This window comes from Siphateles boraxobius, unplaced genomic scaffold (genome assembly GCF_051911475.1).
Source record: "Siphateles boraxobius isolate OS27281-9 unplaced genomic scaffold, OSU_SipBor_1 86, whole genome shotgun sequence".
In the NCBI taxonomy this organism is placed as follows: Eukaryota; Metazoa; Chordata; class Actinopteri; order Cypriniformes; family Leuciscidae; genus Siphateles; species Siphateles boraxobius.
This window is the reverse complement of record NW_027509215.1, coordinates 7,054,851-7,176,746: the sequence shown is the minus strand read 5'-3', so window position 1 is coordinate 7,176,746 and position 121,896 is coordinate 7,054,851. Positions and strand designations below refer to the sequence as shown.

General features: G+C 37.7%; 5 protein-coding genes and 6 long non-coding RNA genes across 15 annotated transcripts; 9 read left to right on the top strand and 2 right to left on the bottom strand.

Moving 5' to 3' along the window:
- Positions 1-1,145: 1,145 nt before the first annotated feature.
- LOC143731385 (uncharacterized) lies at positions 1,146-4,754 on the top strand. Its single transcript, XR_013200757.1, has 4 exons — positions 1,146-1,248; positions 2,051-2,103; positions 2,789-2,908; positions 3,035-4,754. It is a non-coding gene; the product is annotated as an uncharacterized LOC143731385 (long non-coding RNA).
- A 7,873-nt stretch (positions 4,755-12,627) lies between these two features.
- On the top strand, positions 12,628-40,849 carry tgm1l1 (transglutaminase 1 like 1). Its single transcript, XM_077222123.1, has 14 exons — positions 12,628-12,770; positions 19,503-19,789; positions 19,880-20,071; positions 21,274-21,525; positions 26,241-26,359; positions 27,383-27,490; positions 29,382-29,559; positions 31,689-31,827; positions 32,865-33,057; positions 34,771-34,924; positions 36,475-36,759; positions 38,159-38,319; positions 38,479-38,615; positions 38,966-40,849. Exons 2-14 carry the CDS (start codon positions 19,504-19,506, stop codon positions 39,111-39,113), a joined length of 2,352 nt encoding a protein of 783 aa, XP_077078238.1. The 5' UTR covers positions 12,628-12,770; position 19,503; the 3' UTR covers positions 39,114-40,849.
- A 1,747-nt stretch (positions 40,850-42,596) lies between these two features.
- abhd4 (abhydrolase domain containing 4, N-acyl phospholipase B) lies at positions 42,597-48,470 on the bottom strand. 4 transcript variants are annotated; one of them, XM_077222181.1, is made up of 10 exons: positions 48,293-48,464; positions 48,135-48,187; positions 47,206-47,248; positions 47,028-47,116; positions 46,518-46,622; positions 46,143-46,431; positions 44,979-45,163; positions 43,972-44,083; positions 43,199-43,385; positions 42,597-43,115 (listed from the first exon to the last, which is right to left on the bottom strand). In XM_077222181.1, exons 4-10 carry the CDS (start codon positions 47,065-47,067, stop codon positions 43,026-43,028), a joined length of 1,008 nt encoding a protein of 335 aa, XP_077078296.1. In that variant the 5' UTR covers positions 47,068-47,116; positions 47,206-47,248; positions 48,135-48,187; positions 48,293-48,464; the 3' UTR covers positions 42,597-43,025. The 4 variants fall into 4 exon arrangements, with proteins under 4 accessions (XP_077078296.1, XP_077078297.1, XP_077078295.1 ...); XM_077222182.1 differs by having other exon boundaries at positions 47,206-47,251; positions 48,293-48,439; XM_077222180.1 differs by lacking the exon at positions 48,135-48,187 and having other exon boundaries at positions 48,293-48,455.
- Positions 48,471-49,198: 728 nt separating this feature from the next.
- dad1 (defender against cell death 1) lies at positions 49,199-54,321 on the top strand. The gene is made up of 3 exons (XM_077222264.1): positions 49,199-49,508; positions 51,410-51,558; positions 54,144-54,321. Exons 1-2 carry the CDS (start codon positions 49,298-49,300, stop codon positions 51,538-51,540), a joined length of 342 nt encoding a protein of 113 aa, XP_077078379.1. The 5' UTR covers positions 49,199-49,297; the 3' UTR covers positions 51,541-51,558; positions 54,144-54,321.
- Positions 54,322-54,637: 316 nt separating this feature from the next.
- Positions 54,638-63,504, top strand: pigr (polymeric immunoglobulin receptor). Its single transcript, XM_077222190.1, has 8 exons — positions 54,638-54,793; positions 57,753-58,097; positions 58,977-59,058; positions 59,233-59,459; positions 61,016-61,094; positions 61,957-62,051; positions 62,272-62,330; positions 63,168-63,504. The coding sequence occupies exons 1-8, from the start codon at positions 54,745-54,747 to the stop codon at positions 63,249-63,251; spliced, it is 1,020 nt and encodes a 339-aa protein (XP_077078305.1). The 5' UTR covers positions 54,638-54,744; the 3' UTR covers positions 63,252-63,504.
- Positions 63,505-69,089: 5,585 nt separating this feature from the next.
- LOC143731372 (uncharacterized) lies at positions 69,090-69,542 on the top strand. Its single transcript, XR_013200750.1, has 3 exons — positions 69,090-69,148; positions 69,234-69,323; positions 69,405-69,542. It is a non-coding gene; the product is annotated as an uncharacterized LOC143731372 (long non-coding RNA).
- A 1,679-nt stretch (positions 69,543-71,221) lies between these two features.
- LOC143731168 (polymeric immunoglobulin receptor-like) lies at positions 71,222-87,169 on the top strand. Its single transcript, XM_077221832.1, has 5 exons — positions 71,222-71,660; positions 74,917-75,252; positions 86,191-86,487; positions 86,838-86,871; positions 87,088-87,169. Exons 1-5 carry the CDS (start codon positions 71,222-71,224, stop codon positions 87,134-87,136), a joined length of 1,155 nt encoding a protein of 384 aa, XP_077077947.1. The 3' UTR covers positions 87,137-87,169.
- Positions 87,170-88,708: 1,539 nt separating this feature from the next.
- Positions 88,709-89,425, top strand: LOC143731371 (uncharacterized). Its single transcript, XR_013200749.1, has 4 exons — positions 88,709-88,767; positions 88,853-88,942; positions 89,026-89,092; positions 89,185-89,425. It is a non-coding gene; the product is annotated as an uncharacterized LOC143731371 (long non-coding RNA).
- Positions 89,426-101,321: 11,896 nt separating this feature from the next.
- Positions 101,322-103,046, top strand: LOC143731367 (uncharacterized). Of its 2 annotated transcripts, none has more exons than XR_013200744.1 (3): positions 101,322-101,435; positions 101,592-101,707; positions 102,620-103,046. It is a non-coding gene; the product is annotated as an uncharacterized LOC143731367 (long non-coding RNA). The 2 variants fall into 2 exon arrangements; XR_013200745.1 differs by having other exon boundaries at positions 101,327-101,435; positions 101,595-101,707; positions 102,620-102,869.
- A 5,650-nt stretch (positions 103,047-108,696) lies between these two features.
- LOC143731368 (uncharacterized) lies at positions 108,697-110,674 on the bottom strand. Its single transcript, XR_013200746.1, has 3 exons — positions 110,580-110,674; positions 109,569-109,668; positions 108,697-108,883 (listed from the first exon to the last, which is right to left on the bottom strand). It is a non-coding gene; the product is annotated as an uncharacterized LOC143731368 (long non-coding RNA).
- A 2,910-nt stretch (positions 110,675-113,584) lies between these two features.
- On the top strand, positions 113,585-116,642 carry LOC143731374 (uncharacterized). Its single transcript, XR_013200752.1, has 3 exons — positions 113,585-113,636; positions 113,769-113,821; positions 116,604-116,642. It is a non-coding gene; the product is annotated as an uncharacterized LOC143731374 (long non-coding RNA).
- The last annotated feature ends 5,254 nt before the right edge of the window (positions 116,643-121,896 follow it).

Genomic DNA, 121,896 nt, shown 5'->3' with positions numbered 1-121,896 from the left:
CAATGCAAAAGAAAGAAAGTAGGAAAGGAATGTCTATATATCTTGACAATTTCATTTCATTTATCTATTGCATTTTTTCTCAATCGATTTGGCTCAATTCTCAAATGAGAATTTGTTTTTGCATGTGCAAAAGAGTAAGTACAACTGTCTACAATTTGCAAATTTGCACAATTACGTAAATGCACATGACTTGTTTATCAAAACTGATGAGTTGATTCTCAGTGAAATTGTCAAACTCTTCACAACTTCTAAACATTTGTTTATCGTGTGAGAGGTGTGTGGGTAATATAGTGCACTAGATTTGGTAGAGTAGTTTGCTTGGATATATATATATATATATATATATATATATATATATATATATATATATATATATATATATATATGGGTGGGACAAAAAGGTAAGAAAACTGAAAAAGTTCAAAGGGTCAAGGTCCTGTTGAGTTGCGTTAGTAGTGTGTTAAAACTCGCCGTTATGGTCCTTACTAACGGCGAGTTTCAACAAACTACTAACTCAACACTTAGTGTTGTGTAGGAAATGTCACAACACTTTGACACACACAAAACGCTTGACCAATCACAACACACTGGTCCAGCCAGCCAATTAGAGCACATTGCTAATTGCTTTTCAGAAGGAGGGGGTTCATAGAGACAGGAACTAAACTAACCGTTACTAACAGACTTGGAAGAGAGAAGCTGCAATAGTGTAAAATATGTGAATGATAATGTGGTTTTTTTTTTTACATTCAAGCATGAAAGCCTGTATAGGTAGATCCCAAAAACAAACTCCAACCCTAATAATCAAGATCTTCAGAGTAACTGCAGGTGAGTTTGATCAGACTTCGAGCTAAACACTAAAAACTCTGCAGATTTGAGGAACCAGTATCTGTAAACATTTGATCAAACGTTCCAGTAAATGTTGCTTAAGCACATTTAATATGATAAGGGAAAAACAATGTATCCTTTGTTGTACAACTGGAAAAGACCAGATCAGAACAAAACAAAAGTTACACAACCACACGGACCATGCAATAAACCAATCAAAGTTGCACGTATCATCTGAAACTTAGCCAAGAGCACACAATGATCAAATTGTGTCACTAGTTTCTTTGGCCTAAATCCAGCAAGGAATTTCCAATTCCTGACAAAGATTACTGGAACAAGACAGGCAGCATCACAGTATCACAGTATATAAGGGACACACAACACCGGTGTGTATGAACTACATTCAGCTCTGCTTCAGTCAAGGTACGTTTACAGCATTATATATACTGTATATAAGACTGCAATAAGTTAAATTCAGTTCATTTTAATTGTACTTTGAATTGAAGAATTCTATGAAAATATGAAAATAAGTATTGGACATTAACTAGCATAACTGTGTTTTAATAACTCTTTGACAGTCATATTGTTCTCTGATTAGTCTTGAATAAGAAATGAAAAGATAATTTAACAATAATTTTGAGAAAACTGTTACGTGCTGGTCATTTCTCACCCTAAAATCTAAATAACTGCGTTTTGCAACATATTTTCATGAAAACAACTATAATTCTCCTCAAGGTCTTAGTATCATAATGCAATAAATTGCAGTAGTTATGAGAATCATATGTAAAAATCAGCTAAATAAATTCCACAATTAAATACAACAAATGCTACCATGCTATGCAAATAGTTTACCTTTTGAATAAATGATCATAAAAATTCACAATGTAAAAACAATTCAAAATTAACCCAAAAATATGCATTTTATTGAATCAATAAATATATTGTTCCAATTAGGCCCTATAAAATAATATAAATACAATTCATAATAACTATATAATAATATCAAGTTTTAAACTTCATATTTTAATACATAGGAATATATCATTTGAACAACCTAAACTACGTGAATTTATTGCTCATTAAAATATGAGGGTGCGTTAAATGTTTCATAACTGTTGTCAAAGAATGAGCATGGCAGATACTTTAACACTGTTCTAATAACAAATATGATTGATTAGTAGATGGATTGGTTTTTTTTTATTATGACTATGACTTTTTCCAACAGAATGATGAAGGTTCTGCTGTTGGCTCTTGTCCTCACCCTGGTGTTGGCGAATGGTGGGTTTGCATGTTTAAAGCCAGAAGTCCAGTGTCTTAGCACAGCCGTAACTATGTCCTTTATCTAAGGATTCTGATTGTGCAAACCAATAATCTGTCATGTTTTTACTGCATTCATATTAAAGGCACACTTTGCAGGAATTCCGTTTCGGTCAAACAGCGCCCCCTAGAGTCGCTGTAGAGTTGTTACTTGTATTTAACGTTACGGTCGTAAATACCACTCACGCAGAGCGTATCTGCACTCACGGCTTCTGCACTTTATTATAATAAAGTAGCCTACCGCGTTTGATGGCTTATAACGTTTTTACATGATTGCAGCTAAATTACATGTAAATAGCCTACAGCATATAGGCCTACCGTAGCATTTGTGTTTTTTGAGTGTAATGTAAACATTACAAAATGCTAGATTACATCAATAAAGTTACACGTATGTCGCATTATTTCGTAACAATGTCCGTTATGAGTCGTTAGACATGATTATTGCAATTTATCATAATAGTTTATCATAATAGGGAACGGCCATTCAACCCGAAAAAAGTCATAACCATTCCAATAACTCCGAAGCTGTTCAGTTAAGCTAAAAAACTGCATAGTTCCCCTTTAAAAGCTAAATGTTTCCATCTTGATGCAATAGTTAGTGTCATATGTTTTGCAATAGTTCATAATTACTTGAACTCTGTTGTAGTCTCTGCCCTGAAATGTAACAACTGTGTCCCCCGCTCTGGAGGAAGATGTGTGACCACTAAGGAGACATGTGGCTTTAGACAAGACGCCTGTGTATCTGCCAGATTCACCATATATCCCTGTGAGTCTCTATCTTAAATTGTCACGAATGGATTTTGCACACAAATATAGAACGTTTAGAAAGGCAAAATATTTCAAGATGAACAAAGACACTTATTTACTTTTCAATTCTTTTACATTCCTCTAGATTCCAGCTTCCGGAGGTGCATTGGCATGGGAGATTGCTTGATTCTTCAATCCAGCCCCCATATTACAGCCAGATGTTGTCAGACAGACCTGTGCAACTAACTTTAAACACACATATTCAGTCTTAAAGGGAAACTACTCAAACTACTTACTAATGCAAGAACAACATACACTCTATAATTACAGGATGTTACACAACATGTAAATTTGAATTTGTGTGAATCTGTAGGCTACCATACTTCACATTTTTATATACAAGCCACCACACCCAAACATGATTGTTGCATGACTAAAATGTTGATTTAAAGACATGATTTTGTAAAAGGTTATTAACCATCATCCTTACTGTATCCTTAAGTTTTTTTTTTCACATGACAGATGCAAAATTAATAAATCATTCATAAATGACCATTTACTAGGTCATTCTGGCGTTGCATGTAAAATTAGAATACTGTATTCAATATAGAGCATAACTACTGTGAAAAGCAGTATTGTTGAGTAACACTCTTAAAATAAAGTTGGCCTCTATGGTTCTATGAAGAACCTTTTTCGTATTAATAAAAAGTTCTAAATAGTGTAAAAAAAAAGAGATTCTTTAGATTATAAAATGTTCTTTACACCAAGAAAAAAATTAAGAACTATTCACTGAAAGGTTCTTTAGGGAGCCAAAAATGGTTCTTCTGGCATCTCTGCACAAAAAAACAAAAAACTTTTGGAACCATTTACAGTGTTCAAGGTTTGGATTAAAACAAACTCGATTGCTCTTTTAATGCGGTTCATTTGAATAAGTGTGCCATCTGAACTCAAGCGTGTAAACCAGACATCTAAACGAACCAAATACAGGACGTGATGTCACAAGATGCACACGTAAAAAGGACGGTGTAGCACTTGTATACGACCCAGGCAGTTTTTCGCCCCTGTTGTTCCTGGTGCGTCCAGCATGGGGAGACTGTACATTGACACAAATCGAGGAGTGTTAAATAATCTGCTTAAGTTATTGTTGTTTAGCAATGATGCAACATTTAGTATTTAGAAATGATTAGCTAGAGAAAGCTAGGGTAGGTAGATATCAATCCATTTCTATATATCAATGGATGGGTCTATAATTTATTTCGAGAGACAAAAAGTTCATGACGGTCATATGTTGTTCTTTCTGGCTTAAACTTAACTAACCGTGTATGTTTAGCTGTCCCTAGTCTTATCTACTCACTTTTTTTTTTTAGTTTTCTTTTGTTGCCTGATGTCTTTAGCTTTCGTGAGATGGCCTCTTCTGGTAAGAACCTGTTTCTGGAGCAACATTACAGTAAATATTGGAATTTTTCACAGTCTATGGTGTGAACACACAAAATACACACATTTATAATAGGCATATATGTATGTAAATCCCCCACTCTAAGTAAAGAGTTGAACTGCACACTCACTCAAATATTTTGATTATTTCCAACGTCATACATGATAAAACCCACATTAAAAAAAATCCCATATGGTTTGAATGTAGACTTTGGTTTGAGTTGTTTCTTATAATGTATATGTAATTTATATCTTAATATACATTTTTCTTAAAATAGCTGATCTGGACTAAAATGTTGGGTATGTGTACTTAATGGGGGCTTTATCATACTCTGTCTGTACCAAGTTCGCTTTAACTTGCATCTCATAAAGGTGTGTATTTGCTTTAGCTACTTAAGGAAATAAAAATATCTCTCTCTCTAAACTTGTATAAACTATAAACACCCATCTCTTTTTTTAAATAAACGACTTACAGAGACATACATGTTTTTAAAGGGATAGTTCGCCCAAAAATGAAAATTCTGTCAGTATTTACTCACCCTCATGTTGTTCCAGCTGTGATCCAGCTCTCAGATTTAATCAAAAATATCTTAATTCAACACACACACACACACAGTGACAAGATCAAATTCAACATGGATGTCCTTTTATATTTTGTTAATGTTTCATTTTTTATCAGTGAGCAGGAGCACTTTGAAAGGAGGATAGAAAAACAGTTAAAGAACAGTGGCAAGCCATAGGGGAGTCATCTACGGGAGTCATCCTAATTCATAAATGGTGTTAATAAATCATTTTTTGTTTGTCTTTCTTCTAAATGGCCCTTGGAATTTTAGAAAAGGGATAAATTGAGTTTGTCTTCATAAAATGCTATGCAGGACACTGTTTTGTAGATGTTGACGACCAATAGAGAATAGTAAGCAGATATTTCATCGAGGATCCACATGATTACGGTAGGCTACTATGTCTAATGGGCTAAATATGGTTAATATCTAAATATAACTTTATATAAATTCACAACAACACATTTCCCTCATTCTCTTGTATAACCTGCGGTGAATATAACTATTCTACAGTAGATCATATATCATTACTTGTCATCTGATCCAACTATGTGTATTATTTTATTTTTTTTAATTCTCAAAAACAAATAGTCTTAGGCTGAGTGAAGAGAGGGAAGCCCGACTGAATATCTACAGATATTTTAATCTGTAGTGCAGATCGACTACACTGTAACATTTATATTTAAATGAATAAAAACCACAAAATTATTCAAAGTCTATGGATGGGACGGTTATTAATGTGTAAGTTTCGAGCGTCAATTGGCTTTATGCCCAGCTGCACTACTTCCTGAACTTCAGCCAGCTCCTTTGTTTCCTGTCTGCCATTATTGGACAAACTGATTCATCCAGGTGTGCCTGGCCTCAGTAACAATAATCAGGCACACCTGGATTAATCAGTTTGTCCAATAATGGCAGACAGGAAACAAAGGAGCTGGCTGAGGTTCAGGAAGTAGTGAAGCTTGTTATTTCACAGTATATCCCCCTACTGGACGCATCAGGAACAACAGGGGCGTAAAACTGCCAGGGCCGTATATCTACCGGCTCCAGGTCTGCAGCCTCCTCATATAGCACTCGCTGACGCTGTGTCTAAAAAAATCCAAAATCACATACTGTATGGTATGGTACTATATTTGATTTGAAACTTATATCACGACCGTTAAAAAATATGTTCTATACACTCTCAGGAAAAAAGGTACAAAAGCTGTCACTGGGACAGTACCCTTCAAAAGGGTTCTAACTTCTAATACCATTCATTTAGGTAGGCCTACTAATATGCACACTTTTGGTACCAATAATATGCAGCCTACCTTTGAGGGACTATGCACTCTTTAGGTACAAAGGTTTAGGCTACCTTTTGAAAAGGTACCGCCACAGTGACAGCTTTTGTACCTTTTTTTCTGAGTTTAGGCGTATGAATGTGTGTATGAATGAAATTCGGACATAGCATCTCGCCGGAAGTATGTCACCCAGCTACTTCTTTACAGTTTTATGAATACTACTATCAATTCGGATATATAGCCTACTACTCAGTTCACATATGCCTACTGTTTTTCACATATTATGTTACGGAACATCAGTCTCAGATATATGGTTAGTGGAAATATAGATGATAATAATAATAACAACAATAATAATTAATAATTAATTACATTTATATATTATATTTTACTGGTATTTAACTTTAAAAAAATATTAGTCATCCATATTAACCTTCTAACATTTAGTGAGGTTAGAAGGGGGATGAGAAAGCATTGGTCTTGTACATATGTACACTTGTCGTTAGCATAAAATTTAAAATGAATACCATAAGAACGAAAAATGTGACCAAGGGGTAGTCTGAATATATACTAAACAAAAGCGGACAAAATTATAAATTTAATTATAAAATTAATATAATTACGGATAAAATTCCCATCGCAAAAAAGTCATAAAAGCCGTTTTTTCCCCCTTTTTGTTTTGTATCTTTATGCTCCGTCTTATAAAATGACAGTGTGAACGCTAAGTGAATCAAGTAGGCTACCAAAGTAGCCTATAGTTTTCTTTTTTGGTCTGGACCAAAAGAACTGAACTGCACGTGTGAACAGCAGGGTCACACAGAACGCGTTTTGTAGGTCAGTTCAATGATCAGTTCCGTTCAATTACTGTGTAAAGATCATCAAATACGAAATTAGTTAAATTTAGTTATGAAGAAGCTCTGTAGAAAACAGTGATATCATTGTCAAGCTCATTCAGTCTCTTCCAATAGTATCAGTGCAGTCAAATCAATAATTTTGGGGAATATTATGTGCCCCTCACTAAGCAAGCCAAAGGTGACAGTGGCAAAGAACCCAAACTCTATCAGGTGACATGAATGGAGATGAATCCTTGGGAGAAACCAGACTCGTTAGAGGGACCAGTTTTCCTCTGGCCAACGAACCAATGTTAATTCCAGGCTGCATCACAAGTCAGATTGTGGATTGGGATCATATCATTCCTGAAACAAATGACTTTTATGAGCCGGTTATTTTAATTAATAGCTCAAAGGGACGAGTTTCCGGCATGAATCAGTTTGCCATATATAATTTAAGTAGAGAGATTTCTGTTAGACATACATATGTTAGATGCAGTACCCATGCAGCCCTTATTATAAAGTCAGCATTTTTTTTGGCCTAAAAATCCAACGAGTTTGTAATACTGTGTCGTAATAATAACAAAACTCAAGTCTATACATCACACTCTTGCCTTGTAGCTGAGGTCATCCAGTTATTCTATGCAAACCCACATTTCACATACTATAGACATTATACTTAGCCTACTATATACTGCAAATCTAGTAAATATAGCATGCATTGATTGGGTCACTAGAGCAGAGCCCTGCTCCTGGGGAACCATGTCCTCCAAAGAAAATACTCCAAACACCTGAACCAGCTAAAAGAGCTCTTCAGGATCCCTTTAAAATCACAAGCTGAAGCAGGTTCAAGGTTGGATATAAACTTTGCTGGGCAGTGGGTCTCTCCAAGAACAGGGTTGAAGACCTCAGAGTCAGAACCCCAAATAGAGAGACATTTAGAGCAGTATATATGGCCTCTGCCTCTAGAGGGCACTCCATGTTTCAAGATCAGTGTTTCCCAGTTTGGGCTTGTCTGCCTGGATGGTAACCCTCATTCTGTTAATCTTTAGCATTCGGTGACTCCACAATAACCCTGCCCTTGGTAGCAGCAAAAGCTTGTGCTAGCTTTCACAGAACAACAACTACCAGTTAGACAGTATTACAGTTCAATCAAATGACTTAAAGGGATAGTACGCCCAAAATTCTGTCATTAACACTCGCCCTCATATGACTTTCGTTCATCTTCAGAACACAAATGAAGATCTTTTTGATAAATTCTGAGAGCTTTCTGTCCCTTTATTGACAGCTACTCAACTTTGATGCTTTAAAAATTTCATTAAGAGTTCGCAAAAATAATCTATATTGAGCGGTTTAGTTCAAATTTTCTGAAGAGACTCGATTGCTTTAAAATATGATGAACAGATTGAATTTAGGCTTTTATTCTCACATAAACATTTATCAACTCACATTAGTTGTGGTAAACAGAAGCTCAAGCATGTTCGCTTGACGTGCGAGAACCAGTGAGGTTCATTCTCGTGTAACGCACCACGTTTGAGCCTCTGAAAGAGGTTTGTTCCTGTGTATGAAGCAGGTTAGGTTGAGCTTCTTTATGTTAATGTTCGCTGATCAATGTTAGTAAGAAATAAAAGCCTAAATTAAGTCTGTTCATATAAAGAGAAAGAAAGACATAAGGGTGAGTTATTAATGACAGAATTTAATTTTTTGTGTGAACTATCTCTTTAAATTAGTTAAAGGGTTAGTTCACCCAAAAATGAAAATTATGTCATTAATGCCTCACCCTCATGTCGTTCCAAGCCCGTAAGACCTCCGTTCATCTTCGGAACACAGTTTAAGATATTTTAGATTTAGTCCGAGAGCTTTTTGTCCCTCCATTGAAAATCTATGTGCGGTATACTGTCCTTGTCCAGAAAGGCAATAAAGACATCATCAAAGTAGTCCATGTGACCTCAGGGGGTTAGTTAGAATTTTTTGAAGCAACGAAAATACATTTTGTTCCAAAAATAACAAAAACGACGACTTTATTCAGCATTGTATTCTCTTCCGGTTCTGTTGTCAATCCGCTTTCATGAGTCCGTTGACGTAAGACGAGCTGACGTGTGTCTGGTGCGCCCGAGCTTCGTTTACAGTCTGAGGGAGACGCACGCTGTAAACAAAACAATCTTTTCAAACATGCCTAAGGATTTCGACACAGGGGAAGACTTGCATTTCTTTTTAACCACACATATTTATTTGAACCCGAATACACGGGCGCACCAGATAACACGTCAGCAGCCTCTTACGTAAGCAGCGTCACTGGCCTCGTGAACGCGGATTGACAACAGAACCGGAAGAGAATACAATGCTGAATAAAGTCATCGTTTTTGTTATTTTTGGAACAAAATGTATTTTCGATGCTTCAAAAAATTCTAACTAACCCCCTGAGGTCACGTGGACTACTTTGATGATGTCTTTATTGCATTTCTGGACAAGGACAGTATACCGCACATAGATTTTCAACGGAGGGACAAAAAGCTCTCGGACTGAATCTAAAATATCTTAAACTGTGTTCCGAAGATGAACGGAGGTCTTACGGGCTTGGAACGACATGAGGGTGAGTCATTAATGACATCATTTTCATTTTTGGGTGAACTAACCCTTTAACCTTCATTTTAGTTAGTAGTGTACTTTGTGATCTGAATTGGGTGCGTTAGATTGTGAGATTAGAGAAGTGGATGTTTTGTGGATGAATCAGAGAGATGAATTACTCTGCTCATGATGATGTATTTCCTAACAGCTTTTTTCTGAATGGATTTTTGTTCAAATAAGAAAAAAAAGACACACCCTCATAGCTTAATCCTGCTGACACATTTGAAAGTGTCACCTTCATTTTTTTCCCACTACAGACTTTATGAAGTCATAACTTATCAAAGCATTCACCTACTATATGCTATGAAATATAACCATTTGAATCAGAGAATGTAAAGTTTGTGTAATGTCACTCTTCTTACTCATTTCCTGACAAAGGTTGCTTTACTCAATACTCATTTAGTCTTGACGTCAAATCTATGTCATGCCCACCAGTAATTTTTTTTCTCTTTTAGGTCATAAATTGCGAAATAAACTCTGGGTACTCTTCATGTATCATGCAAAAAAATATTATTTCTTATTAAGAAGAAAGTGAGAGTGATACAAGTGTTGGAAACATTAAACTAGTACAGTTGCGTGAGAAAATCACAAGTCTGGGATGGCAAGCGTCAAAAAATAAAGTTTAACATCACAATACAAAAGTTTGACCACAGAATGATGCCATTGACCAATTAATATAGATGAATAAGTGATAACTATTAATTTAGTCAGACACTTGTGTAACTGTGAACTCGCTGAGTTCAAAAAACTGAATGGTTTTACTGGAAACCACATACAGTACTTTCAAAACTTTCCGCTGATCTGATGAACTTCTGCTGACTGTCTCATCAGTTACACATTGTGTTTGTGTAAAAAGAATGCAGCACATTTCAAAAAGTATCAAAGAACCTTTGAAAAATAAAAAAAAGCAGACATAATAAGAAAAAAAAGCCTAATTCACATACACATAACTATATGAAAGGATTCTGTGTTGACATGTTTCTATGAAAACAGGCAGATATGGGAGGCATATTAAAGAGAGAAACATTCTCATTCTATTTGACTGGACAAAAATATGGATACGCCCCTGAGGGAAGGATGATGTCATCAATTTTCTTGGTCCATTTTTCTTGAAGAGAAAGTGGATTTTAAATGTGTAAGTCTGATTAAATTAAAAAACTTAGTAGTTAGTAATTAAAAGACCTGCTAATTAACTTTGAGACGTGGACTAAAAAACTCAAAAGTCCCAATTTGATTTTATGATGTGTTAAAAATAAACTTGGTTAAATTGCTTTTGATAGAACGATTCACCCTGTGGATTGTGGATGGTCTTGTTGAATTATAATAATTTGACAGAATGCAATACATATTGCTTTGTTCTTTTTGCATAACACACTGTGGTAATACTTTAAAATAAATTAAAATTTATGCTGTTGTGTTGCCAGGAGGCCCAAATATGAATTCTTCTGTTAAAACCCTCAAAGTGGAACCTCTACTAAATGATTTACATGTCTCAAAGGTAACTGATAAAATTGAAATATTTATGGACAATCTTTTAATTGAACGACTCCAGAAAGACCACGCCAGAAAACTTCATAAAGCTAAGAAAACGTTGAAGAGGAAGAAGACATGGACCCATCTTCCCTTGGATGAGCTGATCTGACGAGGCAAGCAAATGATCAGGATCATCCGGCAGATGGAAAAACTACATAAAAGATTACTTAGTATTGTGAGGGGGTTTATGTCAGAGAGTCAATTTAAATGCCTAATTGTGAAATATCATGCTTGCAAGAGAGGCTTGAATCGCTAGAAGCATGATACAAGCCTGCTTTGCAACTAAAGCCCAATTTATACTTCTGCGTCGAACTTTTAAGGTGTTTGTGGTTTCCTTTGATCTCTCTGAATAGACTCAACGGTTCAACAGAAGGACATGCATGCATCTTGATAGTATAAGAAGAAAGAAGTCCGTGAGGAGGCGAGAGGCAGGATGTGGTTTTAACAACTGCATGCATGTGATGGAATGGTTAAATGTATATTAAGCTTTCTAGCGTAGGTGCAAAAGATTATATATATGTATATGTATATGTAGGCCTATATGTATATGTATATGTATATGTTTTTTTTTGTTGTTTTTTTACAAAATAGCTTTAACTGTGGAAAGTTCCAGGCCAGTTATTTTAAGGGATTGCTGCATTAGCTATTATTACAGCCAAACTCTGTCCCAATTAAAACATATAAAGGTTTTGTTTCCTGTTGTTCGGGGCCACAATTTGATCGAAGACCTACATGCATTTCTGTTATTTTTTCCTTTTTGAATTATTGTCTTTGTATTATTCTGAAACTTTTAAGTAACAATTTTGGTGATTCGAAAAACTTTCAAAACAAGTCTCAGAGTGATTTTCCCTAGAAGTATCTTTATTTTGTTGTAGTTTAGATATTAATACTAAGCAAACGCCCAGTGAAAAGGACCCAGGACTGAACTGGATCGGACACCGCCGAGGATAATAATGTTTTAACCAACAAACTTAAAAACACTATAGAAAACCAGATCTTTATGAAATGGTGTAGGCTATGGCTTGCACTTTCACTTCCTCTAAACTATTATTAGCGCAGAAAGGGAATTGATTGCTCTTGTGAGATATCCCAGTCCTTTCAAATAATTATTTAGAATAAATTGAAATATCAAGACTGGTAACAGTAGGTAAGCGTTCATATCCCAAATGTCGATTCATGAACTGATCCCTTTAATAAGACTTTGGGAGAGCTGTCCATTTAACAAGTTAAGGGGAGACTGGGGACAAGTACATTTTAACATTTTAGTTGATTCTAGAAAAAATAACTACCATTAAGAAATGTACATTGCAAAAGACTAGATCATAATCTTCAAAAAAAAAAAAAATATATATATATATATATATTATTATTATTAAATAATTATTAGATTCTGTCACTAATGTAAGCAAATGTATGACAATGAGAACTCCTTTATGAAATATTGATAGATAGATCGCTATTTAAAAACACGTCATTGCCGAGGGGGTGGGCGTCTGTCTCTGATGGGCGTATGAACTCGGTTTATATGTGCTAGTCTTAGTACTTAGTTCAGTTTTGCGCTTACTGCACTCATTTGAAGAACACTATCGGAATCCCGTGAAGAAAACCAGTTCACAAAAGTAAGGCGAAATCTTTTATTTCTTTTTGTTTAATGTAGGCTACTGTCAGTCGTGTTTGATCTGTGCAGAAGTATTAGTTGACTTTGCGTTGTCTTGCACGCCGTCCAGAACGAGCTGATGAAGTTCAAAGGTTTGAGGTTCTGAAGATCAAATTATCATTCATAATTAGTCAATAGAATCTGTTACTGCGTATGTTCATGTTTAAGTGAACCGTAGCACTTTCACGATGTCTTTGCAGTCTCGTTTGGGTGAGTGACTGATGTGTGAACTTTTGTGAACCGAGAAACTAAAACCACAGTTTGCCTAAAGCCACAGTTATTCTTTATTGATGTAGCCTATGAAATTGTCTAATATGCCTTAAGGATACAGTGCATAGATCACGTATTTGGACTGAAATCACTCATGTCTGAATGTAATTTCATTGTTTAGCAAAATATCAAGTCTTTGAGAAAAAAATATGAAGTGAAGTTCTGTGCAAAAGTCTATGCAGCATTTAAGAGCAGATAACTGTATCATGCAATGACATTCATACTACTTATGAGTGCAAATATTTTTTTGGATCAACATACATAGGATATCCTACTGTATGTTAGTGTTTGGCTAGAAACACAGTTAAAGCTACGCTAGACACTGCACGGTCCAGATGTTTTTGCTTATGGATTCCAGCTGTTTCTGATTTGATAGGGTGGGGAACTGAAGAAAAAGCTCTTCACATTGTTCAGATACTTCAGTTCACCAGAACCTGAGAACATCTGTATCTCTCCATCAATCTCCCCTGGTTCCTGCATTAATTAATGAGTTCGATTCTGATGGTTTAAAAGCCTTTCCTGCTGCTTTTCCTTTTTACATGTGTCTGTTTATTTTACTATCCCAATTTTTTGAGGCTGCTGCTTCCAGGATTTTTTTTCTTGGCCATCCATTTGAACGAGGATTTTGTGTATTCCACATAACTGGTCAGTGTGATTATCATGTGCTCTTCTCCTCATGACTCCACCGACGGCTGTAAACATGAACTTTTATGTGTTTAGCATCTATCTCAGTTATCATTGACTAACTTTTATTTAGTTGAAGAAAATCATGAAAATCATGACAGAATTATTATTTATTTTCTGTAAACTTTTCCATTCATATACATGTGTTCGTTGTGCTTTATTTCTTTTTAAATATTTATAAATTTGATTGTATAGCAAAAGTCTCTGGTAAGATCTTCTCCCCTCAAACTAAACTTCTGTTGGGTGGATATTCTGAATGTTCTGTTTAGTCCCTCATAAACGAAACAGAGAGCCAAGAGACATTTTTAAAGCTTCTGGAAAGGAAAGTAATTTTATTGCTGCAGTTTTGGAGTGTTTGAGTCTTATCTGACCTAACCATTCCTTCCCTATTGCATTCCAATAATAACGGTCTGGTTTTGACGGCCAAAATCAACACTTACGCACACACGAACAGATGTGAACCACAGTGGTGCAAATAAAGAGGTAGAATCCAAATAAATCTGTTTTGGCTGGTTGCCAAGGTGTTGCTATGTGGTTGATAGGGTAACCATTACCACTCAGCAAGCTAAGGTGTTCTGATTGGTTGCAAGGTGATTCACATTCAGAAGTAATGTTTTCATAACTTAATGGGAATGTTTGCAAAAGATTCTTAGAACAAGTTTTTGTTAGCTGTGATGAACTAGAACATTAACTTATCTCAAACATATATTTGCTGTGATGTAAGAACAGCATGCCGAGTCGTGTTCTTTCTCAACCGCTGATAAACCCAGTCATTCTTTCTGCATCATGGGAATGATGAAAGTTTGAAAAATAGAGGAATAGAGGTGTGTCACATGATGACTTCATTAGGTGTGTGAACTTATGCCTTCAGTTGTTTATTTTCATTGTGTTTATAACACTGTTGCCAGGTGTAACAGTCTGGGACGTATCCACAGTATCCGAATTGGGTGTTCGTCCCTCCAAATGTGTCTTGTGGTATGAAATAAAAATAATTAGATAAATAATAATAATTGGCTTCCATATAAAACTTGGATGTGTAAACCAAGATACAAGATGAACACAAACAAAAAGAGTCGGCTGTGCACAGAACAACAGACCGAAGTTGAAGCTGTATGCTTCTGCATATTCAAGCCATCATTGACATCAAACCACTATCAGTGAATGAACGATTTCAAGTGAATAACATTAAAATTTCAGTCTGTTCCTTACACAAAGCTAATATATTTACATTTGTCCCAAAAAGAGCAGTGTCAACTTTCTGCTTAGCATCTCCTTTCGTGCTTTACGAAAGAAAAAAGTGGTTTGGGGCTTATTAGAGTGAATAAATGACTAGAGAATTAGCTTATTTTGGGTAAACTATATCCCTTCAAAATCTAAATACAGCTCAGTGGAGTAGATCTGCAGCCACCACCCCTTTATGTGCACATATTTGGCAGTTGCTGGCTCTATGTTTGGCTTTAGACCAGCTGCTGGAGTTACATTAGCCCGCATACACACACTATCAAAAAAAGTGGGCATATACAATCCCAGAAGTTTAGGGTTGGTAAGATTTTTCAAAGAAGTCTCCTATGCTCACCAAGGCTGCATTTATTTGTTCAAAACTACAACAAAAACAGTAATATGTGAAATTTTATTACTATATAAAATGTTTTGTATGTGAATATATCTTAAAATTTTATTTATTCCTGTGATCCTTCAGAAATCATTCTATTATGCTTTTGTTTGTTTTTTTGTTGTTGTTGTTTTTTTGCATTTCTTATTATTGTCAATGTTGGAAATAATATTAAAAACCGTAATAAATAATATATTTTTTTTAGGATTCTTTGATGATTCGAAAATTCAAAAGAATGAAATTAATGCCAGTTTTATTCTCGGAAAGTGTATATTAGCGAGCAGGGTTCATGGGTCACAGTGAATCATGATTTAGCGAGAGCAGATGTGAGAGAAAGGCCGTCCTGCATGGAGAGGTCAGGTCAGGCTTGAGTTTGCATTCTAGCATTCTGATCATAGCTGTCTATGTATACATGTAAGATTCATAACATCCATATATCCCTGCGGCATCTCATGACACCTGGTGGAAAAATGTGCTGCTTAGAGTTTGCTCTTTTATAGCTCATGAGACCTAATTGTTCTCAGTCATCTTTGATGCTTAACTGAAACACAGCAAATATGTGTCTCCTAAAAGTCCTTTGTTGAAATAAAAATAGTCATACAGTAAGAGTATAGACTAGAGCTATAGAAGGAATGTGCATAACAGCACAGATTATTTGGTCTTTGAAGAATTTGATGAAATATTGAGATCTCTTTGATACCCAGGTATCTTTTGGTATGTTATATCATTAACCCTTTAAAGCCTATCATATCTAATAAACAAATTAATAAGTTCCTGAAATGATCAACATAATCAATACTTTGCTGAAAAAAACATTGTCCACAATTTTACATGCTTTCTGTCGCCTGATATTTTAGACTTTTTTTAATAAGTAAAAAGCTTTTTTTGTATAACCGTAAAAAAAAAAAATCCATGATCAGGTGTCTTTTTGCTATGAAATATTGAAATCTTGCTATATAGTAATGAAGATCTCATTAATCATAATTTCGTAATTTTTTGTAACCAAATGAATATCATTCATTAGTATCTGCAACAAATTGGATATTTTTGCTCAGTTTGGGCCTCTGAAAAAAAGTGTTTTTTCCTCCATATTCTCACTATATCATACTATATATGGGCCATAAAAGTCTTATTTATCGAAAATGAATCTCAACCAAAAAAAAAAAAAATGCAAACTTTTTTTTTAAAGATTTTTTTAAGAGATTTTGTAATTTCAAGAAATGTTCCATTCCAAAAAATTGATTTTTCTATATCTCAGACTAAAGTGTTAAGATCTTTTTAAAAAAAAATTACATTACACAGATTCTCCTTCCTAGACAGATATAACCCTCTCAGTGTTGTCTGACTTTGTGCCTTCAGGGCCATTGAGGTCGTGACCTCTTGAGGCTTGTGTTTAGGAAATTGGGCAGTTGGTTGAACAGAGAATTGCTTGAATGAAGTCTTTGAATGAGCACTGTCTCTTTTGAGAATCTTTAAGCTGGAGACGACTCATCACGCCTTGTGAAAGGTCTCAGGACATCACAGTTCAACCTCTTCTCGTCATGAGTACATATTTCCTAATTGAATAAAACTATAAAGCAGATTCACATTTGTCCTCGGTAGTCTGTCCTGTAACTGTAGTGTTAATGGCGTAGTCTGCAGGCTTCAGTGACTTACACTCATCCAGAGCAGCATTGCACACATTCTTGTGCTGCACATGATCACATATACAGCTGCAAACTTATGAGCAGAACTGTGTGTTTGGCTGTATTAAACTGGTAAACCGTAGGACATTTTTAGCTAAATAGTAAACATAGGCACACATGTTATCTGATGTGTTTAAAGGTGGTCTAATTCAGGGGCTAAATCTGATGGAAGTCAGTGAAATGGGTGAAATTGCTTACAACACTTTTAAATAAAGGATAACAGATCAATGACGTGCCTAGAGTAAAGTTTTTCATAGCGAAAGAGACTTAATCAAGCTTTCAGTTATGTTTTGATGAGATATCACCTTTATCTTAGATGTTTCAGATAAGATTTATTTAGAAACACAAATGAGTCAATAGTTGTCATAAAGTTGGAGTTTAGAAGTTTCACATTGAAATCTTTGACTTTGGATTACAGATGTTAGTATCTCTACAAATTTTATCACCGTTTGAGTTATTACAGTGCATTTACATTTGTATTTAGCTTTTATCTAAAACATCTTTCAAAAATAATTTAGTATTCATAATATACTTTGCTAGATTTATTAGAAAAGTTGATTAGCAAGCAAGCTAGGAAAGAGGAGAAATGTAGAGAAATAGAAGATGTTTCAAAATTGCAATACCTTATAAAACGAATAAAGCATCGCTTCCATCCCATGTGTGAGAGAGAACAAAATCATCACTTCCTGGGAAATTGGCGCAAATGATCTGTAATACTAATGGAAGTAGCTGCAATCGGGAAGATACTGTGACTCTTTCTTCCTACATCATAAATGACTCGGCAATAAACGCAAACGAAACGCAATAAATGCTGTCATGTTATCTTGCGTTCAGATGCTTGGTGTTTGGGGACACAATCATTTGAGACGCTTCTGTCTACTGGGAATTAAACCTAATCACTCTGATAACAGACTTTGGCTCAGGCATTTCAGAATGACTAAACAAACTTTTAAGAAATTGATCCACTGGTTAGTCCATTTATCCAATCACATCCACTGTTGAGGAAAAGTCATATGATTTATTTTTTTTCTCATCGAGGTATTTATTTGGTAAATGTGTTTCCATTGTAGTTTATGCACGTCTAATCGGTTAAAAATGTATCTGCCTCATTGAGCGGATACATTTTTAATGCACATTTTTTGAATTTATGCACCTCATGGTGTTTCCATCCAGATTTTTTAATACAATATCCAAAATGAACATAAAAATAGAGTGATGGAAACATAGCTATTGAGCTATTTGTTATCTCTTTAATCTCCTCTAGAGTTTTAAAAGTGAGATTATTGGGGTTTTTAAGAGAAAAATCAGATGAGAACAATTCTACAAAAAGTCTCAATTTGCTATCCATTCAGTCTCTTTGCAGTTGAGGAGAAACTGTTGCGATGTTAAAGAGAAAGTACTGGAGAGACGTGTCTGGTTTGTTAAACTGAAGGGAATGAGTCTCAGAAATGCTGCTGGTTGGTTGTTGAGAGTTTGGAATTTGTTAATTGTGAGAAATGTCTTGAGAAAACAGAAGAAAACATGTTGTGTAGATAAAGAGAGAGCACAAGACCATTGGCAGGAAAACACATGGTTCTCATTTTCAGTGTTTAGCCCAGCGTCACTCACTGGGACAGAACGCACATGCAACATCAGCATTTCTCTTCCTCTTGATTAATCTATTTTGCACCAAAAAACTACTGATCACTGATCATTTGTGAATAATTACTGATGTTTATTTGGCAATGGCAATCTGAGACATACCTAGTATCTGGTGGTGGAAGCAACGCTGGGACATTCCTGTATCTTTAAGCTGCATGTTACAGTTTACAGCTCATGACCAAATAGGCAATTACTTTAACAACACTGGAGAAACGCAGATGTATGTGGACTATTCCTTTGCATGGTGGCTTTAACTCATGCACTTTTTGATTAAGCGACATGTGAGAAAGCCTTATAAGAAAAGTTATTGTGTGTGTGTGTGTGTGTGTGTGTGTATCTTATTTTATGTTTTTAGGGAAAACTAAGGGGTCGTCGTTAGGGAGTCATTATGTGCAATGAATCTTTTTGTTTTGTGCTGTGCAAATGAATGCATAAAAAAATCAGCAGCTATTCTTTAAAACTACTATGGGAAACCGTATTCACTATGATTTAACTTTTCTAATGGTAGTATGCACAACATTTTTTGCTATGTTTAATTCCAAGTTAAGAACTGTTTTATGTATTGACAGATGTACTATGCAAATGCTTAATGCTTAACCATATGCTAGTTTTAGAATGATATATTCACTTCAGAGCTCTTGGCTCTCTGATCAATGAGATCAGTTTGAATCCTCTTTGAATTTGCTTCATCGATTAATCATTATCAACAAATGTCATTGTGAAATTCATATTGTCTGCTCATTTCACTTGCATCAAGTCTTTGATTTTCCATGTAATAATTACTTTGTACGATGTCTTTCAGGATGCCAGGACAAAGACTGTCAATCCGAGGTAACTCCGCTGTCGGCCGTTTCCACGGTGTTTCTGAAAGCAATGGTCAGGCCGTCTCTGAGAGACAAACCGAGGCCAAAGTGAAGAAAGACGAGAGCGGATGTCGACGTTGGTTACGGAAGGCTTGTCCATGTTGCTTCCGGCAACAGAGCAACTTGTATGATGTGACCATTGAAAAGGATCCTGTGGATGTCGGGGATGGAGAAAAAGAAGAGCCGGCATCTCCAGTTCCTCCTAGCGGTGATACAGAACTAACCGGTGAGAAGCTCAGTCTCAGACAGTCAAATACAAAAAACCTCATCTGAAGTTCCTCAAATTCAATCTTTTTTCTCCATCTTTTCCCATCAGAGTTGTCTCTAGCAGTGCGTTCTGTGGATCTGCTCAGCCGGAAAACTGATCGGAACAAGAAGGAGCATCACACGGATCAATACTATAGTGACCAGCTCATCATCCGCAGAGGACAGACGTTTCAAATGGAGCTTGAGCTCTCACGACCTTTCAACCCAAACACAGATAAACTTCACCTGGAACTGAAGACAGGTGAGCGTGAAGAGAAGTCGCATAAATACGTGCTTTATCTTTTTTGTATGTTGGTTGCAAACATAAAGTAAAAACCATGGGATTGATAGATAGATGGCAGATTGATTGATTGATTCAAATTCTTCAGTTTTCCAGCATCTTTTGCATATGTAAACCCTTTCCAGCAGTAACTGTATGATTTTGAGATCCATCTTTTTACACTCAAAATCAATTGAACGTTGAGGGACTCAAACACAATTATTAAAAAAAGCTCATAATGCTTTGTTTCCTTCTGGTGCATCAGTGAATGTTTCCCTTTTATGTGGAAAAATTCAATTCAGAGATTTTATAGTCAAGACCTCAAGGTATTAAACATTCAGAAATAAGAAATTCACCAGAGTAAAATGTGTGACAAATACAGCCCCCCTAAACATTTTCTCATGGACAAAAATATCACATTATTATTATTTCAAGTATAAGTCTTTTTTTTCTACTGTTTCTGTTGACTGCATATTTGAAATGCTTATTTCAGACTGGAAAAACACAGCAGGAGTGCTCATCTCGTCTCACTGATAAGGGCTTGAACATCTGCGGTTTTGAAATTTCTCTCTCAAGCCGCACCCAATGATACAGCTCCCTTATTTTGAAGAGATTGGAAGTTAAGGAGTGAGAGATTAACAATAAAACCACTTCACGGTGATACAAGATAACTCAACTGTTTCAACTAACTGATATGGTCAGATTCGCAATCCCTTTTAATTCAAAATTTCAGAGTGAAACAAAATATTCCACCCCCAAAAATGTAAAAAAAAAAAAAAAAATCAGGAATTGAATGGATCATGAAATTAATTTTTCATCAAAAAGTAATAAATTGACTTTTCCCTTCTGCTGACATCATGTGCACTATTTTTCCTACTATTTCACATCTGAAACATAAACATTTAAATGCATGACTTATAATAAATCACAGATGTCCTCTGCATAAAGAACAGGAATTGAAAAAGGAAGGACCATGTTTCATCATTTGTGCAAGCCTTATGTGTCTTATTACCAGCTTACTGCTTTGGCTGACCTTGACCTTGTGTGACTGAATCAGTATTTCAACATAGTTGGGTTGTTTGGATTTGGCTGAAATCCTCCCTAATGTAATAATTTCAAAACTCACAACCAAATTAATCATGTTCTTCTCAAAGCATGTGTTTTATGTTCATGTCATCATTCAGGAACGCTCCCGCTAGTGTCAAAGGGCACGCACATTATCATACCGTTGGTGGAAGAACTCCAGGATGAATGCTGGGAGGCCAAGATCGTGGAGCAGAGCGTCAACCGAGTCAAGCTCTCCGTCAACTCCTCCACCACCGCTGTCATCGGAAAGTACAAGCTGACCGTCGCAACGCAATGTCTGAAGACGGGCGAAAGTACCACACACGACCCTGACAAAGACATTTACATGCTCTTCAATCCCTGGTGTGAAGGTAAGACAAAAACACTTTGCTCCAACATATGCGATCAGTGCAGTGATCCGACTGAAAGTTCATTTTTATCAATAATGTGTAGAAAAGCTCATACACTGATGTAGATGTGTCTCCACTCTGAATGAATGTGTATACCTCACATTTCTTTACATTGGTTTAACTGTGCTTTTTAAACCAAAAGAACGGCTCTGAAAAACAGAAAAATAACCACTTTCCCCTTCAAGAGCCCATATTATGCTTTTTACAGATATGTCCTTTTTTTAGTGTGTAATACTAGTGCTGTTTGTGAATGTAAAAGGTCTGCCAAGTTCCAAAGATCAAAGTGCAGTATAAATGGAGTTATTTTCTCTGTTTCTAAACTGCCTGAAACGAGTCGTCAGTAAATCCAGTCTTACTTCCTGCATGAATCTATGTAGGTTTGTAACAAAATGTGCATAATGCCCATATATAGACTTCATTGGCTCCCTATGAACAACGTCTACCTTTACCCGCCATCAAACACTGTAGTTGTAGCTGAGGCCTGGAAGTGTTTGGTTTGTGCTGTCAGCATGTCATGTAGACGCTGTTTTCTGTGCTGCCAATGCAAATCCACTTTGGATGAGGAGTTGGGCTCGAATTTATACTGTAAAACTGACGCCATCGTTACTGTTCGTATCACTGTGTGTGTGTGTGTGTGTGTGTGTGTGTGTGTGTGTGTGTGTGTGTGTGTATACAAGTGCTGAGGAAGGTCTGGATCTGAAATTCAGATATGGTAATGAGCGTTCGTTCAAATTCGTCCAAAACGCACTGTAAGCAGTGGACCAATCACAACAGACTGTGCCGTCTGACCAATCAGAACAAAGTAGGCTTTTAGAAAGGAGGGGTTTAGAGCGACCGAAACCTTGATTAAACCGTTTCAGACACTGTGAGAAAAGAGCTGATCCTGCAAATGTATATTATATGAAAATTAAATGTTTTTGACCTTGAATGCATTTAAATCTGTTGTAGTAGACCTCCAAAATAAAATTAGGAATAGGAACCTTTAAATTGTATGATAGGGGCCCTTTAACAAAGACAATTGTAAACATCTAAAAAATGTTGTAGGATTTCATGATCCTTTAAGAAGATATTTTATGCTCATGATTGCCCATTTTCCTCATCACATAGAATGTAATGCATTTATGAATTACATCATGTCACAATGTCGGAATGCAGCGAGGATGACTGTACCAAACTCATCCATTGACGAGAAGCCAAACTACACCTCCACTGAAGCTTGTCTGAGAAACGCTGATATATTTAGTCTAAAATATTGCACAGGCAGCTGTTAACGCAATATAACATGAAGGTGCAAGTTTCCTCTTGTAGCCCAGTGACTTACATCAGTCTGATGGACTGAACGTGTTCTTGCAATCCATTTGTGTTGCAGAAGTTTGGATTAACAACTACTTTGGCTTCACTGCAACTACTGGCTATAACTCACTGGCTAAATTTGTAATATTTCACTGAAATCACTGTATTTTAGTGCAAAATTACATCTGCATAGGCGATAACATGGAGATATGAGAACTGTTAACCGTTAATATGTATGTAAACTACATTAAGAAAATAAACAAAGTTTATAAATGGACTGATGGGGGGAAAATAAATAAAGTTCAGCAAATGTGGATATGGCTGCTTTAGCTTTTGAACAACTTGAGATTCTCTTCCATAGAATTACAGTTTTGTTTACAGTCACTAATATAAGGTAATGCAAGTTGAATCAGCAGACAATACAAGTTGAACAATGATGTTTGTGATAAGGAATGACAATTTTAATCAATGATTACTTTGGTGAAGCAAATACAAATCGATTAAGGAAACATAATATCCCTTGCCTGGCAAGCCAGATCTATCAAGATGTTAGGTCTGGGAACTCACAGTTGGCATACCTCAATCCGAGGGGCGGGATAAACGGTTGTCTTTCAAATTCCCCCTGCACGCAATAGGACAGCGCTACTACAACCAACCAGAGTAACGGACGGCTGTGGCTGAGTGGGTCCCATGCGTTTTCCCACCAGCGGAGCTAACGTTAGTTGATAGGCCAATATTAAACTTTTGCCGTATCCGGTCGTCAAAACTCCGAACACATCTTCCTTTTTTTAAGAATGACTTAAGTGACGTTCTCTTAACTCCAAGTCATCCAGAGTTGCGGCTAAAGCCGATTCGAAAGACCGCTGTTCGCCAGCAGCATCTTCTTTGTTTTCAAGTAGCAGTGAATTCAAATCACCTATGGAAATCACGCGGAACCGTCACAACTCTGCCGTCATTATGTTAAGCCCTCCCACCAACTCTATACACGATGTGATTGGCCTGACCAGAGTTTGGTTTTTCCAGCTCGAATGCCAACGGAGAGTTGCTATACCACCTTTGCTGCAAAATATTTTTTGCTGCCGCTAGGGTGCGTTTAGATTTCTAGGCTATAATATCCCAAGATTTATAAGGAAATAAAGGGGCGTGGCCTGGTTGAGTGTGTTGAAACTTGCGGTTATTGTAAGGGGCGGGGCATTTCCCAAACACGCTCAAAACACTTGACCAATCACAACATACTGCTCCAGCCGACCAATCAGAGGACATTGCGCTTTTCAGAAGGAGGGGCTTCATAGAAACAGGAACTAAACAGAGCCTTACTGAAAGAATTGGAAGAGAGAAGCTGCAACAATATTAAATATGTGAAAAATTATGTTCTTTTTGAACATTCGAGCATGAAAAAATACTATAATAGTAGAGCCCAGAAACAAAATCAAGATAATAGGTCCTCTTCAAAGCTTGTTTTGTAGGGTGGTTCGGGCTGTGCACTCTTTCCTGCGCTTGAATGCCAGAGATGATTGTTAAGGAAAGAGAGAGGTCTGCCAAATCACCCTTCACTGCTGACACTGTAAACTTTTCTCTCTCCTTCAATTTTTTTCCTCTCTGCATTTTTTTGTGACGTTTCTTGTACAGTCCCACCTCATCTGGTGATTCACATGTCAAATATATCTTCCCCTCTCCCGCTCTCTTTCTTTCGCTCCTTGGCCGCTCTTTCACTCCAGTCCCTTCCTGTCATTCTTTACTGGGTTCTTTCAGCACGGCTTGTTTTATAACACAACATTTGGCTCATTCTTGTTCTTTAGAACATGCTGAACTCTGTAACTCTGAATGTAATGTTGTAATTTAAGGAAGTACTTCAATAACAGGGTGCAGCTGAGTTTCAGATAAATGTTTGGTCAAGCTCAGACTCTTTATTCATTATAACTTGAGTAGCTACACAATGCTACAATTTAGGGAGTATTCTTTGATTAGCCCAATTTTTACAAAACATTAAATAAAAGCTTTGAAAAATGAAATAAGTGACCAATTAAAGGGATCATAAACTGCATAATTTTCTCTCAGGTCCAAGGTTTGTACATCAAAAAACATCCTAATTTCGAAGTAATAGGCTACTTTCTATCCTGTTTTTGACCCTCTCTTTGTTTTAATGGGCATTCAAGACTTTGAAGTAAACGCCCATTGCAATGATTGCTTAACAGTTTTTCATATTAAAATAATTTCCATTACAGGTGTGGAATTGTTTTGAAAACTTAAAATGTGAAAAATATCCTTTTACATAGTTGAAACATTTGCCAACAACGTGAAACATTTTTGCATATTAAATATGCTTTATAAGTCTTGGTTTTGACAAAATACAGTATAAGTACTTGGAGTTACCACAGTTATAGTTGATAAATGGTAACTTACGTTGTTTCATGTAAACGGAATTATGAATGAATCTACCATCATTTGCCATTCTTATAGGCTATTAGTTCATCTAATTCAATAAAGTAAAAAACTGATGACTGAAATGTTGCTGACCAAAGCTTTTATTCAGCGAACGGCTTAGATCAAAACAATAACAAAAGCGTTTTCTACGTGCGTGCTTTCCTCCGTATCCGGGAACACTCGCATTAACCACATAAATGCCCGAAGCCAAGGACAGAACAGCGAATCACAACAATTTTATTTTAAGTAATTTTAAGGTTTCTATTTCCATTTAGGTTTAATTTTTTATTTTAATTTAATTTAATTCATTTATTTAAGTTTTAGTAATTTTAGTACTTTAAACTTATTTTATTTTGTTGTCAAGGCTTTCAAGTGTAGTTTTTTTTATCTATTCTTTATCTTTTATTTTATTTAAACCTTTTTTTAATGAATGAAAACCATTTTTTATAATTTTAGTTTTAGACTACTGTTTTAGAAGTTTGAAAATCATGCCCTATGTTCAGGTAATTGTGATATTGTGTTAAAGAAAAAAACATAAAATATAATTTACATTAAAAAAAAACAAGAAAAAAAAGAATGGCCATGTCCTGTTTTTCTGTCCTTCTGATCTTCGTCTGTCTCACTGCTTGACTCTTCCAGGCCTCTTTCCATCACACTGGTATTTTCTCCAGAGATGCTGAGTGATTTTTTTCCATTCATTTCGTAATCTTTCCTCTACTAAGTTCTCTACTATCATTTCCGTTACTTTATAGTGCCTCCCTTCTCTCCCTTTTTCCGTCCGATTGCACTTCACTTGTGTTCACACCCTGGTGAAGAAACATTCCAATGGAAGCGGAACAGAACAGATTCCAGACGTTGATGATGTCACTGCTTTCCTTTAAAATGAACCAAACCACCGTATCAAATCCTGGAACTGTGTTTTCATCCCCCCTTATGACTCTCTCTGTCTTTCTTCTCAGAGGACACGGTGTACATGGAGAGTGAGAAAGAGCTGAAGGAGTACGTCTTAAGTGATACTGGAAGAATCTACTACGGCACTGAGAAGCAGATCGGAGCTCGGACATGGAACTTCGGCCAGGTGTGGAGATCAGAACAGCACTTTCTCTGGGAAAAAAAAACATGTTAATGAAATTCGTGTGAATATCTTATACAATCAAGAAAGCTCGAAGCAAATCATAATTGACACATGGAGTCTCAAATAAATTTTTTATCAGAAATGCCAATGGCAGGTGAACTCAAATTTACTGTCCATAAAGGAATGACCTGCCGTGAAACTGTTTTGCATTATTTTCGTAAAAAATCAAAATAAAAAAAAAATATATATATATATATATATATTTGTCAGGGTGAAATGTTTTAGTAATTTTCCCTATCCACAGCATTTATAACAGTCAGTGTTATTTTAGTATTATTAATACACTATTATAGTATTTATTAGGATTTTACTTGAATTAGCTGTTATTTTTTTAATTTTAGTTTAAGATTTAGTAATTTTGTTATGTGCTTTTGTCAATTTTATTAGTTTATTTGTAATGTTTCTATTTATCTTTAATTTAGTTTTATTTCAGTTTTAGTTCATCTTCAACTTCAAGGAAACAATTCTCTTTTTAATCTAAGTTTTTTAAGTTTAGGTTTTCATCTAATACTTGTATTTCCTTTTATTTCAATTATCAATGATCAATTTTTTTAAATACTTTTAGTTAATAATAACAACACTGAAACTAGTTCTTTTTGTTGTTGTTGTATCACAAAAAAATAAGCATTTTCAACTTATTCTTGCAAAAATCGCCCACTAAGACAGGAAAAGACCATCTTAACAACACATAAAGCACCAAACCACAGTTTGTTTTGTTTTATGTGACATTTATGGTAAATCTGACGTCAATTATACCACAATTATAGATTGCATTGAAAAAACAATGGGGAAACATTAACTGTGAAATTAACGAAAATGTGTGTCGTCTTTGCAACCAGAATTTGTTTACACAACAAAGCTAATTTTAGGGAGTATTCATTTAGGACCAGGTTTAGACTCAGTTGACAGCACCATTGATATTTTACACCAAATGAAAGTTGTCTCTCCGGATTGTCTCTCTCACAGTTTGATGAAGGAGTTCTGGAGGCCTGTCTGTTTGTGCTGGATAATAGCGAGGTTCCTCCCTCAGGTAGAGGAAATCCTGTCAGCGTGGTCCGGGTCATTTCTGCCATGGTGAGTACCACCTCGCCTGACAATAATAATGAACACATCTAGTAAAAAGTGCCGTATTATTCTTTTTTGTTATCAAATTTTTATTCAGTTTTAAAATTAACCGCACACAGTTTCATTATGTGCAAAATAACATACATGCATATTTAGGCATATAATATATATAAAAAACAATAACAATGCCTTTTTTTCACCGAATCATAAGTGACCTGTTTAGAGGCCCCATTGGCATCGTAAGCAAAAAAAATGTGGGTGGGTTATCCTCCAGATTTTTTTACTGGAGTAGATTGGGGTGTTCCCAAAGCCAAATACCTTTTTTAAAATCTCTATGCAATAATGAGTGAAGTGAATGAGTGAGAGTAAAAATGATATGAGCGCAAATCCGTCTATGCGTGCATCTCTCAGAAATCAGAGCCTGGCAAGAGTAATATCAACTCAAATAGACTACTACTTGTTCTACGGTATGATATCGTATATTATTGTGTTTATTTAAATGGATTTAAGCCTTGTACAATATGATAGGCTACTCGAATGAATGGAATAAGCACAGCACGGTCACAAATCAAACAGCGCGTTAATTGCGCGTCTCCGTCTCAGCAACCAAACCAGCTCTAGTAGCCAATAATCAACTAAGATTCATATACATTAATTAATAACTACTTGATATGTCTATTTTAACGTTTTAAACTTCGTATGATCTGTATTCTAACTGTTAGAAGCTCCGGTTCCCATAGGAACCTGAGACTCGCGCTTGGGACAGCACATGCGCATTGGCTCGTCTGGCCTGGAAAGTAAGTGTTTGGTGGGACTCTGAATGAAGGTGGAATGGATTTGAGCTGCAGCGTGGAAATCAACGCTGTAGCTAAAACATGGAATGGAGTTCAATTTATTAGGGCTTCTCTCAAGTGGAATGGATTTGACTGACGGTGCTCTGAAAAGTGAACAGACATGCGCTGAATTAGAGACGGTAGAAGTGAGTGGGTCCAATACCATTGGTCTTAAAAAGTGGGTCTTGTCCCACCCATATACAATGGTTCCGACGCCCATGAAAGGCCTCAATATACTCAAGGCGAGTTCTTTTTCGATGTTTGGTTAGGGGCAAAAAGAAGCCCGAAACATGTGACCAGCGATATACTGTTAGCAAACATCCCAATGTTGCACATACTGCTGTGAGCGGCATTTAAATGAATATATAAATATGTGCTGTGCGCTTTCCTCTCAAGAGCAAAATAAGCTTAACAAAAACACAGCAGTGAGAAACAGCTGTGAAGAAAGCATCTGATCATAGCGATTGAGCACAGCTCTGCAATTCATCACTCCAGTCAAGTCATGTCACGTTTATTTATATAGTTTCTTTAAAGCAAGCAGCTTTACAGTATTAAGAATGAAAAACCCATAAGAATTACTACTTCAATTCCTACTCTGACACAGCTCTCCAGTGTGTTCATGTTTTAACTAAGATCTGACCTCAACGGACTGAACAGAAGAAAAGAACCAGAGTAGGTTCTGCGTCAAAGAAGGCGGAGCCTCAGAGCCACACCCACCTATTATTTAATCGCCATGGACCAATGATAGTTTGAAGGTGTTTTCCAGTAACTAAGCTTCAGCAAACTGTTCCGAACTACAGAAACAAACTTTGTTTTGGCCTGATTTTGTTCGAAATGACGTCAAATCAGTTCGCACTTCGAATTAAGTATATCGGGGCCTTAAGTGATCTGCTAAATCTGTGCAATAACAAGTGGTTTAAAAAATAGCTTTATCCCAAGCCTCTATAGTAGAAACTTGTGCCTTATGAATCACAGCTTATGATCTCTCTATAAAAAAAAACTACTCTTTCTTTACAAAGACCCTTTACCCGCTTGACCTCAGAGACCCTTGAATTAACCTTTTCTAGATCAATGCTCCGGATGACCTTGGCGTTCTGGAGGGAAACTGGTCTGGGAATTATGAGGGTGGAACGTGTCCCACGGCCTGGAGCGGCAGTGTAGAAATCCTCAAGCAATACCACAGAGAAGGAGGAACGCCCATCAAATACGGGCAGTGCTGGGTGTTTTCTGGAGTCACGACCACAGGTGTGTGTGTGTGTGTGTATGTGTGTGTGTGTGTGCGTGTGTGTGGAGATAACAGTCACATCCTTGTGGTTAGTGATTCAGGATTCCAGCTTCTAACATAAAAAACTTTGACTGTGAAAAATCACATGTAGTATGTAAGCATGTAAGCATGTGTATCTAACGCTCTCACCAAAACCCCTCCCTCCAAAGACACATCGGCCAATCCGATATCAACATTTGTGATTAGCTTTGTAAGGGTCCGTTCACACAGAGCGTAGTTTTCCATTGCACTGTGATCATTTGTTATGGTTTTTCTATGTAAACAACATGCGCTAGACGGACATGCGTTCACGACTTGTGTCTTTTGTTCAAGCTTAAAGAAGTTCAACTTTTAAATAAAAAGTTTTTTATTTTCACTGCCCTGCGTCTCACATTTTTGACCGCAAAACGTTCTGTGTGAATGGCCCCTAAAAAATGCAATTATTTAATAAAAATTACTAAATAGAATAATAAAGTCAACACAAAATCAAAATGTTTGTTCAGAGATTAAGTTAAATTGCTGTCCTCTTTTCAAATATTTTCTCTGGGGAAAAAATGCACATTGAAAACCATGAAGTCAAAACTTAATTTTTTACCACACCTACTAATGGCAGATAAATTGAGAATATAACAGCCATAAATATTTGATCTAACATGAAACTGTAACCCGGACATAAAACAGAACATTTGTGATTAGCTAAAAAAAAGGCAGGCTGTGCCTTTTACTCTTTGTCTTTTTTCTGTTTATAGATTCTAGTCACAGTACAGTAAATCAGATTTACTGTAATTAAACAAATGTTCCATAAATATTCAGTAAAGATTTCTTACAGTAATGTGGAAAAAATTATAATGTATAAGTAAAATTACGCGTATTATTCTTAGTCAACAAAAAACGAAAATGTACATTATAGTCTTTTCTATTAAATGTTTTTGGTGTTATTGTGTACAAATTATCAATGCATTTCATTCCACATAAAAAATAATTATATTTGTTTTCATAAGAACTGATTTGTCAAGACACTTATTTCAGTGATATCTGTCAGGTAGTGAGGACATTCTATGAATAATACAAAAAATATATATTTCAACCATGCTTTGTTTTGGGTTGCAATTCCTAAAGAAAAGTCACTGGCCAACTAGTAATTTCACAATTCACAAACAACTGAAACACAAAAATAAGTCCTGAAAATTTCCTTAAACAGGATTATTTTATTGAAACTTTATTGAAGTACAGGGTCAAATTGTAATATCAGTGGATTTCAGGAGGGTATATGACGACATAGGACTAAAAAAATATGCTATTGTTTACAAGTTTAAATAACCATCGGAATCCGGATTCCCCAGCCACACACTATCTTTACAGCAGTCCGAGTGTGTGACATTCATAGCTGACCCCGTTTAACAGTGGTGAACTTCAGTTTAAAATACTCTCGTCTGCACGCTGTTCATTCCACACACAGACATTAAAGTATTTGACCCTGCGAGACTCTTGCACTCATTACTACTCGTCCTCAGTGAATTATTTTGCCTCAGGTTTCTCTCATTCTTTCCTCTTCCTAGTTTGATATGATTCACTCTACCATTCAAAAGTTTTTTTTTTTTAGAGAAGTCTCTTATGCTCACCAAGGCTGCATTATTTGATCATCAAAGATAGCAGTAAAATATTGTGAAATATTATTAAAACTTAAAGTAAAATGAAATTTATTCCTGTGATCAAAGCTGCATTTTCAGCATCATTACTCCAGTCTTTAGTGTTACATGATCCTTCAGAAATCATTCTAATATGCTGATTGGATGCTCAAGAAACGTTTATGATTATTATCAATGTTGAAAACAGTTATGTTGCTTAACATTTTTGTAGAAACCATGATGCATTTGTTTCAGGATTCTTCGATGAATAGAAAGGTTAAAAGAAAAATGTTTATTTGAAATAGAAATTTGTGTAACATTACAAATATCTTTTACTGTCACTTTTAATCAGTTTAAAGCATCCATGCTGAATAATAGTATCATAGTATAATAGTATTGTACATTTGAACAATAGTGTATATTTCTATATTGAATCTCTACAAACAGACGAATAACTCTCTCTCTATATATATCTGTCCCAGTATTGAGATGTCTAGGTATTCCTACGCGTTCCATAACTAATTTCCAGTCTGCCCATGATACGGATGTCTCCTTGACAACAGATGTGTATTTCGATGAGAATATGGACCCGATCCGTCACCTTAACTCTGACTCTGTATGGTGAGCATTTGTGTTTTTTCATGGTAGAATTAATTTTAGGTGTGGGTCAGAATACAATGATAAAATCCAATATCGCTGTTGTATCGGTCGGTCAGTGTTCCAACAATACAACAGCAATATTGGATTTTATCATTTTATACTGATATATATATATATATATATCAACCAATCAGATTTGAGGGACAAGTTTACAGTTTATGTCACAAAGCCTGTGAAGAGACGACTCAACACCGGCGATATGGACCCTCTATGGTGGACGGCACTGATCCTCAACAACTCGTCTCAACACCGGCGTGATTACTTGGACTTCCAAAAGATGGAAATGGATAAATATTCTAAATGTTCCGATCCAATCTGACTTGTAATGCTGCCCGAATCATAAATCATGCACTGTTCCTTCGTTGGCCAGAGGAGAACTGGCCCTCCGACTGAGTCTGAGTTCTCCCAGGGTTTTTTTCTCCATTCTGTCACCTGATGGAGTTTTGGTTCCTTGCCACTGTTGCCTTGGCTTTTGGCTTGCTTAGTTGGGGACATTTAATATTCAATAATATTATTGATCTGCCTTGCTTAAGGTGGACGTTGACTCAATTTTCTTTTAGAAACAAACTCTGTTATATTATTTTCATGTTATCACTGTGAAGCTGCTTTGATACAATCTGTATTGTAAAAAGCGCTATATAAATAAAGGTGACTTGACTTGACTTGACTTGTCACGTTTAGGCTTAGAACCAGGGTAAGGTGCTTCAACATCAGTGTTATTCACCTATCATTTGCCTCTGATTTTAGGGAAAAGTTATGGGTAGGGTTAGGTTTAGGGGTAGGGATAGGGTAAGGACTAAATTTTGGGACAGGAATGTTGTTCCAGGATCAACTAAATATGTTGATCCAGGAACATGTCTTACTTGGCAAAATCACGGTGACCATATATATATATATATATATATATATATATATATAGAGCTACACATAAATACTACTCATTCTCTTATTTATCTTTCTGTATCCCTGATTTCCTCTGTTTACTTCTGTTCCTACAGGAACTTCCATGTTTGGAATGATTGCTGGATGGCCCGTCCGGATTTGCCTCCTGGAATGGGTGGCTGGCAGGCGGTGGACTCCACACCACAGGAAACCAGTCATGGGACGTTCCGCTGCGGGCCGGCGTCACTGGCCGCTGTACGCTCTGGACAGGTCTATTTGAAATATGACGCACCTTTTGTGTTCGCTGAGGTGAGTCCAGACTCGTCAATGTTGAAATGATCATTATATCCATAGAACAACCATCCACGTCCTTTCTGTGCTCATTAGTTTAGTTAAACTGGCTGCAGAAAAATAAAAGTGCACATTCAAAGACAATTACTTGGAAATTGGTTCTTATTTTCTTTTACCACATTTTCTGGAATATAAGGAATGGTATTACTGGAATATTATTACCGGCAATTTACATTATTTCTGAATGTAATCATAAAAAGTGACAAATATAGTATTGGTCGCATCAATTATTATTTTTTCAACAATGCAATTTTGACACTTATAGTCAGGGGCGACTTATTTTCTGGAAAATAGGGTTATTGCACATTAAAGGGATAGTTCACCCAAAAATGAAAATTCTGTCAATATTTACTCTCCCTCATGTTGTTCCAACCCCATAAGACTTTCGTTCATCTTCGGAACATGAATTAAGATATTTTTGATTAAATCTGAGAGCTGGATCACTCCTCCATAGGCTTCTTCAGGGATTGAAACTTGCCGGCCTCGAAAAGTTATTAAAGTCATCGTTAAAATAGTCCAAGTGACTACAGTGGCTCAATCTTAAGTTTATCAAACGACGAGAATACTTTTTGTGCGCAAAAGAAACAAAAATAACGACTTTATTTCAACTATTCATTTCCTTCTCTGTGGGCCTCGAGTCAGTTCACTAGTTTAACAGCGTACGCTTCTGTTGTTATACGTCACACGCATCACACACATGACCAGCGTCGGCCAATATTGAGCCTACGTGTGACGTAGCACTACGCTATTACACTAGTGAACTGACTAGAGGCCCATAGAGAAGGAAATGAATAGTTGAAATAAAGTCGTTATTTATGTTTGTTTTTGCGCACAAAAATTATTCTCGTCGTTTGATAAACTTAAGATTGAGCCACTGTAGTCACTTGGACTATTTTAACGATGTCTTTAATAACTTTTCGAGGCCGGCAAGTTCAATCCCTGAAGAAGCCTATGGAGGAGTGATCCAGCTCTCAGATTTAATAAAAAATATCTTAATTCGTGTTCCGAAGATGAACGAAGGTCTTACGGGGGTTGGGACAACATGAGGGAGAGTAAATACTGACAGAATTTTCATTTTTGGGTGAACTATCCCTTTAATGCAATTGTGCATGATTTATTCGTGCTTGTTTTTCATTTATTAGAATATGACAACTTGCTCCAACTTAATTCTTAAAAACCTTTCTTTTTTGGCTAACTATTACTTTTACTTTTATTTTTATATTTTCCATTTTAGTCATTTTAGTTTTAGTCATTTTTAAATTATGTTTTTTTATATTTCTATTTAGCTTTAACTTATATTTTATTTCCGTTTTTCAATTTTAAACTTACACATAAACCTCTTTTTAGTTACAGTAGTTGCAAAGGCAACTTTCCATGTAATATTTTTTTTAATAATTTTTTATTGTTTGTTTGTTTGTATTTCAATTACTTTTCCAATAATTTTTAGTTACAACTAAAAGATAACATTTTCGAATCCCAAATTGAATCAAGTTCCGCTCTCATTTCACTCCTGTCCTAGAGAGGACGGGCTAGCCCTGACGTGTTGGTATCCATGTTAAATATTTTCTTTATATCCTCCATAAAATCCTGTTTGAAACATGCATTTATCCTGACAGTCATTTCTCATTAAAGGATTCTCAGCTCTAAACCTGTGCTGTTTTTTCTGTGCAGGTGAACAGTGATAAGATCTACTGGCAGAGGAACCTCGACGGGAGCTTTAGTCAGATCCACAGTGAGAAGAAAGCCATCGGTCACTGCATCAGCACGAAGGCTGTTGGCTCTGATGAACGTCTTGACATCACAAACATTTACAAATATCCTGAAGGTGAGAAACACAAACATGCACACTTTCAGACAAATCAATCTGAGTGTCTCGCCCTGCATGTACCCACATGAAAAGAAAAGTTTGAATTGGAACTTATTCAGTTTCCTAGAGAAAATTGTATTAGGTCCAAATGTCGATCAAAAAAGAAGTCATATTATGTAATATTACACTTTAAAATCAAAAGAAAACAGAGGCATAAAGAAATTAAGCCTGTTTTAGTACCATTTAAGTTCGTTTTTAATTGTTACATAATTTTAATGAAAATAAAGCAGCCACAGTTGTTAAATGTATTACTATAAATATATTCAGAATCTTACTATTATTTCTTCATATGTATTATCACAGATTCAGAATTATATTGGTTATTTCTAAAGGAGGGGAAATAGATACAGTTTATTCATTTTAATGCTACAAACCGAGCACAAAGAAATGGCACTGGTTTTGGAGCGATTTGAATGACATGGGGACATCACACAACCAAAAAAAATCCAAAACCAGCACAAACTTTCATTTTGCGGCACAAATGTAGCACAAACGAATGGCATAGTTTTAGGGATTATTTCATTTTATGGGGTGCCAACTTCACAGAGTTTTATCCATACTGTAAATCATATTCTTAGCCAATGCTGTCTTACCAGAGCAACCCACAATACAGAGCATGAATTACTGGCAAAAGCCAGGACAGATGCAGCTGAGAACACACAATGCCCAGTTTAACTGGCTTAACATTCCACTGCCTTCACACCAAAATACCTGTCATTATCTCCAAACGGGTAGTTTAAATTTAACGGAGATCCACCCACAGGAAACAATGGCATCATTGTCTCAGTTAGAGAAAATATAAACAAATGAGACAATTAAACAGACTTAAAAGTAGGAGTAGACTTAAAGTAAGAGTAAAGAGCTGTGAGATGTATATATATACTGTACACTGCTGTTCAAAAGTTTGGGGTTCAAAAGTTTCTTCTGCTCACCAAGGCTGCGTTTATTTGATTAAAAATACAAAACAAACCCAGTAGTTTTGTGAAATATTATTTCAATGTAAAACAGCTGTTTTCTAAGTGAATATATAGTAAAGTGTAATTTATTCCTGTGATCAAAGCTGAATTTTCAGCATTATTACTCCGGTCTTAAGTGTCACATGATCCTTCAGACATCATTCTAATATGATTATTTGATGCTCAAGAAACATTTATGATTATTATCACAGTTGAAAACAGTTGTGCTGCTTAATTTTTTTCAGGATTCTTTGAAAGTTCAAGAGAAAATTTTTAAGAAAGCATTTAATTAAACATTTTTTTTTCATTATTATAAATGTCTTTACTGTCACTTTTGATCAATGTAATGCATCCTTTCTGAAGAAAAGTATTAATTTCTTTAAAAAAAAGAAAAACGTATTGACCCCAAACGTATTGACCCCAAACAAACGGTAGTGTGCATATGTATATATAAATATATAGCAGCTTATATCATTTAGTATGGGAAGTGTTGTGATCCCTGCTTCAAGTCCTCATTTAAGGCCTCATTTGTAATTGTCTTTCCCTCATCAGACTCAGAGGAGGAGCGCATCGCTGTGGAGACGGCCTGCCGCTACGGCAGTAAACCCGATGTCTACTCCAGTCCCATTGCTGAGGACGTGCTGGTGGAGGTGAGGGTGGAGGGAGAAGGTCCACGCATGGGAGGAGACGCTCAGCTGAAGATCGTGGTGAAGAACACAAGCTCTCATCCTCGCAGAACCACCCTTCACAGCCAGGTGGCGGTCATGTACTACACCGGCGTGCTGAAGGACACAATGAAGAAGGAAAAACTTAACGTGGAGCTTATGCCGCAGGAAGGTCAGTTAGTTTTAACGAAGTAATTACTTCGCGACTGCTAAAAAAATATGTTCTATATCTATCTATCTATCTATCTATCTATCTATCTATCTATCTATCTATCTATCTATCTATCTATCTATCTATACTGTATATATATATATATAGATATAGAACGTATTTTTTTAGCAGTCGCGAAGTAATTATACATACATATATATATATATATATATATATACATACATACATACATACATATGTATATATATATATATATATATATATATATGAGTGTGTAGTTTGAATGTATTCCCGAAGTACTACATTCGCCATGTTGTCATTACCACCTACTAACGTCAGTTGCGTTGCTTCACTGCCATTCATAAATCCTCTCACGTGGCATACTAGCTACACATAGTATACAATACACACATTTTCTGAATGTATAAAATACTTGCATTTCCTGCCACATTTAACATAAAACCACATACACCACACATTTAACATGTTCTTTATTCATTATATGGTAAAATGAACACTAATAGCATTCATTTATTTATTGTTCAGTTTTAGCCATTTTTGTACTTTAACGTAAAGAGATACTGAGTTTATTTACTCACCAACTTGTTCCAAACCTGTGTTAATTTCTTTCTTCTGCTGAGCACAAAAGAAGATAGTTTGACCAAACCAAATCATTGACTTCCATAGTATTTTTTTTTATTTTTTATCTCTATACTATGGATGGAAGTCAATGAGGTTCATAAACTGTTTGGTTATCCACATTCGTCTAAATATCTTCTTTTGTGTTCAGCAGAAAAAAGAAATTCATACAGGTTTAGAAAAACTTGAGGATGAGTAAATGATGAATAAACGTATACATATTTGCTACTGTACATTTACTAGAAATTATTTCTTACAACTATTAATTAATAAAATATTGATAGATTTTTTTTTCTTTTCACATTTATATCAAATTAAATGTTTTATTATAAATGATAAATTAAGAAAGAAAAATAATTGTTTTATTTCTTAACATTTTAACAATTATGTTATTTATTTATTTAATCCACAGTGTTTAAAAATAGTCACAATACAGTATATACCGTCAAATTTCATGAGTAAAGCTCATAACCATTGCTGAAATTCACCCTTCTCTCTATTTTACATCCTTTAGAAAAGCACTTAAAATTAAATAAATGATTTAATTAATAAATAAAAACACATTTTTATTTCATATAAATGATAAATAAACAAAGGAATTTTTTTTATTATATATATTTTTAAATATTACATTCATTATCATTTTATTAAATATTTGATTGATGACTGATTTATTTAATCAAGAGAGTGTTTAAACATTAGGCGGTATACAGTATATACTCTCATGTGTAAAGCTCATGATCTTATTTTTGTCATTTAGAAAAGACCATTGAGTGGATCCTGCCTTACACGCAGTATCAGAATCAACTGGTGGACCAGGCCGCGCTCATGCTGACCTTGTCTGGACGGGTCAGTGAGACCCAGCAGGTTTTGGCCAATCAGACCAGCTTTAGGCTCCGAACACCTGATATCCACATTGAGGTGAGACATCCAGAACCTTCAGCTGCATTTTAACACCGCACAGATGTGTTTACCCTCAAATTTGACCACAATGTGCCGAATATTTTATTGCATATTAAAATGTGTCTCATACTAAAACAAATGAGAGGGTTTGTAAATTTGCTTTGCTTCTCGTTGTAGCCTCTAGGAGAGGCGTATGTGGGCAAGGAGACGTCCGCGAAGATCACGTTCACCAATCCTCTGCCCTCTACTCTGCGCAATGTGGTGATCCGAGTGGAAGGACTGGGGCTGAGAGACCTCCATACCATCAAAGTGGGGTAAGAGCCTCAAAATTATTCAAGACTACTCATACTGACTAGTTAGAATGGAACATGTGCAGGATTCCATCGGAATTTTACCACTTGGATACAATTCCGAAGGATTCTAATGGGATTTTTTTTCTTATAGCAACCCAACAAAAAGTAAATCCCATAGAGCATAATTGAACTACGGCCTAAACCTGACTTAATCTAAGCCCTGTCTGTGAAACTAGGCCTATATCTTTTAGACTGATTCAGTTTATTGCTCTTGTGTCTTAGTGTTTGAATAGTCACACATATAAGAGTCCTCGCTTTTCTCCCACCAATGAATGCATTGCATTTATCTCTCTCTTTCCATGTTTTCTCAGTGATGTAGGCAAGCATGCCAACGTTACTGTGACGGAGCACTTTATCCCGACGATCGCCGGCCAGAGGAAGCTTGTGGCGTCTCTGGACTGCAAACAGCTCTCGCAGGTGCACGGCGTAGCCGACATCAACGTTCTCGAAAGCCAGTGAATTCAGTCTGCTGTTATGGGCTGTATCCCTTCACGGTGTTATTTCAGTATCATCAGATCCTGTATGTGTCATAACCAGTGTCGGGGAAAGTTACTTTTAAAAGTAATGCTTTACAATATTGCGTTACTCCCAAAAAAAGTAACTAATTGCATATTTACATTATTTTTGCGTTACTTTTTCTCACCTGGGCTGGGCTTGCTTGTTTGTTTTTTAATGACAACAAAAAATCTATTTTTGGCAAATGTAAAGGCCCTTTCACACCAAAAGTGAAACGAATAAGCCTCAGGCTGAAGAAAATGCATATTTACGGCTGTACATTAGAGGACGCCGCTCAAACAAACCTTTCAGCTGTTCTGCCATTCTGGATTTTTTTCTGGAAGTTCAATACTTTTATTTCTAAATCTAATCTAAAGTCATTTTTGCTTATTAGTGTGGTTGAATTAGATCTTGAAGGTCATCAGCAAAGACATTTGTTAATAAAGTGAGATTAAATACATAAAGTATATTTGTGTAATTCAATATAGTTCATTATAAACGTTTTAAGAGATTGCATTTTACTGTTTTTATTCATTTTGAGGAATACTGAATGTTTTCGTGCAAGTGAGATGAGTAAATGCATGTTCACATTTAGTCTAGAACTAAAATAACCATCATGTTTACACAGAGCACACAACACCTCCTCATTTTATTTCTCTGAACATGGGGACAGGAGAGCTGTCTGTCAATAATGTGAAAAAGTAATTTTTTTCATTGAAAAAGTAATGCGTTACTTTACTGGTTACTTGACAAAGTAATCTGATTACGTAACTCAAGCTACCCCCTACACTGGTCATAACTGTCTGTTAATGAACTGCATTAAACATTATTTAGTGGTTTACACTGAGCCATACGATTATTGCTTTAAGGTTAGACATCTTAAAGAAATAACTCTCTTCTTCAACAAATTTATTTTATGAAATACCTACTGTATGTGCCTGATTTTATATCGTTTGTTTAATTTTACACATTATTTATTTTAAAAATGGTTTTACTTTGCTTCACTGTATGTATGAACTGTTTGTTGGTTCAGTTTAGCTGATCAAATGTTTCTATTCACCACTGAAAAAACTAAGGCCTGTGGTATTACCATATATGAGTATTTTAATTTTACTTATGAATCTTAATGTAAAAAAAATATTTGTAGCCAAACACATGTAGTTTAAATTTTTTTTTTTTGCCTTTCTGCTGCCTTATATTGGATATTGTTCACAATAATGGCTATTATGAATTCATTTAATGTGCCTTCAAGGAACAGAGTTAATATTAAGTTGCATTGGTCTTATGCAAAATGCTGTCGTATCTTCACTTAATTTGCTACTGCAAAGACTGTAAACTAACACTATTCATGTACACTTAAACTAGGAAGACATATGAAGTTACTTATACTTCATGATATATTAGTTTTTTATGAAGGATATAAAAGTTTTATGTACATTTGTATTATTTATCTATGTTATGTATTTTTCTTTAACAAAGACATTTACACCATTTATACATTTAGACATTTTATTAACAGCATATTTTGTTCTATGTAGTTGTTTTTGAGCATGGCCTGCTTGAACAAGACAAGACATGTGTGTTTGATTTGGAAAGATGAAGTAAAACACTCCCTTTAGTGTTTGCACTTTAACAAATGCCATCTGTCTTCTTGAGATAACCTGTTGAAGAGTTTTATTAAACAATCCAATAACACCAAACACTTGTGCATCACCTGTTCAACTGCTCATTAACCCAAATATCAAATCAGCCAGTCACATGGCAACTCAATGCTTTTGGGCATGTAGACAGTGGCTGCATCGAAATCGCACACTTCTCTACAATATAGTAGGCGAAACACGTTGTGGAGAAAAGTCTTCCATTTCTTGTAAATGAAGCTCAAGAGGCAAAGTTCCAGATATTAAAATAAGACTTTATTGAACAAAGCCGAGATGACAGCCGGAATTTCCACGGATCTGCATTTTCCCAAAAAAGTGATTGTGCGGATCAAACCATATCAAGTCATAGAGACTTGAAACTTTGAGGGATGGTAGTAGGCTACCCACCCCGTCTACAACGTCACCAAGGCTCACTCCACTTGGCCTGATGGTGGCGCTACAACGATCAAAAGTCTGTAATGGCTCCTAAATTGTTCTTTAATGGAACTCTGATTCAATAGTCACCAGTGAATTTTTGGGGTATTTTGGATTTTTATTTTGGAAACAACCTAATTTTGCGAACTAGTCCTAGGTTTTTCGCTCGATCGGAGCCAAAACAGTGCAGAAAGATTCTATAGAGTCTGATTGTAAATAATCAAATTATCGTCCGCGATTGCATGCCAAAACGTTCGAAGTGGCTGTGGACACTTTTACTAAAACGGTTATCTCTATTGTTGAGATAATTTCAACAAACTCTGTATACGGGCTAGGTCTGTGGTCGTTTGAAATAGAATGCGGTGGCTGGCCACTTGGTGGTGATATTGAGGAAAACCCCCACAAAAACGGCTCCAGCTGCGCAACAGTCAGTCTGATTGACTTGAAAACTGGCATGCGGCGTCTTTGTCCAAGGTGCCGTGATTGTCTACGAGGACCTTCACGTATTTCAAAAAACACGGGCACCGTTGGCCAAAGAATTTCGAGCGGCTGTCAGACAAGGTTAACGGAGACCGATGGGAACGAAACTTGCTGGGCCTGTTTGACTTACGGCCCGAAAGGCCTGTGAGAAATTCTAAAGACATCGCCACCAGGGGGCGCCTTTGTGTTTTTCACGTGCGTAAAGTATTGTAGGTCTACTGTATATCACAAGATTTTTCGCACATGAGTATGCAATTTTGGATGAAGCCATGATCAAGATGAGCTGAGCATCAGAATGGGTAAGAAAGGTTATTTAAGTGACTTTGAACGTGGCAGGAGTATTTCACAAACTGCTGATCTACTGGGATTTTCACGCACAACCATCTCTAGGACGCATAGAGAATGATCTGAAAAATAGAAGAACACGTTGAACCTTGAAGCAGATTACAGCAGCAGAAAACACACCAGTCAGATAAGAATAGAAACTGAGGCTACACTTCACACGAGCTCACTAAAACTGGTCAATAGAAGATTGATGACTCTCTGGCTGATGATATCTGCTGTGACATTCAGATGGTAGAGTCAAAATTTGGCATTACAACATGCTATATAGAATTTATTTCTTTGCATTTATTTTAAATTGGATTAAAATACTAAACCATATTTTTGATACAGTGAGATCATGCTATAGCTGGTTATTGTTGCATACTGATACACATGCCATTTTTACAATAGCAGGAAATATGCAATGAGCTAGTTTTAATGGGAATGCTCTGATGAAAAAGCAAAACTAGCACCTCTTAGTGTTACTTAATTTTAATGACAAGAGGAATGAGAACTGCTTCCAGAAAAATGTTTAAAATAAATAAAATGAAACAAATGTAGACACACTGTATTAAAGGTACAGCCTTGTATTGAGATATGCACGTTATAAAATACAGACAACTGTTTATAATGCAGAATGAAATGATTATTAAACATCTCTTAGTCAATATGACCGTCCAAACATTGTCAATGCATTCATGGCACAGGTTTAACAGGTAGCATGACTTTCTCAGTGCATGCTAAAAAAGAAATCTGAATAAAATATAGGTTAGAAAATACAAATACAATCAGCTTCCATTAAATTCTGCAGTACAGTCATTGAGCTTTTCCACATTAAAGGCCACAAACAATAAAATGTGATTATGAAGTGACAAGGTCTGAGAACAGCTTTGCCTTTAAATGTTTCTATCAATCTGATCATCCCACAAACACAGGACAGACCTCTTTCAAAGATAGAAATGCCAACACACAAATCAATGTCCATCCTGTCTGATCATATTCAGTCTACCGTATTACAGATATTCTCAACCACTCGGTTGAACTCGTCCGGCTGATCGGCGTAGACGTGATGGGAAGCGTCTTCAATCATCTGCAGAGAAAAGCCAACAACATTTACACATTTTAGTTTTTCCATGAATTTAAAATGTGCAAACGCTGTCATTTCTTACTCACCGTGACACTGGTGAGACTGTTGCCTCTGATCTGAGTGACAGTGTTTCCAGTAGAGCTGTCCACCCATGAGAGCGATCCGTACAGCATGCTGACGGGTGTCGATGGAGGCAGCAGGTTCACACGCTGAACCATAGGCCTTTTGGCCCAGCCCAGAGACTCAGACATGGCTTTGAAACCCACCTCACCACTGAGAGGAAAAGAGAATAAAACACACTATTGCTTCTACATCTGTAAAGAAATCTCTAGAACGTCAAGGTTAAAGAGGTCATGTTATACCCTTATACAAAGTCTTAATTTTGTTTCTGGGGTCTACCACAACATTTTTCAAGCTTGAATGTTTAAAAAACCTTCTCCTCCTTCTGAAAAGCGAAATGTGATCTGATTGGTCGGCTGGAACAGTGTGTTCTGATTGGTCAAGTGCTTCCATCGTGTTTGGAAACGTCCCGCTCCTTACTATAACCACGAGTTTCAACACACTACTAACTAACTCGACCAGGCCCCGCCTCTTTATTTTGCATATGCCTTGTACACAGGAATTATTTAAATGAGGAATATAGTGACGTGTTCGTTCCCGGAAGAAAACTCAAGACTACAATGGAGGCGTTTCAGGGAGTTCAGAAACACTGACACTGATATAGAGAATAACTCCCGCTGGAGGAACTTTGTGCTTTGTAACTTTGCAGACCATTTTCATGCTCAAACAGCAACATTACACACTAAAGGAAGCCGAAAATGTGAAAAAGCATAATAGGTGTTCTTTAATACGACTGTACCTCGGGCTCTGGGCGTTACAGTGGTAAATGTATTGTGTCATGGTGTCGTCATCAAACAGACCCTCAAACTTTCTCTTGAAGTCAGGACGGAATCTGTTCACCAGCCCTGGACCTGCAGATGGAGACGTGATGTGAGCAAATGTTTATTTTTTCGGTCCCACTTCATAAAAAGTGGCTTTAAGTACTATGTACTTACATTGAAATTAATAATTTGATACAATGGACTTATTGTGTACATACATGTTACATTACAGCTGTAATTAGTTTATGTAATTACACAGTTAACCCTTCCCTTACACTTTAACCCAACCTTAAACCGACCCATACCACACACACCTGACCCTAACCTTACCAGTATCACACCTCAATAGCAGCAAAAGTGTTTTACAATACAACATCAACACAATAAGTACTGTGTACTTATTTTATGATGTAAGTACATAGGACTTAAAGCCACTTAATATAAAGTGGGATCATTTTTTCTAAGTGGAAATGAAGTGCTTTAGTGTTTTCTTGACTAACGGATAAACATTAACTTGAATTAAAGCTTCTTGGCTTTTGTCAAAAGCCTAGTATGCTGCCTACCTAGACAGCATTTTAAGCAAGGGAGCATAAGATACCAAATTATGATCAAAGTTTTAGTCGTAATCACATATTTGAATCACAAAGATGTTAATCTAATGATGCATTGTGATCAGAACAGTGGGGAAAAAAAACAAGAATGTAGAAGCAGCAAGAGAAACGTTGATTATAAATATAAGTCATTTAATACTGAGAGTATCAGTTACAAATAGTTGTTCATTATTATTTATTAATTTATTATGAACAAGAAAAGACGTGCGTTTGAATATTCGTCTGATAAACAACCATGCTTATGCATAGTTCCAGATCAGTAACATGTGATGTTAATTTCAGTTGGTGCCTCTGTAGGAACTACAGACATCACTGCAGGATACTCGGCTTTGGAGCAGAGCTACAGTCATCATGGTCATGTTTCTCACACTCACCCCACGGTCCTGCTGCTCTGATGACGGCCAGTGGGTTGAAGAGGCTGAACACTGAAGCAAGAGCTTTCACCCAGCGAGGTGGCGATACCCTCTTCAGCTCTGACCCTTGACCTCCTGACTCCTGTGACTGAGGCTGGGGTCTCTCAGGGAAACCCCACGCGTCCACCAGGATGAGGTGACTGACTCTAGAGGACAAAAACACAACTGGTCTCAGGGCCGTGTAGTTCAATGTATTAAAGGTTTCCTTCACACACAAATGGAAATTCTGTCATTAATTACTCAGACTCATGTCATTCCAAACCCGTAAGAGCTTTGTTCAACTTCAGAACACAAATGAAGATCTTTTGATGAAATCTGAGAGCTTTCTGTCCCTCCATTGACAGCTACGCAACTACCACTTTGATGCTTCAAAAAGTTCAAAAGAGATCGTAAAACTAATCTATATGAATTGAACGGTTTAGTACAAATTTTCTGAAGAGACTTGGTCGCTTTATATGATGAACAGATTGAATTTAGTTGCGTTGCTGTCAATGGAGGGACCGAAATCTCTCAGACTTCATTAAAAAGATCTGTGTCCCGAAGATGAAGATGAGGGTGAGAAATTAATGACAGAATTTTAATTTACTAACCCTTTAACAATTAACATGACCCACATACTGTGGTTTGACAACCAAAAAGTCCAGGACTTCATTTTGAAGAATATATAATTTTTTTTATATTTTGAAAGCTACGAAATTAATTGCATTAAATACTTTGATTGCAAAGTGTGCTGGTGAAATATTTATATAAAATAAATGTCACAAGGTTTGATATTTTGTTATTAATTTATACGTCAATTTATTTGTATATACATATTGCAAAGTGCTCAAATTAAACTTTCATTTCCAATGTGAGGAATGGACGTAAAGTAACACCAGTAATATAAGATGTTTAACGTCTTTCTGCCAGAGAGCCAAAAGTTAAGAAATTATTTTTGACACAAAATTTTATTTTGCATAACATGTATCAATATTTTAGAGCAACTATAAAAAGGATCAGTAATATTTGTGTTTCATAAAATAGAATATGGGTTTAAAATGAAATAACAGTGAGTAGCTGACATCTCTTATTGTAAACTATTACTATTATTGCGCTATAATTGACTACATAAGCTTTCTTAGATACCTTTCTGGATATTGAATGGTATAGGATGTTGCTAGGTAACCACCCAGGCTGTGGCCCAATAGGATCATGCGTTCCAGCCCCAGTGATTGTCTCCACTGCTCTATTGAATTAACAAACTGCTCTTCGGCCAATGAGGCTTCAGATGGGAATGACGGGCGAGAACTGCGCCCGAAGCCCAGCAGGTCAATGGCGTAGACGGGTCGAGAATGACACAATGCGTCCAGGTTACGGATCCAGAGGCCGACCCCCCCTCCAAACCCGTGGATCATCACTAGGGGCGTCTGAGCGGCTAGAGAGAGAACGGGACACAGTCAGACTTTTTTAAGTGTGCTAAATACTTTTGCAGCTACTGTAGAAGAAGATTAGAAACTCTACCTTGGTCTTTATGTTTGAGTGCTGTCTTATTGGTGACTTTAAGGGTCCATATTCTGTTTTGATTTGGCAAAGTCACAAATCTGGACCAGACGTTATTCTGGATACCTGGACATATTAAATAGAATAAAAAATGAATCGGTAACACTTTACAATAAGGTTCATTAGTTAACATTAGTTAACAACCTTAGTTAACATGAACTTAGAATGAACAATACTTCTTCAGCATTTATTAATCTTAGTTAAAATTAATTTAAACATTTACTAATACTTTATTAAAATCAATGGTTGTATTTGTTAACATTAGTTAATGTACTGTGAACTAATATGAACAAACAATGAACAGCTGTATTTTTATCAAATAACATTAGCAAAGATACATACTGTAATAAATGTATTGCTCATTGTTAGTTCATGTTAGTTAATACATTAACTAATGAACCTTATTGTAAAGTGTTACCAATGTATCCTATACAAATTCTAATTATTAAAAGGGATCGGTGAGGATCTTACAGGCAATAATTTTAGCCTCTGCACTTTTCAATAAGGACATGGATGTTGGTCTCCAAGAGGGCCACCAGGACCAGTTCCCAGAGGTCGGCCTAGAAAGACAGATACATGTAGAGTCACTGAAGGGGTGAGAGCAATGCAGGTCTATGAGACTGTCCATGCAATCCGCCTGTGTACATACTGTGTTACGTCATCTGCCTTTATACACAGTACAAGCCTGTCACCTGCTGGCAATAAACCCAGTATTAATAATGCTTTGTTTGTGTGTACAATTCATTCGCAAGCACACAAAAGAAAAAAAATGTTTTAAATAAACAGATAATTATTATTAAATATTTTTATTTATGGTCTACTCTAAATTATACATCATGTGAAAAAGAATGTTCATCTTACATTGAAACATTAATACCCATATAAATTCTCTTATTTGTATTTATGTTCTGTACATTGTATAAATAAAAGGTACCATTATCATTTAAATTAAAATTTTAGTCTTACAGTACATTTAAAAATAATACTCCTATGAGCAAATAAGACAGAAAGGTTAAGTTATTATGTTAGGAGTGTCACTTTATTATTCAATACTTTTATTTATGGTCTGCTCTGAACATCATATGAATAAAAGGTCACATTAACACTTACATTTTCCTCTTACATTTAAACATTAATATTCCTATACCAATAATAAGACTAAAAACTTTATAAGTAAATTATTTTATAAGCAACACTTTATGACATATTTGTTTAATGGTCTACATTTCTATTGGTCTATCATATAAATAAAAAGTGCCATTAACATTACATTTAAATTTATAGTCTTACAGACAGAAAAGTTAAGATATTAATTATGTTAGGAGCATCACTTCATTATTCAATATTTTCTATATCTGCACTGTACATCATATGAATAAAAGATGCCACTAACATTTGCATTTTATATCTTACATTTAAAAATGAATATGCTTATGAGATAATACAACAAAATATTAAGCTGTAAATTATTCTATATTGTTATCTGGGTGAAAAACTGAGCCATATACTGTGTGACGTAGGCTAATAACTCAGCATGACTTTGCATAACCTTATGAAATCATCCAACACAAGTCATACCAGCATGTATGATTTATTCTATAACTTCATTTCAGACATTCACAGCAGGGATCCTGAAAATAGTGAAATGTTAAACATACAGTGTTACATAATAGAAGGACACTTCATGTTACATGAGCGACTCATGATTGTATTTATTAAAATATTACGGTACTCACTCTGTGTCAGTCTCGTCTTGTATTGTGGCGTTTGCAGGAGACATTATGAAGCATAATACAAGAACAATCCAGCACGAAAGACTATTATACTCCAGATATGTATGTTCGCCGGATCTGTCACATACAGTCGCTTTAAAGGCCCGTGTTTGTGTTTTGTAACACTGACGTCAGCGCATTTAAAGGAGGCGCATCATAGAAATAAAATAAGTGGGAGAAATGGCATGAAATGCACTGTTGTCTTAATTCGTGAACATATTTATTTATTCGAAATTTGTATGTTTTAAAACATTTCTGTAGTAATTATATTATAAAATAAGAGATAATCTTAGCTCTGATCCGTTTCCTGTAGCATTTTCTTGATATTATTTGGAATTGGAAGACTTGGAAAATACAGACATTTCGTATCAATAATATATGCAATACAACCAATTTATCTGGATAATTATATTTTCTGGAAAATGTTAACCAATCAGCCTATTATTCTTTAGTTTCACGATTGTCTCTAGTTATTCCGGAGTGGATTTGGAAAACTGCTACTATTAGAAAATTGAGTTGTGCCGTTATAATTGATGTATATGATGTGTTATTTTGTTTCAGACATGCATTTTGCAATCTAAGGAAATTGTATAGCTGATCATTTGGCAAATTGTACTATGATTTATATTCAAAAATAATATTTCTATTTAAAATGTGATATTTAAGGGTGTCAAATTACATGTCAGTATTTTATAGTGTTAAAGGAATTGGGTTTAACTTCATTATTTTCTTTAATCAATAGAAATGTTCATAGTTTATTGTTGTTAATTTATATGATTATGTAATATATGTAGGCTGCCTGTTTGTTTTCTTGAACACGAACGCCTCACGAGCATCGGAACTAAAAATCACCTGCAGTTTTAATGGGGAACATTTAGTGGACGCACATCTGTCTCTCTCTGCTTACACGTCATTCATTTCCTTGCTGCTTGATTTCTAGGGATACTGTGCTCGTGTTGAGGAGAAATTATGTCTAACTCGGTATTTTCTGTCTTGTCGCGTTTTGTGGAGGAGTACAGGAGCAGCACACCGAATAAGCTGAAGATGATCGACGCTTATATGTTGTATATTTTGCTGACAGGAGTGTTTCAGTTCCTGTACTGTGTGCTGGTGGGAACGTTTCCCTTCAACAGCTTCTTATCTGGATTCATCTCATGTGTGGGATGCTTCATACTGGCTGGTATTTACGCATATGTAATCATATATAAATAGAATCAAAATATAATGTTTAAAGGGCTAATATTGTATATTTGTCCAATTTATATATTTATGTCTGTTTATAATGCTAATTTTTTTTTTGCACCAAAACGGCAAACGGTCATGTAAAACTTTTTTTCCCCACCAGTTTTTCAAACTGTCATAATGATTTCAGTAACTTATATAATATATGCACACATACATACAATACGGGTTCAAAAAAGTTTGCAATAATTAAAAATTAAAAAAATCTTGTTGAAATGAGTATATTATGCTCAACAAGGCTGAATTTATCTGATCAAAAATACAGTAAAATTTTGTAATATTCGCGCAATTAAAAGTAACTGGTTCATGATTTTTAATGTATGTTAAAATTTTAATTGTTCAGCTATTATTTCAATGTTATATATATGTGTGTGTGTGTGTGCGTGTGTGTATATATATATATTATACATACACCCCATTTAGATGGTAAAACAACTTAATATTAAAAAATAATAGCATATTATAATATTAATAAATGAATAAATACTAGCATATTATATTGCATTTTTTATCTTTATTTATTTAATGTGATTATTTAAAGAACCTCATATCTGAGTTTCGGCAATCAGACAGATACATATTAAAAAAATGGTATCGGTCAAAAAATAAAAACATCCCATGTTTTCTAATCCTAAACCACTTAAATAACCACCTACACCAAACAATGTTGATATTCAGGGGCCTCATTTATAAAACTGTGCGTAGGATCCTTACTAAAAGTGTACGTGCGCCAAAAAGCCAAAAATGTCGTACGCAAAAAAATATTCAGACTTATAAAACCGTGCGTACGCCAGAATCTGCGCTGAATTCACTTTATAAATCCCAGTCAGCGTAAGATTGCGCGCACCTGCGTCTCCACCCCGAAATAACCACATATGGAGCTTACAACGCCTAGTTTTACTATGCATATCCTCATCTGCATATGATTTGCATGATTATTCATCCAATTGATCTATCCACCCACATGTTCATCGGTACAAGACATTATGGAAATATGAAATGCGGATGTGCTGTCACATTAGTTACATTAAAAAAAATAATTTAGTAGCCTATCCTTCCCTTGATTTTGAATAAATAAATCAAATTGAGAAAAACTTTCTTTGAAATATATTTTACACTATCTTTTCCACTGGCCAAAGAGTATTTTTAATTGATTTATATTTTTAATGGAAACAGATAGATCTTGTTGTGCATTATTTGCACAAAACTATTTTCTCAGACAATCTACTATTATCATAAGCAATTATCTCTGTAGTTAAACATTAAAACACAGCATGCCAGAGGAAAAGTGTTCGAAAGCATTGCATCCACAGCAAATATTTCTATTTATTGAATATAAAAAATGTTGTAACTTCTCAGTAATGGTTTCATGTAATTATTTAATCAAAATGTTTACATCTTAAGTAAAACAAAGTTTAAATCATTCTTTTTTTTTATTTAAACTGTTATTGTGAACATGCACTGTATTTATGATTAGGACTTATAATGAAGATTTACGGTTTTAGGTAGGCAATATGCATCAGTTTCACTAAACGTAATAGGTTGATGCAATTTGATTTATTGGGTGATGTAATAGGATAATTTAGAAGTTTTTCATTTTAAATAGTTATTGCTATTTGGGCCAGTTGGTGTCGCCAAAACACATACTCTTGAGCGCGTACGCACGGTCAAGAGCATGCTTACGGTGCGCACTTATTTACGCCAAGTTTATTTTTTATAAATCCCATTTTGTGCGTACGCAACATTTATACATCAGGCCCCTGGTCTTGTATGTGTTTAGTTCTGTAGTCGTGAAGTATAATTTATTGATAATTAGTGTCTCTGTTCTTCTGTCTTCAGTCTGTCTTCGCATCCAGATCAACCCTCAGAATAAAGGAGATTTCCTGACCGTCTCTCCTGAGAGAGCTTTCGCTGACTTCCTCTTCGCTCACACTGTTCTGCATCTAGTGGTTGTCAATTTTGTTGGCTGAATAAGAGCGTTACAGCAGGTGTGTGTACAGCGTTTTAAGAATGGTTCAAAATCACTTTTCATGTGTATAATTTGTTAGACAATATTTTGTCAAATCTGTGTGTGATTCAGTTCCATTGCTATATGAGGTTCTGTTGTGTACATATTAAGAAAAGAAAACAAAGCAACAAAATTGCACATATGTATCCTGATCCTTTTAAAATACACTCTAAACTGCTTCCTTGCTAAGCCAATTTCTCTAAAAACTCTCTAGCTGACAGATAATAAACCCTCTGGTGCCTAATATAGAAAAATGACCTGATACAGCAGTGCATGCTTCCTTTTTCATGTCCTGTATTGTCCTGTTATGCAATACATATCATATTATGCAAAATTCCCTTTTATAAAGTATTTGAACGCATATGTGTGTCAGCAGTGTGTGTAATCATCCTGCCTTTAATGGTAAAATCCACCCACTCCTTTTTTATAATCCCCATCATTCATAAACAGTCTCTCCAAACGAGCGGTTCCAGATTTCCAGAAGCCCCGCTCATGACTGGTGACGATCTGCACTATTAGCATAGATCACACCCTGAGTGAGCCGCAACAGTTCACTATTGCTGTTTACTCACTGTAACAGCTGAAGATTTACATGTCTGCGCATTGTAATGTAAAAAAACATTACAAATGTTCTGTTATTGGATGTACTAATGAACATAAGAGTCTCAATAGACTCTCGGCATCTGAGTCGCTGAGGACACCGTAGTTGAATTTCATTTATGAAGAAAATGTGCAGAAAGTGGTTAAAGTGTTATATATTTGAGCAAATCATTTTACGCCAGACTATACTTCACAAACGAGAACCAGTGCTATGCTGGATTTTCCTAAAAGTTGTTCCTGAAAGAGTTCTAGATTAATATGACAGTACATGCTAGTAGTCCAGGGATGGGCAACTCCAGTCCTCGAGGGCTTTAGCTCCAACCCTAATTAAACACACCTGAACAAGCTAATCAATGGGCTTGTTTGAGATGAGCAAAATCTGCGCAGAACCGATCATCGGTGATCAGCGCGTAATGCATGCCGGTTAGAAATGTGTCCGAGTGCGGTCCGCCTTGCTCTGATGTCATGCTGACGTGTGTCAAAAAGCTCTCGCGAGCTCAAGTCGCAGGTGTCGGATTCTGCAGTCGCGCGCAGTTGCTCTCCACCGACTGCGCTGACCAAAAGCATGATGGGAAACGACTTGCTGACAACACAACTTAATGTTGATTGGTTTAAACAACCGTGATGTATTGTTCTCTTTTAAAATGTTTGATTTTAAAACTCGGATTTTATGTTTTATGTGTATATGTTATGCGTGAATATTCCCAAACTCTCGGACAGTGCGATCTCTATGGGTTATGCAATGTAATTGTATTATATATATATATATATAAAACCACATAGCCTATGTCTGTATTAAAGAAAAAATGATTGATAAACACTTATTTGGAATGGAATTAAATTACAAGTACTTTGGGTGTCTTGTTCATTATATTTATTTTCATATAAAAGCAACAGAACTTAAATTACATCCAGTTTATTAGCAACACTGCACGAGCGTGAATCCCGCGATATCCATCATTGATCTCGCAGGTGTCAGATCCACTGCGAGAAGAGAGATCTGTCCGGCTTGCCTGCACTTTTTTCACTCCTCCCCTCACTGCAGCCGCCTACTCTCCACTACATTTCAGGCGAGGCAAGGCGCATCTCAAACAAGCCTAATGTTTTCAGGATTACTAAAAAATAATGTTTGTCGGAGCTAATCTCTGCAGGACAGTGGCCCTCGAGGACCGGAGTTGCCCATCCTTGTGCTAGTTGATGAGTTGAATCAATTTAACTCCACAACAACTACATATATGCTAACTAACCTTTTCACTAATTCACTAACTTTTACAGAAACGTTGTAACTCCTTCCTTAGTCTCTCCATCAGTGTCCGACTGCAGTTCAGACGTGTGGCTGAACACCACAACTGACAATTTCTGACATTTTGGCTGTGTGAAATTCTCCAGTTTTGTTATTGGGAGTTTCATTGTATTTAAAGGGACACATACAAAGATGGTGTGTTTTTGCTCACACCCAAATTGGGGCCAATTTGACAAGCTATAATAAATGATCTGTGGGGTATTTTAAGCTGAAACTTCACAGACACATTCTGGAGACTCCAGAGACTTATATTACATCTTGTGAAAAGGGGCATCATGGGTCCCCTTTTAATGGTCATTGCTTTATTCCGTCTTTCATTCCATGTTAAGTTTTTAATGTTCATGTTTGTTCGATGAGGCTTTCAGCTAACATTCGTTAATTTAAAGAAATGTAGACGTTCAATGTAAAGTTATCATCATGACACATGTTCATGATAGGATAAATTACTGGAGCATTAGGAAGTGTCCTAATTGTCTGTAAATGTATTTTTTATTAGTGCTGTCTAATCGATTAATCACATCTAACATTAAAGTTTGTGTCTGTTTTATTATGTCAGATGCGATTAATTGATTTGACAGCACAATGTTTTATATGTAACTTGTTTTCTCAAGATGAACTGGTCTGGTAGACCGCCTTGGATTAATTATATTTGTTGTCCACAGATATGAAGACCAAATCCTGCAGAACAACTACACACTCAACAGGCTGTGGATCTCTCAATGTTAATATATGTTTTGACAGAATTGTCATTCATGATCAGTTCTCGTCTTGTTCCTTAATTTTTCTACTTTTGTAAAACTTTCGGAAACTTATTGAAAGAAAATAAATGCCTTTAAAAACAATTCAGTGATCATGTGGTGTTTCTAGGTAACATATTCAGGCACTCGCATCTGAAGTAACATCTGAATCTTTGTGTTTAAGATATAGTTTTAAAATGTATATCAAAATGGAAAATTGAACAATAGCATATTTTATTATATTTTATTTTTTTAATCTAAATGAAACCAGAATCATTCTGACATTATGGTTAAAGTTACAAACATTGAAGCAATTCATTGAAAAAAATAGATTGTGGCCTTACACAAAAAGTATTAGCATTGCACAACACAATTGCAGTGTGGAACACACATGGTTAACCTCCCACATCTGGGCATGGTTTAGGCAGAAGGAAGTGAGAGTAAACGCAGAAATATTCTTTCTCACAACAGCTGTCATTAGGAAAGAGGGACTCCTTCCGATGGTTTATCACACTTGAGCTCAACAATGACTCTTCCGCTACTTCTAACCATTCTTGTTCTTGGTGAACTGCCAGGTGAGCTTTTATCATTCCTTTTGCACAAACAAATGTTGATGAGGCATTGAAACCGTTTTCCCAATCGGTTATGTGGAAGGGACATGAGCTTGGAAACATGTTTAGAAAGCCGTTCTACAGCTAAAATTGGTCATGGGTTTAAACTTCCTCTCTTTGGAATATTATATAAAACTGTTAAGCAGTTTTAAAACCCAGAATTGAAAAGTGTTCCTAGTTGCAACTAGTTAAATTTTCATATGAAGGAAAAAGCTGTGACCCAAATTCCAAGTGTTTTTGAGTGTCGTCTAGTAGCTTTTCCAAACACAATGTTTTTTAATTAAGTTTTCATTGTCAAAAGAGTCTTGAAAATACATGTGAAGATTTTATATTTTGTTATTTCCTTTTAAGCTTGATTGTAGTTTTTTGAAGACTGATGGACAACAGCTTTTGGATGTTTTGAATTTCATAAGTTTCATAAGTGAAAAAGTGAAAGTAAAAAAAAACGGGACAGTGAAAACAGGCCTATTGGCCACAGTAACAAACGGCGGCCATTGTAAGATATTTACAGTTTTCAATTATTTAACATTTCTAAAGAGTTTAAGCTTTATAAATAACTTACAATGATGATAAAGTTTAAATTTTGTGACCATTTGATTTTTTGCTTTCATGAGTGTAAATAATACCAGAAGCATTCTTGCATTATTATTGATGTTAGAATAAACCAATGCATTACATGATTACATAAATGACTAAATAAGCAATAGTAATTTGAGTATGTACTAATGATTTAAAAGCCATTCACTCTGTTCATCTGCATTCATAGACAGAGAAAATATGCGTATCACTGGAGACACATTTTGAGTCTTTTGAGGTCAAGAAACAAAATTCGCACACCTGCAATATATTTATATTGAAGAATATATTTGAATTGCATGAACTCGCCATTAACTTTTTGTAATTTATTGCTGTTTATAGACTATGTAATACTTTTATTTGTAATATCGGTAACACTTTACAACTTACAAGGTTTCATTTAAGATTATTTAACTAAAATTTTTAACATTAACAATAAACAAAACATCTATACAGTTTTGGTTAATTTAGTTTATCTCTGCATTTACTAAAACGATTTTAAGATCAAAAGGTGTATCTGTTAACATTTTTTAAAGGTAATTTTTTTTGTTTAAAGTCAATGCATCATCTATGGAGGACCAGCTCTACCGTATTTAAAAATAAATACAGAAATAAATAAATGCTCAATAAATAAATAAGAAGATGGGCCGCTTCCGCCAAATTCTGAAAACTACATTGTCGACATCTTTGTCCATGTGTGCCGCTAACTGAAACACACGTTCTGTCAGAGCGTCCAAACGAAAAATTAAAAAGTCAATACTTATAACGTTAGCATTGTTTTCAAAAACAGTTGCTATATGCCTCAGCTCACTGACAACTTCATCGTAGGTAGCCATCTTTGTTGTGACTGTGGCCGGTGGCATGTAGATTCGACCGATACAGTAAAATGCTAACCAACCAATGGGCAGAAGTTGACCCCCTAAGACAGCCCCTCCTCATTTGCATAATGAGGCTGAAATGCATACAGAAATGCAAAAGCGACAAGCAGAAATAAATAGCATTGAAGAAATAAATAAGCTAAAAAAATACAAAGGAAGAATAAAACAGACGAAAATATTATAACATGCACATAAATAAATATGGTAATTATTACAAAGGTGAATAAATAAAGAAGCTAATTAAGAGATATATACATTTATGTCTCACTGTATCATTTAATTTCTACCTACATTTATTTGTTAATTGTATTTTTGGGGGCAATTAATTGTATGCTTATTTATTTATTGAGCATTTATTTATTTCGGTATTTATTTTAAAATATGGTAGAGCTGGTCCTCCATAATCATCGTCCCTTCTTCCAAAACGTGTTTTTGTCTTGCCCCTGATTCACTATGATGAAGCCTATTATTATAAGTGTATATTTTAGACCTATGGGTGGTTTTCACAGGAAATTGTGCCGCACAATTTGTGCGTGTCTAGTCACATTTATTTATATAGCGCTTTATACAATACAGATTAATCATCTACAGGGATAAACAGGAAAATAATGATTCTATGAAGCAAACAGAATTCAATTCTGTTTTAAAGCAGCTCTAAAACGACAACAGTAAGCATTGGTTATTCAGTTGAAATATGTTTAGTGTTGATTCAGTTTGGTTCTCTAACTGTAAAGTTCAAATCACCTATAAAGCAGCTCTGGAGAAAACAGTGATGGTATTATTCAGCTCTATAGTGATCCAATAGTGTGTCAGTGCATTCAAGTCAATAATATTGCAGAATATTAATTCATAAATGTATAGACAAAAGTTCCTCCAGCTACTTTGAGCTGTATCTGGTGTGGCAGAGGTTAGTTGTCATATCCAGTGAGAAAGGTTGACATGGAGAAGCTAAATCTCAAACCTCCAGGGAATCACTCATGTAAATAGGAGAGTCTGCTGGCAAAAAGAGAACATGACAGAGCTCGTGATAAAACAAGAATCAACACTGGCTTGGCTTTTCGGAGATGGCAAAAAGACCAGAGGGATTTGAAATGTAATAAACGTGACGCAGAGATGGCATTTTTATTATTCAACCGGTAAGGCATTTTTTAAACTGATCAATTTCATCATGTAGCTCTCCAACAGAGTTCACTGTAGAGCATTATCTTGTGAAAGCTCACAATCATCCGCAGAGCCGAAGCACAACCAAAACAATGTTCTTCTGCAAAATGCATGCAGTTTTTTTATAACCTGTAATGCACTATGAATGAGAACTAACATTAACCAATGATGTACAAATATATGCTCATTGTTAGCTCATAGTTATTGCATTAACTAACGTTAACAACTGAGACCTTATTGTAAAGTGGTATCATTAAATCTTGGAGCTTTTTATTATCCGTCCGTTATCTGGTTCAATCTGTTTTTAGGTTCCTACTTCACCATGACCACTGTAGGAGACCTGGCTGTGCTGGAGGGTCAATCCGTCACTGTCCCGTGTCACTATAACCCGCAGTATATCAGCCATGTGAAGTACTGGTGCTACGGCCGGATGAAGGACTTCTGCTCCAGCCTGGCACGCACCGATGACCCCACAAAAGCCCCTAACGTCAAGGGAAGGGTGACGATCGCGGACGACCCCTCTCAGCATGTGTTCACCGTGAGCATGCAGGACCTGACGGAGGGGGATTCGGGGTGGTACTGGTGTGGGGTGGAGCTGGGAGGGATGTGGGTTTCTGACAGCACTGCTTCCCTTTATATCAGCGTCATTCAAGGTGACTTAAGAAAATCATTTGGTTTGGCTATGCTAAATCCGGCACATTACTTTTTGAAAAGGTTTTTTTTTTCTTTATTATTATATAGCTAATTATCAAAAGTATATATAAAAAGTTTGCCTATACAATAGCTGATAATTATTTTAATGCCATATGAATTCAACAAAACTTGAAAATGTTTGCATTGTGATTATTGTTTTCATGGCACATTTCCTTCTATATTTGTATTATGTACTATAATGCAGAAAAATCTCATTCACATTACTGCACTGTGGAAAAATGTATTTATACATTTAAAATATTTATAAATTATATATTAACATTTTATCAAACATTCTAATATTATTTGGTACATCCTTTAATTTATGCTGATTTACAATTAGGTCAAATTTGACGATTTGGTGGGAGAATTTAAAAAAATCCTAGTTTTCCTAAAATACTACAAAAACATGAAGCGGCAATAAGAAATGTTTCTTGAACAGCAAATCAGCATATTAGAAAGATTTCTGAAGGATCATGTGACACTGAAGACTGGAGTAATGATCACATGAATAAATAGCATTTTAAAATATATTCTAATAGAAGTTATTGTAAATTGAAATGTTTCACAATTTTACTGTATTTTTGATCAAATACATTTTCTAGTTTGTGAAAGACTACTTTTAAAAACATTAAAAAATCTTAGACACCAAACTTTTGAACAGTAATATATATAAATGTGTGTGTGTGTATTCCCCTTTTGAAATGTGACCTTTTCTGCTGACTGTGTTGATTTTAAATGATTGCTTCTCATATTGATAATCTATAAAGCAATGAAGTGTTTGTGAAGGTGTCATGGAGGTGTTGTAGTCAGCGTGACTCGTGGTTGTTTTGTTGCAGGCGTTTCAGTGGTGAACAGTATGGTGAGTGGAGATGAAGGCAGAAGTGTCACTGTTCAGTGTCTCTACAGTAAAAACCTCAGGTAGCCAAACAACAAAAAAAATTAATGAAATTGTTTATTTTCATGACAATCTTCCACTAAATTCTCATTGCTGCACTGCATTAATAATAATATATATATATATATATACATATGTAATCAAAATTTACTCTATGCCAAACCTTTTACTGATGGCATTTTTTGAAATCACTGCAGGTCCAGTGAGAAGCGGTGGTGTCGCAGTGGGAACTGGAACTCCTGCATGGTGACGGATTCTGAAGGAACATTTAGCAGTGGAAACGTGCTCCTCCATGATGACAAGGACAGCATGTTCACTGTGACGCTAACACAGCTGGAGATGAGAGACTCGGGCTGGTACTGGTGTGGTTCCGGTCAGCAGCACGGGACTGTTCATGTGTCAGTTACACCACAAACCACAACACGTATGTTGCACAGAGCCTATTGCTAACATCACAAACTACATTCTTCCATTTTTTTGTTGAAACGTGCATGCAAAACTCACTGTCAGGATGTTGAATACAGTTGCTAAGATATTTTAAGTGCAGTAGCCAATGGCTGCTGCCGCATTGCATTACGATGAAAGTTTGTTTGGGAATAGAAAATAAAAAAGGTGATTGTAACTTTTTATTTTGCAATTCTGACTTTATTTAATTACGAGTTTAGATATAAATTTAGAACTGCAAGACAACCTCTGAATTTTGAGAATAAAGTTGCAGTGAGATAAATAACGTCAACATTGCTAGATATAAACTTGCAATTGCAAGAAAAAAGTCAGAAAAAAGTTTTTCAGTTCTAATGAGCTTTTTGTCTTACAATTCTGACTTCTTGCAAAAGTTAATAAGTTTATAACTAATAAAATAACACTTTCCTTGGCATGTAACTGTGATCTCATCATTATGTTGAGGGACCAGAATCAACTCACGTGAATGTACACAGTTTTATTTAACTAAATCACTAACACATAACTATCTAAAGTTAAACAAACACATACACATTCCTGCTTAAAGATTGGGGAAAAAAGTGAATGGAACCAGAAACAGGGAACGAAGCTATGAAAAGAGTCATTTAAATGATCTGAACAGAACCATCAATTTCACAAGCACCTTGTTAAGAGGGGTCTCCCTCTTATAATAAACCTCTGTTTAGTTAGTTAATTGTACGATACTTTGCCTTAGCTGTTGAAAAAGCGTCCGTATGCAGTCACTCATGCCGTGAGTCAATGGTGTTGAAGTTGCAATCAATTTCTTCCGTGTTGAAAAAGAAATTTGAATGAAATTGCGATGTTAGTCTGACTGTTTAAACATAGCGGGTATTAGACCTACAGCAAAAGGAAGATGGAAAAAAGAAGGAAGTGGGATCTGTTTTAAACATCTGAGGATGGTCTCTCCTCTTAGGGGTCAGTGAGCCAATGGTAACATAAATTCGGAGGGAAAGTTTACTTTTGTCTTCAAGCATGGTAATTTGCATATGTAACTGGATTGGGTGTTGATGCAGAAGCTATTAAAAACAACTGTTCTTGTAATACTAATACGTTGCATCAACATATAATATACACGATCAATTAGATCATCAAAATAAAAATTTGTAGATACCAAACATGGTGTAGGTCAGGTTACATTAACAGGTGGTTCTATCATCAAGCATGCATAAAACACTACACAATACAAACGACACTATACAGGACAGTAATAATCCTACACACCATGTTCTGGAGATATGCATGTTCCTTCAAAGATGGTGTTCTGATATAGGCATTATACGCAGTATGTGTGTTTCAATAGAGGTATGGAGTGAGATTTGACTCTATCACATTATTTTTGGTAAATGGCTTTCATGTGTGTTAGTTGCCTCATTTTGTTCTTGGTTGAGGGGTTTTAAAGATTGTTTAAATAGAACAAATAATAATGTCTAATTACAGATGAAAAGTCAGAATTGTGAGAGAAAGGTCACAATTATTTGATCTGTGTCCTTGTGCCAGGGGCCACAGTGTCTCCTGTCCAGTATCAGAAAACAACAGTCCGGACTCCGTCTGTAATGAGCATAAATGACTCTCACAGGTATTACCTCTGTATATTTCCTCATGGCTGATTTCACATGAAGGGATAAAAAGCTTTAGCAATGAGCGATGCTGAGATATGTGTCTCATACACTCTTAAAAATAACAGTTCTCTATTGACATTGATGGTTCCACAAAGAACCGTTAACATCCATGAAATGCTCCGATCTACGGCAATGCTTAATGCTTCTTTACAGTGGAAGAATGTTCTTTAGATTTTTAAAATGTTCTTCACACTAAGAAAATAATGTTTCTTTTAAGAACTGATTACTGAATGGTCCTTCTATGGCATCACTGTGAAAAACACATTTTGGAACCTTTATTTTTAAGAGTGTATGAATGAATATTCTTTTACCATTAGTTTATATTTGGGTAACACTTTATTTCACTTTAATTACATAATTAGTTACTTGGGGTGGTGATGGCGCAGTGGATAAGTCACATGCCTTTGGTGTGAAAGACCCGGGTTTGAATCCACTGTGAGACACCAATGTGTCCCTGAGCAAGACACTTAACCCCTAGTTGCTCCAGAGGCGTGCGACCTCTAAAATATAGCAATTGTAAGTCGCTTTGGATAAAAGCGTCTGCTAAATGAATAAATGTAAACTAACTCTCGTTAGAGTATTAGTAGACTGTCTGCTTAATATCTGCTAACTTTTTATTGTTTATTGTGATAACTTTGCAACTACTTATTCTAACCCTACCAGTCTACTAATAATAACACTATCTAGAGTTAGTAGACATGTAGGGGCAACGCTACTTAGTCAACAGAATGTGTTAAAGGGACCATCAAAATAAAGTGAAACCGATATTTGACGAACACTAAAATTGGTATTCGACTAACACATCATGTCTGTTTTCAGTCGTCCTGTTTGGGAGTCTCCTCTCGTGGTGTTTGGGGTAGTACTTCTGGTCATGATTGTGTCTCTGGCATTTTGGAAGTTGCGGAAACAGTATAGTAAGTTTTTTGTGTTTTTAGTGGCTTAAAAAGTTATTGGTTACTTACAAACTCGTCTGGAACTTTATTCCATTCTGATTTCTAAGCTTAAACGATGTCTCTGGATTTGGAGACTACCTGTTTTTCATCATTTAACTTCATTTAGCTTGAGAGAAAAAAGGTTGTGTTCTCATTTTTCTGTCAGTAATGCTTCATAACTAATTTTTGTTTCATTTTGCAGAGAAAAAGCAGAAGCATCAAAGGACAACGATAATCGGACAAACGAACGATAATCTCACAGTCAGTGCAATTTATCTAACAGTCAAATTACCCAATTTACTTTCTTCATGTATGTAACCTTGTCTCTTTGAGGATGATTCATTGGTGCACGTTATAAAAACGGAATCAAGAATCTAAAATGTTGCCACTTTTTTTCTCACAACTGTGACTTTTGTGAGCTATAAACTAACAATTAAAAAAGGGTAATTGCAACTTTTTTGTCACTGTTTCAAGTTTATATCTCTCAATTCTGAGAATAAAACAATTCAAAAGGTATAAATTGACAATTCTGCAGTTGCGAACTCACAATTCTGATTTATTTATTTTTCTGAGAGTTGTGAGATAAAAAGTCACAATTACCTTTTTTACTTTTTATTCCATAGTGGAAACAATCTTCGATATGTAATTCAAAAAATTAATTTAAAAAATGTTAGTTTGGTGATTTGTGAAGAATAAAATTGGCATCTGATGGAGCATGCGTTTCCCTTCATTGTTTAGCTTGAAATAAGTATTGTAGTTATTAAATATTTGCTTGTTTATAAATAAAGCATGTTTCAATTTGTTCCAGACCATTAAATACGACATTATGGTGTCTTGCAAGCTAATATGGATCCTTATCTTTCATTCAAAACTGCCACAGCCTTGACCGCTCTCTTATTGATTGCTTTAGTCTCCACCCACTCCTCCTGCACCAATCAGAACACTTGACTGCTTACTGATCACAGCTGCACTGGTGTAATGGAGGTTATAAAGCTTTTTAATTAAGATTTTGTGGTGACCAGTGTAGGTTTAATGATGCAAATGGTGATGACAAGTTCTTCTGGTTGCGGTATTTGATAGTATCCTACTTGTTTGCAGATGTGTCCATGGACCGAAGACGACTATAAGAATACCTCAGTGATTTTCCTGAACTCTCCAGCTCAGCAGGTCCAAATGCTCTAACAGGAGCCTTGTGATGGGAAACAACTCATGGACATTCTGATGATGGAGAATTTAAAGTGAACTGATGGACACTATGACTCAAGTCTTTTTAACAAGTCAATAAAAGACCTGCAGAATCGAGAAACTAGGGTTATTTTTGACATTTCTTCACATTTAACAGTTAAATGGAGCATAATCTTCATAAATTTCAATGCATTTTTCATGTTGTGTATTTCATGCTTATCTGTCTGTAAGTGAAGGTGGATTCATGGCATATTGGAAATATCGTAATTTCGAGATTCCAACTTGTAAACTCCAAATTTTCTGAAAGCTCTGACTTGTACCATGTGCCTGCTGTACCACCTGACTACTGCAGATTCATTTTGGCGTTGATAGTGTTGCCATAGAAACACACAATTCCGAGTCCGAGAACAGCTTTGAGTAGAACGTCACGGATTGTCATCTAGTAATTATGGTAAAACCGCAGCTTATGTACAAGACTTGTAATGAGTGAGTAGTGTAGTGTGGGATGGATGTGTTCTTATTAAGAGCTGTTTATTAAACCCAGTGAAGGAAATGTGTGAAACCATAGACATAATAGAGAGTAGACGCCGCATTGACCGCTACTGGCACTGACGAGCCGTGGGGCCACCATCTTGGATCGGTCTAAAATCATTCACAAGTGTTTCACACATGGACATAATAGAGAGTAGACGCCGCATTGGCTGCTTGGCGCAAGAAATGCGGCCGCCATCTTGGACCGGTCATACTCCTAGTTGCGTAGCAGCAGAAGAAACAAGTTTCTTCAACTTCCAGTCCCATGGGACACAGACACAACCAATGACAACTCAGAATGATGGTTGTCGATACCAAACTGTGTCTCCTTAATGTGTTCCTCAAGCAGAAAAATCCTCCGTTACAATCTCCTCCCGGATGATGTGTGTGACTGTCGACACCTTGGGAGCTTGCATTGTTGAAGCTAGGCAGATCCTCCTCTCTGCAGCTCTCAGTACCTTATAATAATAATAAATAATACATTATATTTATATAGCACTTTACACAGTGCTCAAAGACACTTTACAGAACAGAGAAAATAAGAACAAAGCAACCTCAATATACACAGATGTGATCAGTGAAATAAGTGATAAGTGAAACTTGTGTGGCCAATATACTTGATAAATAAAGGAGTTAAGCTACTGAAAAGTTACTTGATTCAGGAAATAGTGAAGCTACACCCAAAATACTAAATTACTAGCTAAGATACAAGTAGCGACGGCCCAACACTGATAAAAGAGTCTGTGCCACTTGTGTAAAATTCGCTGGCCTATGTTATTCCAGTAATATATATATATATATATATATATATATATATATATATATATATATATATTTTATACAATAGCATTCTTATGTCAGTTGTAATCTAATTCAGTGTTGTGGAATATGACTTATCAAGTCTCGGTTTATAGCCGGGTGAACACCGGCCGATGCAGTAAACATAGCCTAGCTGCTTCTCAACTCTCTGGTAATATTCTATTCACAAAATACAACCAATTGTCAGGTAATGTTAAATCTTACTTGTGAAAAGTAATCCCCTGAGCCCTGTTTGCGATGGTCCACCGATTTGAGCAGGAATATGCTCTGGCATCTTGTTTCTTCTGCTGCTGCTCTACTAGGAGTCGGTCTAAGATGGAGGCCGCATTTCTTACTCCCAGCAGCCAATGCGGCGTCTACTCTCTATGTCCATGTGTGAAAACACTTGTGAATGATTTTAGAAGAAAGGAAGTACTGAGTGTCTCACTCTTGTTATTTTTGTCTTGTCATGTTTTTAATCAGTATTATTTTAAATTTTTACATTTTACACATCTATTATAAACTTCTGTTCAGAAAAAGTGCTTCATTCACATTTTGTTTCAAGCTGAAAATGTTTAAAATGTTTATTTGAGGTTGTTTTTTCACCTGCTGTCTATTCTTTTGCTTTCAAGGGTTGACCTCAAAGAACCCATGTCTGTCGCGACCCACTGCAGTAGTTCTATAATTGTAAAATGAGAACTAGTAGACACGGAAATGTTGATACCCAGTAATACCAGAAGGAAACACTTTTATGTCGACCGCATTGCACGTAAAGTAAATAATTATTTTTCAGAATAATTTTAAACTTCTCGTCAAAGTGATGCATTTGTGATTTTTGTAACATTTGCAATCAAGCGTTATGACATTTTATTGTAAAGGTTTTTGTCAAGTTTTATGACAAGCAACCAAAGAGCACGGATGCAGGAAGTGGGAGTCTAATCTAGCTAGAGCATTAAATCATAGGCACAGCTTGAATGATAAGCTGTTTCTGTAGTATTAAAAAAAGGAAAAGACGTACGCAAAGATGATGCAGAGAGAAGAAACATTGCAACTTTTTGCCAGAAGGAATGTCGATTTGAAGAAGTTCATTGTGTTTTTCCTTTGGTTTATAACAGGCAAGTGTTCAGTTTATTCATATACGGTTAATTGGTATGTTCTGCTGTATGACATGCTGTATTCCATCTAAAACTATTTCAAACAGCTATATTTATTTTTATTATTACAGACTTTTGTTAAAAGAGAAATTCATTTGTTATGCCACTGGACTATTTAAGATGAACCTAGTGAAGATAAAAAGTGCCTTTGATATAAATGGTGACTAGTTAGACAAATACTGCATTTTACCTTAAAAATTCATATTGATTTTGACTTGATCTTGATTTTTTTTTTAAAGTCCAAGTGCATGTTTTGTGTTGCTTATGTATTAAATTTTTTTTACTGACACTTAAAAGAAATGGTGTATAGCATGTACATGTAAAATAATTTAATAAACAGGATCAGTACGCAGAGAGTTAACGGTTCAGACTGGAGGATCTGTCATTATTCCATGTTATTATGACAGGAAATACACAGAACACAAGAAATATTGGTGCTTTGATGCAAAATCGGCATATAATTACTGCTCTGTTCTGGCATATGCTAATGAAACCAAAGGAAAAGTGTCAGTAATCGATCATCCAGATCAGAGTTTCTTTACTGTGACTATGAGAAACCTGCAGCATGAAGACACTGGATCTTACTGGTGTGTTGAGGAGATTGGAGGAATATTTCAATTGGATGAAAAAGAGCAGCTTCGTCTCACAGTTCAATCAGGTTTGAGATGAGTTTCACATTCAGATGAATAATTATGATCCTGATTCCTAATAAATCACAATGACTTGTGTCTGTGTGTTCAGCTCCTGATGTGTCTGTGATGAACAGCAGTGTATCTGGACATGAAGGTGATAATATCAGTGTTCAGTGTTTCTACCGTTCTGAATATCAGAATAAACCCAAATAGTGGTGCAGATATAAAGATAAGGACTGTTACACAGTGGGGAGGACTGACACATCCCAGAATTCATCAGTCCAGATCAGTGATGATGGGAGAAGCTCCTTCACTGTGTTGATGACTGGACTGAGACTCAGTGATTCTGGATGGTATTTCTGCTCAGTTGGAGATCTGCAGACTCCTGTTCAACTCACAGTCACTGGTATAACTCATTCTCAATCAAATCTACATAGGTTTCCTATGACTAAAATAAGTTTGCATCTTTTTCTGTGTTCAGTTCCAGATCCACATGTTCCTTTTCTCACTGTCACTGAACTAATACCAGGCATAAAGACTCTTATAGGTGTATGACAAAGTCATAAATTATTTTAATATTTTCTTAATTTCTTTTTCACAGCATCTGTGACCACAGAATCATCTGAGATAAACAGGTTAGTAGCTAATTAAAAATTAAAATTGATATTTTCTGTCATGGGCTTGATTATATGCTTAGCTGTCTGTGTTACAGAGTTGAATTTACTGTCTTTCTGAACATTTAATTGATTTTTGTGTGTGGTGTTGTCTGCTTATTTTTTGTCTTTTCTTTAGTTTTCTGATCAGATTAATTTTAATTTCTCTCTGTTGTTTCTTAGTAGAAATGCAGCTCTCTCATCTACAACACCAATTTACAGTGAAGAGCGGGAGAATGAGTATTGAGATATAATGTTTATTGCTTAAATTAAAACAAGAAAAACAGAATAGAACTTTTAAATCAACTATACAGAAATTATTCTGTAATTTTATGCTATTGTAACTTTATTAAGGATGAAATATTCTCCATTGGATAAGGCTAAACATCATCGTTCTAAACATCGCATTCAACAAAAAAGATGTAAAAGAACGTTTCATACTTGTGATAAAAGAAAAAAAAACTCACTTGCGGCCCCTCCTCCCACTTTCTACCGCTGCTCATGTGCATTTGTTATTATCGGAGCCGGCCAACTTTATCATGTGGAGCTATGTCTACCGAGGTGGGTATACATCATACACAGAATCATGTGGCGTGTGTGTTAATGTCGAATGGCCGTAAAGCAGTTTGTGTTTCTCGCTCGTTCCCGCTTCTCACAAGACTTCCTATTTCCAACTTACTGGGACGTTAGTCCCAGTAAGTTGCAATGTTGCAAGGTTGTTTTTCCGCATGGGAACGCTGGGGTTAGCGGGGAAAGTCTCCATTCTCACCAGAACCGGTTATTTAACCATCCAAATGATTTCTAAACGCTTTTATTAAGTTGAAATAGTTGCCAAGTTTTCCCCTTTAACGTAAGAGTGCACCGTTTTTGAGATTAATCATTTAGTTTTAGTTGAACTATGGCAGATGTGAAATGGTTTAGAACTACAACAAGCTGTTAAGGTCGTTTGAACAGCTCAAAGCAATTCAGATATTTAGTTTAGAAATATAGTGTAGCAAATAATGTAAATAAATATGTGTATATGTATATGAGCAAATTATAGGATGCTTGGTAAGAAAAAGCAGGAAAAGGCGGCAAAATCCATAGCGTTGCTTGCCTCACTTTTATATTTTGGTTCCCTTTCGACTCGGCCTCTTGACACTGCGCCATCAAAGCTGATGCTTTCGGGGTTATCCCCTCCTTCCTCTAATCTACTGAAGCCTTATGATATCGAGAATTCGCCTGCCAATGGCGTTCAAGCGCGCAAAGTAGAGGCGGGCTCCCTCGCACTATAAGGTGCCGCTGGAAGCCATTGCCTTAGAATCTTTTCCGTCAGCTACAAGAAGCCATCTACAGCTCGCCGTTGGTACGCTCATCTGGGCGACGGACCCGGATTGCCGCTCCTCTGCAGCGTTCTGGTGAGTATGACATTTCTTTCAGATGCCTTCCACACTGTGGTGTTTCTGCCTGGGCGATGCCCACTCAGAAGCAGCGCTGTGTGAATCTGTCTGCCCTCAATAACAGCAGTGGACCTTATGGTCTCCGGTGATGAGGTCATGTCGACTAAGTGTCCTTATTTCTCCCATCCAACCCTTCAGGACATAAGCCAAGCTTCCCGTGCTCTCCCTCCTGTGGTAGATTGCGGAGACTGCAACTAGGGTTCTCATGTCGGCACAGGTCCCGCATGGCCCTTGATCTATGTGCAGCCCCTCGCCTCAGGGCAGCGGTCAGCCGTGTACAGAAGACAAAATTAGTTTGGATTAGTGTGTGGTTGGATATTATACTGTAGCTCCACCCATTAGGCCCAAATTACATTCAGAGAGGGGGAGCTGGACTTCACACTCATACATGGCTCTGCAGTGAACAGCCGCTCAGCCGAAATGAGAAAAACAGCATTCACATCATCTAAACGAATCAAACTATGAGTCAATCGAACCTGTTTGCTCACCAAAAGTGCTATTGTGAAAGCACCCTTTGTGTTTGATCAGCTGTGCATCCAGAAGCTTTGCACATGTATAGTTATACATTTTAAGCTGATGTCTTAGAACTGTCTAACGGTAAGACTGATAACATCATTTGTTTTCTCACTAACAGACATAAATAACACCCTGATTGCAGAAGTGAACCGAGATGGAGACAGTGACGCAGTAGGTTTGAGCTGACAACCGATCTGAGTTCAAACTCATAACTGAGAGACTGATTATAACCAAAAATGTTTATAATTATTCACAGGGAAACGGTGTCTGTTCATCATCAGCGGTTGCAGAGAATGACGTGACTTACAGCTTTGTGACAGTACGACCTAAAATTAAAACTAAAGCAGTGAGTGAATTCACTAGAACATGCACAGAGATTTGTCCTGTAATTGTCAGTATTCGTCTTGATTGTCTTTCATATCTCCAGTTTAGCCCAGTATCTGTTGAGGACGAGGTGACCTACAGCTCGGTGCAAAACAGTGATAAGTTACAGGTTTGTTGATGTTAATGATCACAGGATGTTTTACACAGACACTGTGACATATGATTTCATCTCATTGTTTAATCTCTTAATCACAGGTGCATGTTCCTGAGAAAATATGAACACAACAGCGCTGAACTTGAAACAGGCTAAAATACTTTTTTTTGTTCCATGCATTATTTCAAATGCAAAACAAGGAAAACCTCAATCCAGATAAAATAAACAATTTATAATAAAACATATTAATTTACTTTTCCTAGTAGTAACAGTGTAAGTACAGTACTTCTATGTAGAAAACAAGTGTTTTTTAAGATTCAGTTATTTCACTGTATAAGGGCTAGTAAATAATTAAATGTGTGTGAAAATGTGATCGTAAAAAGCATAAAGCATTCATATTGCAAAATTGTAATGTCAAAAACATTGTTAATTGTTATGTTTGTTTTTTGTTTGTGTTTTGCAATTGTTCTTCTCCCCCGCAATAATCTAACAATAGCAAATAAAAAATAATTCAAACCACTAAATATTTAAAGGTGTACATTATCAATTTATTTTCAGACTTTTTTTTGTATATTTTTACATGCATTAAAAACATCAACAAAAATAAATAAATTATGGTCTGTGATGAATAAGTTTCACAGCTCTATGCATATGTAATGTAGGGCTTGGTGAGTGTGGCCAGACGTACGATAATTATCGTATTTAATTTTTAATTATTTAACATAATTAATTAATTAATTAGTTAATTAATTAATTATTTAACGATAATTTTGACCTCTGTACGAAACGATCAATAATGAAAAAAATCCCATAATGTACGATAATTTCAGATTCTTGTGTCACTTCAAATGATGGTCGTTGTTATAAATCCTACATTTACCACCATGATTGTAAGGAGAATGTGTGTCATAAACGTGGTGTTACACATGTCTTCCATCTCATCTCACAAAAAATAAAAAAAAAAGGTCAATAATAAAGTAATGAGTAAGAAAATTAGTGCTGAAAAGGAAGGTGAAGACGGGAGAGGCGAAGAGGAAAGCAGAGTCTATGGAGCGGTCTAAAAGTAAGCACCGACAGCAAACATACAGAACTGAGTGGGAAAAGGACCCCAGTTTTGCAGGATGGCTATGACCTGTTTAGAGCAATAACACCAAAGCCTTCTGCCGGTGTTGTAACGTGCACATGGTGGCTGAGATCACTGTTTGGAAAAATAGAAAAAACATCAGGACAAAAAGAAAAATCTAGGCCCAGCTCAACGATCCATAGCCTATTTGCTACAGAAACCATCAGAGAGTGAGCAGCTAGATACAGAAAAATGCAGAGATCAAGCTAACAGGGTTCATGGCAGAGCACAACATAGCATTGAGGACCTCTGCCAATTTGGTCGAGGTCTTAAAAGATGTATTAGAAAGAAGAAGATTTGAAAAAAGAAGATTTGAAAACAGCTCAGCACATGAGCCTTGGTTGCACAAAGACAACTGCTGTAACCAAGCATGTTATTGGCGACTTTTACTTTGAGAGGAAAAAATTCAGTGTTTTGATTGACGAGTCAACAGACATCGGGAATGTGAAAACGCTTTGCTGAGTGGGAAAAGGACCCCAGTTTTGCAGGATGGCAATGACCTGTTTAGGGCAATGACACCAAAGCCTTCTGTAACGTGTGTGTAACGTGCACATGGTGGCTGAGATCACTGTTTTAAAAAATCATCAGGACAAAGAGAACCTCTAGGCCCAGCTCAAAGATCCATAGCCCATTTGCTACAGAAATGTCAGAGAGTGAACAGCTAGATACAGCAGTGAAAAATGCAGAGATCAAGCTAACAGGGTTCATGGCAGAGCACAACATAGCACTGAGGACCTCTGCCAACTTAGTTGAGGTCTTAAAAGATGTATTTAAAGATTCGAAAACAGCTCAGCACATGAGCCTTGGTCGCACAAAGACAACTGCTATAACCAAACATGTCATTGGCGACTGTTTCTTTGAGAGGAAAAAATCAACAGACATTGAGAATGTGAAAATGCTTTGTGTCGTTGTTAGTTTTTTCGATGAGGGCACAAACAGGATTCAGACCCGTTTCTGGAAACTGGTGCAGATCTATTCAGACCAACAGAGACAGTTTGCCACTGAAAGGGCCACTGCAGAAAGGCTCAACAGCGAAATGATCAAGTCATTCACCGATGCAGATGTACCTATAAAAAAACATAGTGGGGTTCGGGTCGGATGGTTACAATACAACGATGGGAAAAAGCAAGTCTGTCTCCACCCGCCTTAGAAATGATCTGCCAGGCATCACAGTGCAGCGGTGTGTGTGTGTCACTCGTTGCACCTCTGTGCGAGTGCAGCATGCAAGCAGCTCCCTCGCCGGTGCGAGGATTTAGCCACAGACATTAATGGATATTTCAAAAATAGTGCAAAACGTCTCGCACAGCTCAGAGAATTTCAAGACTTTTGCCTTGTTGAACCGCACAAACTACTGAAGCCCTCCCAGACCAGATGGCTGTCATCGAGCGAAGTTGTGAAACGTTTCTCCGCCCAGTGGAATGCCCTCCGGCTTTTTTCACGGACCAGTGACTCGAGATTGACTGCTGGGGAGAATATTTTTCACTCCCTTAAAGGTGCAGTGTGTGATTTTTAGCGACATCTAGCGGTTCGGCTGCGAGTTGCACTAAGGGATCAGCCGACTGCTCACCCCTCCCTTTCGAAGAAGCTACGGTGGCTAAAGTTGGACAAACATATCGTCGTCTGAGATAGCAGAGAATAGCCAGAGTAAGCCAAGAGAGTGTAACATTGTCACTGTTTCTGTACCACAGTCCATTATAAACCACATCATGGATAAAGTTTACAAAGCCATAGTCAGGTGAGGATCAAGGGTCTTAATATATATTAAAGCTCCAAGCAGCATTTATCGGTGTTCAAGCAGTTAAGGCAGTTAAGGCAGTTAAGCTCAAAAGCATCAAAAGACATTAAGTTTCATGTCGCAAACATTTAACCACTGACATCATAGATGGAATAGACCTTGTTTTAGCATGATTTACCATGATATACCAAACTTTAGTGGGATTTTTCATGATTTACCATGTTCCAGTATGATTTACCATGAATCTGGCATGATTTACCATAGTTTACCATGATATACCAAGCTCTAGTATGATTCACCATGATTTACAATGTTCTAGCATAGTTTACCACAATTGAACACATTCTAGTATGATTTAATATGATTCTAGCATGATTTACCATGTAATAGGATGATTTACCATGATATACCACATTCTAGAATGATTTATGATGGTTTTGAACATCATGATATGAACATTATATGAACGTGGATTGAAAAGACCATTTACTGCTAATACAGGCAATTTGCCATAGGAAATACATGGTTTTGAAGCTTTTTGACAGTTATAGCGCCACTTATGGTCCGATCTCCATGAAACTTTGCATGCTTCTTCACCATGTTCTGATACATATGCTCATCAATTTTTGTGAAGTTCAGAGTTTTTTATTTATGATTTATAGGCTTTTGAGTGTATTTTGCCACGCGCCTTTTTCGAAATCGGATATATAAATCTTGTCCGTCTTGAGCCACGGATTACAGTGGTGTAAAAAGCTTGGAGCTAGGACAAACGGTCTATGAGTTATGAGCAATTTAGTACTTTTGGTTGCTGTAGCGCCACCTATGGGCCAATCGGGGTCATACTCTGATAGGTTCTCCCCAAAAGTGTGGCCTACCATCTGGCCGAGTTTCAAGTCTCTAGGCCTTACGGTTTGGGCTGCACGATGCGTTTTAGGGTAATTTTTTTTCTTTCAAATAGCAATTACAATAGGTTTTCAGCACGTCCTTGAACACCTTATAATAATGAGACCTTTTTGACAGTTATAGCGCCACCTATGGTCCGATCTCCATGAAACTTTGCATGCTTCTTCACCATGTTATGATACATATGCTCATCAATTTTTGTGAAGTTCAGAGTTTTTATTTATGATTTATAGGCTTTTGAGTGTATTTTGCCACGCCCCTTTTTCTAAATGACCCTGTTACAGCCACCCAATTGCAAAATTTCAACTTCTTTTCGATAATTATTGATCTAGAGAGTCCAGAGAATTGTCCTAGACTGGTCTGGTTCCGATCGGGTGAAAAACCAGGGACTAGTTCGCAAAAGTAGGTTTTGGACAAAATCCGACATAACTTTTTTGTGTTTTGCTAAAATCGAAATCGGAGTTTCAAGTCTCTAGGCCTTACGGTTTGGGCTGCACGATGCGCTTTAAGGGATTTTTTTTTTATTAAAATAGCAATTACAATAGGTTTTCAGCACTTCGTGCTTGAACACCTAAATATAATAATAGTAATCAGCTGATTGTCTCACAAACGTAACCAGCACATTTCTCCCCACATAGCAGACCCTTAATGCAGCGAGGGAAAAGAAGCACATGAAACTATGCAACTATATATTTTTTCTAACAGTGTAGTAAAACTTTAGCTGGCTAAATATGAGCTGTTACTGTGGCTGAGCTGGTTAAAGTGTAAAGCCTTGTTTAAACTCGACGCGTCCGCATGAGCCCAAAGGTGCGCGCAGCAAAAATGGCATGATTGTACAGCGCGCGCGCCTCCGCATCCCCTAGACACCATTTACTACGGACAATAGGCTTTTTTTCTCTGATTTTGAAAACTCTTCGCGATCGACTTAAAATGCTTCCAAGATCGACTTGTAAAATACGATAATTTTGTTCCCTGTAAAGGACGCAGAATTTTCCCACCACATCTGGCAATATTTTGGACCCATATGTCTCTTTTTACCATTTCGATCACAGAATCTATGCAATGTGCAATCTCCGTCTCTTAGTTTTATGAGATTTGAAATGCGTAGCCACATAACTGAAAGTAAATTTAAAAAGAAACCCCACCACAGGTTGACTTTGCACCAGGGCCTAAATATTGCACTGGAAATAGGGATCCGATCATTTTTTCAGCTACAGAAGCCACTTTATATTGATAAGTCCTGATTGACTTATCTGATCTGCTTGATCAGATCATCGCATGTTAATGCCACGTGATAACGCAGCCTATATAGGCTATGTATAGAGAGTCAGTGATATTTACTCTCCTCTGTATGGTGTGAAGAACCATGTAGCCTATTCTGAGAAGACAAGAGGAAGTTTATTATTTTAGAGTTTAGAGATGTGCAGCAAAGAAACATTATCACGCCACTTCCACAAGCGGATTCTCACCATCATGCAGTTCATTTAAATTTTTCTTTGGCTCATAAGAGGCAAGTGTTCTCTCTTTCTGTTTTTAATTTATATATATTCTTCATGAATGTGTAGGTTTTTAAAAATATAAACATAAATGTTACAGGCATGCAAACATAATCTCCACATCATCCATTCATAAGCTTTGACAAAAAGTTACAATGACTCTTTATGTTTTGAGTCATGATTGATGATCTATTCTTCGCTCAGGTTCTGAATGCACAACAGGATCAGTAAGCAGAGAGTTTACGGTTCAGATTGGAGGATCTGTCATTATTCCATGTTATTATGACAGAAAATACACAGAACACAAGAAATACTGGTGCTTTCATGCAAAATCGGCATATAATTACTGCTCTATTCTGGCATATGCTAATGAAACCAAAGGAAAAGTGTCAGTAATCGATCATCCAGATCAGAGTTTCTTTACTGTGACTATGAGAAACCTGCAGCATGAAGACACTGGATCTTACTGGTGTGTTGAGGAGATTGAAGGAATTCTTCACTTGGATGAAGCAGAGCAGCTTCTTCTCACAGTTCAATCAGGTTTGAGATGAGTTTCACATTCAGATGAATAATTATGATGCTGATTCCTAATAAATCACAATATCAAATGACTTGTGTCTGTGTGTTCAGCTCCTGATGTGTCTGTGATGAGCAGCAGTGTGTCTGGACACGAAGGTGATAATATCGGTGTTCAGTATTTCTACAGTTCTGGATATAGGAATAAACGCAAACAGTGGTGCAGATATAAAGATCAGAGCTGTTACACAGTGGGGAGGACTGACACATCCCAGCATTCATCAGTCCAGATCAGTGATGATGGGAGAAGCTCCTTCACTGTGTTGATGACTGGACTGAGACTCAGTGATTCTGGATGGTACTTGTGCTCAGTTGGAGATCTGCAGACTCCTGTTCAACTCACGGTCACTGGTAAAACTCATTCACTAATAAAATCTATATAGGTTTTCCTGCACGACAATCAAGGAAATATTCATAATAAATTATTTTATTATTTTATTCTTGGACAGCAGTTGTGACCACAGAAATATTTGAGAGCAACCAGTTAGCTAAGTAAAATATTAATCAGGATTTATTTTTTCTGTCACGGCCTGATTATATGATTAGAAATGTATTGGTAACACTTTCTTTACTCAACTTTAGACATTCTTACATTCTTACTTTCCAGCTAATTGTCAAATAGCAATCATCATTAGAGTATTAGTAGACTCTCTATCTCTCTGCTTAATATCTGCTAACACTTTATTTTGCCCCCAACAGATGTTCTACTGACTATAAATAATTTTGCAACTACAACTTATTCTACTCACCCTAACCCTAATCATAACCCTATCCATACAGTCTACTAATACTCTGAGAGTTAGTTGACACGTTGCAAACTTACTCAGCTAGTAGAATGTCTAAAGTGGACTATTATAAAAAAAGAAAAGTGTAACCAATTAATTTACATAACAATTGAATTATTCTTTGTATTTCTAAACATTTAGTCTATTTTTAGCAAGTGTTGTTGTCTTTTCTTTCCTTTTCCGAAACCAAGTAATATAAGTGCATCAAAAAATAGTTTATTTTGGCCAGGAACCCCCCATGCAGACAGGAAGGGATGGTCTTGACATATAAAGTGACCAACCACAGTTCAGTTTGTTTTTAAGTGTCATTTAGGGGCGGGGTTATCATAAACCAGTTACTGCAATAATTAAATAGTGGCATGAAAGACTAACTTATAGAAAAAAAAAAACTAAAATCCAAGTGGAATATAGAGTTTTTCTAGTTTACTCCAGCTAAACTCTGGTGACACTAACCTTGTGAATATAGTTAATCTAGTGCACTGGTGTGGACAAAAAAAAACAAAAAATATATTTAGCGTATAGCAACTCAATATAAAGTAAACCTCCTTGAAAGGGAACTGGTTTGTGTAGCATCATGAAAGATAATAAGCACAGACAAAACAAAACTGTACACAAGTGAGACTTTTAGTTGATAAACTATGTGACTTTTAATACCTGCAAAAGACATAGACATGCATGCCAATAATTAAATCAAAAAGATTTTAGGGTGTTGGCAACCTTTTTGTCATAAAGTGCCATTTTTAAGTTTCCGAGTTCATCACTGTGCCTGTGCCACCACAACCCTATATATATATTTGGTATAGAATGTGCGATTATTCTATTATAATTATGCCTTTTTGTGTATGAAGCACATATGTATTGTAGTCAACCATAATTGTAACAATATATAATGAAAGTGTGTTTATAAAGCAAGACACCAGAAGTTGTTGTTGAATGATTCATTAAGGAAGTGTTCTATAAAGAAAGACACTTGTAATCAATATTGTAAACATATATCAAGAAAATGTTTTTTAAAGAAAAGCACTGCAATTGTTTTTGTAAAATGGTTTATTGAGAAAGTGTGTTGTGTTATTCTGTGCATATTGGCCAGTAGGTGGCGGTAGATGTTCGTGATTTGTGTATTTGAGAATAGAAGAATAAGAGAGTCTGAAGCGTTGCACCAGCTGCTATCTGCGCTGTACTATTTTGCTACTTCTATTGTACATTAAAGAAGTCCTTATTTAAGAATGCCCTTCATTCCTTCTTATTAAGGATATAACAAATTGTCGACAAGGTACTCTTTTTTTTTTGAAGATGGCAGCTATTTCTACTTTTCCCACGCCATTTTTCCCATGTCCTGGAGAACTAATAATTCCTTTCGACACATGGCTACAGATGTTCCAGAATTATTCCCTTGTTGTTGGTGCATCTGGAGATTCATGGCCTGTCGAGCGCAAATGAGCACTACTGCTACATTGTCTGGGGACTGAAGGCCAAAAAGTGTTCTATTCCTTGCCGAATCAAGGTGATTCGATGGAAGATGCTATTGCAGCCTTGAAAGCGCATTTTACCCCTCGGGACTTAGCGGTTACTTGTGACTTTGCAGCTACTCTGGATGAAATGTCGCGTGATCAGTTGGTGGAGAATGTGTCTAGTCATCGGAGAGACTGCTTTTGGAATCTGAATTGACTCTGGAAAAAGCCATTACTATTGCTACCCAAACAGAAGCGTCTGGTGAACAAGCCAAATTATTATTGAATACTTGTTCAGTTCCTTTGCAAGTGATACATGCAAAGCCTCCACCTGCAGCTAAGCGTTTCTGTCATAGACCACCTTTAAAGCCGCGTTCTTCAAAGCCTTCGTCAACTACTGCACCTGCTTCGTCCTCCCGTGAATGGTATCGTTGTGGATCTCAGAAACACCTCGTGAATGATCGTAGTTGTCCTGCTGCATCGGCACAGTGTAATAACTGTCAAAAGATGGGACATTATTCGCGGGTGTGTCGTTCGGGACAAGCTTGCTCAGTGCGTGACATTGACTTGCCTGAAGTTCAGATCCTTTATATGCGTGACTCACTAATTGATCAACTTTGGTGCACTGATCTCATTGTGACCGCATCTACGTCTGTGCCTATCGAGCTTCCCGTGGATTCTGGGTCATCTGTTTCCATCTTGCCGAAAATTGTGTATGATACACACTTAAAGAAAGACGTTTTGCTGCCTCCCTCATTGAAACTGGTGACGTATTCTCGTGCTCCGATTCCTGTACTTGGCTGCTTACCTGTCACTGTCTCCAAGGATGACAATCACCTGCTCTACATCATTCTTCATGGTGGAATCTGGCACAGCTCTGCTTGGGATGGATCTGATTAATGGGTTACATCTCCGTTTTGAAGGCAATTCAATTTTGCCAGCACAGTCATCAACTCCTGTGCTGCGATTGTCTGCATTGACGCCCTCAGCTGCTTTGGGCTGTGGGAAACCTTCAGTCACGGAATTTCTCCAAGTGTATCGTGCTACACCACATTCTGCCACAGGACTCTCCACGTTTTAGTTGCTTCATGGCAGAAGGATGCGAACCTCCTCTCACAACGCGTCAGGATGCTCCTGCACGTCTTCAGCGAGTTTCTTTGAAACAGAAGAAAATGAAGACTGGGTGTGTGTACTTACCTGTTATCAGACGGGAAGAACTGGCATGCTTCTCACCTGGATCGTTCTGTTGTATCTGTCGCACTGACATGGATTCTGTGGACTTCCTCCTCCGGTGCCTCAAGTTCCTGAAGCTCTTCAAAGGGTTTCTACCCATGTGAGACGACCTCCTTGTTGGCTGGAAGACGGTGTTACTTAGTCACCTTGCATTGCGTGACTATAAAGGATGAGTAATTCATTAAGTCATCTTGTTGTTGATTTTAATATGAACACTACATTCTTATAATTCTCGTGAAACTTATTTTTGTTCTTCAGTCTGATTGATATAAGTAATTATGTTACATAACCAAGTGAATGCTTTGGTAATTTTGTAACTTTGTTATTGTGTTTCCCTTTTGTTCTTAAATATCTGTGTAGACAGTTTGCTTTAAGTGATGGGGGAATATGTTGTGTTCTTCTGTGCATATTGGCCAGTAGGTGGCAGTAGAGGTTTGTGATGTGTGTATATTGAGAATAGAAGAATAAGAGAGTCTGAAGTGTTGCACCAGCTGCTATCTGCGCTGTACTATTTTGCTACTTCTATTGTCCATTAAAAAATGCCTTATAGGAAATGTGAAGGTACGTCACGCAGTGTTGCATTATGGGACGTGGGCGCCATGTTTACAGGCACAATCTCTGTTTACCTTTTCGCCGGCCGCTGCTATGACATTTAATAGTGGGTGTGTTTGGCTAAAACGAGGTCAAATTGAAGAAGAACGGAAGAAATGGAGAAGTTGATAGAAAAAGAGAAGGGTCCCTACCAGGAGAAACTAAATGCCACTGCCAAAAACGCTATTTGGACAAACTGTCCGCGATAAACAACGTTGATCCATATGATTTAGCAGCCCAAGACTGTCACTTAATGTATTTATTAAGCAGTTATATTTTAAACATTTAAAAAATCATGTAAAAAGATGTACAGAATATCAAAGCAAATAGTTAATTGAAAACAAAATAAATATAATTTTTATTCATGCAATGTGGCATGGCTTTATCATCTGCTAACATGAACCACAAATTCAACATCATTCATCAACTATCCTACTAGTCATCAAGGAATATACAATACACAACCTCTTGCTTTGTACAACTTTTAACAAACATAGTATGCACTGGAGGACAGTAACTGAGTATTGAAAGTACTATACTTTAGTAAAAAATTAAAGTACTTGTAGCCTACTTTACCTGAGTATTTTATTTACATGCAGCTTTCTACATCTAATCATCTCAGGGAGAAATACTGTACTTTTTACTTAACTTCATTTATCTGACAGCTCTAGTTAGTTACTTTACAACTTAACTTTTTACACAAAAAACATGTATGAAATTATGAATACGATCCAGCGTCTTCTCGTCAGCTCCAAGAAAGAAAGCTGAAAAAACATATTCCGTTGTTCAGTTTCCTCCCTGAATGATCGTGTGACCTGCTATGGCAGTTCTTGATCAAGCAGCACTGACCAACCATATTGACGTTTATTAAAATCTCGACAGAAAGTCCAAACACAGCCTCCAACACACAAATTCAAATACAGCAGGTGAGCGGGATAGGCCGCGATCCAGTAAATAAGGCAGTGGACCCATAATGCAACACGGCGTGACGTCACCTTCAGACTCCCTATTTAAGAATGCACTTCATTCCTTCTTACTAAGAATATAACAACATGGTTTATAGAGGGTTTGCACCTACGTCACGATTTGGTCAGTTACCCGGATGCGCGGTCATATTGGAGATAATGTAAACAACAGCATTGATTGCACTGAACACATTGTTACACTAATTGATGTCTAAACCACAGAAAAAAAAACATGGAAGCTGCAAAATCATATAGAGAAGGACTTAGTAAGCAGGAAAGAGCGCGGAATTTTGACGAACTTGTCAAAAAGTGTTGTTGCAAAGTGCTGGACAAGCAGAAAATTATTATTTTTGAAACCGCCACAGATAAGGGCTTCTGTCACTAAATATTGTACCTTGAGAACCAGACCTTTCTGAAAATTTGTGTTTTGTCAAGATTAGAAAAGGTTTTGATAATAAATTATGAAAGATGATGCCCAAAAGGGGAGGGGCCTAATAAAAAAGCACGGTTTCTATGGTAACGCAGCGTCCAATTTCAAAAAGGTTTTCACAGGATGAATTCTGAGATCGTAAGCTTTCAAATGATACCTAATTTATGATAACTACTAAAATATGTGATGTAATAATATATATATATATATATATATATATATATATATATTATACTTTTTAGAGGACTTTTTACTTTACTTTTTAAAATATTATTTTATATTTTTTTATTGACAAATACTAGATTATGTTTTATTATGAACTTTTAGCATTAAAAACCAAGTTTCAATTATTAAAAGTGTGTGCGTCGACTTTTTGTGACAAAGGTCATAAACTCCTGTAATGACATCGATTTTTTGAGGTGCACTCTTGTCATAAATTCATCTATTACTGTATTTACATAATTTGTAATACAAAAACAGGGCTAAAATATCTATTTAGGAGGCTTAGACCTTTCCAACGATATATAGTTTGTCATGATTAAATTTGGATTTATAAGTAATATATTGAAGTTATTTGTCCCGCTAGCGGGACAGTGACACCTGTATTTACTAAAAAAAATATATAACTGAAATTAAGAAGCTTGTCTGCCATAAGTCTCTGTTTTAATGAAGACAACTGTGTGTTGAGCTTCAGGGTGTGAGCTGAACTTTCAGTTTCCTTTGCGGCAGTTTGCAGTTTTGACTGAACACCCATCAAACAATGGATGACTGCACTGGATTTTATGAATATGTCTGTACACCCCTTATCCATGTGGCGCAAGATAAGAGCATTTCCTCCTCCGTCTATGATAATATGAGGGCAGAAAGCAAGAACTGAGCAGTTGAGCTGCTGAACTGCAGTGAAAACCTCATACAGGACACATAAGCAAGAGCAAACGCAATGGCCGTGTACGAGAAGGCAAAAATATTCTACATTTCAATCGGGTTTTGGCTCACTTTAGGTGAATATTAAATGTTGTTCTGTTTTTGTTTCTATCCAGTTTATGATTTTGAAATGAACATTGTATGCTCAGCTGCATTTTGCTTTTAATGTGTTTTATGTGAAGATAGAACAAATGAAGAAGTTCTTTATTGTTAATCCTGGATATAATAACAGCGTGTGTTGTTTGTTTAGGGGTTGAATGCTTCAGCAGTTGGTCAAATCATTTTGTAACTATTAAGACTGGAGGTTCTGTCACCATCCCATGTCATTATGATGAGAAAAACCCTCCGCAGATGAAATACTGGTTCTCAGAAATGTCTCAATCTAAAATATACACAAACACAACAGAGGAGAATCTAACAGTAATTGATCATCCTGATCAGAGTCTCTTTACTGTGACTATGAGAAACCTGCAGAACAAACATAATGGGGAGTATTATTGTTCTGTGGAAACTGAAGGAAATCTGAATTTCACATATGAGCTTTATCTCAAGGTTCAGCCTGGTATGAGATTTTATCATTTGAATCACTGTCAAATTCTCTGACTTCACACACATGTTTTTTTATAATCTTTTATAATCAGATGACTTGTGTCTGTGTGTTCAGCTCCTGATGTGTCTGTGATGAACAGCAGTGTATCTGGACATGAAGGTGATAATATCAGTGTTCAGTGTTTCTACAGTTCTGGATATCAGAATAAAAGCAAACAGTGGTGCAGATATAAAGATCAGAGCTGTTACACAGTGGGGAGGACTGACACATCCCAGAATTCATCAGTCCAGATCAGTGATGATGGGAGAAGCTCCTTCACTGTGTTGATGACTGGACTGAGACTCAGTGATTCTGGATGGTATTTCTGCTCTGCTGGAGAGGCACTGAATCCTGTTCAACTCACTGTGACTGAGGCAGAACCAGGTAAAACCTATTTAATACTGTATTTAAAAACTGAAAAGGTAAAACTCAATACCTAATAGTTTATTTTGTTATTTTGACAGTAAGTGGGACCACAGAAGAACGGTGCACTGAGAAGGACAAGTAAGTCTTAAAAAATTCTCATTATTGTGATTAATTCTTTAGCAACATCGAAACTTTGTGTCTTTAATGCTATAAAATGGTTATTCAAGTCTTTCTTATAACAAAATATTTTCTTTATTGTGTCTAAACTATACATAATCTAGAGAGAAATGTTCAGTTGGAATATATTGACAGTGTGCTATTGTCTTTTATCTTTCAGATGTATTTTCTGTCTGTCACAGAACTAGTTTTCTCCACATTGACCAGAAAGATCAGATTATTAGAAAAATGCTTCTGCTTTTGCTTAACACTCAGTCAGCAGATTAAAGATCTTTGTGTAGAATCTACATGTGCTAAATGCCTAAATGTCTGAAATGTACTTTTTCTCACCATTATTCTTCAAATGTATTTTTCTTTTACCAAAAGCGACTTACTAATGAGAAACATACCAAATAAAACTACAAAAATAATTAACAAATGTTCATTTTTTTCTCAATTTAGCCATAATCTTTTATATCAATGTGATGTACAGACCTCACAGTAATGTAATTTTAGTGGTTGCCAGTGACAGTATTTGCATCTGTCATCATGTTAACTAGCCAACAAGATAAAGATAAAGGAGATTTGGGTTTTAATTCAGAGGCATCAATGCTAAATTAAAAATATTGCATATGAACATATATGTTTATATATATCTCAAAAAGATGCAAATAAAAACTTCATAAGCTTACTGAAAAATCTACAGTCTTTTCTTTTGATAAATCAGAGGTCGATATTTCATGGGGAGACAAATTTCAGTACAACCCCAGAACAGACTTTCCCTGCGCTGTGAAGGTTCACGTGACTCTGCCGTGATTGAAACCAGACTTCATTTACACCAAAGGTAAAGCATGTTTAAACTGTTTACATCGCTCCCTAGCCCCTATATAGTGCACTATGTGTCATTCGCCATATAGACCATAGTAAATGTGTGATAAGTGACCGATTTCAGTCACAGCTTCAGTGTATTTTATGATGTAGGGGGCGGGACTCTTCATATTCTAGAGCATTTGATTGGACACAAAATCTGAGGAGAAGCTGAAGGGCAGAATGATGTCATCAGAATTGTTGTTCATATTGTCGGTAGACAGAGACTATATACATTTTAAATGCATATATCTTCCAAATGTGAATTTTGGCATGGTTTTGAACACAAGCTTATAAATAAAATATTAATTCTAACAGACCTCAGCTAATAATGACTATTTTATGCCATGTATCATGTCATCTGCCTATACAAGCCTTGTTGGGTGTGTTCCCACACATGGACGGTTATTCTCAACAGTGCAGACGATGTGTGAAATATGTGTGAATGTTTTCAATTACATACATGAAATGAGAATACAACCTTGTTTATCCTTTTACCATATCTGAGGCTATGTCATGTCATGCATTTGATCATTATAAATATGACGAAAAGCATTTTTCCATTAATTACTCCTGTACAAGAAGTGCTCCACTGAAAAACTTTCACATCTGGATTTCAAGTCATTTTAAATTCTGTAAATACATTTTTAGTCACATATATTTCTTGCTTAAATGTCTTGACCACAAAACCGAGCATTAGTAGCCTAATTAGTTGCTACATATATAATTACTATATATGAGGCATGGACGTTCGATTTATGGACAACAATAGTCAGTACAAACGTCTTGTTTTGAACTATTGTTTAATAAATATAAATAATTCGAGCACATACACTTTCATATGGAGGATTAAATAAGATTGAAATTATATAAAGATTTCATAACTAACCACTGTACCACAACCAGGTTTTATGTTTTTACGTCAAATAGCACTGAATCCTGTTCAACTCAATGTAATTGAGGCAAAACCAGGTAAAACATATTTAATACTGTATTTAAATACCACAGACACCGGCACTGAGAAGGACGTAACAAATTCTCATCATTGTGGCTTATACTTTAGTCAGATTCTAGAGGATTTGATTGAACAGACAATCTGAGGAGAAGCTGAAGTGCAGAATGATGTCATTGTTACTTGTATTGGTTGTAGAGGGAAACTATATCTTTTAAATGCATATATCTTCCAAATGTTAATTGTTTTGCATTGTTTTGAACATACATAACCTTAAGGCAAAAATATTTACCCCCCCCCAAAAAAAGCCCAATTTTCTCAGCTAATAATGAACATTTTTATGCCATGTATCATGTCTTCTGCCTATGTAAGCCTTGTTGGATGTGTTCCCGCTCGGACAGTTATTCTAAAATAACATTGCAGACAATGTGTGAAATATGTGTGAATGTTTACAATAAGAGAAGCACTGAGAATACCCTTGTTTCTCCTTTTACCCAATCTGAGGCTGTTATGTCATGCATTTGATCAGCATACAAAAATCATTAAAGCTTTTTTCTATTAATAACTTCTACAGTATATAGAAAAGTGCTCCATTTATATACTTTCACATCTTGTTTTCAAGTCATATTTAAATCTGTAGATTTATAGTCAAAATGAGAACTAGAGACAGAAGCATGTAAATCCCGGAGCGGAACAGCTTTGACATTCATTGCATTCCACATAAATACTTCTCATTTCTCTTAACTCTTTTGAATGTAAGTGAAGCTTTTGATGCAACATTCACAGAGAGGCTTTTTGTCACAAGCAACAAGAGAGAACGAATGCTGGAAGTGAGAAAGACTGTAGAAATCTTTGATGACTTTAGACTTTATGCACGTCTCCTTGAGGGAGAAGCTGTGTCTATAGTACTAAACTAAAAATTTAAACTTGCATGGAAATGATGAAGATAAAGAAAGAAGAAACATTGCAACTTTTCGACAGACCGACAGTCAGTTTGAAGAAGTTCATTGTATTTTTCCTTTGGCTCATAACAGGCGAGTGTTCTCTATTTGCTTACAATTAATTTTACTCATACGAGTAGTTTACATATCATGCTGTATGACATGCATGTAATTATTTTATACATTTACTGCTACATAAAAGTCAAACTAAAGTTGATCTTTTCTTCGCTCAGGTTCTGAATGCACAACAGGATCAGTACGCAGAGAGTTAACGGTTCAGACTGGAGGATCTGTCATTATTCCATGTTATTATGACAGGATATACACAGAACACAAGAAATACTGGTGCTTTCATGCAAAATCGGCATATAATTACTGCTCTATTCTGGCATATGCTAATGAAACCAAAGGAAAAGTGTCAGTAATCGATCATCCAGATCAGAGTTTCTTTACTGTGACTATGAGAAACCTGCAGCATGAAGACACTGGATCATACTGGTGTGTTGAGGAGATTGGAGGAAAATTTCAAGTGGATGAAAAAGAGCAGCTTCGTCTCACAGTTCAATCAGGTTTGAGATGAGTTTCACATTCAGATGAATAATTATGATCCTGATTCCTAATAAATCACAATGACTTGTGTCTGTGTGTTCAGCTCCTGATGTGTCTGTGATGAACAGCAGTGTATCTGGACATGAAGGTGATAATATCAGTGTCCAGTGTTTCTACAGTTCTGGATATCAGAATAAAAGCAAACAGTGGTGCAGATATAAAGATCAGAGCTGTTACACAGTGGGGAGGACTGACACATCCCAGAATTCATCAGTCCAGATCAGTGATGATGGGAGAAGCTCCTTCACTGTGTTGATGACTGGACTGAGACTCAGTGATTCTGGATGGTATTTCTGCTCTGCTGGAGATCTGCAGACTCCTGTTCAACTCACGGTCACTGGTGAAACTCATTCACTATTTAGACCTATACACAGGAGTTCTTGATAAGAAAAAAACAAAAAGTTGTTTTCATCTTTTTCTGTGTTCAGTAGCTATGTCTTCACTCTTTAAAGTAAAGTTAAATAGATTAAATAGATTAAAATGGGCATTAAACAGAAGTTACAAAAGCATTTCCTTCACTATTACCACGTATATCCAAGTGAAACGGCTTCTCAAACAAGAAAAAATGTAGGACGGGATTTGATGATTATTATTTTTTTCATGGGGAATTGATTGTATGTTGTGGTTTGCTATTGGTGGATCTGATGTGAGTGACAAGTTGCCCTCTTTTTCTGCAATTTTATTCAACAGCAGTGGTGACCACAGAAGAATTGGACAAAAATGGGTTAGTAGCTAATTAAAATATGAATCAATCTTAAATATTGCTTGAATATAATATTGATATTGTATCATGGACCTAATAAGATGCTTATTATACTAGTTTAATTGTCTTTCTTAAAATTTAGTCTATTTCTCTGTGTGGTCTTTTCCCTTTTAGTTTTAGTCAGATCTGTTCAAGTTAATTATTGAAGTTTATATTATTTTTCTCTCTTCTTTATAGCAACAACAATCCACCATCAAGCAGTGAAGAGCAGCAGAATAAGTATTAATGCTCAAATAGATTAAAACATGCAAACAGAATATAACTTTTAAGTAACCAGAATGTATGCAATTGTGATTTTAAGTTTTGTTTTTAAGATTAATTGTATGCGAAATGATTCATTTTCATTGTATGACTGTACCTGGTGTATACAGTAAAAAGGCAACTGCATCAGTGAGGCCATCTTCCTCTTTTTCATGTTCTGTAACCTACAGTATGTTTATTTTAGTTTTGCAACATGGCGCTTGTAGAATGGTACAAACTACAAGTTAAAGGTATAGTTCACCCAGAAATGAAAAATCTGTCATCCTCAGATTATTCCAAACCTCTGTGAATTTCTTTCTTCTGTTGAACACAATGAAAATATTTTGATGAATGTTTGTTACCAAACAGTCGATGGATCCCATTGACTTCAATAGTATTTTTTCTTCCACACTGGAAGTCATTGGGCTCCATCAACTGTTTGGTTTCCCATATTCTACAAATTATCTTCCTTTGTGTTCAGCAGAAGAAAATTCTTAGAGGTTTGGAACAACCTGAGGTTGAGTAAATGATGACAATTTTTTAACTATCCCTTTAAGAGAATTTGAAAAACAGCAAAAAAAAAAAAAAAACCAAAATTTGAAATAAATGTAAACCAATAATAATGGCAACATATTGAACTACAATAAATATCAAATGTGATGTCAACAGAACAAATGCCACGATCATAAAATAAATGTCAACAGAACTGATGAAGTAATATGTTTTGTGAGTGACATAGAGTTCACTACAACTAAGAATAAAAAGTTTAAAAAAGTAAAAAATTTAAAATAAAAAAAAAACAAGGAAAACTGCATCATGTTAAATTTTGTTTCAGCTAAAATACTATTTTCATGACAATGACAGCAATAACAGTGATAATTTTGTTTGTATATATAATATGAACCATTTGTATTGACTATTCTCACAGGCATTATGGGTATCTGGAGGTGTGGATTCCGACGGTTGTGTTGTTTCTGCTGTTGGTGACTGTCGTGTCCGCTGTAATACTGAGAAAGAAGAACAGTCAGTATTGATTTACATTTCTTACTATATGACCTACATCAGCCATTCAGTCTTTGATCGATTTTGCACACCATTGTTCAAAATTTTGCAGTCCTTTTTTTTCTAAAGACATGAATATTTTTTTTCTCCTGCGAAAATAAATGAAATTGATCAGACGTCAGATTAAAACTTTTATAATGACACAAAAGATTTATTTCTATTAAATGCTACTTCTTTGAACTTTCTTTTAATTAAAGAATCCTGATTTTTTTTAAATCAAAGTTTCCACAAAATATGAAGCAGCACAACTGTTTTCAAGACTGATATTAATCAGAAATTGAGCGGCAGATTTGCATACTAGAATGATTTATGAAGGATCACAGTATTACAGTTTTTACTGTATTTTTCATCAAATAAATGCGGCATTGGTAGAATACGAGACTTCTTAAAAAAAGTCTTACTGACCACATTGAGCACTAGTGTGTATTTATAAACCTGATGCTGATGTCTTAGAACTGTCTAACGGTAAGACTGATAACATCATTTGTTTTCTCACTAACAGACATAAATAACACCGAGATTGCAGAAGTGAACCGAGATGGAGACAGTGACGCAGTAGGTTTGAGCTGACAACCGATCTGAGTTCAAACTCATAACTGAGAGACTCATTATAACCAAAAATGTTTATAATTATTCACAGGGAAACGGTGTCTGTTCATCATCAGCGGTTGCAGAGAATGACGTGACTTACAGCTTTGTGACAGTACGACCTAAAATTAAAACTAAAGCAGTGAGTGAATTCACTAGAACATGCACAGAGATTTGTCCTGTATAATTGTCAGTATTCGTCTTGATTGTCTTTCATATCTCCAGTTTAGCCCAGTATCTGTTGAGGACGAGGTGACCTACAGCTCTGTGCACAAACAGTGATAAGTTACAGGTTTGTTGATGTTAATGTTAACGATCACATGATGTTTTACACAGACACTGTGACATGTGATTTCATCTCATTGTTTAATCTCTTAATCACAGGTGCATGTTCCTGAGAAAATATGAACACAGCGCTGAACTTGAAACAAGCTAACATTTTTTATTCCATGCATCATTACAATGCAAAGCAAGCAAAGTCTCAATTAAGATAAAATGATCTGGATGATAATTTAATTATATCATGCTTTATAATGTACAGCCCCTTGTGGTGGCACAATGTAAGTACATGTACAAAACAAGTGGTTTTACTATGAAATGAAAATTCAGTTAAAGCCTTTCACCGTATAAGCGTTATTTATGAATAAAATAACTTTATTTATAAATTGTGTGTAAATTGTTGATTGTAAAATGCATAAAGCATTCATAATATATTTGCAAAGTTGTAATGTGCTTGCTTTAAGTGTGACATTAAAATAAACAATTACTTTGGCATATAATATTTGCTATAGGCTACTCTTCCTTAATTTGTTTTGCAACTTTTTTAGCAGTAGTCTAATGAGAGTAGTATCTTATTATAGAAAATGAATGACTAAAGCATTGGCCTATATGAGGGTGTTTATTATTTGGACAGGCCCCATGTCAAGATGTCCAAATACCCACACTTGTGGTCTTGGCCACATGATAGTGTGTGTACGCGACAGGAAGTAAGTGTGTAAGAACATCCTTGGTCTGAAAAATGCCATGCACAGTATGCTTAACGCACACTAATTACTCATTAATCATGAGTAATTAGTCATTAATTACTGTCATTAATTACTCACCCTCATGTCTTTCCAAACCCGTAAGACCTTCATTCATCTTCGGAACAAAAATTAAGATAATTTTTTATGAAATCCGAGAGCTTTCTGATCCCCCCATAGACAGCAACATTATAACAACTTTCAAGGCCCATAAAGTTAGTCCAAACCGTGGGTTCGTGGAAAAACGCCCATACAAATAAACTGCCATTGGGCGCACTATGGGTCGGAGGGATCGTAGGGTGAATTTGGATGACAATTGCACACAGACTTGTAGAGAAGTGGGCCTTTATTACTAACCCCCCTATTCACGGATCCTTACCTACTTGCCACGGAATAGGTGGTTTTCGGAACCTCTAGTGGGCGACAGAGAGCATATTGCCCCATGTGATGCAAACTTCCCGTTGACAGCGTGCCGAAGGGGTCAGCGTGCCGAATTTGGGGCCCCTAGTACGTTTCTGTAAAAATCCCACTCGCCCATTAAATGAATGTATTTTGCCACAGTGGTTTCGCGGACGCCGCTTCGAAAGGGCCGACGGACTAGGGGGCGCCATTTTCCGACTCGCCATGGCCCCCTGGTGCGGGCGGAGAAGTTTGGTGGCCCTGGGGCCTCGTTCAGTGGTCGAAAGGTCAAAAAAGTGTTAAAAACACGTTACAAGGGTCAAAAAGGTCAAACCAACGGAACGCGCGACCGTACGGAGACGGAAGGTCGCGGGAGCCTGAAACTCGGCGAGTTCTGTCGTCTGGTGGCCCCGAGTCGGGCCCCCGAGTTTGAGGGCCCTAGCCGCTTGCCAAGCGTTTAAAGTCCGGACGAGTGTACGGCTGAAAATGGGCCTGTTTCTGAGTGTCTGCCATTGACCTCAATGGCAGACAGAGAGATGGATCAAAGCTGATAAAAAATACTTTCTCAGGCCCTAGGCCCGGGCCCTTTCGGTACGTCGCTCGGGCCCAGGGTTCACCGTGCAGAGTTTGGGGCCCCTGGGACATTTCTATAAAAATCCCACTCGCCCATTAAATGAATGTATTCGCCGCAGTGGTTTCGCGGACGCCGCTTCGGAAGGCCCGACCGACTAGGGGGCGCCGTTTTCCGACACGCCACGGCCCCTGGTGCGGGCGGGAAAGCTCGGCGGCCCTTGGGCCTCGTTCAGGGGCCGAAAGGTCGAAAAAGGGACGCTCGTCTGCGAACCCGCTGCGCCGTTAAATGGCCCGTGGGACGGCCCCCGTACGGAGACGGAGGGTCGTGGCGCATTGAGATTTGAGATTCTGACCCTCCAGGGGCCCCCGACTCACGGCCCCGAAGCTTGAAAATCTGGGACCTTCCTAAAAAAAGTTTGCCACTTATAACCAACTTTCACTCAAAAGGCTCTTAGTGTACATGAGTGAAAGACACACAAGGCCGAGATTAGTGTTAAAAGGGCGGGAAAGTGTTGCCTTCGCTCTAGAGCCTTGCGCCTTCGGCATGTCGCTCAGGGCGGGCCTAGGGGCCACCGTGCAGAGTTTGGGGCCCCTGGGACATTTCCATCAAAATCCCACTCGCCCATTAAACGAATGTATTCGCCGCAGTGGTTTCGCGGACGCCGCTTCGGAAGGGCCGACCGACTAGGGGGTGCCGTTTTCCGACTCGCCACGGCCCCCTGGTGCGGGCGGGAAAGCTTGGTGGCCCTAGGGCCTCGTTCAGGAGCCGAAAGGTCGAAAAAGGGACGCTCGTCCGCGAAACCGCTATGCCTTTTGAATGGCTCGTGGGACGGCCCCTGTACGCAGACGGAGGGTCGTGGTACCCCGATGCTTCAGATTCCTACTCTCCTGGGGCCCCTGACGCGGGGCCCCGAATCCTGGGACTCGAGGACCTTAGCAAAAAATCGCCCCTCCCCCGCCATCAAATCATTTAAAGGCCTGAAAGGCTCTTTCAGTGTGAGAGTGAAACAGCCTCGAGGGAGAGATTTTGCATAGAGGCTAAAAAATACTTGCCTTTACTCGAGGGCCCGGTGCTTTCGGTACATCGCTCGGGGCGGGCCCAGGGGTCACCGTGCCGAATTTGGGGCCCCTGGGACCTTTCCATGAAAATCCCACTCGCCCATTAAATGAATGTATTGACACAGTGGTTTCGCGGACACCGCTTCGAAAGGGCCGACCGACTAGGGGGTGCCGTTTTCCGACTCGCCACGGCCCCCTGGTGCGGGGGGGAGAAGTTTGGTGGCCCTGGGTCCTCGTTCAGGGGTCGAAAGGGTGAAAAACACGTCACGGGGTCAAAAAGGTCAAACCAACGGAACGCGCTGCCATAGGGAGACGGAAAGTCGTAGGACCCCGAAACTCGGCGAGTGCCGTCGTCACCCGTCCCTGAGTGGGGCCCCCGAGTTTGAGGGCCCTAGCTGCTTTCTAAGCGTTTCCTAACCCCCGTTTGTGATGAGTCCATTGATTGTGGATGGTGACTGGACAAAATTACAACGTATTAATTTTTTGTGATGTCCCACTGGGTCCTACAGACACCAAAATTGTATCTCGTTTAGAGGGGGACGAGACATTTACTTTGAGACCACCCACGGCCCCGTGGGCCCCCGGGGGCCAGAGATGTAGATGAAAATACACATTTATCTAAGCGAAAACTGGACGGGGCTGTGCGCTTTGGAACCGTCTAGTTGAGCTGAAAAGAATGGTAAAAAAAATCATGAATTTTGGCCGTGTTTTGGCGGAGATATTAGCCGAAAACCATCGGGCGCACTTCAAAATGGCTCTCGCTGATGACGTCACGATCTCGGGAACAAAATCGCTCATATCTCGGGAACGCGAAGGCCCAGAGAGCTCAAATTCTGGTGATGAGGTCCCACGGGGGCCCTTACTCGAACCAGGGTGGTGGCGCGCCGTGGGGACGCCCCCTAGCGGATCGCCGTTCGCTGGGGCCCCCGAATTTGAACGGCTATAACTCGGGGACCCGGGCGAGTTGGACCTCGGGGGTGGGCTCATTCGAAAGGGCCCGTCCAGCACTACGATCTATTAGAGTTTGGGGAACATTGAGCCAGGGGTTCTCGAGATATAAGCCGACAAAGCTGCGCCTTTGACCGGACGTAACTCCCTGGCCCCGAGGCCCTCGGGGACGGGGGTGGCCTCGTTGGACAGGGCTCCTCGAGGCCTACAGACGACCCGAGTTTGAAATTTTTTCGCCGTGTGGTTTTTGAGATATTCGTGAAATACAAACATTCCCATACGTTCAGTGGTTATATGGCTGTCACCCATGTCTCCAACGGGACTTTCAGATGATTAAAAACTTCTTTTTCAGCCCCAACCACCTCTACTGTACTAAGCACACCCCACTGAACACATCTCACTAATTTTCAAGTCATTTCAGTGTTTAGTTTGCATTAAAACGAGTGTCCTCGAAACCACGTTTTGGTACTGTGATAAATGCTACGTGGGATGGGAAACATTTTCTGTGAAACACATTTTAATGAAAGTTCCAAATCATGATAAAAACAATTTTACTGCACTCAGGGCCCTCCCCTGAGTCCGTGAAACCAAGTCCCATCCCATAATTCCACTGACCACAAACCCAATATTTTTTATAATGTAATAAATGCTACGTGGGATGTCCATAGCTCTGGTCAGGAAGGGTCTAGAGCCTCCATTTTTGCACTCAGGTCTAAGTCTCATCACCCTCTATCAGAATCCAGATTTTCGAGAAGATCGGAGAAAGCTTTTTTTTCGGGTAGAGATTTTGAGTTTCTCCAATCTTCTCTTCAAGTCGGCTTGGTTCCCGAGATACACCCGGTCAAAGCTGGACAGGAAGTGGCCGTATCTCGGAACCGGAAGGACCTAGGAGCTGGGGACGGTGGGGTCTGAAGGGGACCCATGGGCCCTCCCCACAACCGGTGTTTGGAGCCCAAACTCGGCTCCACCCCCAAGATACACCCACTTATACATAAGGGTCTTTTGGACAAAACGGTCAATATCTCGGAAATGACGAGTCCCAGCGGATCGTCCTTTGGGGTGGTGAGGGGCCCCTAGGGGCCCTCTCAGACCCCAGAGTCCCGAGCCTCTGGGACCCTTCCTTCTGAAGTGCACCCTTTCCTGTTGGGCCCCGTACCTCGGACCGTGGGGGAGCTAGAAGCACGGGCTAGGGCGCGTTGGAGAGGGCCCCTGGGGACCTTACTCTGACCCAAGTTTGGTGCCTCTAGGTGGCTTGGTCGCCGAGTTATAGCCGTTCAAAGTTCGGGCCTATGGAGGGTGGGATTGTGTCCGATTGCAGCTTATTGCATGAAGGCCGGGGTTAGTACTTTTCAAATATAGGGGGTTATTGGACAAATAGTGGCTTCTTGGACAGTGGAATTATGGGATAGCACTGGGTGCTATGGACTCTGGGTGGCCTGCAGAGTGCAGTCAAATAGTTACCATCATGACAGGAACTTTAATTCAAATGTCTATCAAAGAAACTGTCTGAATATCCCCATTCAATCGATGGCAGGTGGGATTGTGTCCGATTGCAGCTTATTGCATGAAGGCCGGGGTTAGTACTTTTAAAAAATAGTGGGTTATTGGACAAATAGTGGCTTCTTGGACAGTGGAATTATGGGATGGCACTGGGTGCTATGGACTCTGGGTGGCCTGCAGAGTGCAGTCAAATAGTTACCATCATGACAGGAACTTTAATTCAAATGTCTATCAAAGAAACTGTCTGAATATCCCCATTCAATCGATGGCAGGTGGGATTGTGTCCGATTGCAGCTTATTGCATGAAGGCCGGGGTTAGTACTTTTCAAATATAGTGGTTTATTGGACAAATAGTGGCTTCTTGGACAGTGGAATTATGGGATGTGGTCCCGGGACTTTTGGTAAATATAGTGTGTTATTGGACAAATAGTGGGTTCGTGGGACGGGGGCGTGGCCTGGGAGTGGGTGGGGGGGGGGGTCAACGGGAAGTTTGCGCCATATAGTGGGTTATTGGACAAATAGTGGGTTAGTGGGACGGGGGGGGGGGTGGGGGGCGGGGGGGGTGGGGGTGGTCCCGGGACTTTTGGTAAATATAGTGGGTTATTGGACAAATAGAGGGTTCGTGGGACGGGGGCGTGGCCTGGGAGTGGGTGGGGGGGGGTCAACGGGAAGTTTGCGCCATATAGTGGGTTATTGGACAAATAGTGGGTTAGTGGGACGGGGGGGGGTCTGGTCACTCTAGTGGCCAATCGGACAAATCGCACGATTCGGACGAAGGCAGAACTGCTTAGGGTGGCCTCGGGCTTCGGGGCACTCCCGTCGGGCCCCTGAGGGGGTCGGGGCACCCCGACCCCGCCCGCGTGGGACGGGCGCCCGGGGAGGGTCGGCCCGGGGGGTCGGCGCGCTCGTCCGCCAACCCCCGTCCGAGTCCCATCGGCCCAAGGACCGAATGGACGCTTTTTATTTTTATGGACTAGCTAGAGGTAGTAAAGACATCATTAAAAAAGTCCATGTCACTCCAGTGGTTCAACCTTAATGTTATGAAGCGATGAGAATAGTTTTTGTGTGCAAAAAAACAAACAAAAATAACGACTTTACTCAACAGCTTATTATCTTTGCGTCATTCTCCTGTGCTGTACTTCCGGGTGCTGTCAGAACGCTGGCTCATTATTGGCATCGACTCCTGCATCAGCATCACACGCATGACCAGTGTCGGCCAATAGTGAGCCTACGTGTGACGTACAACACAGAAGCGCTGTGCTGTTACACTAGTGAACTGACTCGAGGCCCACAGAGAAAGAAATGAATAGTTGAAATGAAGTCGTTATTTTTGTTTTTTTTGCACACAAAAAGTATTCTCGTCGCTTGATAAATTTAAGATTGAGCCACTGTAGTCACTTGAACTATTTTAACAATGTCTTTAATAACTTTCCGGGGCTGGCAATTTTCAATCCCTTAAAAGTCTATGGAGGAGTGATCTAGCTCTCAGATTTAATCAAAAATATCTTAATTCGTGTTCCGAAGATGAACGAAGGTCTTACGGGGTTGAACAACATGAGGGTGAGTAAATACTGACAGAATTTTCATTTTTGGGTGAACTATCCCTTTAATGACTAACCCTTTGAGTGTGTCCCTTCATTCATCACCTTGAGGAGCCCCAATTCTGCCCCAATTTCGCATCATGTCTAGAAACGTTCCAGCGCAAGTTAAATTGATTATGTTTAACGAGTTTGTTTGCCCATAAAATCTTTAAGATATTAGGTTAAACTTATTTGGCTTGCTGTCCACTGGAGAGGGGCTCGATGAAGCAGCTTCAACTCGAGCTCTGATATACCCCCCCAGTGGCTAAATGTATAGGACCTGATACTTAAAAGGGCAAGGTACCTAAGATGAAGGTGGAGTTTGAGGAGGTGGAGGCATACTGGAACAGCTGATGCTAGGGAGAGGTAAGCGGCTGCTTATATACTCAGGCTGTTGATTGAAAGATTAGATTGGCTGACTCCTCCCTAACTTACGTTTAGGAACTTCATTACATAGAATTGGTTGTAAACACAAAGTGTTGGACATTTTATTGGTGCAGAGACTGCAGAGATTACACGTATATTTTAAAAAGGTTTCAAAATCAAGCAGCACAATCATGATGCAACTCAGTGTGTCCCATTGAGTAAACAAAAATCTTAGTACATATGCGGTCTTTATGTGCACTTAAACACTTTAGCCAAACTCCGGAAATATGTCAGGTAAATAGACAAGTTGCACTGGCATTTGATCGTTTAAGCGCAAGAGAACTGATGTCGGGATCATGCTGTCTGAAAAAGCTTGGCGGCTTTCTGTGCTTTCTTGGCAGTTTCACTTCAGGTTTGAGTCAGGATGACAAAAGTACCACATTGTTGTTCCACATTACTCCATAGTGTCTCAATACAGTAAATAACAGATTCTGCGATAGAGGGCTATAGAGATTTCATAATAAAATCTGTAGATATGTTGTTGTTTTTTGCCACTTAAAGGAATAGTTCACCACCCAAAAATGAAAATTCTGTCAGTATTTACTCACCCTCATGTTGTTCCAACCTCGTAAGACTTTCGTTCATCTTCGGAACATGAATTAAGATATTTTTGAGAGCTCTGAGAGCTGGATCACTCCTCCATAGGCAAAAACGCAAAAAACAAACAAAATTATGGACTTTATTTCAACTATTCATTTCCTTCTCTGTGGGCCTTGATTGAGTTCACTAGTGTAATAGCGTAGTGCTTCTGTGTTGTACGTCACACGCATCACACACATGACCAGCGTTGGGCAATAGTGAGCCTACGTGTGACGTACAACACGAAGCGCACCTGGTCAGCCGGGACCTCAAGCTTCTCTTCCCGAATGGACAAGACTGCTGGCTCAGGCTCTGTAACAGGCATTGGCTGGGTCTCTTGGTCTGCGGTGGGCTTTGGCTCCATCTCCGTTGTTGGCGTGGGCACTGGGTCTGGCTCTGGGGTGGTGATGGATGGTAAGTGTAGCTAGATACTGGCGGCGGGATCCTCTTCTACGTCGCCCACTGTAAAAGAAGATCCTTCCACCCATAAGGCAAAGTTGATATACTCTACCAACGCCCAGCAGGAGTTTCCTCTCTGCATCACCATCCGGCTCTCGTCCTCGAGTCCGGCTCAGAACCCCTCCATGAGTGTGATGAGCAGGAGGCACGATGGCAGACGCTCAGAAACTCCTCCACGTACTCCTCCAAGAAACACATAACGAAAGTAAAGGCGGCAACCCCTCACAGACGACTGCCGCACACACATAATAATAAATAAACAAAACACAACGTAAAGTCCAGGCCTGGTCCTCTCTTATCTCTTATCACATCATGGATGTTACATGATAACATTATGAAAACATTCTGCAAATAAAAATAACATTACAAGGATGTTCCGAGAATGTTATTCGAAGAATGTTTTCTATATTTAAAAAATGGGTTGCGGGTTGATGACGATTGGAAAAAGTGGTTCCCATGGCCAAACCATTTGAGAACCACTTCTAGATGAATGTTGAAATAACCAAAGACTACAAGTGTGCTGTTATACTCTACAAAGGAACCCAATTGGGGGCGATAAATTACTACAAGATTGATTTTAACAGGAGCTATAACTGTAATAGCATGAAATTCAAACAAATTGTTATTTTTATAGAGAAGAACTGCTGATAGCATGAGAATAATGTTGTATTATGCTAAATTTGAATCTCAAAATCAGTTAATACTTGTTTCAGAATGCTCAGAGAATATTACAAAATGATGTTTGCAAAATGGTTAAATTGAATGTTCCCTTAAAATTCATATAGGCTAACCAAGATTTTTTTTTTTTAAACACTTAAAGTTTTTAAAGTTTAGAGAACATTCAGGAATAACATTTTCATTACTTAATGGGAACATTAGCAAAATGACTTATGAAAATATTTTTGTTATAGCTGGGAAAGTGTCATCATAGATTATTTGTGATTGAAATTTAGTGTGTTACAATTTCCCCCAGACCACGCTACTATTGAAACCGATACAAATGAATTTGTGACAAGAACAAAACTTGGCTTGAAATCTGGAGTCTATCCTCACTGCATCTAGTCAGATGATGCAAGACGTTTGAGTGTTATATGAAGGGAGAAAAGGGAAGTGCAGTAGTCACACAGTTAGACAACTCAAGATACAGGAAGAGAGACTTTCACAATGGCCACATACGCAATGGAAAAGGTGTTCTACAATTCAATCGGGTTTTGGCTCATTTTAGGTGAGTATTAAATGTTGTGCTGTCTTTGTTTCTAATGGATTGTGTTTATCATTTTGGAATGACAGATTTCATGCTCAGCTGTTCATGTTGTGTTTAGTGTTTTATGTGAGGATAGAACTGATTCACAAGTGATTTATTGTAAACCCTGGATATTATAATGGTTTGTGTATTTTTTTAGGTGTTGAATGCTTCAGTGATGGGTCAAATCAAGTTTTAACTATTAAGTCTGGAGGTTCTCTCACCATCCCATGTCATTATGATGAGAACAACCCACCGCAGAAGAAATACTGGCACTCAGAAACTGATAAATCTAATATATACACAAACACAAGTGAGGAATCTGTCAGTAATTGCAACCCAGGCTCATGGGAAATACGTTACTCTGCCTACATTTTTGCAAAACCTGAAATACGTACCTCCAGGTACGTTTCCCTGCACTTTTCGAGTGAAAAGTCCACTAGAGGCGCTAAGTGGTATCATTTTTTCTCCGTTCCAGATGGTTAAATAAAGTTTATAAAAACAATAATATGAGTAATGTTCAGACTTCTCCGTAGGCCTATACACTCATTTTAATATAAATTAGGAATTATTTCCACGCTTTTGAGGTGCCACACAGCCCAGTCTCACGGCAGTTCGTGATATGGTCACGTCATTTAATCTACTGGTTGGTGATACTGACACGTTTATTTCATTATTTTCGTGATATCAGCATTTTTATTTAGCCTATTTATTTTTTTAGTAATGTAATGCACGATTCTTTCTGCCAGGCGTGCTGCAGCAGAGAAAGCAGTTTAATCGGCATTTATTCACGATATCTGGTCATGTTTATATTTGTATTTATTTTAATGTTATTATTTCGGTCTTATTGCCAGGGAAGCTGGACTGTTTTGCTGTTGATTTAAAAAAAAAAAAAAAAAGTATAAACGACTACGCGAATTTTATCAGTAGGAAATCGCGTTGAAGAAGTCTCCTTCCGAACACATCGCGATATTTGGCATCAGTTCATGTGTCCCAGATGTTGGTAAGTAGTCGAAAATACACTGTACTAATAATGCGTGATATAATGTATATTCTGATGGTCGAAATGAATCAGATTAGCTCATGTTCAGTCACTGCATTATCTGTCATCTCCACGGAGGCTTTGCGTTTCATTGCTTTCTAATTCAAAACAGGGTGATTAAACACTATCTGTCACGTGACGTGCTACAGGCCTAGACCTTCTATCAGTTAATCATATTCATATTAGGTTTAAAGTAAGTTAGTACAATTAGTTCCAAAGTGGTATTTGTAGTAGAATCACAGTAAAAACAACACTAACCTTGCTTTTACCACAGTAGCCTTAGTTTTACTGTGATATGTGTGGTAAAAGGACAGTAACCACAAAACTTACCACACTTTTACCACATTATTTGTAGTTTTAATGTGATATTTTTCGTAAATGCATATTAACCACAACACTTACCATGCTTTTACTACATTATTTGTAGTTTTAATGTGATATTTGTTGTAAATGCACAGTAACCACAACACTTACCATGCTTTTACCACATTATTTGTAGTTTTAATGTGATATTTGTTGTAAATGCACAGTAACCACAACACTTACCATGCTTTTACCACAGTAATCTTAGTTTTACTGTGATAGGTGTGGTAAAAGGACAGTAACCACAAAACTGTCCGTGCTTTTACCTCAGTATTGGTAGTTTTAAAGTGATATTTGTTGTAAATGCATATTAATCACTACACTTATCATGCTTTTAATTTCTAATAATGAAACAACAAATATTTGTAAGGTAAATCAGTAATTTTTCCATTAAATAATCCGATATATTATATATAATGATATTTTCTTTTCTCTTTTTTTTTCAGCTGAAAAGACCAAAAGGGCCTTTCGGACTCAGTCAGCTCATTATTGTTTGAGGAGAAGTAAACGGGAGACGAAAAGCTACAAAGGCAAATATTCGCAATGGTATGTATGTGTTGGTTTTAAGCCTAAATCAAACATTTTATCAATCATTTGTTGTTTCTTAAACCTTTTCTTACAAAACCCATAGCCCAATCAGTACAAACATAGTCTCAAAGTCTTAATAATTCACAAGATTTAACAAGTTGTCAAATTCGTACAATACTTGTACATAATCATGCAGCTTTTACTTCTAGTGCTGTCAATGGCTAGTGCCTCAATTCCTGTACATATTTATCTCCATATTCGTAAATCAGTTGCGCACCTTCTTGGAAAGTAGTCGGATGTCCCATACACTGTCAGAAAAGTTTATATTAATAGCATTGTATTCATTATAATTATTACAAATTGGACCCTGTCTGTTGATGTTCCAATGATACATGATGTCTCTCCACAACTCATAACCTTCCTCTGTTTGCAAGAGTGCAAAAGCTAATCTGACTTGTCACATGACATCAGATACTCGATTATTTTGTCGTAATCATATCAGTTACACTGCTGATAACTGTCCCGCTTGCATGTAAATCATGTTGTTGTTTTTTTACGTTATCATGTAACATATTATGTCATGTTATCATAATCACTTTTTTAAGTTCATATGATTATTGCATGCTATTAAAGACATATTTTTATTCATAGAAATACTCACATATCAGTGAACTTATTACATAAAAATGCTTTTAATATATAATTATGCAACACTCCTTACATAAATAAATCCTAATGTTATGTATAAACTGACTACTTGCAAGTAATGTATTAAAATGACCTTCCTTTCTGTTTTGCAGGATTGTCTTTTTTAAAGCTCTACAATATCAAACTCAACAGCTCTTTTAGGAACCAACCCTCACAAGATCTACTAGTGAGTCGCAGCAAATCTTGCCGTGATCAGCCCTTCCCAGGTAAAGTTTCTATAATATTTCAATCAGTATTTACTCATCAAATGTTCTCCCCTGAATCGTATGGTAAATTAACTTAATTATAACTGTGTTAATTGGTATGTTTCAAGAACAATAGTAATTGCACATAGAGTAAGTGGAGACGTTCTTGTTTTACAGCAGAGAAGGAAGACCAGTCCTTATATCAACGCAAGCTAATCGAATAAGTCCTTTGTTTCGGGTGAGGAAGAAACATCTGGTGCCCAAAGAAGACAGAAAGGTGCGCAAGTCCATTGGTATGTCTTGTATTCAAACAATGCTGTGTATTACATAATTTGATCTTGACAATTTTACATTGTACAGATTATCACTCGATTTTTATATGGGTTAAACTGTTTTTCTTCAGTACTTAGCTTATATTATGTGCTGCAATATTATATATATATAATACTTCAATGTGTATATTATATAATGTACTGACTGCTGCTTTGTAAATTTAAATAAGGAACAGGCAACTCTGGCCCTTTTGCGTTCTCCTTTTTGAGGTGGAGAGTTTACCTCCAACCCTAATTGAGCACATCTGAACATTTTAACCAAAGTCTTCAGGTTTACTTGTAGACAATAGGCAGGATGGTTCGAGGTTGGAGCTAAATCTGCAGGACAGTGGACGCTGAGGGCCAGAGTAGCCCATCACTGCTTTAAATAAAGCTACACTGTGTCATTTTTTATGTTGATTCTTTGCAAAAAAACACTTTGTTCTTTCAAAATTATATGTGCTCATTCATGTGTAATTACTTCCACCAACTAATCAAGTACTCTCGTAAGTGTAGAATCTGCCATTCAGAATACATATGAGCGAGTCGCTCGAATGGCGGCAGCCATGTTGCGCCTCCATCTTGAAAATACATTAGCCAAAGAGGGACATACCTGGAAATTCAAGCTTCGCCTTTCGAGCCTTTACTTAGTGGCACCGTGACGAATGCGAGGGGGAGATTACTCATAATAATACGGCCACCGTAGGAGTTAAAACGCCCTCGGAATGGGAGGGGCTAGAAAGTAATATTCAGTTGGTAGTCTTATACAATTTCACCGCTATATTGGAGAAAATCTTACACAATGTAGCTTTAAATAACACAGAACATAAGCTGACCTGACTGTGCATTAAACAGTTTAATTTGAATTGTTTGTGTTTTTTGTTTTACTTACAGAGCAGGACTGGAGAACGCCTGACGATGGGATGTTGAGACTTCTTCCTCTGAGAAAAAGCTACACCACATCAGTAATCACATCTTCTGCTCATCAGTTGTACTGTAGGGCACAACTGAACAAACTGTTTTCACGAACAAACTGAAGAACACGAACACGATAGAGACGTACAGGGAAGAGCAAGAAACCAGTTTAGCTGTGATATTGAATTAATTTTTTCCAACACAATATAAAATCTGTTTTCTGTATCATAGGTGACTGAATAGGATTCTCTGGCACTCATTTGTGTGGCTTCAGCAGTTGTGAATGGATTAATTTGATGTTAATGTATTTTTGAAGGCTCATTGTTATTTATCTTGAATCTCATTTGCCTTTATGCTACTTTATCAACTTTATGTTGTGTCCTCAAATAAAGTGTTGTGTAATAAAGTATGGTGAATATTGTGTATTGAAAGTGGTGTTTGGGACAGAATTTTATTTGAGAAATTTGAATTTCTTATTTAGCTTAGTTCATAATTTAAAAACAACTAAATATAATTAATTACCATAATTATTTTACTTAGGACATAAACATTTTGTTGTGGTTAATGATATTTGGGACAACAATGCAGCAAAAGTTGCACATACTTGCATGTATGCCAGTTTTCAGTGAAATAAAGAGAAGGTGTGTGAATAACAAGAGGCTGCAGTGGGCTATCTTGCTACAAACACTTTAAGTATAATTGAAGATGATCCATGTTGATCATTCTAGTACATCTACTACTGCATTTAAAATGAAAGCATAGACATTACTGATGTCAGGCAAATAATCAGCAGTCAGATGGGGTGAAAAGGATATTTTGGCACTGTTTTGTTGTTTTACTGAACGGTGCATTATCCTTGTGATATAGTAATAGTTCAAAATCTAAAATCTGTGTAGACTGTACTGCCCGTCCACCCCCAGGGGCCCAGCAATGGCCCCAAGAAGAGCAAAAGAAAGTACATTTCAAATGGCTGTAACTCAAAGTCCGGTTAGTGTATCAAAGAGACAATATGAAGGACAACTGCTTATGCTATGTTTACTAAATAATGTTGGGCACAGTTTTCAGACATATATGGCAAGCTGGCATAAAGGTTATTTTAAAAGTGCTCGCAGTAAAATATCAAATTGCAACCTATCCCTCATATATATCATAAAGGTTTGCACAATTAACAAATTTAGATATCCAGTTGCCCATTAAAGATATTATTTATTTAACATTTACTGTTTCATTACTAAACGTTTTAAACTACATTACCCACATATCTCTGTCATTATATCAATGGAACAGGAAGCCTTGTGCTGTAGTTCATTGAAATGTGCAGACATGCTTAGGGTTAGGGTTGGGATCTCGGTAAAAGAGAAATTTCTCACAACATAGAGACACTTTCTAGTTACCTTAAGGTATAACTAACGTAATAATAACACCAAAACATACTTTGTAACATGAAGCGCCGTTTTATATGGGTTAAAAGATAGTCCAATCACAGCGAGTTCTGCGATAAAGTCACAGCCAATAACAACCCAGCTGAACAGATGCGTCACACTTACTTGCCCAATTATGGTAAATGATGACAGATCTCTTCCAGTTCCGGCTGCAGGGATAGATTCCTTAAATATTTAATATTTGGGCTGTTAAATATGTATTGTTTCTAATTAAATTATAAAACTCACATTTAAAAACAAAAAGACTCCTTTGTGTGGTTACCATCCAAAAACGTTGGATTCATATGATCATGACACAAATTTGCTTATTTGATTAGACTGATGCATACATTTGAAAGAGAAAGCAATGGCAGGGTAGTTTGCAGTTTTTTTAATTAAAGATAATTGCATGTACTAAAGTGCTACTAACATTTACAATGTATGTATAGTATATCCAGTATATTATATAACAAAATGTAACAAAAGCATAATGAATGCACACAATTTTTAAAACAAATTCCAATATTTAATGTCAAACTGTTTAAAGACAAATGTAGTGCCAAAACTAATGCACAACAGAATAAAAATCAGATAATTGTAAACAAAACATAAAATCCAGATACAGGGGCAATCTATTATAGTGACACATACAGTTATTTAAAAAAATCGCTGATGAAGTTATATTTTTACAAACCACAAGATGAGATTCAACTTTGTTATGTGAAAATATATTTGTTTCTTCCCTTTAAAGAACAAATAGGTGAAAACTTAAGCACAACATTTTACATTCTCAACTTTAATTCTATATCCTTGTGATTATTGGTCACTTTTATTGTAACTAAATGAAAGGAAACCTAAAATAGTTAATTATTATAAATGTCAGCAAGAAAATGCTTCTATAAAATACATTCACAGGTAGGCCTGTATTATGAATGAAATGAAATGAAATACACTTTATTGTCCCCAAAGGGGAAATTTGTGTTGGACTCAAGGTGTTTACATTGACATTGAAACATTCAAATGCATACATTAAAATCACTAGTATTATAATAAATAACAATTCCTATTCACACACATACATACACATACATTTACATACACATATATACACATCATTCATCATTTAACAATTTAATTGAAAAAGGGATAAAAGACTTCTTAAAACGGTTATATCTACACATCGGAAATCTGTATCGTCTTCCAGAAGGTAACAATTCATACTCAGTGTACAGAACATGCAATGGATCAACCACGATTTTATGTGCTTCTCTCAGGACCGATTGTTCATATAATGACTCAAGAGACAAAAATTCTTTTCTCCCAATGGTCTTCATCGCTATTCTAACCAAACGTGCAAGCTTCGACTTTACCTGAACTGTAAGGTTACCAAACCAAACTGTAATGCCATATCTGACTATGCTCTCTATAACTGCCTGATAAAACAACCACATAATTTTCTGGTCAACTCCATAAAGTCTGAATCTACGTAAAAAATACAGTCTTTGCTGCACACGAGAACAAATTATATCAACGTGAATCCCCCAACTAAGTGTATTATCCACGTAGATACCAAGGTACTTATAGGAACGTACTTGCTTAATTGATTTTCCATGTAAAAGCACTGGTGTGTGATCACCTATTGATCTAAGATCAAAAATCATCTCCTCAGTCTTTTCTGTGTTAAAAATAAGATGATTTAGATCACACCACTCTGCAAACCTTGATATCACTGAGAAATAAACTGACAAATCATTCTTCTCATACAAAAGACTAAGTATCGCTGTATCATCTGAGAACTTCACTATAAAATTGTTATGATCACAACTTGAACACTCGTTAGTATACAATGTAAATAAAATCGGAGAACTAACACATCCCTGTGGAACGCCTATACTGATATGTTTCAACTCTGATAAAGTATGATTGACTCTAACCTGTTGGGTCCGATTAGTCAGAAAAGAAAGATACCACTTAATTAAAAAGGAATTAACATTGAACATCTTCAATTTCTGAATTAAACGGTGGGGCTGAACTGTATTAAAAGCAGAACTAAAATCAACAAATAATAAACGTGCATAAGCTTTTGGATTTTCCAGATGTTTAGTTATATAATAAGTCACAGTGTTAACAGCATCTTCTGTACTGCGGCCCGGCCTGTATGCAAATTGTAATGGGTCAAGTACAGAGTTAACTTCAGTCTTTAAAATAGAAACGATATACTTCTCAAAACTTTTCATCACACATGATGTCAAGGCTACTGGCCTGAAGTCCTTATTATCACTTGAACCTGTTTTTTTTGGTAATGGAACAATAATAGATTTTTTCCATAGATCAGGTATGACATGAGAATCCACAGATTGCTGAAAAATTGGGCACCATGCCACAGTTAGTTCTTCGGCACAAGATTTTAACAATAATGCCGAGATACCATCAGGACCTGTGGACTTCTTGGTACACAGTCGACTGAAGATTGAACAAACTTTCTGCTGGTCCACAATGATCCTATCAGATGTGTTCTCAATTACAAGTGAATCCAAAGCTTCTCTACATTCCAGTGCACAGTCCTGTGTGTCAAACCTGAGGTAAAAGTCATTTAATTCATTTGCCTTCCTCAGGTCATCATTAGTAATAAGACGGTCAACCTTTGTATTCATATTACTCATAATTTTAATGGTGTCCCATAATTTATTAGAATTTGTGGACATAAAACTCTGTTCTAAAATATCTTTCTGTTTTTTCCTAGCATTTCTTAGCAGATAATTCAATTCCTTCTGGATCAATCTCAAACCCACTCGATCATGTTCTCGAAAGGCTTGTTTTTTCCGATTGATACAGTCTTTTATCTCCTTTGTGATATATGGCTTATTGTTTGGATAAACAGTCACACATTTTTTTTCCAGCACATTGTCAACACAAAAGTTGATATAATCGGTGATAGTATCTGTGGCCTCATTAATGTCCAAGCTGTGAAACATATCCCAATCGGTGCACAGAAAGCATCCCTTAAGATTTTCTATGCTGTCCTCGGACCAGACAGAAACAGTCTTTACCTCTGGTTTCCTAGATTTAAAAACAGTCTTATATATCGGGGATAAATGAATAATATTATGATCGGAATTTGCCAATGGAGGCTTTGGTCCAGCAATGTATGCTTTTTTAATATTACCGTAGCATTTATCTAGAATATTTTGATCACGTGTTGCGCACTGAACATACTGTTCAAAACCAGTGAGCACTTGCTCCAGTTTGCAATGGTTAAAATCTCCTAAAATAAGAACTGCTGCTCCTGGTGTCTTGTGCAGTTGCTGCTGGACACAGTCAGTTATTCGAGCTGCGGCCCTCGCAGCATTGCCATCCGGGGGAACATATACCGCACACATGACAATATTCCCAAACTCCCTTGGCAAATAAACAGGTCTTAAAGATAAACAGAGTAGCTCCAAATCGGGGTTACATACCGCCTCCCGCACAGTATACTGCTTACACCAGTCGTCTCTGATGTAAATGCCAATGCCTCCCCCTCTGCTCTTTCCAGCTGCCTCTGTTCTGTCCAAGCGAACCAGGGAGCGTCCTTCCAACTCCACTAGTGAATCGGGAATGTTCTGATGTAACCATGTCTCTGTGAACACCATGAGGCTTGATTCACGGTATTCATAATACACTCTGTTGTTAATACGAAGCTCCTCCATCTTTCCTCTCAATGACCGTACATTTCCAAAAACAACCGAAGGAAGCGGTGGTTTATTTCCTCTCCTCCGTATGCGTTGTCGTACACCACCCCTCTTCCCCCTCTTCCGTAAGCGCTTCGAATGAAATAGATGAGAATTCCGTGCCTCTGAGAAATCCACAGTTATTAAAATGTCTCTTGTTCGAAGCGACAACAGTGTGTCTCTGGTGTAGGTAATCGGTGACAAACACCCATCCTCCCCGCTTCTTCGCACTGCAAGGCCTCGATACACAAGTTCCAAAACAAACAGCGTCAGCAGAATAGTTCTCATACAGATCCCCATGGTACAATACGACCGTCTTCCGAATCAAATAATACAAAAAGTAAATAAAATAAATAAAAACAACCTGGTTAATGTATTACAATTACATTAACCAGGTAGTCATACAATGATAACATAGATGTAGTTATAGTGGATAAATAGTGACCACTGTAATCGAAGGTTTAATGAAGCTAAATGTAAGACATCAAGTCCATCTAAATGTAAAGGTAACAAACTCACAGAATAATGTCCAGTTGTCAAGTGTCATTTCTGTAATACTCTTTCAGCACCAAACAGAACTCCATGAATATTGCTTGTTTTAAAAGGTTTTCCTGAACACTCTCACTATCTTCAATTGTTCGGACAAACACCTGCTATATACACTTGCCGAAATATACATTTGACTATTGTCATGAAGTCGCTGCATGACTAGAACTAATGGATGTCAATGAATATGTCCTTTACCAAAACTTAAATAATGGTTCTGCATATATCAGAGATCATAAGAGTGGGACTCCACATAAAGACTTTCAGAAACTGTGACAGAAAAAAAGGGAGCACCTCGCTGGACACATCCTACGCATGCCCAAACTACACCACCCAAAAACAGTTATGAAGTGGACACCACTAGGAGGATGCAGGAGACAGGGAAGACCAAGGAAGACATGGAGACAGATGTTTCATGAAGACCAGAAGAATGTCAGTGTCCCATGGGAAGATGAGGAGAACTGGTCCACGGATCGAATACGTTGGAGGACACTTGTTGCCCAATGTGCCCAGCACAGGACTTGATGATGATGTTGTGAGTTTATCCATAACTGTGGGATATTTTTCTGTAAGGAGTATTGCATAATTAAATGTTAAATGCATTTATGTAATAAGCTCACTGATATGTGGTCATTTCTACGAAAACAAGTATGTCTTTAATAGCAAGCAATAATCATATAAACTTGTTTAAAAAAAAAAAACATGATTTACATGCAAGCGGGACAGTTATCAGCAGTGTAACTGATCTGATTACGACAAAATAATCGAGTATCTGATGTCATGTGACAAGTCAGATTAGCTTTTGCACTCTTGCAAACAGAGGAAGGTTATGAGTTGTGGAGAGACATCATGTATCATTGGAACATCAACAGACAGGGTCCAATTTGTAATAATTTTAATGAATACAATGCAATTAATATAAACTTTTCTGACAGTGTATGGGACATCCGACTACTTTCCAAGAAGGTGCGCAACTGATTTACAAATATGGAGATAAATATGTACAGGAATTGAGGCACTAGCCATTGACAGCACTAGAAGTAAAAGCTGCATGATTATGTACAAGTATTGTACGAATTTGACAACTTGTTAAATCTTGTGAATTATTAAGACTTTGAGACTATGTTTGTACTGATTGGGCTATGGGTTTTGTAAGAAAAGGTTTAAGAAACAACAAATAATAAATAAAATAAATAAAAATAAATAATAGATGAAATGTTTGATTTAGGGTTAAAACCAACACACACATACCATTGCGAATATTTGCCTTTGTAGCTTTTCGTCTCCCGTTTACTTCTCCTCAAACAATAATGAGCTGACTGAGTCCGAAAGGCCCTTTTGGTCTTTTCAGCTGAAAAAAAAAGAGAAAAGAAAATATCATTATGTAAAATAAATTGGATTATTTAATGGAAAAATTACTGATTTACCTTACAAATATTTCTTGTTACATTATTTGGCATTAAAAGCATGATAAGTGTTGTGATTAATATGAATTTACAACAAATATCACTTTAAAACTACCAATACTGAGGTAAAAGCACGGACAGTTTTGTGGTTACTGTCCTTTTACCACACCTATCACAGTAAAACTAAGGTTACTGTGGTAAAAGCATGGTAAGTGTTGTGGTTACTGTGAATTTACAACGAATATCACATTAAAACTACAAATAATGTGGTAAAAGCATGGTAAGTGTTGTGGTTACTGTGCATTTACAACAAATATCACATTAAAACTACAAATAATGTGGTAAAAGCATGGTAAGTGTTGTGTGCATTTACAACAAATATCACATTAAAACTACAAATAATGTGGTAAAAGCATGGTAAGTGTTGTGGTTAATATGCATTTACAAAAAATATCACATTAAAACTACAAATAATGTGGTAAAAGTGTGGTAAGTTTTGTGGTTACTGTCCTTTTACCACATCTATCACAGTAAAACTAAGGCTACTGTGGTAAAAGCAAGGTAAGTGTTGTTTTTACTGTGATTCTACTACAAATACCACTTTGGAACTAATTGTACTAACTTACTTTAAACCTAATATGAATATGATTAACTGATAGAAGGTCTAGGCCTGTAGCACGTCACGTGACAGATAGTGTTTAATCACCCTGTTTTGAATTAGAAAGCAATGAAACGCAAAGCCTCCGTGGAGATGACAGATAATGCAGTGACTGAACATGAGCTAATCTGATTCATTTCGACCATCAGAAAAGACAATATATCAAACATTATTAGGACAGTGTATTTTGCTACTCACCAACATCTGGCACACATGAACTGATGCCAAATATCGCGATGTGTTCGGAAGGAGACTTCTTCAACGCGATTTCCTACTGATAAAATTCGTGTAGTCGTTTATACTTTTTTTTTAAATCAATAAACAGCAAAGCAGTCCAGCGTCCCTGGCAATAAGACCGAAATAATAACATTAAAATAAATACATAAACATGATAAGATATCGTGAATAAATGTCGATTAAACAGCTGCCCGACTGGCAGAAATAATCGTGCATTACATTAGTAAACAAATAAATATATTAAATAAATAAATAAAAATGCTGATATCACGAAAATAACGAAATAAACGTGTCCGTATCACGAACCAGTAGATTAAATGACGTGACGAACTGCCGTGAGACTGGGCTGTGTGGCACCTCAGAAGCGTGGGAAAAAATCCTAATTTATATTAAAATGAGTGTATAGGCCTACTGAGAAGTCTGTACATTACTCATATTATTGTTTTTATAAACTTTATTTAACCATCTGGAACGGAGAAAAAATGATACCACTTAGCGCCTCTAGTGGACTTTTCACCCGAAAAGTGCAGCGAAACGTACCTGGAGGTACGTATTTTAGGTTTTGCAAAAATGTAGGCAGAGTAACGTATTTCCCATGAGCCTGGGTTGAGTAATTGATCATCCTGATCAGAGTCTCTTTACTGTGACTATGAGAAACCTGCAGAGCAAACATGATGGGGATTATTATTGTTCTGTGGTGACTAAAGGGAAACTGAATTTCACATATGAGCTTCATCTCAAGGTCTAGCCTGGTATGAGATTTTGTAATTTTAATCACTGTCAAATTCTCTGACTTCACACACATGTATTTTATAATCTTTTATAATCAGATGACTTGTGTCTTTGTGTTCAGCTCCTGATGTGTCTGTGATGAACAGCAGTGTATCTGGACATGAAGGTGATAATATCAGTGTCCAGTGTTTCTACAGTTCTGGATATCAGAATAAACTCAAACAGTTGTGCAGATATAAAGATCAGAGCTGTTACACAGTGGGGAGGACTGACACAGCCCAGAATTCATCAGTCCAGATCAGTGATGATGGGAGAAGCTCCTTCACTGTGTTGATGACTGGACTGAGACTCAGTGATTCTGGATGGTATTTCTGCTCTGCTGGAGATCTGCAGGCTATTGTTCAACTCACTGTAACTGAGGGAGAACCAGGTAGGCTACAATTCTTTCTCAATAATTAAATATTTTGCTTCTACACATAAAAATAAAACACAACTAAAATTTCTTTGCTTTCTACTTTTGACAGTAAACGGAGCCACAGACAATCCTAGAGAGTCGTTAGTATTTAAATGGTTCTCATTAAAATGAATAATCTTCCTAGAATTATTCTATATTTGGCTGTTTTGTCATCAATGCGCTATTTCCCCAATTTATTTGTCTTTATTTATTACATATTCATTTCCTTATTGCTCTGTTTTTTCTTGCTTTTTTCTATCTTTGCAGAAGTGAAACAGAAAACAACAATAATAATGCCACAGAACACTAGCGTAGCCAGAAAAGCGTCCTTGGCTGTGCATAAGAAAAATTGGGTGTGCCACATTTATTGTCAAATTAATGTGCAAAAAAAACTCGGACCCCGCTTATCACTAACTTTACAGAATAGACTGGGCTGATGTGTAAAACTTGCTTGCCACATAAACATAGGCCTAATACTAGGCTTACAGTATATAAAATATAACTCAGGGTTCAACATTAAGGCTTTACTTGTGCTTGTCCTTCGAACAAGTAAATCAGCCATTCTCTTGTCCAAGTAAAAATGCAGAAATCGGTTTAAACGTATGCTTCATCTTTCATTTTAAATTCTTAGATTTGATCAATACATTCAATTGAAAAAATTAGACACTATGCTGTTACCAATCAAATTAATTAATTTACAGTGAAAAATTACAACTGCATTAAATAATGTTACGAGATTGTTTTAAATATTTTTTGAAGATACAAAAAAGATATTGGAAAGAATTTAGCCTACTTTTAAACACGAAACTAAACCACCAGTAGGGGGCGGCAGGTGACTGTCTTAATGAGTGAGTTATTCGGTCATTTATTCAAATGATTCGTTCAAACGGCTGAATCGTTAAGGAATGAGGTAGTTGTTTAATGGGTCATTGAATCTTTGACTCAATCGATTCATTCAAAGCGCGGAATCATTCAGTAATGCAGTTGTGTTCCGGTGAGCTGCGCTGTGGTTCTTGGGATGTTTGTTTGGAACTATTTTCGCTGCTCAAATAGAAAAACAGTCAATATTGTGTCTAAAATGTAAGTGACTTGATATTGATTACTTGTTTATTGAACTGTCATATGAAATCAGTGTCATATTTTCAATCGTGATGGTATTCAGCAGTCGTGGTGCTTAACTGTATCATATCATATATTATAAATATGAAAACTCCACATTATTTTTTTAACCGCTCTATGTTCATTAAGTTTCTTTGTGTGAACTGCGCTCATTGTTTCTATTTCTCCTCATGAGGCGCGAGACTCAACAGCACAACCGTATTACCAGTCTGCGGCTGTTTGCGGATTGGTTGGCAGTGCGAATGTCGGCAGATATTTTTTTAACGATAATAATTAAAAAATTAAAATACATTTTAAATGTACAAATATTTTAGGTAAACAACAATAGTCCAAGTTTAGGAAACGTTTTTATTAAAACTTTAAAAGAGAATTCTGCATCTATTTTAGGTGTGCCAGCTGCTACTGTGGGTGGCACCGGCACACCCTGGCACACCCGTGGCTACGCCAGTGCCACAGAAGAACCTGTATTGTTTAAAATAAAATAAAGCTTTAAACTAATTCCAAGACTGTGGCTAATTCTATGCTGAAGTGCATTTACACTTCAACATAGAAAAACAATTTTAACACCACTTTTTTCTTTAATGAACAGATTTAAAAGTGTTTTCTTATTTCCCACAGAAATGAAGGTCTGACTGTGTGGTTTCCACTTTAAGCTGCACTTCTGCTGTTGATTCTGGTCGGTGTTTTCACCTGGAGATTGAAACGGAAACCCAGTCAGTTTGACCTGCACTCCATTCTTAATTTGTCATAAGTTCATTTCACGCCCTGCCATTTTATCATTTATTTCAACAGAACATATACATAAATTATGTTAATGTCATATTATTCCCCTTTTTAGAATAAAGAGCAAGATAAACACCAAAACAGGGAGAGAAACGACAGCAGGACCATTGACGCAGTAAGTCTTTTAAATTATGGGTTATGAAAATGTTATGAAAATGTTTGTGTGTGTGTGTGTGTGTGTGTGTGTGTGTGTGTGTCATTGTCTCCCCTACTTAAATTCAGATCAGTTGGTGTGTCTTTGTCGGGTTATGTCAATGTGTACATTGGTGTGGAATTATAGTGGATTTGCCTGTTGGAATATTAAATATTAATATTCGTTTGGAATATTAAACCATGTTTATCTTCTTCATCTTCGTCATGTGTTTTGTCTCTCCCTCACAACCCAAAAGCAAAAGTTAAAGGGTGAATCGTTGGTGTTTGTTTTTCTTCACTCAGTTCATGTTTTTGTTTCGGTTTTTATTTCATCATGGACTTCCCTTCCGTTAAGCTACTATGCCTTGAGCAGGGGGAACGCTCCCTCATGCAAAATCTGGACAAATTTTTTTTTCTGGCTCATCAAACCACTTTCCTGGATGACTGCCTCTGCACATTTCTTCGGGTTACCTCAACACCGTCACTCGAGCTCAGTTGTCCGGGGAACCTCCTTGTGGGAGCTTCGCCGACTTTGTGGAGTGGGTGCTGGTATCCTGCTGTTCATTCTTCACCATTGATGATGTCACCAGCCCCACTCCAAACCCAGTGCCCAGCCAGAACCCGTCAGTCGGAAGAAAGCAGTTTGAGCCCACTGCAGACGCCGAGCCCAAAACAGAAGCGCGAGCTAGCACCACATTCTTACCTTCAGTTAAGAGAATCTTCATCTGTCCCATCAGAACCACCCTGCCTCCCTCTCCCACCACCTCTTCCTACCACCTTAGAAGACATAGCTCTCATCATCTGACTTTTTCTCCCTTTCTAGCCTCATCCTCAGCCCTCAGCCATTCTTGCCACCCACTCGTCATCGTCTCCCACCATTCGCTCTTAGTGGTGCGGATCCACCTCAGGCCAGCTGTGAACCATCTCAGCCTAGGCAAGAGGAGCCCACAACTCCACCTACAACCTTGGCGGACATCGCTCCTCCTCGACCCGTCTCCCTGACTTCCCTGCTCCTGCACTCCTGACTTCCCTGCTCCTGCACTCCTCCCGCCCACGATTTCAGAGTAGACCCCTCAGTCAGTCGGCTCCACCTGGGTCTGACCTTGCATGCCGTCCGCTGCGCTTCGGCCCGCTAAGCCTTCCCTCAGGCTCCGCCACCGGCCTCAGTCACCCCAGCTCGCCCTTTGTTCTCTGGACCTGCTCTGTTATAGTTTGAGGTTGTCGCTGGGGCTCAGTCGCGGTCGCCAGGGTCTTCGACGTCACTCCATCGCCTCGGATCTTCGGCTAGGCGGTGGGCTGTTTTTTCCAGCGTCATCGCCATGGAGGTGTCAGGACTTCTACCACCATGGTTCTTGCCTCCATTGATGTTACTGTGGAGCAAAGTTCTGGCTATGGCCAGAGGCCCCTGCTCAAGGCTCCTGCCTGGCTTTCACCACCTTCAGTTCTGTCTCCTACCTGTCAGCCGTCCGTCTCCAGAACCTCCTCATGTGTCCTCTGGTTGTTTCGCCTACCCTTCGCCAACCCCTTTCATCATCCTTCCACTATCTCCTCATTCTCCTCCTCTCTACGGTTCGAGGACGCACCTTCCGGGAGGGGGTGTTCTGTCACACCATCAAAGACTCGGTTTGTTTTAGGTCACCTTTTCTCCCTGCCTTGTTTGTCGTCTTTGTCACTGATTTGATTTCGTCATTAAACTGCGTTGTGTGTTTAGTCTCTCCCTCACAACCCGTGAGAGTATTATAGTATCTGTTTATTTATACAGTTTTCCCAATCTCTTTGGCTCAATTTTAGTCTTACCATTATGTTTTTATGGGAAATCACAACCCTATTGCATGTCTGCAAAATGTAGTAACTTGCCCAAAATATTCAATTCATGCTTCGAAACTATTGTGTATTGTGTAACTATTGTGTATTGAGTAAATTGGCCAGTGCTACCAAAATTAAGAAATTATTTTCCATTGTGTGAGCCATAATGGTCAAAGTGTTTAGATGTTTTTTCACCATGTCAGTCAACACTGAAATGTTTCTAATATACAAATTTCCTTTTTAACCTACTTTTTTTGTTGACACTGACTTCTTACTACACTATGCAGGAATATCAGTTTTGTTCAGCTGAATTTTATTGTGTATCACACTGAGCATTTTAGATACAGATTTCAACAGTAAACGTTTATTAATTAATAATGTAGCACACTGAAACAATATCACAGGTAACAAGGAACGTTCTCAGAACTTTGGCTAACACGTTAATAAAACATTCGTTCAGAGCTAATAACGTTATCAAAATATTAGCACAAAAACATTATTTATACATCGTTCATTGAAAGTTCTAATTCTAAAACAGTTCTTAAATGTTACAATATGTTTCAAAAAGATCAGAGAACATACAAAATTAACTTTCCAAAAATGTTTGCATAATGATAATATGCAATGTTCCCTTAAAAGACTTACAAAACTGGATGTTTTGAACGTTCAGAAAACCTTCAGAAATAACATTTTTATAACTTAATGGTTAAAGTTGAATTAGAATAGAATAGAATTGCCAAAGTCTTTGTTTCCGTCTTCTGGTTTACACGGATTAACAAATGATACAATCCACCTACAGAGGTTATTAATCTCCAGGCCAATCAAACACATTTTAAAGCGTTTTAGAGTTTTTTTCTAAATATCTTCTCATACCATTACATTACATTAGGTTAGCCATGTGGATTTCTTGATGTATCTTTTTCCTTATTGTTTTCTGTGTGTTTCTGTGTAAAATGCAGATCTACAGTGAACCTATAGAACCTGTGATATACAGCACAGTAGTACTAACCATTTACCTTATGTCAAAATGATTTATGACCCTATGATTGACAGGTGGGCGGGGCTAACCTTTGACCTTCCGGAGGGGTGTTCCGGAGGTCCCTTTGATCTAGGGATTAATCTTTGAACTTCCGGAGGGGTGTTCCGGAGGTCCCTTTGATGTAGGGATTAACCTTTGACCTATCGATCGATCAAGTTGACAGTTGTCTTTGATCCTGGGTATGACAGTTGTCTTTGATCTGGGGGTATAATAATTTATTTTGACAGTTGTCTTTGCCCTATTGACCTTTGTATTATACATCAAGTTGACAGTTGTCTTTGATCTGTATTATGATGGATGATTTTGACCCCCGGGGCAAAATAACTTTTTGCTGTGGGAAATCCCCTCCATGCCAGCCGTGTCGGGGTTAGTGAGAAAATTATTTTTCTAATGTCACATATAGATTAGAATAATCTTTTCAAAACAAAAAGTAAAATCATCTTACCGTTTCAGAGTACTGAAGAATTGGGTTTAAGTTGAAAATAGTCCGGTTGAGGATCTTTTGAAAAAGTTGAAAAGAGTTCCTCCGAGTGATTCTCTCACCGGCCTTTTGCATCTGACAGTCTCCGCACTGTGTGTGTGTGTGTGTGTGGCTGCATGTGAGAGGGAGGGGGGCCATATGATACCCTCCCATTCCTGAAGCAGGGGGTATAAATGGGGATAGTGAGAAAAAAGAGATTTCCCTTTCAAGGGAACTCGAGCTGCGTTGAGACGCGGTGGGAACGCTCTGCGTGATTGCGTCGTGAAGCACGTGTATAATCAGTCCAATGGAAGAGCGAGACGTCATAGGCGGTGACGTCATAGACCAGGAAGCTATAAAGCACACCAGAAAACAGACCGCGACAGCTTCTGTTGCCTTCAGCAAGCGATCTGTGTATTCTGTCCTTGTCATATTTATTGTTGTCTGTCAAGTTGCAATATATATATATATATTATGGCAAAAGAGAGCAAGCAGCTTTTGTGTTGTTCCCTGCCCACGTTATATCACGGGTGGGGACACACACATCAGCTTTTTGTTACTATTTGGGAGTGGAGCATGCCACAGTCAGTTCTCGAGGGGGCTGACTGTGAGCATTGCGAGAAGCTGTCCGTGAGGACGCTCCGCTCCCGCCGGGCGTTCTTCGAGGAGGACGGTTCGGTTCGCGCTCCCCGCGCGGGTCCCGCTGTTGCTGATGCACGGCGGCGACTCGCATTTTGGGGTTCGCAAACGGATTGGTATCGTTAGTGTTTTGTTTAGAAAAAGAGAACAAAACAAATAAAGATATTAAAAAAAGGCAGATGTTTGAGTTTTCAATAAATGAATAAATAAGTCAGCTCATAACTCTGTTGAATAAAGAGGAGCTTTAAAAGGAGGTTTATCTAGTGCTGTTGCTAGTTAAATATTTTCTGGCCAGCTGAGCTTTATGAGAGTGAAAATAAGGAGTTTATTAGATGAAATATATCTAAAAACAGAAAAACTCTGTATCTCAGCCTCCTCGTCGGGGACTGCCGTTTTTCCCTATCTCCACACCACACTGAGGTGTCAAGATCGTGGAATAAGTCGGTTTCTATTTTATGTGTTTAATGCCCTACGTCTAACTATAGTAATGCTATGGGTATTAAGTATCATGGTATGACAGTGCCTCGGGTTAAAGAGACGCTTGCTAGCTTTCTCTCTCCCGAGTCGGCGTCATAATTTTTAACCCCGACGTTACCCACCAGCCATCTAAATAAATTTTTTTTTTTTTTATTAGGCAACGCTGGTGGGTAAATTATAAAGACATGGATGAATGTGAGGTTGTCAGCACTGACGCTATTCGAGAATTGCGTCGTGCAAAAACAGATAAACTATACTGGGGAGGGACGGTTTCGAGAAATCGTTTCTCCTCTGCGTCCTCTGGGTGGCGACTCTCTGAGGAGGGTCGCACACGGCCAGTTCGGTTGTTTTCCTGCTGGTGGCCACGGACTGATATATATATATATATATATATATATATATATATATATATATATATATATATATATTATACGTTTTTCTGATTTAAAAGTAAAGAAAAATAAGATAAAATTATGTCTGTTCTTCTGGATGCTCCGCTTTCAAAAAACTAAGAATAAACCGTTCAGCGGCGTTCCAGAGGTTTCTTCCTCACCAATCTATGTTCCTGAGACTGCTGGGCGGAGCAGTCTCAGTCTACTAAGCTCCTCGCAGCACAGCGAGCATCGCCATTTGGGCTCCTCCACAATCAAAGGGGACTTGGGTGGCGGTAGCAGTCTAGCCAGTTAGAGATATGCAAGATCTGAGGACTATTTTATCTCTAAAAAAGCTTGGACAATAGGAAGCCCTGATGCCGAGGCTATCAGGCTTCTAAAGGGTGGTCCCCTCCGGGGTAGGGATGGTTTTTGAGAAAATCGTTTCTCCTCGGCGCCCTCTGGGGTGCGACTCTCTGAGGAGGGTCACAGCGCTGCCAGTTCGGTTTTCCTGCCGGTTCGCCGTTCAGGACACCAAGGTGTCAGTGTCCCCAAACGATCCTCCGAGGGGGGTCGTAGAGCAGTCAGTTCGGTTTCCCTGCCGGTTCGCCGTTTCAGGGTGCCGAGGTGCCTGCTTTTTCCAATGATCCTCCGAGGAGGGCCATTGGAACTAAGTTATTTAAAGGGAGGCAAGATCTGAGGACTGTCATCTCTAATAAAGCTTCTGAGGGCTCCTTCGGGGCAGGGACGGTTTTGAGAAATCGTTTCTCCTCGGCGCCCTCTGGGGTGCGACTCTCTGAGGAGGGTCGCAGCGCTGCCAGTTCGGTTGTTCCCTGCCGGTTCGCCGTTCAGGGCACCGAGGTGTCAGCGTCCCCATACGATCCTCCGAGGAGGGTCGTAGAACGGTCAGTTCGGTTGTTCCCTGCCGGTTCGCCGCTTCAGGGCACCGTACTGACTGTTCAACCAAATCCAGAGGCCAGTCTTGAGAGACTGGTTCCCCTAGTAGAATTTCTGGCAGCGTGGAAACTACTGCCACATATTTCTCGGTGGGTCCTGCACACTATAGAAAAGGGTTCAGAATTCGGTTCTTGTCCGCCCAGATTTCTAGGGGTCCTCCCCACTGTGGTGGACCCCGAGCAGGCTTTGGTTATGGAGCAGGAAGTACTGACACTTCTGCAAAAGGAGCTGTAGAAGGGGTTCCTCCTCCCGGCAGACAGTCAGGGTTTTACTGCCATTACTTCATTGTTCCGAAAGAGGATGAGGGGTTGCGTCCTACTCTAGACCTGCGTCAATTAAACAGCATATTATGCTTACGCTAAATATGATTGTGTCACAGATTCAGTCCGAGGACTGGTTTGTCACAATAGACTTAAAGGACGCTTACTTATCTATCCATCCTCATCACAGGAGGTTCCTGAGGTTTGCTTTCAGGGGCGAAGCATACCAGTATCGGGTTCTTCCATTCGGCCTAGGTTATCACCCCACACCTTTTACAATATGCGTGGATGCAGCTCTGGCTCCTCTGAGATTCCAGGGCATTCGCGTATTAAATTATATCGACGATTGGTTGATTTTTAGCTCAGTCCGAGCTTTTGGCAGTTCAACATCGAGATGTCGTTCTGTCCCACATAAGGAGGTTGGGGTTGCGGCTCAACACCAAAAAGAGTGTACTCCTCCCAGCTCAGAGGACCACTTTCTAGGTGTATTATGGGATTCGACAACAATGCAAGCACGTCTGTCTCCTGCACGTATTTCTGCGATTCTCACAGCCGTAAAGAATGTAAAACTAGGTCAGTCACTCACTGCAAACAGTCTCTGAGACTGTTGGGGCTCATGGTAGTTGCGTCTAACGTAGTTACTTTTGGCCTTCTGTACATGAGACCCCTGCAGTGGTGGCTCGGGACCAAGGGGTTTTCTCCGAGGGGAAATCCGTTTTCGCATGATCAAGGTCACGCGGCTATGCCTTCGTGCCTCGGTCATGTGGAAGAAGCCTTGGTTCCTCGCCCAGGGCCCAGTGCTGGGTGCTTCTTGTCGACGCGTCACGCTATCGACGGATGCTTCCCTCACAGGATGGGGGGCGGTCATGAGTGGCCGCTCGGTGAACGGTCTTTGGCTGGGGCTCATGGCAGTTGCGTCCAACGTAGTTACTTTTGGCCCTCTGTACATGAGACCCCTGCAGTGGTGGCTCGGGACCAAGGGGTTTTCTCCGAGGGGAAATCGGAGCTATGCCTTCGTGCCTCGGTCATGTGGAAGAACCTTGGTTCCTCGCCCAGGCCCAGTGTTGGGGGCTTCTTGTCGACGCATAATGCTATCGACGGATGTTTCCCTCACAAGTCGGGGGCAATCATGAGTGGTTGGTCGGCGAAGGGTCCGGACAACACACTGATGGTCTCGTATATCAGAGCAGATATCCTGTTGAGGCAGGGGCTGTGGCCCGGGGAATGGAGACTTCACCCCGAGGTGGTGGAGCTTCTTAGGGAGAACTTCGGTCAAACTACAAGTCGACCTTTCGCATCGCTTGTACAATGCATTGCCCTTGTGTTTCTCCCTCACGCATCCAGCTCCGCTTGGACTGGATGTAATGTAATAGGTGTGGTTGCCATTACACCTATACGCTTTTCCCGATATCTTTGCTCCTGGGAGCTCTGGAGTTGTGGATACTGTGGGCTCGGCCTCTGAGGGGGCCCAGCTCATAGATTCAGGTTTCTCGACCGAGGTCGTGGAGACCATACTCCAGTCTAGAGCTCCCTCCACGAGAAGACTAATATGCTGTTCTCTGCCTGGTACAGAGAACGCCTTCTGAATCTCGTTTCTGCCCTTTTTGGTACAGTACTTGATTTCTGTAATGAATGTTTCTTTGCTGGTCTATCTCTGAGGAGAGATCCCTAATTTCGTCTTCTCCGTGGTACATGAGGCTGAGGCCTGCACGTACTTGGATTTGCACCTGGTTGGTGGTAGTATTTCTTCACCCCAGATCGGGTTGTATTTCTAGGTCCCTACTAAATGTGCGGTCATTTGTGCTCCAGGCCTTCTGTCCTCCACCTTTAATACCCCAGATCAGGAAAATCTGTTATGCCCTGTCCGGGCTTTGGATGCTTAGGTCCACAGAGCTGCTCAGTGGCGTTTATCAGAACAATTATTTGTCTGCTTCGGGTAACCTAAGATAGGTTGCCCTGCATCTAAACAGATAATGAGCAAGTGGGTAGTTGAGGCTATCTCACTTGCTTATGAAGCGGCCGGACAGCGTTCACCTGTGGCTGTTCAGG

Excerpts from the sequence above, each read along its gene's own strand:
- tgm1l1 (XM_077222123.1), top strand. The coding sequence starts at position 19,504 with ATGCCAGGACAAAGACTGTCAATCCGAGGTAACTCCGCTGTCGGCCGT. Across the intron at positions 33,058-34,770 it reads CACCTTTTGTGTTCGCTGAG|GTGAACAGTGATAAGATCTA; the intron begins GTGAGTCCAGAC and ends TTTTCTGTGCAG. Across the intron at positions 38,320-38,478 it reads CACCTGATATCCACATTGAG|CCTCTAGGAGAGGCGTATGT; the intron begins GTGAGACATCCA and ends TTCTCGTTGTAG.
- dad1 (XM_077222264.1), top strand. The coding sequence starts at position 49,298 with ATGTCTAACTCGGTATTTTCTGTCTTGTCGCGTTTTGTGGAGGAGTAC. Across the intron at positions 49,509-51,409 it reads GGGATGCTTCATACTGGCTG|TCTGTCTTCGCATCCAGATC; the intron begins GTATTTACGCAT and ends TTCTGTCTTCAG.
- LOC143731168 (XM_077221832.1), top strand. The coding sequence starts at position 71,222 with ATGTCAGAGAGTGAACAGCTAGATACAGCAGTGAAAAATGCAGAGATC. Across the intron at positions 71,661-74,916 it reads TGTACCTATAAAAAAACATA|GTTCTGAATGCACAACAGGA; the intron begins GTGGGGTTCGGG and ends TTCTTCGCTCAG. Across the intron at positions 86,488-86,837 it reads TGTTCAACTCACGGTCACTG|CAGTGGTGACCACAGAAGAA; the intron begins GTGAAACTCATT and ends TTTATTCAACAG.
- pigr (XM_077222190.1), top strand. The coding sequence starts at position 54,745 with ATGACTCTTCCGCTACTTCTAACCATTCTTGTTCTTGGTGAACTGCCA. Across the intron at positions 61,095-61,956 it reads AGCATAAATGACTCTCACAG|TCGTCCTGTTTGGGAGTCTC; the intron begins GTATTACCTCTG and ends GTCTGTTTTCAG. Across the intron at positions 62,052-62,271 it reads GAAGTTGCGGAAACAGTATA|AGAAAAAGCAGAAGCATCAA; the intron begins GTAAGTTTTTTG and ends TTCATTTTGCAG.
- abhd4 (XM_077222179.1), bottom strand. The coding sequence starts at position 48,336 with ATGTCTCCTGCAAACGCCACAATACAAGACGAGACTGACACAGA. Across the intron at positions 47,117-48,292 it reads CAAGACGAGACTGACACAGA|GCCGACCTCTGGGAACTGGT; the intron begins GTGAGTACCGTA and ends CTGTCTTTCTAG. Across the intron at positions 44,084-44,978 it reads CAGAGCAGCAGGACCGTGGG|GTCCAGGGCTGGTGAACAGA; the intron begins GTGAGTGTGAGA and ends CTCCATCTGCAG.